Source organism: Panthera tigris, chromosome E3 (assembly GCF_018350195.1).
Source record: "Panthera tigris isolate Pti1 chromosome E3, P.tigris_Pti1_mat1.1, whole genome shotgun sequence".
In the NCBI taxonomy this organism is placed as follows: domain Eukaryota; kingdom Metazoa; phylum Chordata; class Mammalia; order Carnivora; family Felidae; genus Panthera; species Panthera tigris.
The window spans coordinates 16950121-17094299 of record NC_056675.1 but is presented as its reverse complement, the minus strand read 5'-3'; the positions used below and the strand labels follow the sequence as shown (position 1 = coordinate 17094299).

General features: G+C 41.1%; 2 protein-coding genes and 1 non-coding gene across 9 annotated transcripts; 2 read left to right on the top strand and 1 right to left on the bottom strand.

The window, feature by feature from the left end:
• Positions 1 to 31896: 31896 nt before the first annotated feature.
• Positions 31897 to 75043, top strand: LOC102966486 (integrin alpha-M). Of its 5 annotated transcripts, none has more exons than XM_007092188.2 (30): positions 31897 to 31986; positions 33513 to 33621; positions 37251 to 37354; positions 37669 to 37739; positions 37885 to 38002; positions 41528 to 41658; positions 42099 to 42244; positions 42989 to 43142; positions 44356 to 44506; positions 45145 to 45218; positions 46952 to 47081; positions 47369 to 47511; positions 61955 to 62095; positions 62188 to 62397; positions 66485 to 66615; positions 66710 to 66873; positions 69000 to 69154; positions 69252 to 69383; positions 69898 to 69971; positions 70188 to 70329; positions 70421 to 70543; positions 71088 to 71167; positions 71439 to 71522; positions 71869 to 71944; positions 72509 to 72616; positions 72802 to 72885; positions 73019 to 73132; positions 73219 to 73320; positions 73546 to 73656; positions 74081 to 75043. In XM_007092188.2, exons 1-30 carry the CDS (start codon positions 31959 to 31961, stop codon positions 74147 to 74149), a joined length of 3459 nt encoding a protein of 1152 aa, XP_007092250.1. In that variant the 5' UTR covers positions 31897 to 31958; the 3' UTR covers positions 74150 to 75043. The 5 variants fall into 5 exon arrangements, with proteins under 5 accessions (XP_007092250.1, XP_007092249.1, XP_007092248.1 ...); XM_007092187.2 differs by having other exon boundaries at positions 62185 to 62397; XM_007092186.2 differs by having other exon boundaries at positions 33495 to 33621.
• A 2134-nt stretch (positions 75044 to 77177) lies between these two features.
• TRNAR-UCG lies at positions 77178 to 77262 on the bottom strand. The gene has a single exon. It is a non-coding gene; the product is annotated as a tRNA-Arg (tRNA).
• A 10374-nt stretch (positions 77263 to 87636) lies between these two features.
• Positions 87637 to 133489, top strand: LOC102970755 (integrin alpha-X). 3 transcript variants are annotated; one of them, XM_042971233.1, is made up of 30 exons: positions 87637 to 88117; positions 88651 to 88756; positions 92081 to 92184; positions 92477 to 92547; positions 92700 to 92814; positions 94185 to 94315; positions 94448 to 94578; positions 94821 to 94974; positions 95283 to 95433; positions 95641 to 95714; positions 96135 to 96264; positions 96374 to 96516; positions 96702 to 96842; positions 96935 to 97144; positions 106257 to 106387; positions 106519 to 106676; positions 106819 to 106973; positions 107885 to 108016; positions 108105 to 108178; positions 108394 to 108535; positions 126136 to 126252; positions 126341 to 126420; positions 126511 to 126594; positions 128546 to 128624; positions 128735 to 128842; positions 128960 to 129043; positions 129251 to 129364; positions 129527 to 129628; positions 129892 to 130002; positions 131728 to 133489. In XM_042971233.1, the coding sequence occupies exons 1-30, from the start codon at positions 88084 to 88086 to the stop codon at positions 131824 to 131826; spliced, it is 3465 nt and encodes a 1154-aa protein (XP_042827167.1). In that variant the 5' UTR covers positions 87637 to 88083; the 3' UTR covers positions 131827 to 133489. The 3 variants fall into 3 exon arrangements, with proteins under 3 accessions (XP_042827167.1, XP_042827168.1, XP_042827166.1); XM_042971234.1 differs by having other exon boundaries at positions 87954 to 88117; positions 92787 to 92814; positions 94433 to 94578; XM_042971232.1 differs by having other exon boundaries at positions 87955 to 88117; positions 94433 to 94578.
• The last annotated feature ends 10690 nt before the right edge of the window (positions 133490 to 144179 follow it).

Genomic DNA, 144179 nt, shown 5'->3' with positions numbered 1-144179 from the left:
TAGAGAGTCCAGGGTGCCTGTGTGGCTCAGTTGGTTAGGTGTCCACCTCTTGATTTCAGCTCAAGTCATGATCTCATGGTTCAAGCTCCGAGTTGGAGAGCCTGCTTGGGCTTCCCTCTCTCCTTCTCTCTCTATTCCTACCCTGCTTATGCATGCTCTCACTCACTCTCTGTTTCAAAATAAAAAAATAGGGCCACCCGAGTGGCTCAGTTGTTAAGCATCTGATTTCAGCTCAGGTTATGATCTCACAGTTCATGATTCGAATTCCACATCCAGTAAGCTCAAGCCCTGCTTCACGTGAGCTCGAGTCCCACTTCAAGTGAACACAAGCCCTGGATGAGCCCCACTTCTCTCTCTCTCTGCTCCTTGCTCACTTGCACACTCTTTCTCTCTCAGAAAAAAACCTTCAAAATAAATAAACGTTAAAAAAAAATAGAGAGTCCATTTGATCTTACTCTGGTTAAGAGGCTACTCATTTAGTTAAGGGAGGGTGTCACCTTAACATACATGGACTTACTGTATCACCAAGAAATTTATACAATGGTGGAGAGTTAACTGGTCAAAAGGAAACTGGCTATTAGCAAAAGGAGGGAAGAATGGTACTTAGGTACTGAGTGGACTAAAACAACAAATATCCACTATGAGTAAGTAATATGATTTCCAATTATGTGAAAATTAATAAAAGTAAATCTCACTAAAGCAGAGAGAAGAAGGAGCTGTACCATTCAACATCAAGGAAGAATTGTTAATTATAGATCCCAACAGAAGACTCTTCAACAGGAAAGAATGATAAATTATAGGCCCCAACAGAGAAAGATGTGTACTGCATCACCTACAAGAAATTGATCACCCCTGCAATTCAGCCAATGAGAAATGGTCATCATCCTGAACTCTTGCTTCTCTCCAGTGGACTTTCGTTCAAAATAACCCCTCCCAGCTTCTTCTTTCTTTTCTATAAAATAAAATTCCTCTCCTTTGTTTGTTGGACTTGCCTGTGGTTTTGCCATAGCTTCTATATACCAAACTGCAATTCTCTGCTATTGTTGAATAAACCTATTTTTGCTAATAAAATAATTGACTGTTTTATGTTTTATGTTTTAATAATTATTAGGAAAATGAGTAGTTATAGAGGTAAGTTAACTTGCTCAAAGTCACACAGCTAGTAGAAAGCAGAGCTGGTGGCTAAACCCAAGTCAACGGCTGTGCTGGGTTTAGCACCAGCATGATGCTGGGTGGCTTCCAGAGGCTAACCCAGACCAAGTATATTTATGTTTGAATCTCCACAGAGCAGTTCTGTGCTCAGTTGGCTTTCTATTGAATGATGATGCTTCAAATAGGGTATAAAAATGGATCTGATGCTAGCCCTTTTCTCTATTGATCCTTGAATTTATTTAGCCAGAAACTGGGGTCGTACTTTGACAACAGAACAAAAAAATTGAAGTCGTCTCTACAGTCTGTTTTATCCTGCAGTGTTTTGCAGGATACAAGTGGTTCAGACAGCAATCAATGGGCTTCTCATGTATGAACACCTTCCTCTCCTCTTGTGGCACAGGAAGAACAAAACCCTAATTGCCTCAATCCTTTGAGTCCACCAATGTGGAATATAAATTACAAGAACACCTGTAGTATCTGTGGGCTTGACTGTCTATAAGGAATAGACACCTGCCTGAATTTCTACAAGAAAATAAGGGCTTGGTATGAAGATATGTAGGGATCAGGTATGAGGATATGTGGGGGCTGAACTAAAACTGGAAAGCACCCACAGAACCCAGGCTGCTCCAGAACTCACTCTGCATCTGTCTGTCTCAGGGGCTGTATGGCTCCCTCATGGTATCTCCCTCTTCTCTGTGAATAGACTTCATTTCTTTCCTGTCACCTCTCTATTTCCTCACAGCTTAGTTCTCTCAAATCATCACTTCCACATTCTAGGCAGGGGGTTCAGGGAGGGGAAATATCAGCCCCTTTGTCCATCAAGGTTTCCCTTACATCTCATTGGTCGGAATGGGATCGTATGGCCACTCCTGGCTATAAGGCAAGCTGTAGGCAGCTTTTCCAGTCTCTTGGAGGCACAGGAGAGGGAGCTGGAGTTAACCTACTAAAGTATCTGCCCCAGGAGGTGGAATTTAGGTTAGTCTGCCAGGGTGGTTGAAATAAAATTTATCAAATGGCTTGAAACTATAAAGCACTGTAAAATGTTGGCTTCAAAATGGAATGCCCATTTGGAGAGTCATTTGGCAGTGAGTACAAAGGGCCCCAAAATGTGCATCTAATTTGCCCCAGTCATTTCATCTTAAAAATTATATCTGGAAAAAAATTCCAAAGAAGCAAAAAGTTGTGTGTAAAAAATTATTTAATGAGCATTACCTAAAACAAAACCACTAAAATGTCTCAATTGAGTGGAATACTTTATACCCATTAAAATGAGAATTCTGTAAAGCTGCATGAAATATTTGTGCTAAAATGTTATATGACAAAACCATGATACAGAATTAAGCCTACCCTATCATGACAAATTTGTAAATCATATCTGCTGGGAGTGAGTGCAGAAAAGCTGATGTATGAAATACTGTTCGAGTGTTAAAACGATCAGGAGAAAAAAAATACAATCACTGTGGTTTCGTAGGCTTGGCCTAACCTCTCAGTGATTGAATAGAGTCATGTATCTTAGGACATATCTGACCTACTCCCCAGAAATGATCTGTCCTGTGGAGTTGGGGAGAAATTGTTGCCCTTTGACATTTGTTTACCCCTCTCCTCTAGAAGCAAAAATATCAGATAAAAGAGTTTGCAGTTCTTCTCCTTCTGTTCTTTTCATGTGAAGGAAGTGTGGTTCTTTTGTCCTATTCCAGGATTTAGTAATTCTCTCCTCTGTCCTGCTCAGGTCAGGCTCTGAGCCACTTCTTCTTTCAAGGATGGGAAACAGGAAGAAGTATTTTAGGGGTGGTGGCAGTGCATAGTTGACTCTGCCCTGAAAGTGACCCCTGGCCAACCATACCCTTAGGGTGATCTTGGGAGGAATACCCCCAAACTCCCACAAAGCCTATGATATGACTATTTATCTGACCTGCCTGAAGCTTGACTTACTGCTTGGCAACTGAGGGAGGATGTGGAACAGTCTAGGATGCTTCTGAGTAAGTAGCAGGCAACTTTGAGGCCAATACCCACTTTATGTATCATTGGGATTGTGCTAGCCATATCATTGGTTAACTCAATAATATAATTATAATATAATTATAGCTAATGTTGATTGAATATTCACTACATGCACTGTGACATGTATTATCTCATTTAATCATAACAACAACTCCAAGAAGTTAAGTACTATTATTACCATCATTTTCTAGATGAGGACAAGGAGGTCAAGAAATAACTTGCTTAATTAAGGTCAAAAAGTCACTTATTGAGATATGATTTTTAACCCCCTTAGTCTGGCCTCAGACCCCAAAGGCTTAATAAGATTGTTAAGAATGGCATTCAAGTGGATCTTTTGTCAGCAGTAAGTGTAATGGAAACAATATTTTGTTATATGTATTTTTCCAGAACCTTCTCAGAAAGTAGATCCTGTGTGTCTAGTTCCTTTAAATGTGGTGAGTCAAGCAAATTGAAGAGGTTTGGACAGAGGTAACTTGTCTGGGTAGGTGGCAGAAAGAGATTTGGAGAGATGGGTCTGGGAGATTATATTGGAAGAGAGGAGCCATGATCCTAGGTGCCATGTGGGGCATGGGAGATTAAGGAGACCCTGCTACCTTCATTCTCTTGAAAGCAAAGCCAAAATACTAGGGAGAAGAAACATGGTAAAGAGGATTTATGAAGTTGAATATAGAGACTTGAGTATGAGCCTTGAAGATCTCTGGGGGAAGAATAGTCCAGTTAAAGGGAGCAGCCAATGTGATGGCCTTAAGATGGAAGTGTGCCTGGTATGTCTGAGGAACAGCAAGGAGGCCAGCATGGCTAGAGTGGAAGGAATGAGGAGTCAAAGAGGAGGTGAGCTGAGAGAAGTAAAGGTAGGAGAATGGGACAATATGTGCACAGTCACACAGGGCACTGTTGCCATTGAGTGAATGTGGGAGAACATCTCCACAATGGTGCCTTGGCCATCTGGCACAGCCACATAGGCCACACAGGCAAAGGCTTGAACCACAGCTTGTCTGATTTTTGGTAGAATGTCTGTGATCTTCCCAGAAGAGAGAATATGGGAGGGGTTTGAGGAGCTGCTCTGGGGCCATCTCCTGCTTGCCTCTCTCCTTCCCTTAGGAGGCCATGATGAGACAGTTTCTGTGGTCTCCCAGGTTCTGATGAAGTATAAAACTTTCTTGCCTCCCCACCCATAAGAGCTACAGACTAGAACTGCTTTGTCTATAAGTCTAGAATATAGACTTCCATTTTTTGGCTTATCCTTTTTGATCCTCACAAGAACCATGAGAAAATTTAGTTTTGCCATCTGCGTAAGTAATAATCTGTCTAAACTTAAAAGTGGCTCATTGTATCTTTACTAAGCCTATCTGTCCTGCCTTGGTTTGGCCTAGCCTTGTCTGCTTACTTGAGGCTGAGATGCAGCAAGGTGTAGGGAGCAAGATTGGGAACCATCGGGCATTCCATTTTAGACATACTTGATTTGAAGTACTTGTTAGACATTGAACAGGCAGTTGGATATCTGAATCTGGACCTCAAGAGAGGGGTCTGGGATGGAGACATAAACTTTGGCAACATCAGCATATAGACGATATTTATAGCCTTGGGGCCACCTAAGAACAGAGTGTAGATAAAAAAGAGGCTCAGGGGTACTTGGGTGGTAACAGTGGGTTAAGATTCTAACTCTTGATTTTGGTTCAGGTCATGAGATTGAGCCCCGTGTCATGGTTGGGCCCTGCACTGGGCGTACAGCCTGCTTGAGATTCTGTCTAGCCTTCCCCCTGTGCCCTTCTCCTGTGCACACACACACTCTCTCTCTCTCTCAAATAAAAACAAAAAACAGAAAACAAAGAGGCCCAAAGACTGAGCTCTGGGATCCTCCTTAAGAGGGTAGAGAGAAAGGAAAGGATTGACAAAAGAAACCAGAAAGAGGAACTGGAATGAAGGAGAACAAGGGGAGTGGAGAGACCCCAAGGCAAATGTACAAATGAGTTCCAAGAAGGAGTAGTCAAATGTCAAAAGCTGCTGCTGAATCACTTAAAGGTGAAGATAGAGACTATTGGAGTTAACCATGTATCCTTGGTGACCTTGATGAAAACAGTTTTAGTGGAGTGGGAGCTGAGGTGAGGCAAATGCTTTATTGGAATGGGTTTAAACGAGAGTGGGAGGAACAGAACTGAATGCAGTAAATAGACAACTGTTTTAGAAACTGTTTTGCAAAAAGGAAGCAAAAAAATGGAGTAGTGATTGGTGGGCGAAGTGGGATCAAAGAAAGTTTACTTGCTTTTTCATTAAGAGAAACAAACTATTTCTGATAAGAACACTGGACTTGTGTGTATACATTCAATATTCATTCCATTGGCCTTATGCATTTATTCCAGAGCCAATTATTTATTCCAGAACCATACTTTAACTTACTATGGTTTTGGGGTTTTGCTTTCATATGGTACCTCTGGCTGTGGAATGGGATGATGCAATAATGTATGTTTCATGGGTTTTTAAGCTGTTTCTGTGTGTTTTCTCTTCCAGGTGAATTTTAGAATCAGCTTTCAAATTCTATAATAATTCTGTTGGGTGAGACTACACTGAATTACTGAGTAATCTGATGGAGAACTCACATATTTATAATGTTCAGCCTTGTCATCCATGAACATGACATGTCTCTCTATTTTTTTTAATGTTTATTTTTTGAGAAAGAGAGAGAGAGAGAGAGAGAGAGAGAGAGAGAGAGAGAATGAGTGGGGTAGGGGCAGAGAGAGAGGGAGACACAGAATCTGAAGCAGGCTCCAAGGCTCTGAGCTGTCAGTACAGAGCCCGACATGGGACTCGAACTCAGGAATTCTGAGATCATGAGCTAAGCTGAGGTTGGAGGCCCAACTGACTGAGCCACCCAGGTGCCCCATGTCTCTCTATTTTTTTATGTCCTGGATGAAAGCCTAACAGTTAAAAAAATTTACATATTTCATATTAGATTTATGCTTAAGGGTTTTATAGTTTTTGATGTTATAAATGATGTTTTATTTTATTTTCTGATTATAAAATTAGTCGTAGCAGAATAAGAAATAGATTAGATTTTTATATGTTGATCTTGCTGAATAAGATTAGTTCTAGCAAGTTATCAGTTAATGGTCTTGGATTTTCATACTTTCTGCAAATGCTGACTTTTTTTGCCCATTGAACATGCGTTGGGCAGGAAAGAGATTTATGATTGGATGTTACTGCTGCCCATCATTTTTGCTCTTGGGGAGGCAACAGAATGAACAGAATAATTCGTCCTTTTGAAGTGGTTTCCTAGCTGTGCCAGATTTACTCAGACTCAAAGAGAAAATAATTGTACCAATGGTGATAAGTAATACTGGAATATTGCTTTATATTGACTTGGGTAGAGAATGGAAAAGCGATAAAAAAAAAAAAAAAGGAAAGAAAGAAAATAAAAGAAAAAGATAAAGAAAAAAAAAACCCCAGACAAATAAAGAGAAGTAAAATTTCCTTCTAAAAGCTTATATTTTTTTAAAGTTTATTTATTTTGAGAGAGAGAGGGAGAGTGTGTTTGCATGTGCAAGAGCACTAGCAGGGGAAGGGCAGAGAGAGAGGAAGAGAGAGAGAATCCTAAGCAGGCTGTATGGAGCCTGGCAAAGCTTGAACCCACAAACACTGAGATCATGACCTGAGCTGAAACCAAGAGTTGGACACTTAACTGACTGAGTCATCCAGGAGCCCCTGAAAGCTTATTTTATTTTACTAAAAAAAATTTTTTTGCCACTTTTATTTATTTATTTATTTATTTATTTATTTATATGAAATTTATTGTCAAATTGGTTTCCATACACCACCCAGTGCTCATCCCAACAGGTGCCCTCCTCAATGCTCATCACCCACTTTACCCTCCCTCCCACCCCCCATCAACCCTCAGTTTGTTCTCAGTTTTTAAGAGTCTCTTATGGTTTGGCTCCCTCCCTCTCTAACTTTTTTTTCCTTCCCCTCCCTCATGGTCTTCTGTTAAGTTTTTCAGAATCCACATAAAAGTGAAAACATATGGTATCTGTCTTTCTCTGTAGGACTTATTTCACTTAGCATAACACTCTCCAGTTCCATCCACGTTGCTACAAAAGGCCATATTTCATTCTTTCTCATTGCCACGTAGTATTCCATTGTGTATATAAACCACAATTTATTTATCCATTCATTGGTTGATGGACATTTAGGCTCTTTCCATAATTTGGTTATTGTTGAGAGTGCTGCTATAAACATTGGGGTATAAGTGCCCCTATGCATCAGTACTCCTGTATCCCTTGGGTCAATTCCTAGCAGTGCTATTGCTGGGTCATAGGGTAGGTCTATTTTTAATTTTTTGAGGAACCTCCACACTGTTTTCCAGAGTGGCTGCACCAGTTTGCATTCCCACCAACAGTGCAAGAGGGTTCCCATTTCTCCACATCCTCTCCAGCATCTATAGTCTCCTGATTTGTTCATTTTAGCCACTCTGACTGGCGTGAGGTGATATCTCAGTGTTGTTTTGATTTGTATTTCCCTGATGAGGAGTGACGTTGAGCAGCTTTTCATGTGCGTGTTGGCCATCTGGATGTCTTCTTTATTTTATTTTATTTTTTTTAATATACGAAATTTATTGTCAAATTGGTTTCCATTAGCAGCACTCTCAACAATAGCCAAATTATGGAAAGAGCCTAAATGTCCATCAACTGATGAATGGATGCCTTCTTTAAAGAAGTGTCTATTCATGTTTTCTGCCCATTTCTTCACTGGATTATTTGTTTTTCAGGTGTGGAGTTTGGTGAGTTGTTTATAGATTTTGGATACTAGCCCTTTGTCCGATATGTCATTTGCAAATATCTTTTCCCATTCTGTCAGTTGCCTTTTAGTTTTGTTGATTGTTTCCTTTGCAGTGCAGAAGCTTTTTATCTTCATGAGGTCCCAATAGTTCATTTTTGCTTTTAATTCCCTTGCCTTTGGAGATGTGTCAAGTAAGAGATTGCTCCGGCTGAGGTCAGAGAGGTTTTTTTCCTGCTTTCTCCTCTAGGGTTTTGATGGTTTCTTGTCTCACATTCAGGTCCTTTATCCATTTTGAGTTTATTTTTGTGAATGGTGTAAGAAAGTGGTCTAGTTTCATGCTTCTGCATGTTGCTGTCCAGTTCTCCCAGCACCATTTGTTAAAGAGACTTTTTTTCTATTGGATATTCTTTCCTGCTTTGTCAAAGATTAGTTGGCCATACAATTGTGGGTCCAATTCTGGAGTCTCTATTCTATTCCATTGGTCTATGCGTCTGTTTTTGTGCCAATACCATGCTGTCTTGATGATTACAGCTTTGTAGTAGAGGCTAAGTCTGGGATTGTGATGTCTCCCGCTTTGGTCTTCTTCTTCAATATTTGGCGATTTTGATTGGGATTGCATTGAATGTGTAGACAGCTTTGGGTATTATTGATATCTTAACAATATTTATCCTTCCAATCCATGAGCACGGAATGTTTTTCCATTTCTTTGTGTCTTCTTCAATTTCCTTCATAAGCTTTCTATAGTTTTCAGCATACAGATCTTTTACATCTTTGGCTAGGTTTATTCCTTAGGTATTTTATGATTCTTGTGCAATTGTGAATGGGATAAGATTCTTTATTTGTCTTTCTGTTGCTTCATTATTATTGTATAAGAATGCAACTGATTTCTGTACATTGATTTATATCCTGCGACTTTGCTGAATTCATGTATCAGTTCTAGTAGACTTTTGGTGGAGTCTATCAGGTTTTCCATGCATAATATCATGTCATCTGCAAAAAGTGATAGCTTGACTTCATCTTTGCCAATTTTGATGTCTTTGATTTCCTTTTTTGTCTGATTGCTGATGCTAGAACTTCAAACACTATTGTTAAACAACAGCGGTGAGAGTGGATATCCCTGTCATGTTCCTGATCTCAGGGGGAAAGCTCCTTTTTTCCCCATTGAGGATGATATTAGCTGTGGGCTTTTCATAAATGGTTTTATGATGTTTAAGTATATTCCTTGTATCCTGACTTTCTCGAGGGTTTTTATTAAGAAAGAATGCTGAATTTTGTCAAATGCTTTTTCCGCATTGATTGACAGGACTATATGGTTCTTATCTTTTCTTTCATTAATGTGATGTATCACATTGATTGATTTGCGAATGTTGAACCAACCGTGCAGCCCAGGAATGAATCCCACTTGATCATTGTGAATGATCTTTTTATATGCTGTTGAATTCAATTTGCTAGTATCTTCTTGGGGATTTTTGCATCCATATTCATCAGGGATATTGGCCTGTAGTTCTCTCTTTTTGCTGGATCTCTGGATGGCAATCAAAGTAATGCTGGCTTCATAGAATAAACCTGGAAGTTTTCCTTCCCTTTCTATTTTTTGGAACAGCTTGAGAAGGATAGGTATTATCTCTGCTTTAAATGTGCGGTAGAATTCCCCTGGGAAGCCATCTGGTCCTGGACTCTTATTTGTTGGGAGATTTTTGATAACTGGTTCAATTTCTTCACTGGTTATGGGTCTGTTCAAGTTTTCTATTTTTTCCTGTTTGAGTTTTAGAAGTGTGTGGGTGCTTAGGAATTTGTCCATTTTTTCCAGGTCCAGTTTGTTGGCATATAATTTTTCATAGTATTTTCTGATAATTGCTTGTATTTCTGAGGGATTGGTTGTAATAATTCCATTTTCATTTGTGATTTTATATATTTGGGTCATCTCCCTTTTCTTTTTGAGAATCCTGGCTAGAGGTTTATCAATTTTTTCAAAAAACCAACTCTTGGTTTCATGGATCTGCTCTACAGTTTTTTTTTTTTTAGATTCTGTATTGTTTATTTCTGCTCTGATCTTTATTATTTCTCTTCTTCTGCTGAGTTTGGGGTGTCTTTGCTGTTCTGCTTCTTGTTTCTTTAGGTGTGCTGTTAGATTTTGTATTTTGTATTTTTCTTGTTTCTGGAGATAGGCCTGGATTGCAATATATTTTCCTCTCAGGACTGCCTTCACTGCATCCCAAAACGTTTGGATTGTTGTGTTTCCGTTTTCATTTGTTTCCCTATATTTTTAAATTTCTTCTTTAATTGCCTGGTTGACCCATTCATTCTTTAGTAGGGTGTTCTTTAACCTCCATGTTTTTGGAAGTTTTCCAGACTTTTTCCTGTGGTTGATTTCAAGTTTCATAGCCTTGTGGTCTGAAAGTGTGCATGGTATGATCTCAATTCTTTTATACTTATGAAGGGCTGTTTTATGACCCAGTATGTGATCTCTCTTGGAGAATGTTCCATGTGCACTCGAGTAGAAAGTATATTGTGTTGCCTTGGGATGCAGAGTACTAAATATATCTGTCAAGTCCATCTGATCCAATGTATCATTCAGGGCCCTTGTTTCCTTATTGATCCTGTGTCTAGATGATCTATCCATTGTTGTAAGTGGAATATTAAAGTCCTATGCAATTACCACATTCTTTTTTTTATATATATGAAATTTATTGTCAAATTTGTTTCCTACCACATTCTTATCAATAAGGTTGCTCATGTTTGTGATTAATTGTTTTATATAGTGGGGGCTCCCATATTCTGTGCATAGACATTTATAGTTGTTAGGTCTTCCTGCTGGATAGACCCTGTAATTATTATATAATGCCCTTCTTCATCTCTTGTTACAGCCTTTAATTTAAAGTCTAATTTGTCTGATGTAAGTATGGCTACTCCAGCTTTCTTTTGACTTCCAGTAGCATGATAGATAGTTCTCCATCCCTTCACTTTCAATCTGAAGATGTCCCCAGGTCTAAAATGAGTCTCTTGTAGACAGCAAATAGATGGGTCTTGTTTTTTTTTTTTTAAATCCATTATGATATCCTATGTCTTTTGGTTGGAGCATTTAGTCTATTTACATTCAGTGTCATTATTGAAAGATATGGGTTTAGAGTCATTGTGATGTCTGTAAGTTTCATGCTTGTAGTGATGTCTATGGTCCTTTGTGGTCTTTGGAACATTTCACTCACAGAATCCCCATTAGGATCTCCTGTAGGACTGGTTTAGTGGTGATGAATTCCTTCAGTTTTTGTTTGTTTGGGAAGACCTTTATCTCTCCTTCTATTCTGAATGAGAGACTTGCTGGATAAAGGATTCTCGGCTGCATATTTTTTCTGTTCATCACATTGAAGATTTCCTGCATTCCTTTCTGGCCTGCCAAGTTTCAGCAGATAGGTCTGCTACTATTCTTATGTGTCTACCTTTGTAAGTTAGAGACTATTTAGCCCTAGCTGCTTTCAGAATTTTCTCTTTATCCTTGTATTTTGTCAGTTTCACCATGATACGTCATGCAGAAGATCGATTTAAGTTACGTCTGAAGGGAGTTCTCTGTGCCTCTTGGATTTCAATGCCTTTTTCCTACCCCAGATCAGGGAAGTTCTCAGCTATTATTTGTTCAAGTACACCTTCAGCCCTTTTCTCTCTCTCTCTCCTTCTTCTGGAATTCCTTCTGGAATATCCATGGATATTGTTCTGTTTGATTGCATCACGTAGTTCTCTATTTCTTCCCTCATACTCCTGGATTTTTTAATCTCTCTTTTTCTCAGCTTCCTCTTTTTCCATAATTTTATCTTCTAATTCACCTATTCTCTCCTCTGCCTCTTCAATCCAAGCTGTGGTCACCTCCATTTTTTTTTTAATTTTTTTTAACGTTTATTTATTTTTCAGACAGAGAGAGACACAGCATGAACGGGGGAGGGGCAGAGAGAGAGGGAAACACAAAATCGGAAGCAGACTCCAGGCTCTGAGCCATCAGCCCAGAGCCTGATGCGGGGCTCGAACCCGCGGACCACGAGATCGTGACCTGAGCCGAAGTTGGACGCTTAACCGACTGAGCCACCCAGGCGCCCCAGTGGTCACCTCCATTTTATTTTGCACCTGATTTATAGCATTTTTTAGCTCCTCATGACTATTTCTTAGTCCCTTGATCTCTGTAGCAATAGATTCTCTGCTGTCCTCTATGCTTTTTTCAAGCCCAGAGATTAGTTTTATGACTATATTCTAAATTCTTGTTCTGTTATATTGCTTAAATCGTTTTTGATTAATTCATTAGCTGTCACTACTTCCTGGAGTTTCTTTTGAGGAGAGTTCTTCCATTTCATCATTTTGGGTAGTCCCTGTGGTGGCTCCAAACTGCAGGGCACTTCCCCTGTGCTGTCTGGAGTAACTTGTGTTGGTGGGCAGGGATGCAGACCCAATGTCTGTCCCTAGCCCACCACTGGGGCCACAGTCAGACTGGTGTGTACCTTATCTTCCCCTCTCCCAGGGGCAGGACTCACTGTGGAGTGGTGTGGCCCCTGTCTGGGCTACTTGCACACTGCCAGGCTTGTGGCGTTGCTTCGATGGGATCTGGCCAAGGGCATATTAGCCTGGGTGGATCCTCTAGGTGCACAGGGTCAGAGAGGCAGGCTTAGCTCACTTTACTATTGGTGGTCCCCTGAGGGAGGGGCCCTGCAGCACCAGGAGGGAGACAGGCCCGTGGGAGGGATGGATCCACAGAAGCACAGTGTTGCGCATTTGTGTGGTGCAAGCAAGTTCAGTGATGGGAACTGGTTCTCTTTGGAATTTTGGCTGGAGAATGGGAGAGGGAAATGGCGCTGGCTAGTGCCTTTGTTCCCCCACCAAGCTAAGCTCTGTCTTCACGGGCTCAACAATAGCAGAGCTGTTGACTTTTAACATTCCAGATGTTAGGTCCCACTGCCTGTCAGAACTCACGGAGTCCAGTTCCTCCACTTTTGCAAGCCAGACTTCGGGGGCTCTGCCTTGTTGGGCAGGCTGCCCCTCCACCTCCCTGGCTCCATCCTGCCAGTCCATGTAGCACGCACCACCTCTCTGCCCTTCCTACCCTCTTCTGTGGGCCTCTTGTCTACGCTTGGCTCCTGAAAGTACTTTCTGCTAGTCTTCTGGTAGTTTTCTGGGTTATTTAGGCAGATGTGGGTGGAATCCAAGTGATCAGCAGGATGAGGTGAGCCCAGCGTCCTATGCCACCATCTTCTTGTTTCTCCCAGTTAAAAAATTTTTTTAATGTTCATTTATTTTTGAGTGAGAGACAGAGTGTGAGTGGGGGAGGGGCAGAGAGAGAGGGAGACCCAGAATCTGAAGCAGGCTCCAGGCTCTGAGCTGTCAGTACAGAGCCCCACCCAGGGCTTGAACCCACAAACTGAGAGATCATGACCTGAGCCAAAGTCAGACACTTAACCGACTGAGCCACCTAGTCATCCCTTTAGTTCCTTAAAAAAAATTATTTATTTTGAGAGAGAAGGAAAGAGAGAGTGCACGCATGTGTGTGTGACTGTGAGCCAGGGAGGGGCAGAGAGAGATACACTGAATCCCGAGCAGACTCTGTGCTATCAGCACAGAGTCCAATGTAGGGCTAGAACCTATGAACCATGAGATCATGACCTAAGCCAAAATCAGTACTCATACACTTAACTGATTGAACCACCCAGGCGCCCCTGAATTTCTGATTCCTTAAATTGTAAAGTTAGGATATTGATTTGAGGTCTTCCTTTTATTTTAATGTGTTTATAGCTATAAATTTTCCCTTAACACTGCTTTCATGTCGTCCCATTTTAAGTTTTGATATGTCATGTTTTTGCTTCATTCATCTCTAAGTATTTTAAAATTTCCCTTGTAATTTCTTCTTTGACCCATTGGTTGTTTAAGAGTGTATTGCTTAATTTTTACAAATTTGTGAATTTCCCAGTTTTCCTTCTATTGTTGATCCTAATTTGCTCCCATTATGGTTGGAAAAGATACTTTGTGTAATATCTATCTTTTAAAATGTATTGAGAGTGGGGTTCCTGGCTGGCTCAGTCAGTATAGCACACATCTTGGGGTAGTGAGTTCAAGCCCCATGTTAGGTGTAGAGCTTTCTTAAAGAAATCTGTTGGGACTTAAGGGGCACCTGGGTGGCTCAGTCAGTTGAGTGTCCAACTCTGGATTTTGGCTCAGGTCATGATCATGGTTCCTGGATTAAGCCCCGTGTTGGGCTCTGGGTTGGCAGTGCAGAGCCTGCTTGGGATTCTCTCTCTCCCTCTCTCTCTCCCTCTCCCCTGCTCTCTTTCTTTCTCTCAAAAATAAATAAACATTAAAAAAATAAAGTGAGTCTTTTATAGAAAGCACACAGCATATAGTTGGATCCTGTTTTTCAAATCCATTCTATAATCCTTGTCTTTTGTAAAGAGGTTAATCCATTTACATATGAAGTAATTACTGATAAAGAGGGACTTACTTCTGTCATGTTGCTGTTTATTTTCTTTATGTTTATGACTTTTATATCCTTCATTTTATGCATTACATTTTTTGGGTTTAGTTGATTTTTTTTTTTTTTTTTGCAGTGAAACATTTAAATTCCATTCTCATTTCCATTTTTGTATATTGTATACATGGGGTTTGGTTACCATGGGGATTACATTCAACATCATAGTTATAACATTTTAATTTTAATTAAAAATTTTTTAATGTTTATTTATTTTTGAGACAGACAGAGACAGAATGCAAGTGGGTTAGGGGCAGAGAGAGAGGGAGACACAGAATCCGAAGCAGGCTCCAGGCTCTGGACTATCAGCACAGAACCCAATGCGGGACTTGAACTGTGAGATCATGACCTGAGCCGAAGTCGGATGCTCAACTGACTGAGCCACCCAGACACCCCTAATTTGAATTTATACTAGCTTCACTTCAGTAACATACTAAACTCTGCTTTTATATAGCTCCATTCCCATGGAATTTGGCTTACTTGTTTATTTATTTATTTAGAGAAAGAAAGAGTAGGGGAAGGGCAGGGGGGGGGGAGAGAGAGAGAGAGAGAGAGAGAGAGAGAGAGAAAGAAAGAAAGAAAGAAAGAAAGAAAGAAAATGTTAAGCAGGCTCAATGCCGAGTGTGGAGCCTGATGGTAGGGCTCTATCTCATGATCATGAGATTATGACCTGAGCTGAAATCAAGAGTCAGATGTTTAACTGACTAAGCCACCCAGACGCCCTCCACCCTCCATTTTGCTTATTTATGTCACAAAATTGCATCTTTATACACTGCATGACCAAAAAATAGACTAATACGTGTTTTTAACTATGCATTAGTTTCTTAAATTATGTAGAAAATAAAATGTGGCCTACAAACCAAAGGTAGTAATACTAGCCTTTAGATTAGTAGTTTACAAAGTGCATCAATTTCTTAAATTGTGTAGAAAACCAAAAAAGGAGTTACACACCATTGTTACAATAACACTAGTGTTTACTACTGCATGTATTTACCTTTAACTGAGATTTTCATTTCTTCATATGACTTCAAGTTGTTGAGTAGTGTATTTTCACTTCTTTTTTTTTAAGTTTATTTATTCATTTTGAGAGAGAGAGAGAGAGAGAGCAGGGGAGGGGCAGAGAGAGAGAGGGAGAGAGAGAGCAGGGGAGGGGCAGAGAGAGAGGGAGAGAGAACCCCAAGCAGGCCCCTTGCACTTATCATGGAGCCTGATATGGGGTTTGACCCCACAAACCATGAGATCATGACCTGAGCTAAAACCAAGAGTCGGACCAAGAGCCCAGGTGCCCCTAGTGTCCTTTCATTTTAAACTGAAGGACTCCCTTTAGCATTTCTTTCAGGGTAGATCTAGTGGTAATGAGCTCCTTCAGCTTTTGTTTACCTGGGAATGTCTTGATTTCTCCTTCACTTTTTTTTAATGTTTCTTTATTTGTTTTGAGAGAGTGTGTGTGTGAGCAGGGGAGGGACAGAGAAAGAAGGTGAGACAGAATCCCAAGCAGGCTCCATGCTGTCAGAGAAGAGCTTGACACAGGGCTCAATCTCCCGACTGTGAGATCACCACCTGAACCAAAATCAAGAGCCAGATGCTCAACCAACTGAGCCACCCAGGCACCCCTCTCTTTGACTTTTGAAGGACAGTTTTGTGGGATATAAAATTCTTGGCTTACAATTTTTTTCTTCCAGTACTTTGAAAATATCAGCCCAATGCCTTTTGGCCTCCAAATTTTTTGATGAGAAATCTGCTGAAATTTTATTTAATATCCCTTCTTTGTGATGATTCACTTCTCTCTTGCTGCTTTCAGACTCTCTTGTCTTTGGCTTTTGACAGTTTGATTATAATATGCCATGTATGAGTCTCCTTGAGTTCATCCTGCTTGGAATTTATTGAGCTTTTGTAATATATACATTCATGTCCTTCATAAAATTGGGAATTTTAGCCATTATTTCTTCAGAAAATCTCTCTGACCCCCTCTCTCATCTTCTGACACTTCCACAATGTGTATATTGGTCTGCTTAATGATGTTCCACAGGGGGCCATCTGGGTGGCTCAGTTGGTTAAGTGTCCAACTCTTGATTTTGACTCAGGTCATGATCTCATGGTTTGTGAGATTGAGCCCCAAGTTGGGCTTTCCAATGACAGCAGTCTGCTCGGGATTTTCTCTCTCTTCTCTCTGCTCCTCTCCCGCTCTCTCTCTCTCAAAAATAAACATTAAAAAAAATCATGTTTCACAGATCCCGTACACTCTTTTAACTTTTCTTCAATTTTTTGTTGTTTCTCAGACTCAGTAACTACAGGTTATTGTCCTACCTTTAAGTTTGCTAATTCATTTTTCTGTCTGATCAAACCTGCTTTTATAACTTTCTAATGAATTTTACACTTCAATTAATGCACCTTTCAGCTCTAAAATTTCTTTTTGGCTTCCTTTTATTGATATTTCCATTTTGTTTATATATGTATAATATAATATACGTATGTATTATATAATATAATATACATATATATATAACATACATATATATTATGTATGTATATATATGTATATATATATACATACATAATATATATGTAATTTCTTTACTTTCTCTATGTTTTCCTTTAGTTATTTGAGCAATTTTAAGCAGTTGTTTTATTTACTCTTTATTTATTTAAATCTAAGTTAGTTAACGAACACTGCAGTATTGGTTTCAGGAGTAGAATTTAGTGAATTATCATTTATATATAACACCCAGTGCTCATCCCAACAAGTGCCCTCCTTAAGGCCCATCACCCATTTAGCCCTTCCCCCCACCCAACGTCCCTCCAGCAACTCTTGTTTTTTTTTTTTTCTGTATTTTAGAATCTCTTATGGCTTGCCTCCCTCTCTGTTTTTATCTTATTTTTCCTTCCTTTCCCCTATGTTTATCTGTTGTGTTTCTTAAATTCCATATATGAGTGAAATAATATGATATTTGTCTTTCTCTGACTGACTTATTTCACTTAACGTAATACATTCTAGTTCTATCCATGTTGTTCCAAATAGCAAGATTTCATTCTTTTTGATCACTGAGTAATATTCTATTGTATAAATAAATAAATAAATAGTTATATTTATTTATTTTTGAGAGAGAGAGAGAGAGAGAGAATGAGTGTGAGTGAGCAAGGGGTGGAGAGAGAGAGAGGGAAAGAGAGAGAGAGAGAACCCCATGAGGGGCAGAGAGAGAGAGAGGGAAAGAGAGAGAATCCCAAAGTGGGACTCAAGCTCACCTGATAAGGAGCTCAAACTCATGAACTGTGAGACCATGACCTGAGCTGAAGTTGGATGGTTAACTGATTGAGCCACCCAGGCACCCCTATATATCACATCTTCTTTATCCATTCATTTTTCGATGGACATTTGGGCTCTTACCATAATTTGGCCATTGTTGATAGTGCTGCTATAAACACTGGGGTACATGTGCCCCTTTGAATCAGCATTTTTGTATCCTTTGGATAAATACCTAGTAGTGCAATTGCTGGGTTGTAGGGTAGCTCAATTTTTGATTTTTTGAGCAAACTCCATACTGTTTTCCAGAGTGGCTGCACCAGTTTGCATTCCCACCAACAGTGCAAAAGAGTTGCCCTTTTTCCACATCCTTGCCAACATAGGTCATTGTCCTAGTTGTTAATTTTAACCATTCTGACAGGTGTGAGGTGGTATCTTACCGTGGTTTTGATTTGCATTTCCCTGATGATGAGTGATGTTCAGCATCTTTTCATGTGTCTGTTAGCCATCTGGATGTGTTCTTTGGAAAAATGTCTGTTCATATCTTTTGCCCATTTCTTCACTGGATTACTTGTTTTTTGGGTGTTGAGTCTGATAAGTTCTTTATAGATTTTGGATACTAACCCTTTATCTGATATGTCATTTGCAAATATCTTCTTCCATTCTGAAAGTTGCCTTATAGTTTTGTTGATTATTTCCTTCTCTGTGCAGAAACTTTTTTTATTTTAAAGTTTATTTTTGAGGGAGAGAGTGCAAGTGGGGGAGGGCAGAGAGAGAGAGAGAGGGACAGAGGATATGAAGCAGGCTCTGTGCTGAAAATAGAGAGCTCGGTGCAGGATGTGAACCTATGAACCGTGAGATCATGACCTGAGCTCAAGTCAGACACTTAACTGACTGAGCCATCCAGGTGCCCCTAGATGCCTTTTATCTTGATGAGGTCCCAATAGTTTGTTTTTGCTTTTATTTCCCTTGCCACCAGAGACATGTCTAGTAAGAAGTTGCTGCTGCTGAAATCAAAGATGTTGCCTGTTTTCTCCTGTAGGATTTTGATGGCTTCCTGTGTCACATATAGGTCTTTCATCCATTTTGAATTTATTTCTGTAGATGGTGTAAGAAAGTGGCCCAGGTTCATTCTTCTGCATGTCACTGTCCAATTTTCCCAACATCATTTGCTGAAGAGACTATCTTTTTTCCATTGGATAATCTTTCTAGTTGGCCATACATTTGTGGGTCCATTTCTGGGTTCTGTATTCTGTTGCATTGATTTATGTGTCTGTCTTTGTAGCAGTCCCATACTGTCTTAATGATTACAGCTTTGGAATACAGCTTGAAGTCTGGAATTGTGATGTCTCCAGCTTTGGTTTTCTTTTTCAGGATTGCTTTGTCTATTCAGGGTCTTTTCTGGTTCCATACAAATTGTAGGATTGTTTGTTCTAGCTCTGTGAAGAATGCTGGTATTATTTTGATAGGGATTGCATTGAATGTGTAGATTGCTTTGGGCAGTGTTGACATTTTAACAATATTTGTTCTTCTGATCAATGAACGTGGATTTTTTCCCCATTTCTTTGTGTCTTATTCAATTTCTTTTATAAGCTTTCTATAGTTTTCGGCATGCAGATCTTTTACTTCTTTGGTTAGGTTTATCCCTAGGTACTTATGGTTGATTTCTGGTGCAATTGTAAATAGGATTGATTCCTTGATTTCTCTTTTTGCTGCTTCATTATTGGTGTATAGCAATGCAACTGATTTCTGTACATGGATTTTTATATCCTGTGACTTGGCTGAATTCATGTGGCAGTTCTAGAAGTTTTGTGTTGGAGTTTTTTGGGTTTTCCACAGAGTATCATGTCATCTATGAAGAGTGAAAGTTTGACTTCTTACTTGCTGATTTGTATGCCTTTTATTTCTTTTTGTTGTCTGATGGCTGAGGCTAGGACTTCCAACACTATGTTGAACAACAGTGGTGAGAGTGGACATCCCTGCTGTATTTCTGACCTTAGATGGAAAGCTCTCAATTTTTCCCCATTGAGGATGATATTAGCTGTGGGTCTTTCATATATGGCCTTTACAATTTGAGGTATATTCCTTCTATCCCTACCCTCTTGCAAGTTGTTATCAAGAAAGGATGCTGTATTTTGTCAAATGCTTTTTCTACATCTATTGAGAGGATCATGTGGTTCTATCCTTTCTTTTATTAATGTGATACATCATTTATGGATATTGAACCACCCCTACAGTCCAGGAATAAATCCCACTTGATCATGGTGAATAATTCTTTAATGTATTATTGGATTTGGTTTGCTGTTATCTTTTGAGAATTTTTGCATCCACGTTTATCAGGGAGATTGGTCTGTAATTCTTCTTTTTAGTGGGATCTTTGCCTGGTTTTGGAATGAAAGTAATGCTGGCCTCATGAATGAGTTTGGAAATTTTCCTTTCATTTCTACTTGTTTTGGAACATCTTCAAAAGAATAGGTGTTAACTGTTATTCAAATGTTTTTATTAGAATTCCTCTGGGAAGCCATCCAACCCTGGACTCTTGTTTGTTGGGAGATTTTTGATTACTGATTCAATTTACTTACTGGTAATGGGACTGTTCAAATTTTCTACTTCCTCCTGTTTCAGTTTTGGTGGTTTATATTTCTAGGAACTTGTGCATTTCTTCCAGATTGCCCTATTTGTTGGCATATACTTACTCATAATATTCTCTTATCATTGTTTGTATTTCTGTGGTGTTGTGATCTCTCCACTTTCATTTATGGTTTTATTTATTTGGGTCCTTTCCTTTTTCTTTTTGATAAATCTGACTAGGGGTTTACCAATTTTGTTAATTCTTTCAAAGAACCAGCTTCTGGTTTCATTGATTGGTTCTACTGACTTTTTTTTTTCTTCAATATTATTGATTTCTGCTCTAATCTTTATTAGTTTCCTTCTTCAGCTGGTTTTGGGCTTTATTTGATGTTCTTTTCCCAGCTCCTTTAGGTGTAAGGTTAGGTTGTGTATTTGAGACATTTTTTTCCCTTCTTTAAGAAGGTTTGGATTGCTGTATACTTCCCTCTTATGATTGCCTTTGCTGCATCCCACAGATTTTGGACTATCATGTTTTCATTTTCACTGGCTTCCATGTACTTTTTAGTTTCCTCTTGTATTTCTTGGTTAACCCATTAGTTCTTTAGCAAGATTTCTTCAATCTCCAATTATTCATGATCTTTAAAAAATTTTTCTTGTGGTTGATTTCAAGTGTCATAGTGTCATGGTATGAAAATGTGCACGGTATGATCTCAATCTTTTTGCATTTTTTGAGGGCTTATTTGTGACCCATGTCCCATGTGCACTCAAGAAGAATGTGTATTCTGCTGCTTTAGGGTGAAATGTTCTTAATATATCTGTTAGGTCCATCTGGTCCAGTGTATGGTTTAGAGTCATTGTTTCCTTGTTAATTTTTTGCTTAGATGATCTATTCATTTCTGTAAGTGGGGTGTTGAAATCCCCTACTATTGTGGTATTATTATTTTTTTAAATCTTTATTTATCTTTGAGAGAGAGAGAGAGACAGACAGACAGAGCATGAGCAGGGGAGGGGCAGAAAGAGAGGGAGACACAGAATCTGAAGCAGGTTCCAGGCTCTGAGCTGTCAGCACAGAGCCCGACATAGGGCTTGAACTCACAGAGCACAAGACTGTGACCTTAGCTGAAGTCGGACACTTAACCAACTGAGCCACCCGGGCGCCCCTATTATTATGGTATTATTATCAATGAGTTTCTTTATGTTTGTAATTGACTTATATACTTGGGTTCTTGCAAGTTGGGGGTATAAATATTTGCAATTGTTATAAATCTTGGTGGATAGACCTTAATTATGATATAAAGGCAATTGTTTTAAAGTGTCTAGGTCTACCATCTGGTCTTCCTCTGGAATAGTTTCCATTTTTTTCCCCTTTGAATTGGGCCATACTTTCTAACAATATAGTAGCTCTGGAAATCAGATTCTTTCCCTTCCCCAGGGTTTGTGTTCTCTCTGTCTCTCTCATTCTCTCATTGTTGTAGGCTATCTCTGTGTCAGGGATCAGCTTGAGGTATTAATGTCCTCTTTGGGCATTTAAGGTGACTTTCCAGACTCTTCCATGTAGCAGTTTCTCTTTTTTTAAATATGAAATTTATTGTCAAATTGGTTTCTATACAACACCCAGTGCTCATCCCAAAAGGTGCCCTCCTCAATACCCATCACCCACCCTCCCCACCCTCCCACCCCCATCAACCCTTAGTTTGTTCTCAGTTTTTAATAGCAGTTTCTTTTGAATGTCCTAGTTCTTAAATGGCTGGCTCCCCCCAAAAAAAGAAAAGGAGAAAAAATGGAGAAGAAAATGTCAGGAGCCCTTTAAATCCCCTGGATTTTTGCTTCAGTCAGAGATGGAGGGGCTTCCATATCTGGGGAGGATGGAAATCCAACATGGCTGCCTGCCTGTGTCTGAAACTCTGAGATAAGAAGCTGCAATCAATAATCAGAACACTCCTGCAAGCTGCATGCAAGCTGTTCCTGGAACATAAACACAGCTTCCTGCTGCCAGACTGTGGGAGATGGGAGATCCATAGCTGCTGCAATAATAAGAAATGAAATAGACTGAAATTAGCCACAAGTGTATACATAGACTCCAGAGTTCCTATACAGTCCCACCAGACAGATTATGCCATTACAATTGCTGTCTAGGTAGGGAGAAGAATTCCTTGTTCTCCCTACTTTGCTATCTTTTGGAATCATCATTCTGTTTCAATTAATTTTGAGGGGATCTTTATTAGAACCAGCCACTGTTCTGTGCACTGGAAATAGAGTGATGAGCAAGACACACAAGAGTCTCTGCTCTTAGAGAGGTTATATATTATAGTTGGGAGTCAAACAATAGAAAAACTAAATAAATACATAATTTCATGTCATGATAAGTGCTATGAAAAAATACTTGAGTATCTGTAGCAGACATCGTAGTTTCTCCACTCACATCCCAATCAGTGTTTAACATTCTTATGTAATCTAGTCAGATTTCTAGCTATCATTGCCTGCAAGTGCTTGCCTGACAGTTCTTTCTGTTTCTTGGAGTCTCTTCTATGTGGGTGTAGGTCAGGCAGGTTGGGAGTACCAGAGAATTAGGCTACCACAGAGAACACCCCTCAACCAATAGCTGATGTGAATTGTGGATAAGAATTTAGACCCTTTGCCCTTCAGGTGGATAACTTTGAGGCATGTTCATTTATGTATGTATGTATGTATGTATGTATGTATGTGTGTGTGAAAAGAAACTTATTTACATAATATTATTGAATACAAAAGAAAACATACAACTTGGCTGTGAAGACCAAACACACATGACATAACTAACAACAAACAATATGGTGGAAATTTGTAAACAAGAGTTAAATAATTAAGAATAGTAGTCTTGACTATCAGGATGTTTTAGACAATAATCAGCTAGTTGAATTTTCCAGATAACTGAATTGTATTCCTTTCAGAATCCAAAAGAATTTTATTTTACTCATTATCCTTTCCAAATATTTATGCAATCCCTTGACTTTTTAAATAGAGTCAGCTAACATGATGCAATCTAAAATTCACATTATCTACCCTCTCCCATCCAAGTACTAACCAGGCCCGATCCTGCTTAGCTTCCGAGATCAGACGAGATCGGGCGCGTTCAGGGTGGTATGGCCATAGACTACCCTCTCAAAATAATACCAGCATTCTTCACAGAGCTAGAACAAACAATCCTAAAATTTGTATGGAACCAGAGAAGACCCTGAATAGTCAAAGCAATCCTGAAAAAGAAAACCAAAGCTGGAGGTATCACAGTTCCGGACTTCAAGATGTACTACAAAGCTGTAATCATCAAGACAGTATGGTAGTGGCACAAAAACAGACACATAGATCAATGGAGCAGAATAGAGAATCCCCAAATGGACCCACAAATGTATGGCCAACTAATCTTTGACAAAGCCTGAAAGAATATCCAATGGAATAAAGACAGTATCTTCAGCAAATGGTGTAGGGAAAACTAAACAGTGACATGTGGAAGAATGAACCTGGATCACTTTCTTACACCATACACACAAAAAAACTCAAAATGGATAAAAGACATAAATGTAAGACAGCCATCAAAATCCTAGAGGTTCTCCTCTAGGTACCTCCTAGCAGGTAAAAACTTCTCTGACCTCAGCTGCAGCAACTTCTTTCTCAACATGTCTCCAAAGGCAAGGGAAACAAAAGCAAAAATGAACTATTGGGACCTCAAAATAAGAAGCTGCTGCACAGCGAAGGAAATAGCAAAACTAAAAGGCAACCGACAGAATGGGAGAAGATATTTGCAAATGACATATTAGATAAGGGGTTAGTATCCAAAATCTATAAAGAACTTATCAAACGCAACACCCAAAAAAACAAATAGTCCAGTGAAGAAATGGGAATAAGACATGAATAGACACTTTTCCAAAAAAGACATCCAGATGGCTAACAGGCACATGAAAAAATGCTCAACATCACTCATCATCAGGGAAGTACAAATCAAAACCACAATGGGATACCACCTAGCACCTGTCAGAATGGCTACAATTAACAACTCAGGAAATGACAGATGTTGGCTAGGATGCAAAGAAAGAGGAATCCTTTTGCACTGTTGGTGGGAATGTAAACTGGTGCAGCCACTCTGGAAGACAGTATGGAGTTTCCGCAAAAAATAAAAAATTTAGCTACCTTATGACCCAGCAATTGCACTATTAGGTATTTATCCAAAGAATACAAAAATGCTGATTCGAAGGGGCACATGCACCCCAATGTTTACAGCAGCACTATTAACAATAGCCAAAGTATGGAAAGAATCCAAATGTCCCAAATGTCATCTACAGATGAATGGATAAAGAAGAGGTGGTATATTGGAATATTGGTGGTACAATGGAATATTACTTGGCAATCAGAAAGAATGAAATCTTGCCATCTGCAACAACGTGGATGGAACTAGAGTGCACTATGCTAAGCAAAATTAGTCAAAGACAAATATCATATGATTTCATTCATATGTGGAATTTAAGATATAAAACAGATGAACATAGGGAAGGGAAGCAAAAATAATATAAAAACAGGGAGGGGGACAAAACATAATAGACTCTTAAATACAGCAAACAAACTAAGGGTTGCTGGAGGGGTTTTGGGTGAGGGCATGGCCTAAATGGACAAGTGGCATGGAGGAGGGCACTTGTTGGGATGAGCCCTGGGTGTAATATATATAGGTGATGAATCACTAGATTCTACTCCTGAAATCAGTATTACACTATATGCTAACTAACTTGGATGTAAATTAAAAAAAAAAATAAAAAGAGATAATAATAAAATTCACTTTGCCTAGAAAAAACACAAAATCCTTCTTTAATCTCACTAATTATAATATGGGTATTTCTTTTTTAAATTTATCAGTACATGTAGTAATCCTAAGCAGCAGGCACTGTTCTTAGTATTTAACATATCTGCTAAATCAGTTTCTTATTCTTTTTTTAAAATATAATTTATTCTCAAGTTAGCTAACATACAGCGTATACAGTGTGCTCTTAGCTTCAGGAGTAGATTCCCACGGTTCATCACTTTTCTCTTTCTCAATTTTTGAGAGAGAGAGAGAGAAAGAGACAGGATGTGAGCAGGGGAAGGGCAAAGAAAGAGGGAGATATAGAATCTGAAGCAGGCTCCAGGCTTTGAGTTCTGAGCTCTCATCCCAGAGCCTGATGTGGGGCTCAAACAAATGAACTGTGAAATCATGACCTGAGCTGAGGTCAGATGCTTAACCCACTGAACCACCCAGACATCCCTCATCACACAATTTTATGGTATTCTTCCTATTCCCACTTCCCCACCAGTGTTTCTTGCATCACCTCCCAAATAAATTACTTGCACTTGGATCCTTGTCTCAGGGTTCATTTTTAGGGGAACCCAAGCTAAGATTTTATCAAGAGGGGGTCTGGGGATGGATGGGAAGGAATGACAGGGACCCTATAAATAGGTGCCCACCTGTGGTCACTTGGTCAGGTGCACACCCATTGGCGAGTCATTGAGAAAGTCTCCGTGGTTTGGATAGCTATTCTGAAATTTTATCTATGCCTTTATATATAGTGGACCATTGGCCCTGCCCAGGGCAAAAAAGGGCCCTCATGTCTGAGTTATAGCAACTTCCTGTGGTGGTCAGAGTGTGAAAGCTTTTTTTTTTTTTTTAAAGCTTATTTATTTTTGAGAGAGAGAGAGAGAGAGAGCTAGAGCACATATGAGCAGGGGAGGGGCAGAGAGAGAGGAAGAGAGAGATTCCTAAGCAGGCTCCAGCTCAGTGCAGAGACTGATGTGGGGCTCGCATTCATAAACTGTGAGATCGTGACCTGAGCTGGAACAGAGCGTGAAAGCTTTTACCAAAACAAACCAAGCATATTCATGAAACTACTCCTCCACACCCTGATATTCTCTCATCCAGAGCTTATGGTCTTATTCCTCTTTCTTCAGCTCCTTTTCCTGTTAATAGGTATAGGCACTTTGTTGTTTTAAATTATTTACTGGTGTTTTTATTTTCTTTCTGATCATAAAAGTCATTTTTTTGGTATAAAAAATTTAAATACAAAAGAAATACAGAAGAAAATTCATAGACCACAATTCTTTGACACAACTCACATTGAGAAGTGGGATCTATGTCCCCTCTCCTTGAATGTGGATGAGCTCTGTGACTGCTTGACCAATAGAATATGGTGGAAGTGACTCTGTGACAGTTTCCAAGTCAAAACCTTATGAGGCTTGACACTTTCAATTATTGTTTTTTGGAATACTTATTCTTGAATTCTAATCACCGTGCTGTGAAAAGCCCAAGGAATATAGAGAGGCCACATGAAGGTACTTCAGTTTACAGCCCCAACTGAGCTCCCTGCCTGCACCACTGCCAGTTATGTGAGTGACCAATTTTGAAAGTCCAGCCCAACTGAGCCTTGGATGATTCCAGCCTTAGTCATGATCTGACTGAAACCATGTTAGGTTTAATGAGAACAGCTGAAGCTAGACAACCCACAGGACAATGAGACAATGAGTTACTGTTTCAAGTCACAAAGATTTGTAGTGGTTTGCTATGCAGCAATAAATGATTGGAACAAACTCGTAATCCACTGTCTAGAGTTAACCATTATTAACATTTTGCTTTTCTTAACCACACACATTTTTATCTTTTTTAAAAGTTAGTTGTTAGTTAATTTAAAACATTTATTTATCTATTTTGGGAGAGAGAGAAGGAGGGGCAGAGAGAGGGAGAAAGAGAGAATCCCAAGCAGGCTCTGCATTGACAGCACAGGGCCTGATGTGGGGCTCTAACTTATGAATGATGAGATCATGACCTGAGCTGAAACTAAGAGTTGGATGATTAACTGGACAATTAATCAACTGAGCCACCCAGCAGCCTCCATACATATATGTTAAAAGAAGTTAATTAATTAATTAATTAATTAGTTTTGAAAAAGAGAGAGAGAGAGCAGGGGAAAGGCAGAGGGAGATAGAGAATCTTAAGCAGGCTCCATGCTTAGTGGGCCCAATCCCATGACCCTGGGATCATGACCTGAGCCAAAATCAAGAGTTGGATGCTCAACCAAGCCATCCAGGCACCCCTAAATAAATAATTTTAGAAAAAAATGAACAGAGGAGTGGCTGAGTGACTTAGTCAGTTAAATGTCAGACTCTTGATATCTGCTTAGGTAATGATCTCACGGTTTGTGAGATGGAGCCCCGAGTTGGTCTCTGTGCTGACAGCATGGAGCCTGCTTAGGATTCTCCCTCTCCTGTTTCTCTGCCCCTCCCTGACTCATGTACAAGTGCATATTCTCTCTCTGAAAATAAATAAATAAATAAATAAAAATATTTAAAATATTTTAAAAATGTACAGATTTTTAATGGATTTTTTAAATTTATTTTTATTTTATTTTATTTTTTCAATATATGAAATTTATTGTCAAACTGGTTTCCATACAACACCCAGTGCTCATCCCAAAAGATGCCCTCCTCTATACTCATCACCCACCCTCCCCTCCCTCCCTCCTCCATCAACCCTCAGTTGGTTCTCAGTTTTTAAGAGTCTCTTATGCTTTGGCTCTCTCCCACTCTAACCTCTTTTTTTTTCCCTTCCCCTCCCCCATGGGTTTCTGTTAAGTTTCTCAGAATCCACATAAGAGTGAAAACATATGGTATCTGTCTGTCTCTGTATGGCTTATTTCACTTAGCATAACACTCTCCAGTTCCATCCACATTGCTACAAAGGGCCATATTTCATTCTTTCTCATTGCCAAGTAGTATTCCATTGTGTATATAAACCACAATTTCTTTACCCATTCATCAGTTGATGGACATTTAGGCTCTTTCCATAATTTGGCTATTGTTGAGAGTGTTGCTATAAACATTGGGGTACAAGTGCCCCTATGCATCAGTATTCCTGTATTCCTTGGGTAAATTCCTAGCAGTGCTATTGCTAGGTCATAGGGTAGTTCTATTTTTAATTTTTTGAGGAACCTCCACACTGTTTTCCAGAGTGGCTGCACCAGTTTGCATTCCCACCAACAGTGCAAGAGGGTTCCCGTTTCTCCACATCCTCTCCAGCATCTATAGTCTCCTGATTTGTTCATTTTGGCCACTCTGACTGGCATGAAGTGACATCTGAGTGTGGTATTGATTTGTATTTTCCTGATGAGGAGTGATGTTGAGCATCTTTTCATATGCCTGTTGGCCATCCGGATGTCTTCTTTAGAGAAGTGTCTATTCATGTTTTCTGCCCATTTCTTCACTGGGTTATTTGTTTTTCGGGTGTGGAGTTTGGTGAGCTCTTTATAGATTTTGGATACTAGCCCTTTGTCCGATATGTCATTTGCAAATATCTTTTCCCATTCCGTTGGTTGCCTTTTAGTTTTTTTGGTTGTTTCCTTTGCTGTGCAGAAGCTTTTTATCTTCATAAGGTCCCAATAGTTCATTTTTGCTTTTAATTCCCTTGCCTTTGGGGATGTGTCGAGTAAGAGATTGCTACGGCTGAGGTCAGAGAGGTCTTTTCCTGCTTTCTCCTCTAGGGTTTTGATGGTTTCCTGTCTCACATTCAGGTCCTTTATCCATTTTGAGTTTATTTTTGTGAATGGTGTGAGAAAGTGGTCTAGTTTCTATCTTCTGCATTTTGCTGTCCAGTTCTCCCAGCACCATTTGTTAAAGAGACTTTTTTCCATTGGATGTTCTTTCCTGCTTTGCTAAAGATTAGTTGGCCATACGTTTGTGGGTCTAGTTCTGGGGTTTCTATTCTATTCCATTGGTCTATGTGTCTGTTTTTGTGCCAATACCATGCTGTCTTGATGATTACAGCTTTGTAGTAGAGGTTAAAATCTGGGATTATGATGCCTCCTGCTTTGGTCTTCTTCTTCAAAATTACTTTGGCTATTCGGGGCCTTTTGTACATGTGCATATTCTCTCTCTGAAAATAAATAAATAAATAAATAAATAAATAAATAATAAATAAATAAAATATTTAAAATATTTTAAAAATGTACAGATTTTTAATGGAATTTTTTTTAAGAGGACAAATATTTATTTGCTCTGGTTATTAAGCAGGTGGCACTAGGGGCAAGAGAAAATGTGTTAGAGATAGAGTGAAAAAATCATTGGCTTGGGGAATCACATTAGTAGTCATATACAAGGTGCAGTTTGGTGTTCTATATATTTCATGTGTGACTGAATAAAGGAAACCTCATTTATTTATGTATTTATTTTTAATATTTTTATTATTTATCTTGAGAGAGAGAAAGCATGAGTGGGGGAGGGGCATAGAGAGAGAGAGAGGGAGAGAGAGAATCCCAAGCAGGGTCTGCACAATCAGCACAGAGCCTGACACGGGGCTTGAACCCACGAATAATAAGATCATGATCTGAGCCGAAGTTGGATGGTAAGCCGACTGAGCCACCCAGGTGCCCCAATGCTGCATTTAAAATGGAGTCAGGAGGGGGTGCTCAGTTGGTTAATCTTCCAACTCTCAATTTGGGCTCAGGTCATGGTCTCACAATTGGTGGTGAGATAGTGAGATCGAGCCCCTGAAATTGAGCCCTGCATAGGGCCCTGTGCTGGGCATGGAACTTGCGTAAGATTCTCTCTCTCCCTCTGCCTCTCTCGTACTCACTCATTTTCTCTCTCTGTCTCTCTCAAAAAAACAAAATGGAGTCAGGAAAACAGTAAGGGAAGCTCTCATACTCACTGCTCCTGGTCATTTGCAGGCTCCAACAGAAAGGGACTGCATTACACAACAGGAAGACACTTATACTTTATATTTTCTTTCCTTTTTTAAATTTAAATTCAAGTTAGTTAAAATACAGTGTAGTTAGTCTTGGCTTCAGGAGTAGAACCCAGTGATTCATCTCTTATATATGACACCCAGTGCTCATCCTGAAAAGTGCCCTCCTTAATGCCCATGACCCATGTAACCCATCCCCACCCACCCAGCTCCAGCAACGCTCAATTTGTTCTCTGTATTTAAAAGTCTCTTTTGACTTCCTTCCCTCTCTGTTTTTATCTTATTTTTCCTTCCCTTCCCTATGTTCATCTGTTGAGTCTCTCAAATTCCACATAGGAGTCAAATCATATATTTGTCTTTCTCTGAATGACTTATTTCGCTTAGCAAAATACCCTCTAGTTCCATCCATGTTGTTGCAAATGGCAAAATTTCATTCTTTTTGATTATCAAGTAGTATTCCATTGCATATATATACTACATCTTCTTTATTCATCAGTCAGTGGACATTTGGGCTCTTTCCATAATTTGGCTATTGTTGATTGCATTGCTATATACATTGGGATGCATCAGCCCCTTCGAATCAGCCCTTTTGTATCCTTTGGATAAATTACTAGTTATACTTTATATTTTCTTCCTCCTAAAAGATTTTTTCCTTGCTGACCAACAGCCCAGTCAGTGAGAGAAAATGTCCCAACTCAGGAATGAAAAGCCACTATACTTTGAACTCCCAGTTTACTCCAATGGAGTTTTTGTTTATAACTGCCTTTCCCAACTCATTTCTTTCCTCTATAAAAGAGCTTTCCTGTCCTTTGTTTTTGGGACTTGGTTTTGCCATAGCTTGTAAGTTCCAAATCGCAATTTCTATTATTCCTGAATAAACCCAGTTTTGCTGGTAAAGTAACTGACAGTTTTGTTTTGAAGGTTAACACATGAAATTATGCCTTTGAAAACAGATTTGGAAGTGAGTAGTCATGATGGAATGTAAGGATGTATCACAGAGTGAGACACCATTCAACCATCCCTCTGTTGTTGGCTATTGAAGCGATTCTAGTTTTTTGTTATTAAAAACAATGCCACAGTGAACAAGCTTGTAAATACATCTTTGACTGTACTTCTCAACTATTTTTTAGGATAAATTTCTGGAAGTGAAAACTCCTAGACAAAGTGTTTGAGGCTTTTTTTTTAAGCAAAATAATATTCAAAAAGCACTGGGTTTCTCTGTACCTGACTTGTCCTTTCTGATGGCTATAAAAGGAGGACAGCTGTGGCTGAAGGGTACTCCTATTTCCTTGGGCAGGAGGGAAGGACATTTTGCAAAGTGTACTTTCAGAGAGACACAGTGTGACTGTCCACATATGCTTGGTCTGTATTAATATTAGTTTAGACACATGTTCCAGGAGGCAGACCCTAAGTTTCTTCAGCTTGCTTTTCTTTTTTAAATATATATATATATATATATATATATATATATATATATATATTATATTATATTATATTTATTTATTTATTTGAGACAGAGAGAGGATAAGCAAGGGCAGGGGAGAGGGGTAGAGGGAGAGAATCTTAAGCAGGCTCCAAGTAAGCAGGCTCCACACTCAGTGCGAGCCTGTCACAGGACTTGATCCCAGGACCCTGGGATCATGACCTGAGCCAAAATCAAGAGTCAGATGGTCAACCAGCTGAGCCACCCAGGCACCCCTCAGGTTGCTTTTCATAATGCTTGGCCAACCCTAGAAGCGGGTGGGCAAAGAATACCTTTGGGACAGGGATCTTGTTGGTTTGGGCCAGGAATATGGTTAGGCAGGGAGCACAGGCTCTTTGTAGTCTAAGGGAAGAGGTTGAGCAGGACTGTGCTCACTAAGCCCCCGCCCTCTTCCTTTGAATCTCTAATAGACTTCTGCCTCCTACTTCTCCTTTTCTGTCCTTCCTGTCTTTGGTGGCTTTCTTGAAGTGGCTCAGTGGTGCATCCAGCTCCACAGTTTCTGCTCCCTCCAGCTATGACTCACAGAGTTCTTCTGTTAACAGGTACCCTAGGGACTTGGTGGTGGTGGGGTGATCAGAGTGAGGAGACAGGGACATTTTGAGTCTCTGAGTGGAGAGAGAGGGCACAGAATATCTAGGAGTTAGATGGGGGGAGTTTGGGGAAGGACAAGGGATTTAAGAAGCAGAGAGAACTAGACCAAGATGGGATGACCAGAGAAGCTTGGATGAATATTTAAATTTACAGACAATGCAATGGGGTTTGGCTGTCCCCTTCACTTTACAGATGAGGAAACTGAGGTCCCAGACAGGTGGAATGATATGCCCAAAAGTCAACATATATTGGGTTCTCAGAGTGTTTCTTGGATTCCATTTTACCATGTCCACTTTGTCTACAGTTCTATTTTCCAAGGAACCAGGTGTAAATGTTTGTTGAATGACCAAAATGATTCAAATCTGCTTCCTTTCATGCCTGTGCTTTGTGGAGAATGAGGCAAAGAAAGGAAAAAAAAATGCTTGAGAGTTGCATACAAAGGAAATTGCCTAATAGAGAGTCTTTAGGAACTTGTTAGGCAAATCAGCAGAGTAGGAGCATAGGGTGGAGCTCAGAGAGGGACTGATTGTACCCCATATTAGTGGTCTTTGGGCCAAGAGTCAGCAAACTAACTTATGCCTGTGGCCATAAGGCATGGATTCCCCTACCTGTTTTTGTACTGTGGGCCATAGGTCTCAGGTGAACATTTGCAATTGATTCATGATAAGGAAAGCTAACTCTGAATCCCGGTGAAGTGACACGTTATTTTCCCAAAAGAATTCCATTTGTCTCATTAGTAAATTTATATTACAAAAAAGCTGTACTCAATTATTATATTTTGAATTTCCCTAGTGAAAAATTTGTGGAAATACATTTTCTCTCTTGTTGTGTAAGTACTTACCTAATGTACTCTACTTGCTTTTTGGCCCACAAAACCTAAAATATTTACTATCTGGCCCTTTATAGAAAAAGTGTGCCAACCTCTGCTTCAGACAGTTGGACAGTAAGACAGTTGGACCTGGGAGGCAGATATCTCCATGCTGGGTTAGGGTGAATTCCAGCAGGTAGATGCACAGAGCAGGAGGGCAAGTTGCTTTTTTAAAAAATTTATTTATTTTTATTATTATTAGTGTTATTTTTATTTTTATAAAGAAAGGCAGACTGCCACGTGCAGCGCCTCATTTGGATGTGTCTGGAGTCTTGGAAGCTTGACTATCCTACGTTCTCCTACAAATGGACCTTGAGAGCTTGTTTGGAGGTTCTAGCAGGGGAGCGCAGCTACTCATACACTTGTGACCGAAGAACGGTCCTCCTCTGTCAGGGAAGGTCGTCCTCTTCGACCGAGCGCGCAACTTTGGGAGGGAAGCACATGGAGCGGTGAGGGAGGAAGGAGACACCCGCCTAGCCAGTCAAATCAGCCGAATCAACCCTGGCGATCAATGGGGTGACAGATGTCGCAGCCAGATCACCCTCACATCCAAGTTGCTTTCTTATCTCCTTATGTCCTCCTGACCCTCAGGCTTTCTCCTCCTTCCAGCCTTGGCCTTATTATGTCATGGGTTCAACCTGGACACTAAGCATGCAACGCTATTCCAAGAGAATGCAGCGGGCTTCGGGCAAAGTGTGGTCCAGCTTGAGGGATCCCGGTAAGGACCACATGTGGAGGTCTCTGTATTACACTTCTCTTTAACACTTATATACTTGAAAAAAAATCACAATTTTGTGGATTTTTTTCTTGATTTACTTTTTGTATAGGTAATACAGATAGAGAGTTCTAAATTCAAAAGATCCTAAAGAGTGCAATAGTAAAAAGTCTCCTCAGCACATACTCCCTTCCCCCATTCTTTACCCAGGAGGTTCCCTGTCAAATGGTTTCTTGTGGGTCCTTGCAGAGTCTATGTTGTGTGTACCTCCACATTTCCTTAACTCCCATTCCCCACACAATTTGTAGCACACATTGTATTCAAACTACTGCTGCCTATTTTTGTAAATAAATTTTATTGATCCCATCCTCATCCCAACTTGCTATTCGTTGTTTATGGACACTTTGGAGCTACAATGGGAAAATCAAAAGGCTTCAACAGGGAGTATATGGCCTGCAAAGCCTAAAATATTTGCCTATATAAAAAGAATTATGGAAATAGTATTACCTTTCCACAAAAAGTTTGCCAGCCTCTGCTCTATACTGAGCTTCGCATTTTTTTTTCTTAATAGAGCTTGGTAATTTTCCCAGATACATGCATAAAAACTTTACCCATTCTTAAAAAAATTTTCTTAAATGTTTATTTATTTTTGAGAGAGAGAGAGCACAAGAAGGGGAGGGGCAGAGAGAGAGAGAGAGAGAGAGAGAGAGAAGGAGACACAAATCTGAAGCAGGCTTCAGGCTCTGGTGAGCACAGAGCCTGATGTGGGACTAGAACCACAAACCATGAGATCATGACCTGAGCTGAAGTTGGACACTTAACCAACTGAGCCACCCAGGTGGCTCATTCTTTTAAATTCTTGCATCATATTCTATTATTTTGAGGTACTATAGTTTACATTGATATTACATTTAAATCTCTTCTTAATAGACATTAGATTGTTTCCAAATTTTTGTGATGTGAAAAATGCTGTCCTTTTGTACATGTGTGAGTATATTTGGAAGTAAATTCCTAGAACTAGGATTCCTGGATCAAAGGAATGCATATGTGATGTTAATAGATGTTTCCAGATTACCCTTGGTGGAGGTGGAAACAGTTTGCACTTACACCAGAAATTTATGGAAACACTTACTTCCCCACCCACCTGCCAACCCAATGTATAATCAAACTTCTTGATCTTTGCAAATTGAATAGGTTAGATATGGTATCTCAATTTAGTTTTAAATTGCATTTATTTATTTATTTATTTATATTTATTTTTGAGAGAGAGAATGTGCAGGTGCTCATGTGTGTGAGTTGGGAAGGGGCAGAGAGAGAGGGAGACAGAGGATCTGAAATAGGCTTCTCACTGTCAACACAGAGCCCTGTGTGATGCTCTAACTCACAAACTTTGAGATCATGACTGAACAGAAGTCAGACTCTTAGCCACCCAGGTGCCCCTTATTTTTATTTTTTATTTTTATTTTTTAAAGCGTTTATTTATTTTGAGAGACAGAGCGAGAGAGCAGGGGAGGGGCAGGCAGAGAGGGAGACAGAATCCCAAGCAGGGTCTGCTATGTCAGGGGCTCAAACTCATGAACTGTGAGATCATGACCTGAGCTGAAACCAAGAGCTGGATGCTCAACTGACTGAGTTACCCAGGAGTCATGCAGGTGCCCCTTAAATTGCACTTGTTTTTAAATGAGAAATGTATTTCCTTTTCTGTGAACCTTTTTCTTATTTGTTGCCCATTTTTCTATTGTTTTATTTCTTTTTTCTTTATTGATTTGTAGGAGCTCTGACTATATTGAGGAAAGTAGTCTGTGGCATGAGTTGCTAATTTCCCTCTCACCAGTTTATTGTTTGTCCTTTAATTTTGTATATGGTAGTTTTTCACATACGGAAATTTAGAAAAAAGTTTTTGTTCTCTATAGTTAAGAATCTGTTTCTTGGTTTGCCTTTCTCTTTTTTTGTCCCTTCGCTTATTTCTTGGTTTCTTAAATTCCACATACTAGTGAAATCATACAGTATTTGTCTTTCTCTGACTGACTTATTTCACCTAGCATAATAGTCTTTATTTTTTAATTTTTTTAATTTTTAACGTTTATTTATTTTTGAGACAGAGAGAGACAGAGCATGAATGGGGGAGGGGCAGAGAGAGAGAGAGAGAGACAGAATCGGAATCAGGCTCCAGGCTCTGAGCAAGCATAATAGTCTTTAATTCCACCCATGTCGTTGCAAACAGCAAGATTTCATTCTTTTTTATGGCTATTAATATTCCATCGTGTATGTGTGTGTATATACATATATATGTGTATATATATATATATATATTATCATCATCATCTTTTTTTTTAAGATTTTATTTTTAAGTAGTCTCTACACCCAGTGTGGGGTTTGAACTCACAACCCAAGATCAAGAGTCGCACACTCCACTGACTGAGCCAGCCAGGCTCAGAATACACCATATCTTCTTTATCCATTCATCAGTTGATGAACAATTGGATTTCTTCTATAATTTGCCTGTTGTAGATAATGCTGCTGTAAACATTGGGATGCATGTATCCCTTTGAATTATTGGTTTTGCATTCTTTGGGTAAATATCCAGTAGTGCAATTGCTGGATCATAGCATAGTTTTATTTTTAACTTTTTGGGGAAACTCAATACTGTTTTCCAGAGTGGCTGCACTAGTTTGCGTCCTATCAACAGTGCGTGAGGGTTCCCCTTTCTCCATATCCTCACCAATACCTGTTGTTTCTTGTGTTTTTCGATTTTAGCCATTTTGATAGGTATAAGGTGATATCTCATTATTTTTTTAATGTTTATTTATTTTTGAGAGAGAGAGAGAGCATGTGCACAAGCAGGGGAGGGACAGAGAGAGAGGGAGGGAGACAGAGGATTGGAAGCATGCTGACAACAGAGAGAACTCACGAACCACAAGATCATGACCTAAGCCAAAGTCAGATGCTTAACCAACTGAGCCACCCAGGTGCCCCCAAGGTGATATCTCATTGTAGTTTTGATTTGCATTTCCCTGATATCACATACAGAAATTTATTTAAAATGACTGAATTTAAAATGGTTGAATTTATTCATCAAAAATTTTTCTTTAAATTCCAGTATAGTTAACATACAGTGTTATATTAATTTCAGGTGTACAATATAGGATGCAACAACTTTTTTTAAAATTTTTTTTTAATGTTTATTTATTTTTGAGACAGAGAGAGACAGAGCATGAATGGGAGAGGGGCAGAGAGAGAGGGAGACACAGAATCAGAAGCAGGCTCCAGGCTCTGAGCCATCAGCCCAGAGCCTGATGCGGGGCTCGAACTCACAAACCGTGAGATTGTGACCTGAGCTGAAGTCGGATGCTCAACCGACTGAGCCACCCAGGCGCCCCAGGATGCAACAACTTTTTAATGACTTCTTGGTTTTGTGTCATTCTTAAAGAGGCCCTTCCCCTTCCAATATTTAAACTTTTCCCATTTTTTTCTTTGCTGAATCTTCCTCCTATTTCAGGGAATTGGGAAATACTGAGGGTTGTCTCTTCTCACTTTCCTTTGAGTGGCAGAACTTTCATGGTCTCCTTCTTTCCCACATGCCATGGTTTTCTCTTGTCCCTGTAGTGATCTTTTCCTAACTCTCCCCCCAGGTTGGTGGTTGGAGCCCCCCAGGAGATAAAGGCTGCCAACAAAACAGGTGGCCTCTACCAGTGTGACTACAGCACGGGCAAGTGTGAGCCTATCTCCCTGGAGGGTGAGTCACTGCCCCTCCCTGGGATCCAGGGCTAGGCTTCCACCTGTGTGTACACCTGAACTTGCCAGGCATTCCTTTTGTTCTGAGTGTCTGTAGTTGGGGGCTCAGGCATCCAGTTCATCAGTCTCTGTGCTGTATGCAGACTCTACCTCAGATACTTTCAGGCACCCCCTTCATGTTCCTTTCCTGTGACTTAGGTTCACCTTGATCTGTTTAGTCTGCATGTCTCCCAGGTTAAAGTGACCTCTGTTGACCTTCACATAGCCCATTTTATGCCCCTGAAGGTGACCATGTATATATATATGTCTCCTCAGTCCCCCTGGAGGCTGTGAACATGTCTCTGGGCCTGTCTCTGGCATTTGCCACCAACCCTTTTCGACTGCTGGTGAGTTGTCCTGGGTCATGGGATTGTTCTGAAAGAAGGAGTTAGGGGCTTATGGCTGCTGGGGCTGGGGTCGTGGAGGGTGGTGATGCTGAGGTAAAAGGACAGGAAGCAGGAACAGCCCCTCCCACATGCAACCTTCCCCCAGGCCTGTGGTCCCACTGTGCACCAAACTTGTAAGGAGAACACCTATGTGAATGGCTTATGCTTCCTGTTTGGATCCAACCTATGGCAGCAGCCCCAGAGTTTCCCAGAGAGCCTCAGAGGTAGGTGGACTTTGGCAAAGAATACAGATGGGCAGTGTGAGCATAAGGGCAGGACTGGGATGGGGACTATTCACAGCCTGAGGGGTGACTTAGGGATCTAGGTGCAGAAGTGGGAGGCAACTAGGTTCCAACAGAGATGGTAGGAGTTGATGCTAGGATTTTGCACTTTAAGAAAAGTCCTGATATATAAATATAAATATAAATATAAATATAAATATAAATAATATAAATATAAATAATATAAATATAAATATAAATATAAATATAAATAAGGAAAGTCCTGATATGCCCACTCATCTTTGTGAGATGATGTCCCAACCATTGTCCTTAGAATAAGTGCCTAAGTCTCCTAATCATAGCCTTTGAAGCTCCTAATGGTATGGCTTCTTCAACTTTTCTCCCATCCATTCTACCTCAGCCACTGTGCTCCAGCCACTCTGGCTGTCTTTCTTCAAGAACAACACCAAGTTGTTCATGTCTGTACATGCACTCACTATTGCACTCACTATTCCTTCAGCCTGGAATGCTCTTCCCTCAGATCTTACCTGGCAACCCATTATTGTCAACTCAGCTCAAATGTCACTTCTTCAAAGAGGCCTTTTCTGAGTGGATCTTCTAATCTTTTCCATCATCACTCCCTACCACATTTTCCTACTTTACCATTTTCATACTTGTATGTACATATTTTACTTGTTTATTTTATGTCCTTTCTTCTGGAATGCAGGCTTCATGATAGCAAGGATACTACTGTCCAGCTTGTTCATTGTTCTATACTCTCATATCTATTGCTGCTTAACAAATTGCCCCTGAACTTAGTAGCTAAAAACAATAAATGTTAATTATATTACAGTTTCTATGGATCAGGAATCTGGGTATGACTTAGCTGGGTAGCTCTGCCTTAGGGTTTTTTTTTTTTTTTTTTTTTTTGTGAGATTGAAGTTAACTTGTTAAACTGGAGCTGTGGTCTCATCTGAATGCTTGACTGAGAAAAGATCCACTTCCAAGCTCATTTACAAGATTGTTGAACCTAAGGCCTCTGTTTTCACTGGCTGTTGCTGGAGGCTTCTCTCAGTTGTTTGTCACATGGGCTTCCCTATAAATAATCTCATAACTGCTCCCCATAGAGCAGCTGGCTTCCTCCAGAATGAGTAAACAAGGGATTAGGAGAGCAAGAGGGAGAGAAAACACCCAGGGAAGAAAACACAGTAGTTTCATAATCTAATCTCAGAAGTAAAAACACATTACTTCTGTAATTTTATATTTCTTTGAAGTGAGTCAAAAAGTCTAGCTCACACTCAAGAGAAGGGACTATGCAAGGGTGTTATTTCCATGAGGTGAGAATCTTGGGGACCACCTTAGTGGCTACCTACCACATTCTTGTTCCCCAAGCATTTGTTGACTGAAAGAGTGAGTGACTGACTGAATCTTTTTTTTCTAAACTACTTTTTGCCACTTATTTCTTCAGCTGCTTGGCCTTCTTTTTCTTGTCTTCAAGTTGGTTCTGGAAACAAGGGCAGATATGTCTTCCTTTTGTAAGTTTTTTTTTCTCTCAAGCTCTGCTCCTTTGTACTTTACTCTCAAAAGATAACCTTCCTTCTTCACAAAGAAAATCAAAGTTGCCAGGGATGAACTCCCTCCACTTACCCCTTCTCCTTGTTCAAATTTTGCAATGGTATCACCCTTGGTTTTAGAGAAAGACCTGTCTCTCCACCTTTCCATGAATCACTCTTTTCTCTGGGCTTTTGAGGCTCTCTCACCTCACCAACTTGAAATCCACATCCTAAATCTTTCATTCTCTCTAGGAGCTTAAATTTCTACCCCTCTTTTGAATGTAAACATGCTCATGCTTATCCATATCTTAAAATCAATCAACCACCAAAATTAATAGCACTAAAAATACCCTTCCCTCTCCTTGATCTCCTCTATATCTTCTGCCATTTCTCCTTACCTTCACCACCACACTTCTTGAAAGGGCTCTCTCTCCTTGTTTCCATTTCCCCCATATCACCATTCTTCACCCTCTGACATCTGGCTTCTGCTCAACCATCATATAAATCTTCCTCTTGCAAATGGCACTTATGACTCCCTAAATGCCAAATCTCTTTTCTGCCCTCATATTTACTGACTTTTCTGATGTGACTTACAGATCATCTCTTCTTTCCCAAAACAACTTGGCTCTAGATTTCTCCCTTCTCCTCCCTTCCCCTCCTCCTCTCCTCTCCCTTCCCCTCCCTCCACCTCCCCTCCTTCCTCTCCTCTCCCTTCCTCTCCCCTCCCTCCCCTCCCCCTCCCCTTCCCTTCCTTCTCCTCCCCTCTCCTGCCTTCTCCTCCCCTCCCCTTCTCTCTTCTGTCTTTGCTTCTCCCCCTGCCAAGGGCTTCTGTTAAGCTTCAGCTCCAGGCAGTCTTCCTCTGCCTTCTTTGCATGCATAGGGGGTACCAGGTTATAGCTTCTATTCTTGTCCATTTGTTCTTCCTGCCCAATCACATCCAGTTCTGTGGCTTCAGCTCTCACCCTCACATTTCTCTCTTCTGTTTTCACTCTCAGGATTCAATACTTTTCTTTTCTTTTTTATTTTTTTATTTTTTTTTCAATATATGAAATTTATTGTCAAATTGGTTTCCATACAACACCCAGTGCTCATCCCAAAAGGTGCCCTCCTCTATACCCATCACCCACCCTCCCCTCCCTCCCCCATCAACCCTCAGTTGGTTCTCAGTTTTTAAGAGTCTCTTATGCTTTGGCTCTCTCCCACTCTAACCTCTTTTTTTTTTTCCTTCCCCTCCCCCATGGGTTTCTGTTAAGTTTCTCAGAATCCACATAAGAGTGAAAACATATGGTATCTGTCTATCTCTGTATGGCTTATTTCACTTAGCATAACACTCTCCAGTTCCATCCACGTTGCTACAAAGGGCCATATTTCATTCTTTCTCATTGTCACATAGTATTCCATTGTGTATATAAACCACAATTTCTTTATCTATTCATTGGTTGATGGACATTTAGGCTCTTTTCATAATTTAGCTATTGTTGAAAGTGCTGCTATAAACATTGGGGTACATGTGCCCCTATGCATCAGCACTCCTGTATCCCTTGGGTAAATTCCTAGCAGTGCTATTGCTGGGTCATAGGGTAGTTCTATTTTTAATTTTTTGAAGAACCTCCACACTGTTTTCCAGAGTGGCTGCACCAGTTTGCATTCCCACCAACAGTGCAAGCATCTTCTAAATTTTGTTGTTTCTTTTTCACTTGTATTTCTTCCTTCATCTCTGTGATTCTACTTGCATTCCTTGAAAAATTGTTTATTTTTTGTTGTTATTCAAAAGTAACATTGACATATTCTACAGATGCCTTCCTCATGGTGACTGCCATCTTGAGACTGTGTCCATGTTTTTATTAAGCTTGGAGCATGGGTTGCATATTGTTTACTTTTTTTTTTCACTGCTTAGTAGAGGGTTGACATGGAAAAGAATTAATCCCAGTCTCTAATACTTAATCAGTTCATGCTTTTTCTCCTGTTTCCCAAGAGTGCCCTCGGCAAGACAGTGATATTGCCTTCTTGATTGATGGTTCTGGTAGCATCGTTCAGAGTGACTTTCAGAAGATGAAGGATTTTGTCTCAACTGTGATGGGTCAATTCAAGAAATCCAAAACCTTGGTGAGGGCAAATGGGTTGGTTAGGAAATAGTTCATATAAAGCTGGCAAATCCATGGCAACCAGTCTGCCACTTTTCTCTTTTACTTCTATTGCAAAATTGCCAATTGATCATGTTTTCTTTCATGATCCTCTTTCCTGCTCTTTCTGGATGCAGCCTCAGCATTCTTCCAGCCCTCTGTAAAGCAGGCAGCTCTGACTAATTGATAAGGGTTGGCATGGGAGATGAAACCTACCTGTCATCTCTGGCTGAGTTCTAGTATTTAGAGGTGGGAGCTGGTGGCGGATCTCTGTCCTGGTGTGACAGAAGAATTGGGGGCAGTGTAGAATTTGGAGGGATTTGGAGACTTGAGTGTTTCAAGATTTATGTAACATTTCCTAGGAGGTGGGTAAGTGTGAGGAGGGACACTTTCTCCAGGGTAATACCAGATGCCTGTTCCCAGTTTTCTTTAATGCAGTACTCTGAAGAATTCCAGACTCATTTCACCTTTAATCAATTCAAGAAAAACCCTAACCCATCATTGCTGGTGAGGCCAATAAACCAGTTGCGTGGGCGGACACACACTGCCACAGGAATCCGCAAAGTAGTGTAAGTTCTTTGCTTAGGATGGAAGGAGGAAGTGATATTTTTTAGTTGGGATTTGAAGAATGAAGGCAGTTGTTCAGACAGGGATGGGGTAAAGGGTATTTATGGTGGGGGGAACAGCATGAGTAAAGGTGTGGAGGAGGGACTCTGCATTGTATGTTCATGAAATACAAGTTGTGAGTAAAGGTAGGAGTGAAGGGGAGACGTGAGGGTAAAGCTAGAGGGTGGCCACAGAGATTAGTTGAGGTCAGGTCCCTTAAGGCAACTGAAAAGCCAGTGGGGATCCACTGAAGGTTTTAAGCAGTGGGGAGATGTCACCACATCTTGTTTTGGGAAGTTCACTCTGGTGTGTGTGTGTGTGTGTGTGTGTGTGTGTGTACGTGTATAGAGGTGAGGGTGGGGAATGGGACAAAAGTATAGGAAGGTGAGCTAGAGACCCGTTGCATCAAACCAGGAAAAGTTTGTGAGGGCCCAATTAAGCTTAAAAATTTTGTTTTAATTTAAAATAGTTTAAAAAAATCAATATATGCAAAAGTATATAAATGCAGTGAAGATTTCTTTTCCTTCCACTCTTCTACCTTCTCCTGTTGCCTTTCCAGGTCATGGGGCAGCCACATCTCAGTGTTCATTCCAAGGGAGCCCAAACCCCTCCTAGCTACATCGGAAACAGTGACTGCTGATGCTTCCTCCTTAGCATTAAGAGTATCTCTATTCACATTTGACTTTTCTTTCCTCTTCCCTGGACAGAAGAGAATTGTTTCAGAGCAGTAGTGGAGCCCGGGAGAAAGCCTTTAAGATCCTAGTAGTCATCACGGATGGAGAAAAGTTTGGCGATCCCTTGGAGTACAAGGATGTCATTCCTGAAGCAGACAAAGAGGGGATCATTCGCTATGTCATTGGGGTAGGAAATGTGGCTCTCTGGCCTGAGCTTCTGTGGCCTGATGCTTCTACTTGGATACACCCTCCCTTCAATTTGTAAATATCAGTTAAACCAAGGTGGGGCAAGGTCACTGCTAGCCCACATGAGCCTGTATCAGTTAATTATTGTTACAATGATGCAGTACAACAAATTATCTCAGATTTCAGTCCTTTAATTTTTTTAACAATTTATTTTTATTTTTGAGAGGGAGAGAGAAAGAGAGAGAGAGGGAGACATAGAATCTAAAGCAGGCTTTAGGCTCTGAGCTGTCAGCACAGAGCCTGATGCAGGGCTCAAACTCATGGGCTGTGAGATCATGACTTGAGCCAAAGTCGGATGCTCAACTGACTGAGCCACCCATGCGCACCAGAATTCAGTCCTTTATTTAAAAAAAAACTTTTTTTAGGGCGCCTGGGTGGATCAGTCGGTTAAGCGTCCGACTTCGGCTCAGGTCATGATCTCGCGGTCCGTGAGTTCGAGCCCCATGTCAGGCTCTGTGCTGACAGCTCAGAGACTGGAGCCTGCTTCAGATTCTGTGTCTCCCTCTCTCTCTCCACCCCTCCCCTGCTCATGCTCTGTCTCTCTCTGTCTCTCAAAAATAAATAAACATTAAAAAAAATAAAAAAAGAGCAAGTGTAAATGTTTCAAGCACTTTTTTTTAAAGCATCTGTCTGAATCATGTATGATAATATCCATTGGGTGAAGCGAGACACAGAGCCGGACCCAGAAACAACAAGCAGGGCAGATTGCTCTGCTGTAAATAGGAGGATACAGCAAAGTTTTGGGGGAAAGGGCTTGGATATAGGAAGAGGTATAGAGTTGGGGATCATCAGTGTAATCAAACTACCACAGTACCTTGTATGACATAGAAAAAGGTATCATCATGGGTACATGGGTTGGCAAGTAGGAAACTCCTTCATATAGAGAAAAAGACTCCCTTTACTCTGGGGAGAGGTCAGCTCCATACCAGGAGGCATAGCACAACAAAGGGACCAAAAGCTAATTTCTCCCTTGACAGAATGTTCTGTGCAGTGCATAAACTGCCCTACTATACTTGGTAGCCCTGTCCCTATTCTGGTGCATTTCTTCATCTGACAGATATTGTTTCAGATTCTTTTCCCACAGAATTTTCTTTGCTGGATGAGACTGATACCCCCAGATGATGTCTGATTTGGCCTCTATTCCTTGATAACAGGTGGGAGCTGCTTTCAACAGTCCAAAAACTCGTGAAGAGCTTAATACCATTGCATCAAAGCCTCCTCGTGATCATGTGTTCCGGGTGAATAACTTTGAAGCTCTGAAGACCATTCAAAACCAGCTTCAGGAAAAGATCTTTGCAATTGAGGGTAAGCTAAGGTTCTATATTCCTGTAGCAGCTCCAGAGGCAGCTCCTTATCTCCAAACATACATTTCCTCTTTAGTAGCTAGAACCTCTTAACCTTTGATATCCTCTCAGCATTAACTCTTTCTCCATTTCCTCTAGTTCCCAGCAACTCTGGCCTCACTTGGTCATTTCCTTTGAAATCAAAGAATCTAGACTTTATCTTTATTTTGTAAGCCTTGGCTATAGGCTGAAAAATTGGAGGATAGGGGAGCCAAATCTCAGATAGTATTTTTCAAAAAATTTAGATATGCTAGCCAACATTTGTCTGTTTGATTCACCGCTGTATTTCCAGTGTCTAGAATAGTGCCTGGTACATAGAGAGTTCTCAATAAATGTTTATTGAATAAATTAATTCAAAAATTAGGGAAAGGTTCATACACAATCTGGATTTATGGTTTTTCTTGAAAAGTTGGAAGGTTAGACTGCATTCCTACTTGGCAAAAAGAAGGTGGGGCCAAATTGCCACCTTCTCTTTAAAAGGAGTACATGCTTTCTAGTGCAACATAGCTCCCATATGACTCTCTTTTTGTTTGGTCAACATAACATTTGAGTTCTCAGCTCTTCTGCTTTCTTTAATGTAGAAAGTGCTCCTCCTCACAGGTACTCAGACAGGAAGTACCAGCTCCTTTGAACATGAGATGTCTCAGGAAGGCTTCAGTGCTGCCATCACCTCTGTAAGTGGTCCTTTATTAAATTGTGATGGGGCAAGAAGAAGGGGGAGAAGAGGTGCAAGGGTTTGGGTGCTTTTATCTGCAATGGGTACTTGTTGGGAGGCATGTCTTTGATGGGGAGCAGTGGTCCCTTTTCTTTTCCTTATCAGACTTTTTTTTTTTTAAATGAGATATAGTGGACATATTATATTATCTTTAGATATACAACATAACGATTTGATGTATGCATGTATTGTGAAATGATTAACACAATAAGTCTGATTAATATCCATCACACATTTAGGTAAAAAATTTATTTTTCTTGTAATGAAAACTTTAAGATTTATATTCTTAGCAACTTTCAAATATCAATCCAGTGTTATTAACTATACTTACCAGGGTGTACATTATACCCCAGACTTATTTATTTTATAACTGGAAATTTGTATCTTTTGACCACCATCACCCATTTTGCCTACCTTCCCAACAAATTGCCTTTGGCTACCACCAATCTGTTCTCTGCATCTATGAGTTCAGTTTTTGTTTTGTTTTAGATTCCATATATAAGTGAGATCATACCATATTTGTCTTTCTCTGACTTGTTTTGCTTAGCATAATGCCCTCAAGGTCCATACATGTTACAAATGGCAGTATTTCCTTTTTTTTATGGCTGGTTAATATTCCATTGTATTATATATAACATTTTCTTTATCTGTGCTTCAGTGGACACTTAGATTATTTCCATGTCTTGGTTATTGTAAATAATGCTTCAGTGAACATGGGGTGCAGATATCTTTTTGAGTTAGTGTTTTCATTTCCTTCATTTCTTTCTTTTCTTTTTCATGACAGTCATTCTAACAGGTGTGAGGTGACATCTCATTGTGGTTTTGATTTGCATTTCCCTGATGATTAGTGATGTTGAGCACTGTTTCATGTACTTCTTGGCCATCTGTATATCTTCTTTGGAAAAATGTCTATTCAGATCCTCTGCCCATTTTTAATTAGAAATTTTTTGCTATTGAGTTGTAGGAGTTCTTTATATATTTTGTGTATATCAACCCCTTACCAGAGATATGATGCACAAATATTTTCTCCAATTCTGTAGGTTACCTTTTCACTTTGTTGATGGTTTCTTTTGTTGTGCAGAAGCTTTTTAGCTTGATGTAGTCTTATTTGTTTATTTTTGTTTTTGTTTCCTTTGCTTTTGGTGTCAAACCCCAAAAAATCCTTGCCATGATCAATGTAAAGTTGCTTACCACCAGTTTTATTCTTGGAGTGTTATGGTTTACGGTCTTATGGTCCATTTTGAATTGATTTTTGTAAGTGATGTGAGATAGTGGTTCAGTTTCATTCTTTTGCATGAGACTTTTCACTTTTCCCAATCCCATTTATTGAGAGACTGTCTTTTCCCCATTGCATATTCTTGAATCTTTTGTTGTAAATTAATTGACCGTATGTGTATGGGTTTATTTCTGGGCTGTCTATGTATTCTGCTGTATTTATCTATATGTTTGTATTTATGCCAATACGATACTGTTTTGATTACTATAATTTTGCAATATAGTTTGAAATCAGAAAACATGATGCCTCCAGCTTTGTTCTTCTTTCTCAGAATTGCTTTGGCTATTTGGGGTCTTTTGTGGTTCCATACAAATTTAGGATTTTTGTTCTATTTCCATGAAAAATGCCATTGAAATTTTGATAGAGATTGCACTGAAGCTGTATGTTGCTCAATCTTGTTCTACCTTCTTTCCCAGAATGATCTCTTGCTAGGTGCTGTGGGAAGCTTTGACTGGGCTGGTGGAGCTTTTCTGTATGGGTCAAAGGACAAATTCACCTTCATCAACACAACCAGGGTAGATTCAGACATGAATGATGCTTACTTGGGTAAGTGGAGATGGCAGGGTAACTCTAAGAAGGGGTCTTGATAGGGCATACCTCAACTAGCATAGACATCACTGGATCTTTCAAAGGCCCTTGGAATAAATTTAAAGACAGAAATTTCAAAATTTCATTTTAGTTATGTTAAAAAAGGGGGATATAGTGCAGGGTCCAGTTATCCCAACCTACTAAGCATGGGGCTACTGCAGTGCCCCTACTCTAAGGATAGGTCTCCTAGAGGGGGGCTGAGTCTGTGAAGGAAAGCACTTATCCTCTCAGATCACCATCTTCAGGTTATGCTGCCGAAGTCATATGGAGGAGCAGGGTGCAAAATCTGGTTCTTGGGGCACCTCGATATCAGCACACTGGCCTGGTGGTGATGTTTAGAGAGAATGCTGGTACCTGGGAGGCCAACACTGTTATCAAGGGTAGCCAGGTAAGTGCAGAGTATGTGGAGCATAAATGTGCAAACAGAGGCATCCTGGGGGCTTGACATTCCAGTATGGGCATCACCAGGTGCCATGTGTATCAGAGTTTTGTAAAGGAGCTTTCAGAGGGCTTTGAGCTGGACAGTCACAAGAATAAGCTTTGTATTTGAGAATGTTGTGTTTTCACTTTTCTAACTACAATAAATAATGACACTTGACTTGTGCAAAGCTTTCTGTGAGTCTCCCTGTGCAAAGAGCTGGTATTTAACCAGTACACAACCAGTATAGCCATATTAGTTATTAGTACATGGAAATAATTCCATATCTGTCAATCAATAGATGCTTTCCTTAGATTAATGCTTTCTTCCCCCTCCCTTGCACTCTGGTCTCTTCCTCATTATTCTTTGAACTTCCCCATGATTCAACAACTATGAGGTGAGACAGGGCATCTCAGGGGAGCTTTTGGACCTACTTCATCTAAGCCCATAGTCAGAGCCTGAGCAATCCTAGCAGTTCAATATTTTGATTTTTTAAAATGTTTATTTATTTTTGAAAAGGAGAGAGAGACAGAGTGTGAGCAGGGGAGGGGCAGAGAGAGAGAGGGAGACATAGAATCTGAAGCAGGCTCCAGGATCTGCACTGTCAGCACAGAGCCTGATGTGGGGCTTAAACTCATGAACCATGAGATCGTGACCTGAGCCGAAGTAGGACCCTTAACCCACTGAGTCACTCTGGTGCCCCTAGCAGTTCAATATTTTGAATATCACCCTGAAAAAGCAGTGTGATTGCGTCTTATGTGTGGCATCATATGTGGTGTGAGACACAAAAGTTTCTAGTTCAAATTATCCTTGAAAATTCCTGAAATAGGGTTGCACTCGTGTGTCTGTAGTTCTGTGTGTATTCCTTTCATTTTTATCACTGGCTTACTTTGGTCTGCAATTAATGCATCATATGTGGATACCTGATTGCTCTGATACCTGAACAGCTTGTCATAATTCTTTGCCATAGTCAAATTCTTCATATGGTCTTTTCATAGTTTTTATTAACACATAAAACATAGGTATCAGTGCCTGACACATATAAGGGGTAGGGTGGGGGAGAATACATAGGGGAATTCTAGGAAGTCAAGTGTGAATGTGATGCTACTTCTCTGTTTTAAGTGTGTGTGGTCCAGAATTACATGGAGAAGGCTGGATGGTCAACTCTTTTATCATACACAGGTATTACACATGCAAATTAGAATCAAGGATGATGAATACTAAACTGGGACAGTCTGAGTGTTATGAGAGTAAATGGGAGGGATATCCACACAAGGATGTTAAGGAAAGTTTCCTAGAGAAAGTGACAATTGATGTGGAAGAACTAGAGAAATGAAGAATGTGGAAAGAAGAGGGCCAAAGGAAGGAGAGAGCACGAGACACAGTTCAGAGTGTGTGTATTGGGGTTTGGGGAGTGTGGGTGAAAACACTGGGAAGAACTAGATTAATGTCAAATCTATCACTCCCTCCATTTCTAATGAAATCAGCCTGGTCCATGCCATCATTTCCGTGGACCTAGCTTTAGGTTCCTGTGGGTCTCCCAAAGTCTTATGTTTCCTCTCTTTAATCCATAGAGGGAGGGTGAACTTTCTAAATGAGAAACTGTTGATATCAATCTTCAGTTTAAAACACTTTGTTGACTGCAGACCAATATTTAATAAAAATTTAAATCTATAAAAATGATAATGCATCACAATCAAGTGTAGTTAATCCCATGAATGCAGGGCTTGTTCAATAATGTTCCAGAAATGGACAAGCTGATTATAAAGTTCACATGGAAATGCTAGGGACCCAGAATAGTCAAAATATTTGAAAAAGAAGAATTTCCAATGTCAAAACCTACTACCAATCTACAATAATCAAGACAGTGTGGTACCAGTGTAAAGATAGACCTACAGGTCAATGGAATAGGACGAGGGGCCCAGAAATAAACCTATACATCTATAATCAATTGATTTTTGACAAAGGTACCAAGTTCATTCAATAGGGAACAATAATCTTTTCAACAAATGGTGTTGGGATAACTGGATATCACCTACCTCAAAATATACAAAAATTAATTCAAAATAGATCAAAGAGCTAAATGTGAGAACTAAAGCTATAAACTTCTTAGAAGGACTCATAGGTAAATTTTTGTAATTTTAGATTTGGCAGTGGTTTCTTAGATATAACACCACAAGAACAATAAACCAAAGAAAAAATAGATAAATTTGGCTTCATCAGATTGAAAACTTTTGAGCATCAAAGGACACTATCAAGAAAATGAAAAGGATGGAAGAAACTATTTATAAACCATATATCTGATAAAGATCTGGTATTTAGAATATATAAAGAACTCTTACAGCTCAACAATAAAGAGACAAAACATGTAATTTAAAAATGGGTATAAGATTTGAACAAACATTTCTCTAAAGAGGATATATACAAATGGCCAATAGGCACATGAAAAGATGTTCAACATTATTAGTTTTTAGTGAAAGACAAATCAAAACCACAATAGAGATATCACTAGAATGACTATTTAAAAAAATAAAAAATAACAAATATTGGTGAGGATGTGGGGAAATGGGAGCCCTCATGTACTGCTGGTGGGAATGTAAAATAATAGAATCTTTTTGGAATACAGTTTGGCAGTTCCCCAAAAAGTTAAATATAGGTTTACTACGTGACCCAGAAATTCCCCTCCTAGATTAGATATATACCTTCCCCCCAAACAAAAATAAATGTTCAAATAAAAACACGAGTGTTCATAGCAACATTATTCATAATAGTCAAAAGGTGAAAAAAATCTAAATGTTCATCAACTTTTGAAGAGGTAAACAAAACGTGGTACATCTATACAATGAAATACTATTTAGTTATAACAAGAATGAAGTGTTGACACATGCTACATGGGTAAACCTTGAAAATTTTATGGTAAGTGAAAATAACCTGTCACAAAAGGCTACATATTGTATGATTTCATCCATCTGAAGTGTCTGACTTAGACAAATTCATAGAGCTAGAAAGTAGATTAATCGTTGCCAGGGAAAAGAGGAAAGAGGGAATTGGAGTTGATGCTAACAGAAAGGGTTTCTTTCTGGAGTGATGGAAATGTTCTGGAATTAGTGCTGATGGTTACACAACATAGTTTATGAACTAAAAACAACTAAATTTTAAATGGTGAATTTTATGTTATGTAAATTTTATCTCAATTAAAAAAAGCTATTCTGAGAAAAAGAGCAATCAATGAAATTTACCATAACAGCAGACTAAAGAAGAAAAAAAAATCTTAATAGATACAGAAAAAGAATTTGACAAAATACAACATTCACTCATGATGTTTAGTTCTCAGCAAACTAAGAACTAACATTTTTTGAGTTTTGTAAAAAAAAGTACAGCGAGCATCACACTAAAAAATAAAAGAGAACTTTTCCCCCCTAAAATTGGAAATAAGAATATTCACCTTCATAAGTAAGTAAATGAATAAAGAAAGAAAAGAAAAGAAAAGAAAAGAAAATTCACTTTTACCACTCCTATTCAGCCTTGTACTGACAGATGTAACCAGTGCAACAAGACAAGAAAAAGGGGGAAAAAAAGCATACAGAGTGGAAAGGAAAAAAATAAAACTGTCTTATTTGCGGATTACATGTTGCATGGAAAATCCTAAAGAATCTACAAAAAAAGCTCCTATAATTAATAAGATATTTCATTAAGTCATACAGAGAAAGACAAATACCATATGTTTTCATTCTTACGTGGATCCTGAGAATCTTACCAGAAGTCCATGGGGGAGGGGAAGAAAAAAAAAAAAGAGGTTAGGGAGAGAGCCAAAACATAAGAGACTCTTAAAAACTGAGAACTGAGGGTTGATGGAGGGTGGGAGAGAGGGGAGGGTGGGTGATGGGTAGTGAGGAGGGCACTTTTTGGGATGAGCACTGGGTGTTGTATGGAAACCAATTTGACAATAAATTTCATATTAAAAAATAAGCTATTTCAGTAAGTTCTTAGGTTACAAGATGAATATATAAAAATCACTTGCATTTCTATACTACCAATGAACATTTGGAAATTTATTTTTTATTTTTATTAACTTGTTATATTTTTTATTTTTTAAAATTTACATCCAAATTAGTTTGCATATAGTGCAACAATGATTTCAGGAGTAGATTCATTAGTGCCCCTTACCCATTTAGCCCATTCCCCCTCCCACAACCCCTCCAGCAACCCTCAGTTTGTTCTCCATATTTATGAGTCTCTTCTGTTTTGTCTCCCTCCCTGTTTTTATATTATTTTTGTTTCCCTTCTCTTATGTTCATCTGTTTTGTCTCTTAAAGTCCTCATATGAATGAAGTCATATGATTTTTGTCTTTCTCTGACTAATTTCACTTAGCGTAATACCCTCCAGTTCCATCCACGTAGTTGCAAATGGCAAGATTTCATTCTTTTTGATTGCTCCATTGTACATATATACTCCATTGTACATATATACCACATCTTCTTTATCCATTTATCCATCGATGGACATTGGGCTCTTTCCATACTTTGGCTATTGTTGATAGTACTGCTATAAACATGGGGATTCATGTGTCCCTTCGAAACAGCACACCTGTATCCCTTGGATAAATGCCTAGTAGTGAAATTGCTGGGTCATAGGGTAGTTCTATTTTTAGCTTTTTGAGGAACTTCCATACTGATTTTTAGAGTGGCTGCACCAGCTTGCATTCCCACCAACAATGCAAAAGAGATCCTTTTTCTCCGCATCCTCGCCAACATCTGTTGTTGCCTGAGTTGTTAATGTTAGCCATTCTGACAGGTGTAAGGTGGTATCTCATTGTGGTTTTGATTTCTATTTCCCTGATGATGAGTGATGTTGAGCATTTTTTCATGTGTCGGTTGGCCATCTGGATGTCTTCTTTGGAGAAGTGTCTATTCATGTCTTTTGCCCATTTCTTCACTGGATATTTGTTTTTTGGGTGTTGAGTTTGATAAGTTCTTTGTAGATTTTGGATACTAACCCTTTATCTGACATGTCGTTTGCAAATATCTTCTCCCATTCTGTCAGTTGCCTTTTAGTTTTTCTGATTGTTTCCTTCGCTGTGCAGAAGATTTTGATTTTGATAAGGTCCCAGTAGTTCATTTTTGCTTTTGTTTCCCTTGCCTCCAGAGACGTGTTGAGTAAGAAGTTGCTGCAGCCAAGATCAAAGAGGTTTTTGCCTGATTTATCCTCGAGGATTTTGATGGCTTCCTATCTTACATTGAGGGCTTTCATCCATTTTGAGTTTATTTTTGTGTATGGTGTAAGAAAGTGGTCCAGGTTTATTTTTCTGCGTGTCACTGTCCAGTTTTCCCAGCCCCACTTGTTGAAGAGACTGTCTTTATTCCCTTGGATATTCTTTCCCGCTTTGTCAGAGATTAGTTTGCCATACGTTTGTGGGTCAATTTGTGGGTTCTCTATTCTGTTCCATTGATCTGAGTGTCCGTTCTTGTGCCAGTACCATACTGTCTTGATGATTACAGCTTTGTAGTATAGCTTGAAGTCTGGGATTGTGATGCCTCCTGCTTTGTATGTCTTTTTCAAGATTGCTTTGACTATTTGGGGTCTTTTCTGGTTCCATACAAATTTTAGGATTATTTGTTCTAGCTCTGTGAAGAATGCTGGTATTATTTTGATAGGGATTGCCTTGAATATGTAGATTGCTTTGGGTAGTATCGACATTTTAACAATATTTGTTCTTCGTATGCAGGAGCATGGAATCCTTTTCCATTTCTTTGTGTCTTCTTCAATTTCTTTCATAAGCTTTCTTTCAGTGTATAGATTTTTCACCTCTTTGGTTAGATTTATTCCTAGGTATTTTATGGTTTTTTGTGCAACTGTAAATGGGATCGATTCCTTGATTTCTCTTTCTGTTGCTTCATTGTTGGTGTATAGGAATGCAACCGATTTCTGTGCATTGATTTTATATCCTGCAACTTTGATGAATTCATGAATCAGTTCTAGCAGTTTTTTGGTGGAATCTTTTGGGTTTTCCATATAGAGTATCATGTCATCTGCAAAGAGTGGATGTTTGACCTCCTCCTGGCTGATTTGCATGACTTTTATTTCTTTGTGTTTTCTGATTGCAGAGGCTGAGACTTCCAATACTATGTTGAATAACAGTGGTGAGAGTGGACATCCCTGTCTTGTTCCTGACCTTAAGGGGAAAGTTCTCAGTTTTTCCCCATTGAGGATGATATTAGCGTTGGGTTGTTCATATATGGCTTTTATGATCTTGAGGTATGCTCCTTCTATCCCTGCTTTCTTGAGGGGTTTTATCAAGAAAGGATGCTGTATTTTGTTAAAAGCTTTCTCTTCATCTATTCAGAGTATCATATGGTTTTTGTCCTTTCTTTTATTGATGTGATGAATCACATTAATTGTTTTGTGGATATCGAACCAGCCCTGCATCCCAGGTATAAATCCCACTTGGTCGTGGTGAACATATTTTTTAAATGTATTGTTGTATCTGGGTGGTGAATACCTTGTTGAGGATTTTTGCATCCATGTTCATCAGGGAAATTGGTCTATAGTTCTTTGTAGTGGGGTGTCTGTCTGGTTTTGGAATCAAAGTAATTCTGACTTCATAGAAAGAGTTTGGAAGTTTTCCTTCTGTTTCTATTTTTTGGAAGAGCTTCAAGAGAATAGGTGTTAATTCTTTCTTAAATGTTTGGTAGAATTCCCCTGGAAAGCCATCTGGCCCTGGACTCTTGTTTTTTGGCAAATTTTTGATTACTAATTCGATTTCCTTACTGGTTATGGGTCTGTTCAAATTTTCTATTTCTTACTGTTTCAGTTTCGGTAGTGTATATGTTTCTAGGAATTTGTCCATTTCTTCCAGATTGCCCATTTTATTGGCATATAATTGCTCATAATATTCTCTTATTATTGTTTTTATTTCTGCTGTGTTGGTTGTGATCTCTCCTCTTTCATTCTTGACTTTATTTATTTGGGTCCTTTCCTTTTTCTTTTTGATCAAACTGGTTAGTGGCTTATCAATTTTGTTAATTCTTTCAAAGAACCAGCTTCTGGTTTCACTGATCTGTTCTATTGTTTTTTTGGTTTTGATAGCATTAATTTCTGCTCTAATCTTTATTATTGCCTGTCTTCTGCTGTTTTGGGGTTTTATTTGCTGTTCATTTTCCAGCTCCTTAAGGCGTAAGGTTAGGTTGTGTATCTGAGATCTTTCTTCCTTCTTTAGGAAGGCCTGGATTGCTATATACTTTCCTCATATGACCACCTTGCTGCGTCCCAGATATTTTGGGTGGTGGTGTCATCATTTTCATTGACTTCCATATACTGTTTAATTTCCTCTTTAACTTCTTGGTTAGCCCATTCATTCTTTAGTAGGATGTTCTTCAGTCTCCAAGTATTTGTTACCTTTCCAAATTTTTTCTTGTGGTTGATTTCAAGTTTCATAGCATTGTGGTCTGAAAATATGCACGGTATGATCTCAATCTTTTTGTAGTTACTTAGGGCTGATTTGTGTCCCAGTATATGGTCTATTCTGGAGAAAGTTCCAAGTGCACTGGAGCAGAATGTATATTCTACTGCTTTGGGAAGAAATGTTCTGAATATATCTGTTAAGTCCGTCTGGTCCAGTGTGTCATTCAAAGCCATTGTTTCCTTGTTGATTTTTTGATTACATGATCTGTCCATTGCTATGAGTGGGGTGTTGAAGTCTCCTACTATTATGGTATTACTATTGATGAGTTTCTTTATGTTTGTGATTCATTGATTTATATATTTGGGTGCCTCCACATTTGGCACATAAATGTTTACAATTGTTAGGTGTTCTTGGTGGATAGACCCCTTGATTATGATATAATATCCTTCTGCATCTCTAGATGCAGATTCTAGATTGTCTGATATAAGTATGGCTACTCTGGCTTTTTTTGTTGACCATTAGCATGATAGCTGGTTCTCCATCCCCTTATTTTCAATCTGAAGGTGTCTTTAGGTCTAAAGTGGGTCTCTTGGAAACAGCATATAGATGGATCTTGTTTTATTATCCATTCTGTTACCCTATGTTGTTTGATTGGAGCATTGAGTCCATTGACGTTTAGAATGAGTACTGAAATATATGAATTTATTGCCATTATGATGCTTGTAGAGTTGGAGTTTCTGGTGGTGTTTTCTGGTCCTTTCTAAACTTTGTTGCTTTTGGTATTTATTTATTTATTTCTCTATCTATCTATCTATCATCATCATCTATCTATGTTTTTTTTTTTTCCAGCTTTTCTCCCCTCAGAGAGTCCCCCTTAAAATTTCTTGCAGGGCTGGTTTAGTGGTTACAATCTCCTTTAATTTTTGTTTGTCTGGGGAACTTTTTATCTCTCCTTCTATTTTGAATGACAGCCTTGCTGGATAAAGAATTCTTGGCTGCATGTTTTTCTGATTCAACACATTGAATATATCCTGCCACTCCTTTCTGGCCTGCCAAGTTTCTGTGGATAGGTCTGCTGCAAACCTGATCTGTTTCCCTTGTAGGTTAGGGACTTTTTTTTTCCCTTGATGCTTTCATGATTCTCTCCTTGCCTGAGTATTTTGTGAATTTGACTAAGATATGCTTTTTGATGGTTGGTTTTTGTTGAATCTAATGAGGGTCCTCTGTGCTTCCTGGATTTTGATGTCTGTGTCTTTCCCCAGGTTAGGAAAGTTTTCTGCTATTATTTGCTCACATAACCCTTCTACCGCTTTTCTTTCTCTTCCTCTTCTAGGACCCCTATGATTCTGATGTTGTTACTTTTTAATGAGTCACTGATTTCTCTAATTCTTAAATCATACTCTTCTGCCTTAATCTCCTTCTTTTTTTCTACTTCATTATTCTCTGTAAGTTTGTCTTCTGTATCGCTTGTTCTCTGTTCTGCCTCATCCATCCTTGGCGTCACTGCATCCATCCATGATTGCAGCTCAGTTATAGCATTTTTAATTTCATTCTATTTTTTTTTTTACTCATTTTATCTCCACAGAAAGGGATTCTAATCTATTTTTGACTCCATCTAGTATTCTTATTATCGTGATTGTAAATTCTAGTTCAGACATTTTGCTTGTATCTGTGTTGGTTAAATCCCTGGCTGTTGTTTCTTCATGCTCTTTCTTTTGGGGTGAAATCCTTCATTTTGTCATTTTGAACGGAGAAAATGAATTAATGAGGTAGAAAAATTAAAATAAAAAAAATTAAAGTTAAAAATATTAAAATTAAAAAATTAAAACACACACACACACACAAATCTAATAAATGATGCTAGATCCTAGGTGTGTTTTGGTCTGGGTGTTGACAGTGGTTTGACAGATTAGAGAAAAAAAGCGAGGGGGAAGGAAATCGTTTGAGAATTTGAAAAAATGAATACAGTGAAGTATGCTAAAATGAGATGATGGGAGTAAAATGGAATTTGAAAAAATTTACACAAAAGTAAAGAATATAGTAGGAAAAAATTAAACAAAAACATTTTTAATAAGAAGTAAAAATGAAAATGAAATTTTCTCTTTATGTATTCAAGAAAAAGAAAAGAAACAAAAAAGAAAAAAGAGAAAAAAAATCATTTGAAAATTTGAAAAAGTGAGTACACTGTAGTAGACTAAAATAAAATGATGGAAGTAAAATAGAATTTGAGAAAACTTACATAAAAACAAAAATATAGTAAAAAATTAAAGAAAAATATTTTTAATAGAAATTGAAAATAAAAATGAATTTTTTTCTCTTTATTCAAGAAAAAGAATAGTGTAAAAGAGAAAAAACAAAGAAAAAGAAAGAAAATTGAACAGATGGACCTACTAACAGATTGAAATAGGACTGATATTACTTTGTTTTCCCCTATAAATTAGACCATGTAGCGCTTTATAGTCCATAAACTAAGCAGGCGGTGAGACTTGTGTTCTTGAAGAGTGAGGTTGGCCCAGTTGGGCGGGACTCAGTGTAACATCTCCATTCTCCATTAGATGGCGCTGCTAGCCTACTGGGGTGGATTGTTGCAGCATTGGTAGGTGCGTATGCTCATGCGTGGGAGCAGTGAAAATGGCATAACCCAGCTACCCAGTCTCTAGTATGGGAACTCTGTTCTCTCTGATCAGCAATCGCACACCATCCTCTGTCTTCAGCTTTCATCCACTCCCCGCTTCTTCACTGCCTGTGACCAAGCCCCAGGCAGTACCTCTTTCCCGAGTTTTGTCTCAGATGCAGCTGTTTTCCCCGGCCCCTTACTTCTGAAGGGCTGAGGCTTTGACCTGCTCTGCCCCTCTGTGGGAGGGTCTCACTGAGCAATGGTCAAATGCTGGCTGCACCTAGGAACGCCTAGCACCTAGGACCTGCTACTGATGGTGTCCCAAGACTGCAGCCAGGTACCAGCCTGCCCAAGAAAAAGTTCACGAGATAGTGTAGCAGAAACTTTTCAGGGATTATGGAAAATTACAACACACATCTGGCAGCAGGCTTCACTCTTAATGACCTTGTTCCAGCACCAGCAAATGTAGCCATTTTCTGGGGTCTGCTGGGACCAGGTGGTTTCAACACTCTCCACCAAATGTCCTTCCAGCAGTGGAACCGCTTTTCCTATATGGCCCAAGAGCCTCCTGGATCCCACTCTGTTTCTGGTGATTCGCCCTTCCCACCAGAGCACCACCAGGTATTGAGCTGCAGAGTTTCAGAGTTTGTGCTCCTCTTGTTTACAGTCTTAATGGAATTTAAACCCTTTCCTTTCTCCTTTCTCCTTTCTCCCTTTTTAGTTTAGTCCCTGTGGCTGTTTCCAATTTTCCACTTTCTCTCCAGCTGCTTTTGGGGAGGGGTGCTTTTCCCATATTCTCCTCTGCCCCAGTCTCCATCCTCTCTCCACCCACAAAGGTGGCTCCCTGCCTGCTGCCGGCTTCTCTCTCCCTAAGTTCACCTCTCCACACGACATACCTGATGAATTCTGTGGTTCAGGTTGTGCAGATTATTGTGTTAATCCTCCAATCAGTTTTCTAGGCATGTAGGATGGTTTAGTGTTGGTCTGGCTGTACTTCACAGATGGGAGACACACAAAAAACTTCCATGCTCTTCCGCCATCTTGGCTGTAACCCAACATTTGGAAATTTAAATTAAAAAGTACCATTTACAATAGCACCAAAAGACCATGAAAGACTTAGATATAAATTTAACAAAATGTGTATGATTTCTGTATGCTAAAAGCTATGAAACACCAATGAGAGAAATCGAAGACCTAAATAAATTGAGAGATATGCTGTGCTCATGGACTGGAAGACTCAGTATTGTTAAGATGTCAGTTCTCCCCAAGCTGATCTATACATTCAACACAATGCCAATCAAAATTCTAGCCACTTATTTTGTAAAATTGACAAGCTGATTCTAAGATTTATATGGAAAATAAAAGAAAGTAAAATATCCATAACAGTTTTTTTTCCAGAACTGTTTTAAAAAGAAGTTAAATAAATAGCACTAGGTATTTAGTGGAGAATTCATACACTACCTGATTTTAAGACTTACTATAAAGTTACAGTAATCAGGATAGTGTGGCATTGGCAAAAGGATAGATATAAAGGTCAGTGGGAAGAATAGGTCTGGAAGAGACTGATGCATATATAGTCAATGATTTTAAATAAAGGCACAAAGACATTTCAATGGAGACTTCAGTGGAACAGTCACACATCCACATCAAAAAACAAACCAAAATAAAATCTCACCCATATGTGATATCGTATTAAGCTTAATTCAAGGGGCACCTGGGTGGCTCAGTCACTTAAGTGTCTGACTTCGTCTCAGGTCATGACCTTGTGGTTTGTGGGTTCAAGCCCTGCATCAGGGTCTGTGATGACAGCTTAGAGCCTGGAGTTTGCTTTGGATTCTGTGTTTCCCTCTTTCTGCCCCTCCCCCACTCACACTCTGTCTCTCTCTCTCTATCAAAAATAAATAAACATTAAAAAATTTAAAATTAATTAAAAATAGACCATGGAGCAAAATATAAAGTCTAAAATACAATAGTTGTGGAAGAAAACATAAGAGAAAATCTTTGTGACCTGTGTTAGGTAAAGAGTTCTTAGCTATAACACTAAAAGCATGATCCATAAAGGAAAAACTGATAAATAAGACTTCATAAAAATGAAAAGTTTTGCTCTGTGGACACTATTAAGAGAATGGACAGGTAAGCTATAGACTGGAAGAAAATATTTGCAAATTTTCCTTCTTTTTTATTTTTTAATACATATTTTTAAAGTTTATTTATTTTGAGAGAGAGAGAGAGAGAGTGAGGGAGAGGCAGAGAGAGAGAGACAGAGAGGGAATTACAAGCAGGCTCCACATTGTCAGTGTAGAGCCCAATATGGGGCTTGATCTCATGAACATGAGATCATGACCTGAGCCCAAATCAAGAGTCAGATGCTTAACCAACCGAGCCATCCAGGCGCCCCTCCTTCTTTTTTAAATTATGTAGCTGACAAAGGACTTCTATTCAGAATATACAAAGGATTCTCAAAAACGAAACAATAAGAAGCCAAACAATCCAATTAAAAAGTAAGCTAAATATTTTAACAGACACTTCACCAAAGAAGGTACATGGATGGCAAATAAGCACATGAAAACATCCTTCATGTCATTAATCATTATAGAAATGCAAATTAAAACCACAATGAGATACTACTGCATACCTATTAGAATGATTAACATAAGGAAATAAATTGGTAATATCAAGTACTGGCAAGGGTATGCAATAACTAAAACATTGCCATCTGAATGAAAAATGGCATGCCTACTTTGGAAACAGTTTGTCAATATCTTATAAAGTTCAATATGCAGTTACCATACTAGTAATCCCACTTTTAGGTATTTATGTAGGAGAAATAAAAAGAGATGTATACATGAAAAACTGTATGTGAATGTTTCTACTGGTGGTATTCATAATTGCCAAAAACTAGAAACAATCCAAGTGTCCCTCAACTGGAAAATGAATCAACAAACTGTGGTACATCCATACAATGGAATATCAGAAATACTGGAAATTTAAAGGAATGGACTACTGATAGACAGAACAACATGACTGCATCTTAAATGCTTTATTATACGTGAAAGGAGCCAGACGTGAAAGGTTACATACTATATAATGGCATGTATATAACATTCTGGAAAAGCCAAAACTATAGGGATAGAAAATCGAGCAATGGTTGCCAGGAGTTGGTGTTTGAAGGAAGAGGTTGATTACAGCAGGGTATGAGGGAATATTTTGGGAGTGGTGAAACTTTTATATTTTGATCATTGGTAGTGGTTACATGACTTTATGTGTTTTCAAAACTTATAAAACTATACTAAAAAGGCTGAAATAGGGGTGTCTGGGTAGCTCAGTTGGTTAAGTGTCAGAGTCTTGATTTCAGCTCAGGTCATGATCCCAGGGTTGTGGGGTCGAGCTTCATGTTGGGCTCCTCGCTGAGTGTGGAGGCTGGTTAAGATTCTCTCTGTCTCTCTTCCTCTGCCCTTCTCCCCTGCTTGTGTTCTCTCTCTCTTAAAAAAAAAAAAAAAGCTTGAACTTTATTGTATGCCAGTTATACCCTAATCAACTTAACCTAAAGACAAAAAAATCCTATTGACTTTAGGTTAAAGCTTAAATGCCTTTATTGGGACATTAGTGAGGTCTCCTTCAATTGTGTGTGGGACAGAAATTAGATTGCAGTGAGTCATGTGTGACATCCTCTGCACTTTTCCTTCCTAGAACTTGCCCCCGTTTGAAATTGCTAAATACTCCTCCCTGTTTATCTGTTACTATTTCCCTCTGCTCCACTCTGCTGTACTGAGAGCTCTGGAGGACACTGTTTTTCCACCACACAGACTTATGCTTAGCAAATAGCAAATACTTGCTGTTGAATGAATGAATGAATGAATGAATAAAAGGATGAACCTTGTTGATGAATTCTACATATTGACATTAAACATTTTTTTAGAACATACTTTAAAAATTATTTTAAAAGATAGACAGTACTTCTCAATATCATGCAAAAAAATCCTGTAGCAATAGTTATTTTTAATCTAAGCCAGTTGATTCCTTACTAGCAGGACAATCAACTTTGAATTTTTTATCCCCGTCCCCACCCACAGAGATTTATAATATATTGTAAAGATATCCTGTGTGCTCTTCCAGGCTTTTCTGTGTAGTTTCCAATCCAGCTTCTTCTTTGCTATATTAATCATCTCCTTGGAACACCATTTGGGGTAAATCCTCAGCCAATGCCCATCAACTCTATATTTTTCTCTAGCTAGCAGTACACTCAAATGAGAATTTGAATCATATGGAAGATCACATCTGCTCCAAAGGGCTTTCCCTGGTTGAAATGATTTTTCTTCACAGGAAGAAAACACTCACACTTTGATTTTGGTGGCAAGAGATATATGTGTGATCCTGGACTCGTCTCTTACAGATTGGCTCCTACTTTGGGGCCTCCCTCTGCTCTGTGGACATGGACAGAGATGGCAGCTCTGACCTGATCCTTATTGGGGCCCCCCATTACTACGAGCCGACAAGGGGGGGCCAGGTGTCTGTGTGCCCCTTGCCTCGGGGAGTGAGTAGCTGATGGGGCCTGGGCTTGGGTGGGGCCTGGGCATGAGCTGGGAGTTGCCCAGGTTGGGACCTGACACTGTTTTTGTTCAGCAGAGGGCTAGATGGCAGTGTGAGACTGTTCTCCATGGGGTGCAGGGCCACCCCTGGGGCCGCTTTGGGGCAGCCCTGACAGCGCTGGGAGATGTGAATGGAGACAAGCTGACAGATGTGGCCATTGGGGCCCCAGGAGAGCAGGAGAACCGGGGTGCTGTTTACCTATTTCATGGAACCTCAAGACCGGGCATTAGCCCTTCCCACAGCCAGGTGAGGCCAGGTCACTGTCCCTGTCATGACAGTAGCCTCTTTGCTGATATGTACTTTTCTTTCTTCTTTCTTTCTTTCTTTCTCTCTCTCTTCCTTGGTGTCCTTCCTTTCTTTTTTAACGTTTATTTATTTTTGAGAGAGAGAGAGACAGTGAAAGTGGGGGGAGAGGCAGAAAGAGAGGGGGACAGAAAATCCCAAGCAGGCTCTGCACTGTCAGCATAGAGCCCCATGCTGGGCTTGAACTCATGAACCATGAGATCATGACCTGAGACGAAGTCTGGCGCTCAACCGACTGAGTCACCCAGGTGTCCCTCTGTCTCTTTCTTAAAAAAATTTTTAAATGTTTTATTTATTCTTGCGAGGGGGGAGGGGCATAGAGAGGGAGACACAGAATCCAAAGCAGGCTCTAGACTCTGAGCCGTCAGCACAGAGCCCAACACAGGGCTCAAACCCACAAACCGTGAGATAATGACCGAAGTCGGGCACTTAACTGGCTGAGTTACACAGGTGCCCCTTTCCCTTTCTAATTCAGCATCCTCAGAGCTGCCAGATCAATTCTCCCAGTACTGGATTTTTAGAATCTTCAAAAATAATAACACACTTCATAGAAATTCTTACCACAACTATAGGAGGTGCATGGGGGCACAATCACCTCCTCTTCACAGATGAGGAGATTAAGGCTTAGAGGTGGTAAGTGGTTGGCTGGGAGTGTTGGGATGCAGGCTTTCCTTTCTTCTGAATCTCAATCTTGGTAGAGTGACCAGTATTCCTGGTTTGTTCAGATCTGTCCCAGTTTTAGTGCTCAAAGTCTTGAATCTCAGGAAACCCCTACAGCTGGTCACCCTACAGGACTACATCTTCATGGGTTTGTGACCTATACAGCCACACAGAAGGGCCCTGCACTTGGTTAATGCTCTGCATTTTGTTTGTTTTTTGTTTTTTGTTTTTTTTTTTGGTACTGGGTCCTGCAAATTATGTAGTCCATCTTGATGGTTGGTCACCTGAAATCTTGGTCACCACAACTGGTTTCCTCTCTAAAATGGATCCTTGCTTCTTGCTAGATGGAACCCACTGTTTGGAGGGATCCCAGAGTCTGGTTCTCTCCCACCACTGCCAGCTGAGGCCATCTGGTCTTCTACCCTTGGATCTCTGACTTTTTTCCAGCCTTACCTTTTTCTTATGTTCTTTTTCTCTCTGTCCCCCATCGGTTCTACCAAATCCCTCACACCAGAGTTTCAATCTTATGAACGCATTAAAATTACTTGAAGGCCTTGGGACACCTAGATGGCTCAGTTGGCTAAGTGTCCGACTTCAGTTCAGATCATGATCTCACGGTTTGTGGGTTCAAGCCCTGCATTGGGCTGTGTGTTGACAGCTCAGAGCCTGGAGACTGCTTTGGATTATGTGTCTCCCTCTCTCTCTCTGCCCCTCCCTCATTCATACTCTGTCTCTGTCTCTCAAAAAAAAAAAATAAACAGTAAAAAAATAAAATTACTTTAAGGTCTTAAAAGGCACAGATGCCTGGGCTCTGCTAATAAGAGCTCCAGTTTAATTGGTCTGGGGCAATGTGCCAGCTATCAGTAGAGTTTTCCAGCACTATTTAGAAAAATTTCAAATTCACAACAAAGTGAAGGAATTGTACAATGAACACCCATATATTTACAACCTAGAATCTACAATGAACATTTGACTAAATTTATGTTATCACAGATCAAACCTTTTATTCATCCTACTTCTATCCATCCATCAGTCCATCTTGTTGTTTTAAACTACTTTTTAAAAAAAGTTTATTTGTTTAGAGAGTGTGTTTGCATGAGCAGGAGAAGGGCAGAGAGAAAGAGAGAGAGAGAATCCCAAGCAGGTTCTGTGCTGTCAGCGTGGAGCCTGACATGGGGTTTGAACTCACAAATTATGAGATCATGACCTGAGCCAAAACCAAGAGTCATATGCTTAACTGACTAAGCCACCCAGTGCCATTGTCCATCTTATTTTTAATGAATTTTAAAATTCTAATTCAAAATAAGTTGCAATGCCCCTAAATAGTTCAGTATGTTTATCATTAACTAGAATTCAATATTTGCTTACTGTTGTTTTTAGGATAAAGTTTACAGACAGGAAATATGCAAATCCTTTGCCACTCAGTGATTTTGATAAATGCATACACATGTGTAACCCACACCCCTATCAAGATATAGAATATAATCACCACTCCAGAAAGTTCCCTCATGCCCCTTTCCAGTTAATTTCTGACCCCACTCCATTCCAGAGGAAAGCACTGTCCTGATTATTTTCCACCATAAATGAGTTTTGCCCATTCTAGAATTTCATATAAATGGAATAGAATGAGATGCAGGCCCCAGTATTTTTAAGACACTTGTTAGTTGATGCCAGGGATAAGAAGCACTGCCTTACCCACTTCTCTCTGCACCAGGGAGCCTTTTTCTACACACAATTGTATGAATATTGTAATTAGGCCTCTTTTCACTGACACCTGTTGCTTCCCTGTGTCAATGCAGTGTGAAGGCTCTGATTTTACTTTATTTTATTATAAAACCTTGACATGCTTGTATAAATTTATTAATCTAAAGTAAACGGTGAAAACCCTAGTTCCCTCTCCTTATCTGCATCATAACTCACTTTGCAAAGGAAAACAAAGGTAAGGGGAGGGTGCTTTATATGTACACACACACACACACACACACACACACACCCCACAGACCCAGGAATTAAAAACAAATGCCAAAAGGATTATCTTATCCTTTTCTACTGTTTACGATCTTATCCTTTTCTACTGTATGTATTTTTTTACTTGCTTTTTTCCTTATGATTGAGGATAAGGTTGGTCAGTGTTTGGATAAGTAAATATGCTGTGGATCTCCCAACTGTGTAATTTTACTTTATAGCTAATCACAAAACAAAACTTCCTCCAAACAGAATACAATAAATTTTTCTCAAAAAACGTTGAGGTATAATATACATACACTAAACACATAAATCTTAAGTGATGAATTTTCACATATCTGTGAACCCAAGTCAGCACCATTTAGATTTAGATATAGCATATACCCAGCATCCCATGCTTCCTCATCCTTCCTTTCAGTTAACAAAATTTGTAAAAAATATGGTAAAATATATATTACATAAAAGTTTTCATTTTAACCATTTTAAGTGTACAATTCAGTGGCATTAAGTACATGACAAGATCACTTTTAAATTTTCTTTTTATTTGGTTGTTCTTTCAGTGTTATTCTTGCACATAGATTAAAGAGTAAAAATTGTTCTTATATTTCATTATGAAAAATAACAATCACCACACTCACACTGCAACTTCCTCTTCATTTTCCCTTCTCTTGAGGAAACTTTATTTCAGATTTTTCAATTATTATCTATACTCCCCAATAAGATGATTATTTTGCTGCTTCTTGACTTTTATTTTAGCATTGACTTCCCTCTATGAGAGGTGAGCTCTCTTTCAGAGGGCTTGCCCCCTCGGCCCTTTCACCTCTTTGCCCCACTCCTTACATTTATATGAGAATTTTGGTAGATCGATATTCAGTGTTTGCATTATTTTGACATGTCAATGATATTAGGTGAGTCAAATAGCATGCTATGTCACTTCTTTCCTTTTTTTAAAAGTTTTTTAAATATGTTTCATCATTTTGAGAGAGAGAGAGAGAGAGAGAGAGAGAGAACATGAGCAGGGGAGGGGCAGAGGGAGAGGGAGAGAGAATGTCAAACAGGCTCCACATGGTCACCACAGAGCCTGGCGTGGGGTTCAGTCCCACGAACTGTGAGATCTTGACCTGAGCCAAAATCAAGTGTTGGACATTAAACCACCCAGGTGCCCCTGTCATTTCTTTCCTGTAAAACTTTGTCCTGGAAAACCTAGGTGATTGATGGAAACTTTGGGTATCATCTCAAGGCTGTGGTCTAAAGCTGAATGGTTGCTCTAATTCCCTGAGAAGTTATAAGAGATGAGACTTGAGTGGAACCCAGACAATCTGTCCTCTTGGGTCACTCTGGGTAACCGAGTTACACACTTCCCTATTCTTTCCCACTCCCTTTCTCTCCTCTTTTCTACCTTCAGCGGATTGAAGGCTCCCAGCTCTCCCCCACACTCCAATATTTTGGTCAGTCACTGAGTGGGGGCCAGGACCTCACAATGGATGGACTGGTGGACCTGGCTATAGGAGCCCAAGGCCATGTACTGCTGCTTAGGTAAGAAATTCTTTTATAGCACACCAAATATCTTCCCTTTCAGGAGTGGCTTTGCTGTCTGAAGGCCCCTGATGGTCCTCTGGTGTCCCTACAGATCCCAGCCTGTGCTGAGACTTGAGGTTACCATGGAGTTCACACCCAAAGAAGTGGCAAGGAATGTGTTTGAGTGCCGTGCAAAGGTGGTGAAAGGTCAGACTGCTGGGGAGGTTAGAGTTTGCCTTCATGTCCGCAAGAATACACGGGACAGGCTAAGAGAAGGTGAGGCTGGGTAGGTAAGTCTGAAAGAGTTAAATAACTGGAGATATTGATGGGTGGCCCAGTGCAGTCTTCCCAGCCTTCTGGCAGTCCAGAGCAAACTTCCACAGGCTTCTACAGCCTTTTCGAAGCTTGGCTGGAGTGAGAAGACAGTTCCCTGACTGGGTACAGAGGCCCAGAAAACCTCACCAGAAGTGAGCATGTGGCACTCCTTTATTCTCTCAGTTCTCCAGAGAAACAATGGCCCCACATCTGTGAACTAACCAGGATTTTTTTTTAAGTCAAGAGATAACTCATTTAAAGGGCAGGTTGGGTTGATGAAGCTAAACACAAATTCAGAAAACATTTAGGCATGGCATTTTATCACAACTAACTTGACTTCTCCTTGTCTCTAATCTGAAAGAGTGGCATTGTGCTGGGTGTGGGGGAATTGTAATGATGGTACTAGAGAGAAATGAGGGAATAAAATTAGGTTTCTAACAGTAATCTTACTAGGCTGAGGAGACAGTAGTCAGTTTGGGGCAGCTTGCATGGCTAGACATTAATATAAAAGTGTTGGAGAGTAGAGAATCATGTAGAAGGTGCCCCGAAACCTACATATAAATTCCTCTCAAGTCATAGGCGGACTTCCTCAGCAATGTATGTCTAGATCAATACTCTAAGAAACTCAGTAGAAGACAGCAGCCAAAGAGTTGTATAGAAGTTCAGCTCCCTAGTGCTGGAGAAACAGAAATTTGAGAGGGGTATTGGTAAGCAACTTGGTCTTTCTATTGGAACAATGTCTATTCAGACCAGCAACTAAGAGAAACAATAGACAATAGAAATAGACCCACAGGTGATTCAGAAATTGGAGTTATTAGGAATCTAAAAAACAACTACAGTTAATATCTTCAAGAAAAAAAGAGAAAATGATGGAGAACTTCAGAAAAGACCTGGAATTCATAAAATAGAGTAAAATGGAAACTATAGAACTGAAAAATACCCTGACTTAAATTAAGAATTCAATAAATAGATTTGATAGTAGGTTCAAAGTGGAACAAAGAATTAGTGAACTGGAAGGTAAATCAATTGAGAGTATTTAGATTAACACACAGTGAAAAGAGGATGAAAAATACAGAAAAAAATGGTAAGACATATGGAGCATGGTGAAAAATTTAATAAACATGTAATTTGAAATTGAAAGAAGAGAGAATAAGAAAGAAGCAACAAAATAGAGGGAAAATCTTTTCTTTTTTTATTTAAAATTATTTACTTATTTTGAGAGAGAGAGAGAGAGAGAGAGAGAGAGAGAGAGAGAGAACAAGCAGGGGGAGAGGCAGAGAGGAGAGAGAGAATCCCAAGCAGACTCCAAGCTGTCAGTATAAGCCTGAAGTGGGGCTCATGTGAAATCATGACCTGAGTCAAAATCAAGAGTTATACTCTTAACTGACTGAGCCACCCAGGTTTCCCAGTAACAATTTTTTTTAAACTAATGAAAGACATCAAGATTCTCTGCCAAAACAAAGCAAGATAAATATAAAGGAAACCATACCATAGTACATTATACCAATGTGTATGACATACATTGTACCATTCCAAGGCACAAGTTACTGAATGCCAATGACGAAGAGAAAGAAGTTAAAAGCGACCAGAAAAATATACTTAGTTTTCTAGTATGTAACAGAACAGCTACTATTTTTTGAGTACTTTCTGTGTGGCAGGACTGTGATAAATGCTTTATAGACACTATTTCATTTCATTTCATTTTCACCACTGAGAAGGTACAATTATCTTCCTCAACTTGAAAATAAAGAATGGACAGGGTGCCTGGGTGGCTTAGTCGGTTAAGCATCCAACTCTTGACTTTGGCTCAGGTCATGATATCAAGGTTTGTGAGTTCGAACCAGCTGGCTCTGTGCTGACAGCATGGAACCTGCTTCGTATTCTCTCTCTCCCTCTCTCCGCCCCTCCCTTGTGTTCTCTCTCTCTCTTTCAAAATAAATATACAAATTTAAAAAAATTAAAAAAAAATAAGGAATGGAGACTCAAAGAGGTCAGGTAGCATGCCCAAAGTAGAGCTGGGCCTCAAACTCATGCTTGTCTGACTCCAAAGCTGGGATCCTCACTACCATGCTGCCCTGCCCCTTCAGGAGAGATTCAGAGCAACATCACATATGACTTGGCTCTGGACCCAACTCTCCCACATCCCCGAGTTGTCTTTGATGAGACAAAGAACAGCACACGCAGACAGACAAGAATCTTGAGGCTGAATCAAGAATGTGAGACCCTAAAGCTACTGTTACCGGTGAGCAAGGGTTGGCCACACTCCTGGGTCCTCCATGCATGGGGTGGGTTTGGGAATCTAAGGAGGGCAAACCCTCAAACCCCCTACTATCTCTCAGTATTGTGTAGAGGATTCAGTGAACCCCATCATCCTGCACTTCAACTTCTCTCTGGTGGGGAAACCCTTGTCCTTATTCGGGAACCTCCAGCCAGTGCTGGCTGTGGATGCTCAGAGACTCTTCACAGCTTTGGTGAGTTCTGGAGTTGGGGTCCTTCAGGGTCATGGAAGACACCAGAGGCCAAGATTGTTGAAGAACATTTTATTTCATTTCACATAATTTTATTTCAATATTTTATTTTATTTTGAATTAAATTTTAGTTAACATACAGTGCAATATTGGTTTCAGGAGTAGAATTGAGTGATTCATCACTTACATACAACATCCAGTGCTCATCACAACAAGTTCCCTCCTTAATACCCATGACCCTTCTAGTCCATCTCCCACTCACTTCCCTCCATCAACCCTCAGTTTATTCTCTGTCATTAAGATTCTCTTGTGATTTGTTTCTCTCTCTTCTCTCCCCATCCCCTTCCCATATGCTCATCTGTTTTTTTTAAGTTCCACATATAAGTGAAATCATATGGTATTTGTCTTTCTCTGATTGACCTATTTTACTTAGCATAATACACTCTAGCTCAATATTTTATTGTTTCATTTTATTCTTTCCTTTTCTTTCATCATACTTTATTTTTTTTTTTTGTAGTTTCCTTTTGAGCAGAATTGTGGCAGTGACAACATTTGCCATGATGACCTCAGCATCACCTTCACTTTTATGGGGTGAGTTTCTTTTCCTCACTGCTACCTGAAAATCTGCACCACAACCTGGTGCTCTGTTTTGGCCTCTGAGGGAGCCTGGAACAGAGCAGCTGCTTTGGAGGTGTTTGTGTGGTTGCCCCATCCACTGTCTTCTCTCTCCAAGAGTCTGTGCCACCAGAGTAGACTTGCCACATGGAGGGCCTCAGCGTCTCACGGCCTGGCTTGTTCTTTCCACAGTCTGGATACCCTGGTGGTGGGTGGTCCCCGAGACCTGAATGTGACAGTGACTGTGAGAAACCAGGGCGAGGACTCCTACAGGACTCAAGTTACCTTCTTCTACCCACCTGGCCTGTCCTATAGGAGGAAGTCAGTGACCCAGGTAGTCAAATCCTTCTCAGGCTCTGACTTTGCTTTCCTTGTCCCCACAGGTTCTGGTTCACATCACCATCTTTGTCTCCCTTGCCTTCCAGAAGCAGCGCTCACAGCGACCATGGCGCCTGACTTGTGAGTCTGAAGACTCCACCAATGGGCCAGAGGCTTTGAAGAATAGCAGCTGCAACATAAGCCACCCCATCTTCCCAAACTACTCAGAGGTCGGGCTGCTGTCCCCCTCTCCCTTTCTCTTTTGCCTTTTTCTGAATGCTTTTCTTATTTTTTAAAAGTAGAGGCTCCTTTTTTGTTTTGAAAAATAGCTTTACTGAGATACAATTCATATACCATACAATTTACCTATTTCAAGCAGACAATTGGGTGGCTTTTTAGTATGTTCACAGAGTTACATATTCATCACCATGATCAATTTTAGAATATTTTATTACCTCGAGAAAAGACGCTGCTCTCCTCAGCCATCAACTCTAGTCCTCTCATTTCTCCAAGCTCTAGGCAACCACTAATGTATTTTCTGTCTCTAGGTTCACCTATTCTGGACACTTCATATAAATGGGATTATATTGTATGTAGTCATGTTTTCAAGGATCATGTATATTTGCAGCATCTATCAATATTTTATTTCTTTTTACTGTTGCATAGTATCCTGTTGTATGGAAGCACCACATTTTATTTATCCATTCTTTAGTTGATAGACATTTAAGTTGTTTCTTCTATTCTTTTCACTATCTCTCCTCTCTCTAACTCCAGATCACCTTTAATATCACATTTGGTGTGGAATCTGATGCTTTCTTTGGAAACAGACTACTACTCAAGGCCAATGTGACCAGGTGTGCTGTGCCTATCTTACCCCTTTGAGCCCCCAACCCCCTGCCCAGGATGGACCACTGCCCTCTCCCCACTGGTTCTCTCCTCAGCTTAGTCAGTTATTTATTCATTCATTCATTCATTCAATAAATACCAACTGAGCACTCACCATGTGCCAGGCATTGTGCCCAGTGCTGGTGAGACAGTGATGGACAAGACAGCTGTGGTTCCTGCCGTTACAGAGATTATAATTTAGTGGAAATATACACAGGAAAGCTCTCTGTTTCCCTTTAGTGAGAACAACACAACTAAGACCAACAAAACCGAATTCCAGCTGGAGTTGCCTGTGAAATACACTGTCTTCGTGGTGGTCACCAGGTGCTGGCTTCTAGGGCTTTAGCTCTGCCTTTACCATTATGCTGGACATGACCCATTGTGTATTTGTGTGTGTGAGTCTATGCACATGAGTGCCTGTGTATATGTGTCTAGTTTATATGTGCCTGGGGGTGTATTTGTGCCTGTGTGCATATGTGTGTGTGTAACCCAAGCTAGCACATCCTGTGTGTCTGACACACATCCCCCCTGCTTACCGCCCCACTGGCACCTTCTCAGGGCAGCATTACCCATGTACTTGTTCACTCCCTTACATACTTAGTCCAAGACTCCTTCTCAGGACACCTCTGATGTCCTGACACCTCCTGTACTTTCTTCTTTCTCCCATCAGCCATGAAGTCTCCACCAAATATCTCAACTTCATAGCCTCAGAGAAGACCAGCCACATTATAAAGCACCAGTATGAGGTGGGGAGCTGAGAAGGATGACAGGGAGGGAAATCAATGTGCTGGGAATGCAATAATGGGAAATAATGATGGGATACATGCCTCAGGTGCCTACTATGTTCTGGGCTCTGTTCCAAGTTTACTTTCACCCTATACACACAGAACCACACACACACACACACACACGCACACACATACGCGCGCGCGCGCACACACACACACACACACACACACACACACACCTCATTTTATCCTTACAATGAGTCTTTGAAGGAGGCACTATCATTATCTCCAGTTCACAGATGGAGAAACTGAGGCTCAGAGAAGTTAACAGAACATGGCCAAAGTGTCCCCACTAGTAAGTGGAAGAGACACCACTTATTACCAACCTATCTGGGTCTTGAATGTGTGTTTAAGTGCTACAATTTACTGCATCCCAGAAAGCATCAAGAGGCAGGCTGCTTGGGTCTGTGAGGCCTTATTTAAGTGTACTGGGGTGTCAGGAGTGGGAAGGCTGATTCTAGTTGCTGGTGTAAGTGGAAAGGCCAGAGCTCTGAAGTCCACTGCCTTCTTCCCACTGTGCAGGTCAACAACTTGGGACAGAGGAGCCTCCCCATCAGTGTGGTCTTCTGGGTGCCTATCAAGCTGAACCAGGTGGCTGTGTGGGACAACCTCCAGGTCACCCTTTCCCAGGTAAGCCTAGCTGGGCTTGAGAAGTGTCCTAACTCCTCCCTCCATAGCCCTGGTCTTTCCTAAAATCTCTGTTTTATTTTGGAGGCACTTTGACCTTTTCCTGGACTTAGGCCATTTCAGCCTCCTTAAGTCTGGATTCACAAGCCCTCATTTCTCTCTATTCTCATGGTGTCTCTTTTCCTCAGAACCTCTCCAGAACATGCAACACCACGGAGAAGTCTCCCCCTCTCTCTGACTTCATGGCAGAGCTTAAGAGGGCCCCAGTGGTGGTAAGAATAAGCCAGAACCAGCACTGTCCCCTTGTTGATGCTCAATATCATCTGTCAACTGAGTGGGCTGGGTGCATGAGCATTTTCGCATCCAGTTTCTTTAGTCACTTCTCCCCTTTCTTCCCTTCCCCAGAACTGCTCCATTGCTGTCTGCCAGAGAATCCAGTGTGACATCTCATCCTTCAGCATCCAGGAAAAAGTCAACATTACCCTCCAAGGCAAACTCTCATTTGACTGGTATATCAAGGTATGTGAGGGACAGGACTCAGCTGGGCATGGACACGATATTTCAGAGGGCCCATGGGTCCAGATTCAATCTACTCTCTCCTGTAGACTTCAGCAAACTACCTTCAGGTTGTGACCACGGCAGAGGTCTTGTATGATGATTCGAAGTTTGCCCTGCTTCCAGGACAAGAGACATTTCTGAGGGCCCAGGTATCTATCTTTGGCACAGAGGGACTATTGGAGGTAGGAATTGAGGCTGGGCTTGTGGAGATCTCTGGGTAAAGAGCTAGAAAGAGACAGAGGAGGAGGAGTGGGAGGAGGAGTGAGGGCAGAGGGAGGGGCCAGTCATTGGGTTAAGTGGGGGCAGAAGGTCTGACTGGGGAACCCCTAGAAATTTGGGGTTCCCCTGATGTACCCTCCCTCCCCCTGCTACAGATAGAAACCAAAGTGGAGCCAAATGAAGTGCACAACCCTGTACCACTTATAGTGGGCAGCTCAGTGGGGGGGCTGGTGCTTCTGGCCCTCATCACCGCTGGACTGTACAAGGTATCCCCTCTTCCTGTTTGCTCTCCTCTATCCTCACTGCTTCTTACTCAGCAGCTCATTATTGGGTTCAACTCACACCAAGTCACAGAGTCTCAGTTTCTTCAGCTATGAAATGAGAATATAAATACTACTTTGTGAAGGTAATTGGGTTAATATATATGTAGTGTACTTAGAATGGTCCCGGGTACAGAATGACCACTATGTAAGGATTAATCCTTCTCCTTGTATGTTTTATTTATTTTCACTTTCCTGACTCTAACATCAAAGCCATCTCTTTCTCTGCCCCACTTTCCCCAGGTCTCTTTATACTCTGTCACATTATTCTTTGTGCCTCCTGGCCCCTAGGTCTCCCCTCCTGTTCTGCATGGCCTTCACCACTTCCCTGACTTTGGTGGCCCTTACTCCTCTGTCTTTGCCTCCACAGCTTGGCTTCTTCAAACGGCAGTACAAGGACATGATGAGTGAAGCTGGTCCCAATGCCCAGCCCCAGTAACAGCTCCTTCCCCATTGAGTGGCCTCTCCTGCAGCAAGTAGGATTCTGGTTAGACCAGCATGCAGGTCCCCAGGCTGTTGGGCAGACTCCGCTATTAGGAGAGTGGGGTGGTAACATCTCAGTCGAAAAAGAACTGCTTGGGTTTCCATTCATGTGTGTGTGTGTTTGTGCAAGTGTGTGTGCAAGCATGTGCATGAGTTTTGTGTGTGACTCAGATGTCTTTTGCATGGGGATGAGTGCCGTCAGTACAACCTCTCAGGCAGAAGAGAATTGCTTAGGCTTCTTTGTGTATGGGTGAAGGTGCCATTGGGCCTTCCTCTGGACAGAAGTGATGGCAGATTTTGTGGGTGAAGATAAAGGGAAATGTAACAGATCCTGTTCCTGCTGAAGGAAGCAAGACCTTCTTTCATGGGTGAGGACACATATCTGCAGGATGCTTTGCAGCTGGATCAAGACCACATGGAGGAGCTGTGATGGAGCCAGGATCTGATTAGCCACCAGGAGCCTGTCCACTCATTCCATTCCATACTAGAGCTACATAAGGTCCAATGAGCAATGGTGCACCTCCTTTTATGTATGCATTTACTTATTATTTTAATATTACTTTTATTTTTTGGAAGGGTAAACCCATCGACAGAACAAAAATCAAAAGTTGTCCAAGCATGAATGATGAAAATTTTCCCTTCCATCCTGGTCCCCCTAGCCATTCAAGTCCTTCCTAAGGGGTTATAAGGTTATGTGTTTTGGGGTCTTCTTCACAAAGATTTTAAGCATATGCAGACACACACACACAAGCTTTTTTACACAAATGGTAATAGGTGTTATTTATACTGTTTTGCATCTTGCTTTATTCATCAATATGGCTTAGATGTTTTATATCAAGACATAAAGTATTTTTTTTCATTCTTTTATACAGCTGTGTAGTATCCCATTGTATGGAAAGATCATGATGTATTTAACCAGTTTCTTTTCGGTATATTATTTCCAACCTCTCGCAACTACAAACAATGATGAATTAATAAATTGAATATATGTAATTTTTGCATATGTGTAAAGATAATTTATAGGGTATATTCTCAGAAGTTTGGGTTCTCCCAGAAACAAACTCAAGATAAGAATTTGAGTGAAAGAAGTTTATTTAACAGTGGCCCCAAGAAATAGGGGAGGGATGTGAGCTGGGAAGGAAAGTCATTCAGGAAAGTCATCCATTTTCAAGAGGGACCACTCTGAACCCTTGGAGCATAACCCTACTGGGATTTCTGGGAGACAGTGTAGAATGCACACCTCAACATTGTCCCACTTGAAGACAGAAAGAGATGAAATATGTATAGTTGACCTTTGAACAACGCGGAGGTTAGGGGCACTGACCCCTCACACAGTTGAAAATCCATGTATGACTTTTGACTCCCCAAAAACTTAATTACTAAGTCTTACTGACATAACATAAATAGCCAACACATAATTTACATATTGTATGTATTATATTGTATTATTTTATGTATTCTTATAATAAAATAAGCTAGAGAAAAGAAAATGTTATTAAGAAAATCACAAGGAAGGGGTGCCTGGCTGGCTCAATCAGTAGAGCATGATACTCCTGACCTTAGGGTCATGAGTCCAAGTTCCATGTTGGGCATGGAGCCTATTTAAAATAAAGATTAAAAAAAATTTAAGAAAAAGAAAATCATAATGAAGAGAAAATACATTTACAGTACTATATGTATCTTCATTGGAAAAAATCCACATAAAAGTGGACCTGTGCAATTCAAACCTGTGTTGTTCAAGAGAACTGTCCACCAATTCTGCAGTTATTGGCTGAGGTCTGCTCTTGGTGGGGAAGGGAGTCATTAATTCTCTGGCACTTCTGGCCTGTCCTGAATGAGGACAGAGTGGGCTCTGGTGGTCAGAGAAAGAGATAACAGGTGCTGCTAGTTGGAAGTCTGACTGATGAGGCTATGCTCCCCTGGCAAGGTCCACAGGGATCTGGGCAGGGCACCAACAGCACTTGCTACCAAGGGTGTGTGCAGGTAAAGTTTTGATAGCTGTTTCTAGGTAGCCTTCCCTCCTCCCAGTGCCCATCTCCCATACCTTTGTCAGTGCAGTAGCCACAACTCTGGCTTCAGCATGTATCCTAATTCTCACACTAGTCCTGCTAAGTAGCCACCACTTGCTAGTTAATAACATTGCTATTTAATATACCTGAATTTCACTTATGAGAAAACTGAGGCTTGGAGAGATCACACTAATGGCCTGAGGTCATTACAGATAAGACTAGAATGGATCTGGGATTCAAATCTGGTCTGTCTGGTTCCAAAGCTTTCCTCCTTTACTGTCCTGATGATTTTTGAGGAATGGGTGTGCAGCAGGGGCAGTCAGGAATGGGTATGCAGCAGGTACAAGTTAAGTGTCAGGAGAGTGACTTTTATTTAGCTGTTATAATAATATTAGGTGAGCCATATGAAAGTGCCAACATGTTGAGAAAAATGACAATTTCATGGGGCTCATCAAAATACAAGAAAATCATGGTTTAGATTAACAGAAATGCAAGAAAATCATTGCTCAGATGGAGGTCTGTTCCAGATGTGATAGGAAGAGGGAAGGGATCTTCCTGTTTGGGAAGGTTTGGGAAGAGACCCCAGAGTAGGCAACATCTGAATCAAGTAGGGGCAGAAGTGTTCCAGTCAGGGGACAGCATAGATGGGGCTGGAGAGTGGGCAAGAGCTTGGGCAGATGCACTTTGTAAGCCAGAGTGGAGGAGTTCTAATTTTATTCAAAGTGCAATATGATGTCATCAAAGAGTGACTAATGAGACAATGGCCCTTTGTATCCTGGGGGTGCCAGGATACATGTGTAAACATGTCAGATGATTCCACATACACATTTAGATGATTTATTTATTTTTTTTAATTTTTTTTAACGTTTATTTATTTTTCAGACAGAGAGAGACACAGCATGAACGGGGGAGGGGCAGAGAGAGAGGGAAACACAGAATCTGAAGCAGGCTCCAGTCTCTGAGCCATCAGCCCAGAGCCCGAAGCGGGGCTCGAACCCGCGGACCGCGAGATCGTGACCTGAGCCGAAGTCGGACGCTCAACCGACTGAGCCACCCAGGCGCCCCGATTTAGATGATTTAGATACACATTTAGATGATTCCACACAATTTTCTCTCTGACTTTAAAATCCATTAAAAATGTTTTTTTCCTAAGTTTAAAGATAAATGACCTTAATATCTGCAGAAGTCCTTAACTGCCCCAGGAAAGAGGGCCTCTGTATCTGCAGGGACCTGCTCTTGGATGAGCAGCTAAGGTCTTGTGGGCTCAGAGTCCACATTGGCATCATTGAATCGGAAGCTTGTGTCGAATTCAGCCAGATAGGAGTTTTATGATGGGTTGGAAAAGAAATAATTTCCAGTGAAAAATTCTCTTAACATGACCATAATGTTATTAATAAACAGGGCCATAACTCTCAACAATAGCCAAATTATGGAAAGAGCCTAAATGTCCATCAACTGATGAATGGATAAAGAAATTGTGGTTTATATACACAATGGAATACTACGTGGCAATGAGAAAAAATGAAATATGGCCTTTTGTAGCAACATGGATGGAACTGGAGAGTGTGATGCTAAGTGAAATAAGCCATACAGAGAAAGACAGATACCATATGGTTTCACTCTTATGTGGATCCTGAGAAACATAACAGAAACCCATGGGGGAGGGGAAGGAAAAAAAAAAAAAAGAGGTTAGAGTGGGAGAGAGCCAAAGCATTAGAGACTGTTAAAAACTGAGAACAAACTGAGGGTTGATGGGGGGTGGGAGGGAGGGCAGGGTGGGAGGGAGGGCAGGGTGGGTGATGGGTATTGAGGAGGGCACCTTTTGGGATGAGCACTGGGTGTTGTATGGAAACCAATTTGACAGTAAATTTCATATATTAAAAAAATAAATAAATAAATAAACAGGGCCATAAATCTCTCATGATAAGCAGCCAAACCAGGAAAGTCTGCCTTTGATTTTACTTTTTGGGGTCCCTTGATTCAGAATAAATAAATCCCTTCAGTCTCTGCCCTCTTTTTCTTACTTAGTAATAGGGTTCTTATCTGGGCCACCATGGAATATTGTTAGAATTATAATCTCCAGTGAATTGTGCCTCTTTGTATCCCACTCCTTTGCACTGGGACATTGTGCTCTTCCCATCAAGTGGAGGGACAAATTCCCTGGAATTTGGGCTGGTCTTGTGGCTTACTTTGACCAATAGAATGTGGTGGCTTAAGGGATGTGTTGGAGTTCCAGAGCCTAGGCCATGAGAAGCACTACAGCTTCTGCTCCCACCCTCACACCACCATGCTGATACCCATCTAGCTCATTGGAGAATGAGCAGCCATATGGAAGAGATGACTAAGGCTCCCAGCTGATAGCTAGCACAACTGCATGCCCGAGGCCATTGTGACTCTTCCAGCCCAGTCCTGGAATCTGATGACTGCAGCCACTGGCAAGTCCAACAAAAGAACTGCCCAGAACTGAGGGAAATAATCCACTCTGCTTTGGAATGGTTTATTATGCCACAATGGATAACTAATATGGCCACCCAGTTAAAGAGCACGTTTCCCAGTTTCCTATACAGCTATCATGGCCATGTGGCTATTTTCTGGCTAATGGGACATGAGTAGGGTGAGTGAACAACTTTGGAGTCTGGTCTTCTGAGAGAGGAAGTGTACCTCTTTTCTCCTTACCATCTTTTTACCAACTGAAGTGTGAGTGTCATTCACCATTTTAGACTTTGCTGACAAGGGCAACGCTTAAGAATGCCAAAGTGAGACAGAGTTTGGGTTCTAACTCTGTAGAACCACTATGTTATCCATGGACTCCATAATCTCATATTGTTATAAGAAAGAGAAATCTTCTTTAAGGCACTGGTATTTTGAGTCTTCGACACAGCAGTTGTCCCTGTATTGTAACTAATAACATTACCTTCTCAAGAGTTTTTACCTACTTGGTCAAAGAAACTAAACTTGTGGTAAATTCTGATAGAAACCCCAGTTTCTAGCATTTCAGTCCCCTCCTTCTTGTCAGGACTTATGATATGACTGGCACCTAAAATGGGGGGGAGGGCTGGAGAATGTTCCACTCTATCCATTCTCAGGCTGGTCACAGGCATCAGTAATACTTTCTTCATCTGTGGGACCTTCCTGATGAGCCCACTTGGGTTGGTCTCCAGGATTTATCCCCAACCTCTGAGATCACAAAGGTGGGGTCCTTCCTGCTGGCTAAATGACCTCATAGAGAAATTAATTATCCTGTTTCACCTGTAAATGCATGAGAAAGGTACTTGGAAGGTATTTCTCCCTTCTCTGTCTTGAGAGATTACCAGAGATGTGTGTCCTGATGGTGTGAATTTCCCCTCCCCAGGGAAAGTTCAGAGCCTTTAAAAAAATCTATTGCTTTTACTCACTTACAGCTTATTTATTCTTGTTTGTTTCAAATTTTTATTTAAATTCTAGTTATTTAACATATAGTAATATTGATTTCAGGAGTAGAATCTAGTGATTCATCACTTATATATAACACCTAGTGCTCATGCCAACAAGTGCCCTCCTTAATACCCATGACCCATCTAGCCCATTCCCTGCCCACCTTCCCTCCAGCAGCCCTCAGTTTGTTTTCTATAGTTAATAGTCTGGAATGGTTTCCATCTTTCTTTCTTTCTTTCTTTCTTTCTTTCTTTCTTTCTTTCTTTCTTTCATTTCCTTCCCCTATGTTTATCTGTTTTGTTGTTCAAATTCTACACATGGGTGTAATCATAAGGTATTTGTCTTTCTCTGACTGACTTATTTTGCTTAGCAAAATACACTCTAGCTCCATTCATGTTATTGTAAATGGCAAGATTTCATTCTTTTTGGTGGCTGAGTAATAGTCCTCAGGTTTTAGTTAGCCTACATAGTTTTGTTTGTTTATTTGTTTTTGATTAGTTACTGACATTTTATTATTAAAATTTTTTAATGTTTATTATTTTTGAGAGAGAGACAGAGAGCAAGCTGGGGAGGGGCAGAGAGAGAGAGAGAGAGAGATACACAGAATTGGAAGCAGACTCCAGGCTCTGAGCTGTCAGCACAGAGCCCAACGCGGGGCTGGAACCCACAGACTGCAAGATCATGACCTGAACTGAAGTCAGCCGCTTAACCAACTGAGCCACTGAGTTGCCTTGAGTTGATGACATTTTAAAATTGGCAGATTTCTTAGAGAAACCCAAATTTATGGCTTTTATTGAAAAATGGGAGTGAGACAACATGAGGCTGCAGCTAGGTAGAGCCACCATAAACAGGCAGGACATGGCTTTCCAGTTCACTCCATATAGCGCTCCTGCTCTGAGGTTAGGGTCCATTGGATTAAAGGTGATCTTGAAGCCCTATGTGATCTGGTCACTGCCTACCTCTGTAGCTCACCTTCTGCTCCCTTCCCTCTCAACCTCATATTTCTCAAATGCACCATATCTAGCGTGACCAGTCAGGACCCTTTTGAAAGTGAAAGGAAGTGTGAATAATAATTGCATTGGGATGTCAAGCCTAAACATGACCTGTTGAGGACAGGTCAGGATGTATCTGTTCCCCCTTCGTTCTTTCTCACTTCCCAGTCTTTGTCCATGCTTTATTCTTTGCCCAGAACTCACTTCCTTTCCTCCTTCACTTGACTCTTGTCTCAGCTTGAATGTCACTTCCTCCAGATCCTCCTGAATGCCTAGCCAAGAGAAGCTTCACCTCTCATATGCTGTCAGTAACCTGTTTTTTTATTCCTGGACACTGTACATTCCTGGAGTGCAGGAACCCCTATGACAATATCTGGAACACAGAGCAAACAATTGCTGAATATATGTGTTTGGTGAATAAATGAATGAATGAATGAATGATCTTGGTTTTCCTGGCTTCCTGTTCTTGTTCCCTCCACCAGAAGACAGAGCTCTCAAAAGTCTGTTTCCCTACAGCACAATGCATTTCTTCAGGACCATATAGTATCTGGCTATATGTAACTACTTCACATTTTCTAAATCTTGAGAGAATGAATGGATAATGGATAGACTATACATAGAAACAGAGCTCTGACCCATAATCTGTAGCAATCAGCCCAAGAAACCCATCCAGTAACTATAATAAACAGCCCAAGAAGCTGGTTTGCCACCTGTAAGTCAGACTTGTAGGAAGTCAGACCTTTAGCAACTGGTCCAGGAAGCCAAACAATAACCCCTGTAATAATTGGCTCAAAATGACCAGGGCTTGATTAATAACTGACAGCTTCCCTAATTTTTGTTGCTGTATCCAACTTAGGCCCAACCAGGAAAAGCCAAATATGCTCCCCTAACCAATCAAAAGATGTTCTACTTCCAGTTAATCCACCTCCAGCTTCCCTGGGCCAACAGCCTCCAGTCAGGGCACACCTGAAAACTTCCTTTTTTATACCATAAAGCCTAGCCTCTCTTCCTCCCTTGCCTTTGGGTATTTGTCAAAATGCAAGTGATGGTGGCTGAATTTCTTGCTAGAGCAAGCTCTGAATAAATAGCCTTTGCCTATCAACAGACATTTTGTTGGTCTTCATTTATTTTCTCAATCCTCTGGTCCAGCTACTACAATTAAAAAACAAACAAACAAACAAACAAACAAACAAATAAACCACAATGATCTCCTTTCCAGTTTCTCTGTGGGCATTACCATTTTGGCACAGACTTTGAACAACTGCTGAAATGGGTCTCCTTATCTGCCCCCATCTCTTGTTGCCCATTGAAGTTCCAAGGCCCCTCTGAGTAAACATGAATTGAATGCATTGATTGCCATGTTCTTCCATATATATATTTGCCTGTTGAGAATGATCTTGTTATTGGGTGTTGTATGGAAACCAATTTGACAATAAATTGTATTTAATATAAAAAAAAGAGAATAATCTTGCTACCAAACCAAGAGTAAGATACAGAAGCTAAGCCTGATGACCCAGCCTTACCTCTGTTCTCTGGAATTCTCCCTCCCCTAATTCCCACAAGCATCTCCAGCCCAGCCCCTCCCATGTGCAGCACAGCTGCTGTGCTTGAGCCTCTATTAAATTCAAGGCACCAAAAAAATGATGGAAAAAAATTTTTTGAAAAGGATATAATATTTGTAATTGACAAATACAAAGAAACATCAAAATATTGGAAGGAAAACCAGAACTTTGAATACCTTTCTTGCACTTACTTTTTCATTTAGAATTTTTTTTGAGTCACAGAGTGGAGTAGGCAGAAAGCCACTGTGTTTTCTGATTTAAGAGCATCTTGATTTATGTGTTACAGTTCAGGTGTAATCAGCCCATTGTTCACGCTATTTTCCATCGTATTTTGAGGGGTGTGCTGACCAGACTCTAGCTCAGACAGGGCTGGAGAAGTCCTGCCCTGAAAGTCAATTCAGTTCTCATTAAATTCTTCACACCTGCCCATTGAGGTGGATATTATTGTTCCTATTTTGCAGAAGAGGATACTGATGATTAGTGAGGTTATGTTAACTTGCCCAAGGTCAGTCAAGGCTTCCTATAGCTTGGACTCCAGCCCAGCTTTTCCTGCTCATCTTTGTGAGTTGAATCTAAGGCTGGGAATTGAGGCAGCATTATGGAGCCTTCAGATGGAAAGTATGAATGTTCCCTCCAAGGGAAACCCAGAAGAAGGTAGGTCAGTCATCAATATTCAGCCCCTATCCACCTTACTCTGACCACCTCATTTCTGCTCTCTTTCCTCTTCTCTGTCTTTCCTTTTCTCAATGAATTATCTTTGCTTCTCATTTTCTCTTCTATTTCACAGAACTTAAGTGCAAATTAAGTACTATGTTCCTCTAATTCCAGCTAAATCATTTGCCAGCAGTGGGAGTTAAAGGACAACCATTTGATTCTCCAAGGGGTTTTTGCCAATGTATGTACAGAAGCCAAGCCAGTGTTCCTTCCTTTTCCCTTCACTGTTGCCCCAGGCTTTTCCTCATCCACCAGACACACGTTTGCTGTGTTCCCTAACATTCTTCTACTTATTTCCTACAGCATTTACTCAACCTAAACAAATACCTGTTGTATCCAAAATTTGCCCCAATTCATTAGTTTGCCTCCTAGAAAGGCTGCTTTTGCCTTGTTCTGAGGCAGCCTTCGATTTATACAACAATTGGGGGGATCCCAGGTTATCTGGGCTGAACGCTTGGTCTATCACCTTCAAATATGTGCAGATTTCCTTTCCACATACCCATCCACCCCACTTATCCATTCATCCACTCATCCTCCCATCTACCCAGCCACCTGCTCATCTGTCCACACACAAACTCACCTACCCTCTTATCACCCAACTATCCACATACCCAACAGACATGTTTGACCCCTGGTTGTATCTACTCTAGGTCTAATGGCCATCCTTGGAGAAAGAAAGAGAAATGAGTGTCTGATCTCAATGAGCTGTCATTGAGAGGGTGTCACTTTTTATTCTTCACTAAGGAAAACTGTGAATTCTCACCCTTATCCTCAACTTATAACAGCTATAGCAACAAACAGAAGCAAGTGCTATTTCCCAGGCACATAATTGAGGTGCAACAGTGACTGAGACCAGAACTGTTGGATGTTCTGTACAAAAAGGCTTGTTCCCTTGACTGGGATTAGCTCTGCCCTTCTTTAACTTCATGCAGGCACCAAGTATTGATTGGGTGCTTCCTATGTGTCAGGTGTTGTGCTGAATGCAGGGGATAGAGGACCAGAAGGATACAGTCCTTATATTGAAGAAGTCTATAGTCTCTATACCAATCTCTGGTGTATAAAAGCACCACCCCCCAAGAATCTCCTTCTGAGATTCACCAAAGCAGAGCTAATCACTTCCTCCCTGAGCCACTCAAATTATTCTGCTATCTAGTAAAACTTGTGATTTGAATGTATCAGAATATTGTTTCCCTTGTAGGGTATGATCTCTTAGAAGGCCAGCACCCTTTCTTGCTTGTTTTGCTTCCCTAGCAGCCAACCCACAGCCTGGATCACACGAGAAGCTCCTGTGTGTGGGATGAATGGTTGAGTGAACAAATACTGCCCCGGCAGCAGGTGGGGTAGAAAGGAGGAAGTAAGATCATTAACAGTGTGGTCAAGACTCCAGTGCCTTGATATCTGTCTTTACCTTGTACTAGCTGGCAACTTGAGGCAAATAACTCAACTTCTCTGTGCCTTAATTCGGCATCCATAAAATGAGGATAATAGCAGCTCCCCACCCCCATAGGGCTGTTGAGAAGATTCAGTGAGCTAACAGACATAAAGGGCACGTTACGTTAGTATTACTCAGTTCTTTTTTTCTGCCATAAAGATGTTATTACCCTATGCCTGCTTCTCACTTCCATGTCCCAAACTTCCCAACCACTGGCTAAAATCCTCTAGCATTCTCAAATAATCGATCACAACAGAATTCCATGCCCACGGCTCCTGGAGTGTAGGGAGAACCAGTTGCTTTTGGAAAGCAGCCTCTTCCTGAGAACCTGAGTATACATGTGTGTATTTCTACACTATAGAGTTAAATAAATTGTTTTGGGGTGCCTGGGTGACTCAGTTGGTTAAGCGTCTGACTCTTGGTTTCAGCTCAGGTCATTATCTCACAGTTCTTGGGTTTGAGCCTTGGGTCAGGCTCCATGCTGACAGTGCAGAGCCTGATTGGGATTCTCTTTCTCCTTCCCCCTCCCCTTCTCTCTAAAAAAATTCTGTTTTGAGAAAATTTGGTGGTGAGGTGGCCAATTGTTCATCAAAGAAAGAGAAGTGAGACAGAGTGCATATGGTAAGAAGAAGGGCAGAAACTCTAGGGAAAATCCATTCAGGCCTCATGGGTAAGTGTGGGGGTGGAAACAGACTGAAAAATACCAAAGTTTCCACCCACCAGATTTCTGTTCCCTTTCCATGGAAAAGAAACAACCCAGGAAACAGACCCAAAATTATTCAGTTCCACTTAGTTCAGGTAAATCAGACCTGAATTAAATCAACATCTGTCCTGGTTTCTCCATTTCCCATCCTTGCTCCAGTATGTGACAGATCAGAAGCAGCACCTCCTGCCCCACCATCCTACCAGAATCTTTTTCAGTCAGTACATCTAGTCTCAGGGACAGAGCAGAAACTTATTGAGTGAGGAATTCCAGCAGTGAGAAAGGCTGGCTGCCTCCAAATTTCCCCAAACCCTCCCATTCTGCTCTTGACTTCTTCCACCGGCTCAGCCTTGGCTCTGAACAACCTACAGGTGTCAGATGGACAGAGTTGGATGTGACTGACTCATGGTCCTACTGGGCTGAGGAGATTAGGGAACTTGGGTATCCACCCTTTCCTTGCTTATATTATGCTCCTCAGCTGCCATCCTTTTTCTGGAAGTGTCACAACATGATTCACTGGAATGAAAAGGGGCTGTGAGTTTTAGAAACCCTAAGTTCCTATCTGGAGACTCACTGCCTTCATGGATGGCTTGAATTAAGGACACATCCTGTTCTACACTTTTATGATACAAGTTATCTTTGTTAAAGGTGAGATGTCTTACCTTGCTTGGCTTTTCCTGAAGTATCATAGAAGTATGTTGGTCGGCTTGAAAGAAGAATTTAAGTCTTAGTTGTCCAATATTCTTGTTTTGTGTACCTCATCCAGCAAGAGTAGAACCCAAGCCCTGGATCACTGGGTCACTTCTTTCTTTTTATTGGGTTTCTGTGTCTCCATTTCCTTCTCTTTCAATTTTTTTTTCATCTCCAAGAATTCCAGGGATTTTCTCCAGTCATATTGTATCTGAGGTCCCTACAAGGCTGCTTATCTTCAGGTGGCATTAATGCCCACATTACTCACTCCCAGCTCCCCCCTCCCCCCCCACTAACCTGGCACTGCCACCTCTAGGGTCCTTGATAGCCTCTGTTGCCATATCTGGGGACTTCTTCATTTCTCACCTCGCTTGACATCTGGCAGCTTGTGAAATTATTTACATTCCTCTCCAGGTAGCCCTTTCATGATACCCTTTTTTTCTCCTGGGCTCCTTTCTCCCTCTTTGAGAACTCCTTCCTTCTCAATATTTCTGGGCTTCTGCTCTGCTGCTAACACTGGTTTCCTTCCCCTCTTCCACCCATCTTTCTCTTCCCTCTTCACACTCCCACCAGGATCTCATTCAGCACTTCTGATGGATCCGAAACCCAGAATTGTCTCCTGAGCTCTAGCCCCATTCACTCAACTGCCTCTAGGACATCTTCTCTTGGAAGGCCTTCAGGCCCCTCTTACCTAACACAATAATCACCAGAGCATAGTACTCATAATAGCCAATGACAGAAGCTCATATACATTTTTATCAGCATTTCATACTAATTCAACCTTCCCAGAAACAAACATAGGAAATGTGTACTTTTAAAGTTTTAAAAAATGTTTATTTATTTTTACAGAGAGAGAAAGAGAGAGAGAGAGAGAGAGAGAGAGAGAGAGAGAGAGAGATTGAGAACACGAGTGGGGAGGGTCAGAAAGGGAGAGAATCCCAAGCAGGCTCCATGCTGTCAGTGCAGAGCTTGATGCGGGGCTCAAACTCACAAACCATAAAATCATCTCCTGAACTGAAATTGAGAGTTGGATGCTTAACTGACTGAACCATCCAGGCACCCTAGGAGATATGTAGTTTTATTATCACCCTCATTTTGTGGAAGAGGAAACTGGAGCCTAGAGAGATTGAGAGCCCAAGCTCTTAAAGACTAAATTTTGGCTTTCTAAAAACCGTAACTATCCTAGTCCATTGTCCCTCCCTTCCTCCAAGTATGCTCAGGGACCATCACCACTGTCTTCCCCTTAGAGACCAGTCAGCCTCCAGCCCATCCCCATAGCCACTAGCTCACCCCACAGGGCCCCATTACCTCTCTCTTAGCTGGTCTGTCTTCAGCTAGTTCTCAATGAAACCATGCCCCATACTGCTCCTCTTTCTAGCTTTCTAAAATGTAAATTTGAAGATTTCAGTCTTCCCAATTTGATTCAATGCTTCCCTCTGCCCTCAGGATAAAATCAACATACCTTAAGGGGGCTTTCCAGACTTGGGGCCTGCTTCCCCTTCTCCCCTTCCTCCATGGCACTGACCTCATCTCTTGTCACTTCCCACCTCCCACTCTCTGGTTTACCATCACTGGTTTCCCAAGAGGCCCTCCAGTCTCATGCCTTGGTCACATTTGGCTACCCCTTCTGAAATATGCTCCCCTATAGTCAGTTGCCTTCAAAACTCAGCTCAAGTGCCAGGAAGCCTTTTCAGAAATAGACACCCTTCTAAGTGGGTAAGGTACTCTGTGGTCAATGGGCTTCTCATCTCATAGCAATACCTTGCTCTTTGCACATTTTCCTTCTCTACTGACCCCAGGGCTGGGCCTTCTGGTTTGTGTTTTATCTCTTTGCTAATAGAGAGTTGCGTAATTAGCCTCAAATGAGGCTTGTTGAGTAAATGACTAAATGCCCACTCCATTTTCCTCCTAAGGTCCAGATGCTTGCTTCTTAGCCCAGAGGTTTCCAGGCCTGAGAGTACCCACCAGAGTCTCCATTAGGGCCCTAAATTGACCCTGGCATCTGCCTGTTTTCCCTCCCCAGGCTAAATGAAGTTTCAAGGTCAAGAGGAAACTTCTGCCTGTACAACTAGAGAAGCTAAAGAGGTGAGGCAGGGAGGGGATTTGCATTCACTTAAGTCTAGTTTGGTAAAGCAAAAGAAGCAAGCCATCTCTGGTTAGAAAGACTCTTGGACCCAGGATGTGTGGGCTACCTCAGCCCCTTTCTCTGTTTATTTTAGTCCTATTCTCCGCCCTCCACTTCTGAGTCATGCTGACAACTTCCCTCTCTGCTTCTATTCTCCTGACTACCTCTCTGCTCACTGGCCCCTCTGTACCTTTGTCCAGTTCCCTCAGTGGCTGAGGAACTCAGAAGCCCATATCTTACCTTCCAGTCATGACCATGATCAGGACCTTCCTCCTGTTGATGGGTAAGTGGCGGGCTCCAATGAAGAGACATGAGAGCATTGGGGTCCAGATAGGGAAAGAGCTGAGAATGTACATGTTTTGGACGCAGACATTAGGGGAGGGATCTGGAGTTACACAGGGCTTGGTATCTGGAGTTTTTGGAGGGAGAGGGAGGGGACAGTTGCCTGAACAATCTAGAGATTTCCCAAGTAGGTAGAACAAGTCAACCTTGTGCTCTGTTCACAATGTCACCTTGGCCCAAGTTTTCCTGGACTCTTTCTCCTAGAAGCCCCAGGGTGGCAAAGGAGTTAGAGTCTGGGTGTTTCTCTGTGAAAATGGAGAATTGAAACATTCCAGCAGGCCAATGAGTGAAGAGCTGTCTCTGGACTTCCTGCAGGAGAGAAGCAGGACTGGGGGAAGCCTGAGCCTAAGAGTTCAGAAGTCCAGGAGACATTAGGGCATTGGACCTGGAGAGGAGAGCAGGTCTGGGGTCTGGGGAGATGGAATAGGAGGAAGACCCTTCTTCAGAGCTTCTCTTCTCACCTCCCTTTCCCAGGCTTGGCTTCTTCTCTCTGTTTCAACTTGGACACAGATCAGCCAACAACCTTCCTTATGGAGAGTGCTGGGTTTGGATACAGTGTGGTCCAGTATGCCAACTCCTGGTGAGGACTGGGTGGTGACTGGCTTTTGGTTCTCATCAACTCCTTTCCATGCACAAAGTCCTGTCCTTCCCCATGATTCTCTTCTCCAGTGCCCGGTGTAGAAATTCTCTTAGGGATATGAAGAGTTGGACTGAAAGCAGGTACTGTCTTGCCATCTTGATGATTACAACTAACATTTATTGAGCACTTTCTAAGTGCCCAGCACTGTGCCAAGCATGCTTTATGTGGTCACTGATTTATTTTATTTAAAAATTTTGAATTTAAATTCCAGTGTAGTTAACTTATAGTGCTATATTAGTTTCAGGTGTAAAATAGAGTGATTCAAAATTCCATACATCATCTGGTGCTCATCACAAAAAATGCATTCCTTTTAATTTATTTGTTGTTTAATTTATATCCAAGTTAGCATATGGTGCAATAATGATTTCAGGAGTAGATTCCTTAATGCCCCTTACCCATTTAGACCATCCGCCCCTCCCACAATGCCTCCAGTAACCCGCTGTTTGTTTTCTATATTTAAGAGTCTTTTATGTTTTGTCCCCCTCCCTGTTTTTATATTATTTTTGCTTCCTTTCACTTACGTTCATCTGTTTTGTATCTTAAATTCCTCATATGAGTGAAGTCATATGATATTAGTCTTTCTCTGACTAATTTCTCTTAGCATAATACCCTTCAGTTCCATCCACATAGTTGCAAATGGCAAGGTTTCATTCTTTTTGATTGCCCAGTAATACTCCATTGTATTTATATACTACATCTTCCTTTTTCTTTCAATGTATGAAGTTTATTGTCAAATTGGTTTCCATACAACACCCAAGGCTCATCCCAAAATGTGCCCTCCTCAATACTCACCACCCACCCTCCCCTCCCTCCCACCTCCCGTCAGCCCTCAGTTTGTTCTCAGTTTTTAAGAGTCTCTTATGCTTTGGCTATACCACATCTTCTTTATTCATTCATCTGTCAATGGACATTTGGGCTCTTTCCATACTTTGGCTATTGTTGATAGCGCTGCTATAAACAATGGGGTGTATGTGCCCCTAGAAATAGCACACCTGTATCCCTTGGATAAATACTTTGGATAAATAAGGTACTTAAATTTTTAATTTTTTGAGGAACCTCCATACTGTTTTCCAGAGTGACTGCACCAGTCTGCATTCCCACCAGCAGTGCAAAAGAGATCCTCTTCCTCTGCATCCTCGTCAACATCTGTTGTTGCCTGAGTTATTAATGTTAGCCATTCTCACAGGTGTGAGGTGGTATCTCATTGTGGTTTTGATTTGTATTTCCCTGATGATGAGTCATGTGGAGCATTTTTTCATGTGTAGGTTGGCCATCTGGATGTCTTCTTTGGAGAAGTGTCTATTCATGTCTTTTGCCCATTTCTTCCCAGATTATTTGTTTTTTGGGTGTTGAGTTTGATAAGTTCTTTGTAGATTTTGGATACTAAGCCTTTATTTGATATGTCATTTGCAAATATCTTCTCCCATTCCATTGTTTCCTTTTTAGTTTTGCTGATTGTTTCCCTCGCTGTGTGGAAGTTTTTTATTTTGATCAGGTCCCAATAGTTCATTTTTGCTTTTGTTTCCCTTGCTTCTGGAGACGTGTTGAGTGAGAAGTTGCTGCAGCCAAAGTCAAAGAGGCTATTGCCTGCTTTCTTTTTGAGAATTTTGATGGCTTCCTGTCTTACATTTATGTCTTTCATCCAGTTTGAATTTATTTTTTTGTATGGTGTAAGAAAGTGACCCAGGTTCATTTTTCTGCATGTCACTGTCCAGTTTTCCCAGCACCATTTGCTGAAGAGACTGTTTTTATTCCATCGGATATTCTTTCCTGCTTTGTCAAAAATTAGTTGGCCATACATTTCTGGGTCCATTTCTGGGTTCTCTATTCTGTTCCATTGATCTAAGTGTCTGTTTTTGTGCCAGTACCATACATAACAAATGCACTCCTTAATCGCTATCACCTATTTAACCCATAACCCTACCCTCCTTCTCTCTGGTAACCATCAGTTTATTCTCTGTAATTAAGAATCTGTTGCTTGGTTTCTCTCTCTCTCTTTTCTCCTTTGTTCATTTATTTTGTTTCTTAGATTCCACATGAATGAAATCATATTTCTGACTTATTTCACTGACTTATTTCACTTACCATTACACTCTCTAGCTCCATCTATTTCACTGCAAATGGCAAAATGTCATTTTTTTTTATGGCTGAATACATAAGATTCCTGTGACGACTAAATTAGTACTCACCTAGAAATGCAAATCAAAGCTACACTGAGATATCATCTCACACCTGTCAGAATGGCTAAAATGAACACAAGAAACAACAGGTGTTGGCAAGGATATGGAAAAAAGGATCCCTCATGTACAGTTGGTGAGAATGCAAACTGGTGCAGATATATATATATATATATATATGTGTGTGTGTGTGTGTGTGTGTGTGTGTGTGTATCCCACATCTTCTTTATCCATTCACCAATTGACATTTGGGCTGCTTCCATATCTTGGCTATTGTAAATAATCCTGCTATAGACACAGGGGTGCATGTATCCTTTTGAGTTAGTATTTTTGTATTCTTTGGGTAAATACCCAAGAGTGTGATTGCTGGATCATACAGTAGTTCTATTTGTAGCCCTTTGAGGAAACCATACTGTTTTCCACAGTGACTGCACCAGTTTGCATTCTCACCAACTGTACATGAGGGATCCTTTTTCCATATCCTTGCCAACACCTTTTGTTTCTTGTGTTGATTTTAGCCATTCTGACAGGTGTGAGGTGATATCTCCATGTAGTTTTGATTTGCATTTCTAGGTGAGTACTAATTTCGTCATCATAATAATCTTATAAGATAGGTAAGAATCAACTTTTCAGGAAATATTTATTGAGCACTTACTACTAAAGAAGCCAGACATATACAGGAGAACAAAACAGACAAAAATCCCTCCCATGTGTAACTTAAATTGTTATTAATCTCCACTTTGCAGATAAGGACTCTGAGGCTTAGAGATGAAGCAAACTTGCCGAGTGGCAGTCTGGCTCCACTGTCCATATTCTTTAAAAAAATTTTTTTTAACGTTTATTTATTTTTGAGACAGAGAGAGACAGAGCATGAACAGGGGAGGGGCAGAGAGAGAGGGAGACACAGAATCTGAAACAGGCTCCAGGCTCTGAGCTGTCAGCACAGAGCCCGACGCGGGGCTCGAACTCACGGACCGCGAGATCGTGACCTGAGCCGAAGTCGGCCGCTTAACCGACTGAGCCACCCAGGCGCCCCATCCACTGTCCATATTCTTAACTTCAGTGTTCTTTGTCTTCCTCCCCCCAGGGTGGTGGTTGGAGCCCCCCAGGAGATAAAGGCTGCCAACCAAACAGGTAGCCTCTACCAGTGTGACTATAGAACGGGCAAGTGTGAGCCTATCCGCCTGAAGAGTGAGTCACTGCCTCTCCCTGGGACCCAGGTCCAAACTCCTATGCTCTGGGGACCTGGGGGGAGCACAGAAGATGCACTTCCCAGTTCCAGCTCTGTCTGCAGACCCTCACCCTCAGACAAGCTTCCTGATCCCTTCATAGCCTCTTTGTCCATCACACCCCTTACCCTCATGGCTTAAGACCTGAAAGCCTCCTTCACTTTCCAGACCTCCTTGTCTTGCAGGGTTGAGGTGACCCCTGCCCAGATCTTACACAGATCTGAGGGTGACCATGCACATATCTGTCCCCCCAGTCCCCCCAGAAGCAGTGAACATGTCCTTGGGCCTGTCCCTGGCAGCCTCAACCAACCCCTCTCAACTGCTGGTGAGTTACCTGGGTTGCAGAGCTGTCCTGAAGGGAAGAATGGGGACCTGGGGTTAGTGGGGCTGGGGACCTTGGGGAGTGTGAAAATACTGGGTTGGAAGGATGGAATGGAAGCAGGGACAGCCCCTCCCATCAGACACCTCTGTCCTTAGGCCTGTGGCCCCACAGTGCACCATACATGCAAGGAAAACATGTACTTGACTGGGTTCTGTTTCCTGCTGGTTTCCCCTTCCTGGCAGGCCCAGAGGCTCCCGGCTGCCCTGCAGGGTGAGTGTTGGGGACTACTGGTTTCTTTGAGGAGCCCACACACTTGTGATTGGGAGTGTAGTGGGCCAGAGACACTTTTGCCAGAGTGGATAAAAAAGACATCTGGAAAAAATATGTACTGGATAGTATAGCAGTTCCAGACATGAGTTGGGTAGTCACTGTATGCTTTCACATCTTGCCACATTACTGTTCCACTTTTCTATGACCTAACCCTTTTGGAGCTCCAGTTTCTTCATTTGTGAGATGGGGGTAATGACACCCAACCCTGAGAGTGACATAAGATGATCCATGGCCAGGGTTTAGCACATGGTGAGGGCTCAATTAATGTTAGCTGCTATTATTTTTAGGGAGAAGGGAATTTATTTTCAGTCAATACACCCTGGGGTATAACCAATTTGTGTAACAGAATGGGAAAGAATGATGAAGGCGCAGACAATCTGAGCAGTGTGTGTATGTGTGTGTGTGTCTATGTACATGGATATATATATGTGTGCATATATATGCACATGCATATGTGCCTGTATGTATATTTACATGAGTGTATATATATGAGTATGTGTGTATATGTGTGCATATGAGTATGCATGGGTTTATTTGTGTATGTATGTGTATGTGAATAGGTATGCATGAATGTATGTGTGCACACTAGGCCCCTCCCTGGTTTCACATTTCCACTCAAGCCCTTGGGGAAACTGACGTCTGGCCACTGAATGGAGTTCTCTTCTAGCACCTCCTAGACTTTGCCCATAGGAATCTGGGCTCCCATAAGAACACCCAGGACACCACTGTCTGGTGGGAACCTCTGGAATGAAAGAGGGAGGCTGGGAGGTCTCTTCTTGGAGAACTGGGAGAGCTTCCTCTTTTTGACCAATTTTGAATACACTCAGGAGGGGAATAGGGGCCCATATTTAAGCTGAGAACAGAACAGAGCCAGTGTGTGGTTATTTCCAGGGATGACATTAAAAATATTTAACAAAAGCACTGTTTGGCATTGACTAATGAGGACAGATTCTGGCCAGGGGCTGAAGCAGGCTCCTTTCATTGCTGGATCATGGGGATATGGGAGAGGGAGTGGGATAGGGTTTGGGAGAGGGGCACAGACAGCCAAGGTAGAAGGAGGGGCTCCCCGTTTCTTACCATCTGGATTGGAGGAACTTCACTTTTTTATCACCTAGGCTGACTACACAGGTGTGAGAAGCTGAATCACAGATATAGCCTCTTTAGGGACTTAAGGAGGCCAAAGGACCCTATTCTAGGCAGGGCTTAAGGAGGTCCCTGGGTTGGGGGGCAGTGGGTTCTTGTGGCCAGGATGCTGAGGTCCTGGGCTCTGGGAGTGTTCCTTGGAGAACTGGTGCCACTTCCTTTCTCAGAGTGTCCGAGGCAGGAGCAGGATATTGTGTTCCTGATCGATGGCTCAGGGAGCATCTCCTTCAGAGATTTTACCAAGATGTTGAATTTTGTGAAGGCTGTTATGAGCCAGTTCCAGAGACCTAGCACCCAGGTGTGTCCTTGGGGGAGGGAAGGCAAGTGTGCAGGGGCCCCGTGGGAGGTTTGTGGGTGGGGTGCCTGGGGTTTTGGTCAAGTGGCCTTGGCTCCCAGCCCCCTTCAATTCTCCCAGTTCTCTCTGATGCAGTTCTCCGACCATTCCCGGGTGCACTTCACTTTCAAAGACTTCATATACAGCTCAAACCCACTAGGCCTGTTGGATTCTGTATACCAGCTGCAAGGGTTCACTTACACAGCTACAGCCATCCAAATGGTTACGTGAGTCCTCCCTTCTCCCGGGTCCTTCCCCAAAACATCTGTGTCTTCCTTTAGGCCTCACCTATCTCCATGAGAGAGGGACAGGCTGGGACAGAAATTCAGCCTGTGGTCTCCTCACCAAGCTGGGGGCCTACAGGTGGGACTGGGACCTCCAAGAGAAAGGGTCAACAACTTGTTCTCAAAAGGCATAAGGGACCAGTAGCAGTTCTGTTCACAGGTCTCTGGATCTTCTTCTCTGACAGAAATCAACTGTTCAGTGCCTCAAGTGGGGCCCGAAAAGATGCCTCCAAGATCCTTATTGTCATCACTGATGGTCAGAAAAAAGGAGACCCCCTGGGTTATGAGGATGTTATCCCTAGGGCTGAAGCTGCGGGTATCATTCGCTATGCAGTTGGGGTAGGATGTGGAAATACCCTCCCACCGCTTCCTCCCTTCACTTCCTCTTAAAGCAACTTCCCTTTCTAGGACAAAAACCTCAGCTCTCTCAGCTTCTACTACCTTCAATATGAAAGCTGTGTTCCAGCCTGGGGACCCTGATCCTTTTCTTTAAATTCCCTGATGTTGTCTGAGCCTCATTTTTCTCATCTGTACACTGAGTGTAATAATATTGACCTTGTGGCGTTATTGGGGGATATGCACCCAGCATGTGGCAGGCATATTAAATTTATTATTATTTTCACTGAGTTGGTCTTTGTTGGGGACAGGTGGGATTGGCTTTTCAAAATCCACATTCCCGGAAAGAATTAAATGACATTGCATCAAAGCCCTCCCATGAGTACATTTTTCAAGTGGAGAATTTTGATGCTTTGAGAGACATTCAAAACCAACTGAAAGAGAAGATCTTTGCCATTGAGGGTAAGTCAGAGATGAAAGTACTCACTTTAGAAGCCATAACCCATAAATGCTTTCCCTTCTTGGACCTGGACCCACTTGTCATAGCCACCAATTCCTCCCTTTGGGTATTAATGTCCAACATTAGATCGTCTAAAGCTGAGATGTCCTTTTCAGACTTGGTAAAGCCTGTATTTCCCCCTGGAACCCAGGTGTCATGTCTTCTTCCAGGTACGCAGACCATAAGCAGTAGTTCCTTTGAATTGGAGATGTCCCAGGAGGGTTTCAGCGCTGTGTTCTCACCTGTGAGTGGGGCCATTTTCAGGCCATTGATGTAAGAGGTAGGGAGTGGTGGGAGGAGGGAAGGTAAGGATAGGTGTTAGATGAATGAGTGGAGAAAGAGAATTCCAAATAATAAGTGGAGTCAGGGGGCACCTGGGTGGCTCAGTCTGTTGTGTGTCCAGCTCTTGATTTTGGCTCAGGTCATAATTTAGCTGTTTGTGGGATTGAGCCCTGTATTGGGCTCTGTGCTATTGGCATGGAGCCTGCGTGGGATTCTCTTCCTCCCTCTCTTTCTGCCCACCTGCTTCTCGTTCTCTCTCTCTCTCTGTCTCAAAATCAGTAAACATGAAAAAAGAAAAGTGGAATCAGTGGTAGGCATTGCTTTAAATAGGCTGTCTGTTTTTGACTCAAACCTGCTTAGCCCTGGAATCCTTTCCTCCCAGGATGGGCCAGTTCTGGGGGCTGTGGGGAGCTTCAGCTGGTCTGGAGGAGCCTTCCTATACCCCAAAAATATGAACCCCACTTTCATCAACATGTCTCAAGAGAATGTGGACATGAGGGACTCTTATCTAGGTGAGAAAAGGCTGTGATTGGGGGCACAGGAGGGAGATGAACTGCCTGGGAAGGGCAGGAGCTCGGGGAGTAGGGAGGAAGCTTTTATGCTGAGGCCTGCCCCCCTCAGGTTACTCCACTGAGCTGGCATTTTGGAAGGGGGTGAAGATCCTGATCCTGGGGGCCCCCCGCCATCAGCATACTGGGAAGGTTGTTATCTTCACTCAGGCATCCGGGCAATGGAGGCCGAAGGCTGAAGTTGCAGGGACCCAGGTTGGATGTAGAGGAAGCCAGAGTGAAACACGAGGGTGGCAGGGTCTCCAGGGGCAGAGAGGGAGGAGAAGGGGTTTTGGGATCCATGGGGGAAGTCCCTGGTGACTGGGGAGAGGAGGGACCTATCCCAGAAGGGGATGCCTCTGACAGAGGCAGGCAGGATGACTTCACACTCTATCCTCCAGATTGGTTCCTACTTTGGGGCCTCCCTCTGCTCTGTCGATGTGAACAGAGATGGCAACTCTGACCTCGTCCTCATTGGGGCTCCACATTACTACAAGCCAACTCGGGGGGGGCAGGTGTCCATGTGCCACTTGCCCCTGGGGGTAAGTGTCTGATGAGACCTGGGCTGGGTGGGACCTGGGTGTGGGGTGGAGGGGTTGCCTGGTTGGGTCCTGACACTTGTTTTGTTCTGCAGAGGGCTAGATGGCAGTGTGAGGTCATTCTCTGTGGGGAGCAGGGCCACCCCTGGGGCCGCTTTGGGGCAGCCTTGACAGTGCTGGGGGATGTGAATGGGGACAAGCTGACAGATGTGGCCATTGGGGCCCCAGGAGAGCAGGAGAACCGGGGTGCTGTCTACCTATTTCATGGAACCTCAGAACTGGGCATCAGCCCCTCCTACAGCCAGGTAAGGACTGGTCGCAAATTCTGTTGTTACAACCACCTCCTCCTTGCTTCTCCCTGTCTTCTGCACTGCCACCAAGAAAATTCTCCTTTCCCTTAACTTGCTTCCTTTGCCTAGCCCTGGGCACCTTGTAGGCAGCAAGGAAAATCTGGAACTTTAGATAAGGACACATTGGTATGTTCCCTGTTTCTATGAGGACTTGATTCTTTTTTTTTTAATATGAAATTTATTGTCAAATTGGTTTCCATACAACACCCAGTGCTCAACCCAACAGGTGCCCTCCTCAGTACCCGTCACCCACCCTCCCCTCCCTCCCACCCCCCATCAACCCTCAGTCTGTTCTTAGTTTTTAAGAGTCTCTTATGTTTTGGCTCCCTCCCTCTCTAACTTCTTTTTTTTTCTTCCCCTCCACCATGGTCTTCTGTTAAGTTTCTCAGGATCCACATAAGAGTGAGAACATATGGTATCTGTCTTTCTCTGTATGGCTTATTTCACTTAGCATAACACTCTCCGGTTCCATCCACATTGCTACAAAAGGCCATATTTCATTCTTTCTCATTGCCACGTAGTATTCCATTGTGTATATAAAATTTCTTTGATCCATTCTTTATCCATTTTCTTTATCCATTCATCAGTTGATGGACATTTATGTTCTTTCCATAATTTAGCTATTGTTGAGAGTGCTGCTATAAACATTGGCGTACAAGTGCCCCTATGCATCAGTACTCCTGTATCCCTTGGGTAAATTCCTAGCAGTGCTATTGCTGGGTCATAGGGTAGATCTATGTTTAATTTTTTGAGGAACCTCCACACTGTTTTCCAGAGCGGCTGCACCAGTTTGCATTCCCACCAACAGTGCAAGAGGGTTCCCGTTTCTCCACATCCTCTCCAGCATCTATAGTCTCCTGATTTGTTCATTTTGGCCACTCTGACTGGCGTGAGGTGATATCTGAGTGTGGTTTTGATTTGTATTTCCCTGATGAGGAGCGACGTTGAGCATCTTTTCATGTGCCTGTTGGCCATCTGGATGTCTTCTTAGAGAAGTGTCTTCTGCCCATTTCTTCACTGGGTTATTTGTTTTTCGGGTGTGGAGTTTGGTGAGCTCTTTACAGATTTCGATACTAACCCTTTGTCCGATATGTCATTTGCAAATATCTTTTCCCATTCCGTTGGTTGCCTTTTAGATTTGTTGATTGTTTCCATTGCAGTGCAGAAGCTTTTTATCTTCATGAAGTCCCAATAGTTCATTTTTGCTTTTAATTCCCTTGACTTTGGAGATGTTTCAAGTAAGAAATTGCTGCTGCTGAGGCCAGAGAGGTTTTTTTCCTGCTTTCTCCTCTAGGGTTTTGATGGTTTCCTGTCTCACATTCAGGTCCTTTGTCCATTTTGAGTTTATTTTTGTGAATGGTGTAAGAAAGTGGTCTAGTTTCATCCTTCTGTATGTTGCTGTCCAGTTCTCCCAGTACCATTTGTTAAAGACTGTCTTTTTTCCATTGGATATTCTTTCCTGCTTTGTCAAAGATTAGTTGGCCATACGTTTGTGGGTCTAATTCTGGGGTTTCTATTGGATTCCATTGGTCTATGTGTCTGTTTTTGAGCCAATACCATGCTGTCTTGATGATTACAGATTTGTAGTAGAGGCTGAATTCTGGGATTGTGATGCCTGCCGCTTTGGTCTTCTTCAAAATTACTTTGGCTACTCGGGGCCTTTTGTAGTTCCATACAAATTTTAGGATTGCTTGTTCTAGCTTCGAGAAGAACGCTGGTGCAATTTTGATTGGGATTGCATTGAATGTGTAGATAGCTTTGGGTAGTATTGACATTTTAACAATATTTATTCTTGCAATCCATGAGCACGGAATCTTTTTCCAATCCTTTATATCTTCTTCAATTTCCTTCATAAGCTTTCTAAAGTTTTCAGCATACAGATCTTTTACATCTTTGGTTAAGTTTATTCCTAGGTATTTTATGGTTCTTGGTGCAATTGTGAATGGGATCAGTTTCTTTATTTGTCTTTCTGTTGCTTCATTATTAGTGTATAAGAATACAACTGATTTCTGTACATTGATTTTGTATCCTGCGACTTTGCTGAATTCATGTATCAGTTGTAGCAGACTTTTGGTTGCATCTATCAGGTTTTCCATGCATACTATCATGTCATCTGCAAAAAGTGAAAGCTTGACTTCATCATTGCCAATTTTGATGCCTTTGATTTCCTTTTGTTGTCTGATTGCTGATGCTAGCACTCCCAACACTATATTAAACAACAGCGGTGAGAGTGGACATCCCTGTCATGTTCCTGATCTCAGGGGGAAAGCTCTCAGTTTTTCCCCATTGAGGATGATATTAGCTGTGGGCTTTTCATAAATGGTTTTATGATGTTTAAGTATATTCCTTGTATCCTGACTTTCTAGAGGGTTTTTATTAAGAAAGGATGCAGAATTTTGTCAAATGCTTTGTCTGCATTGATTGACAGGATAATATGGTTCTTATCTTTTCTTTCATTAATGTGATGTATCACATTGATTGATTCGGGAATGTTGAACCAGCTCTGCAGCCCAGGAATGAATCCCACTTGATCATGGTGAATAATTCTTTTTATATGCTGTTGAATTCGATTTGCTAGTATCTTGATGAGAATTTTTGCATCCATATTCATCAGGGATATTGGCCTGTAGTTCTCTTTTTTTGCTGAGTCTCTGTCTGGTTTGGGAATCAAAGTAATGCTGGCTTCATAGAATGAGTCTGGAAGTTTTTCTTCTGTTTCTATTTTGGAAAAGCTTGAGAAGGATAGGTATTATCTCTGCTTTAAATGTGTGGTAGAACTCCCCAGGGAAGCCATCTGGTCCTGGACTCTTATTTGTTGGGAGATTTTTGATAACCGATTCAATGTCTTCGCTGGTTATGGGTCTGTTCAAGTTTTCTATTTCTTCCTGTTTGAGTTTTGGAAGTGTGTGGGTGCTTAGGAATTTGTCCATTTCTTCCAGGTTGTCCAGTTTGTTGGCATATAATTTTTCATAATATTCCCTGATAATTGCTTGTATTTCTGAGGGATTGGTTGTAATAATTCCATTTTCATTCGTGATTTTATCTATTTGGGTCATCTCCCTTTTCTTTTTGAGAAGCCTGGCTAGAGGTTTGTCAATTTTGTTTATTTTTTCAAAAAACCAACTCTTGGTTTCATTGATCTGCTCTACAGTTTTTTTTAGATTCTATATTGTTTATTTCTGCTCTGATCTTTATTATTTCTCTTCTTCTGCTGGGTTTGGGGTGTCTTTGCTGTTCTGCTTCTATTTCTTTTAGGTGTGCTGTTAGATTTTGTATTTGGGATTTTTCTTGTTTCTTGAGATAGGCCTGGATTGCAATGCATTTTCCTCTCAGGACTGCCTTCGCTGCATCCCAAAGCATTAGTATCGTTGTATTTTCATTTTCATTTGTTTCCATATATTTTTTAATTTCTTCTCTAATTGCCTGGTTGACCCATTCCTTCTTTAGTAGGGTGTTCTTTAACCTCCATGCTTTTGGAGGTTTTCCAGACTTTTTCCTGTGGTTGATTTCAAGCTTCATAGCATTGTGGTCTGAAAGTATGCATGGTATGCTTTCAATTCTTGTATACTTATGAAGGGCTGTTTTGTGACCCAGTATGTGATCTCTCTTGGAGAATGTTCCATGTGCACTTGAAAAGAAAGTATATTGTGTTGCTTTGGGATGCAGAGTTCTAAATATATCTGTCAAGTCCATCTGATCCAATGTATCACTCAGGGCCCTTGTTTCTTTATTGACCGTGTGTCTAGATGATCTATCCTTTTCTGTAAGTGGGGTGTTAAAGTCCCCTGCAATGACCACATTCTTATCAATAAGGTTGCTTATGTTTATGAGTAATTGTTTTATATATTTGGGGGTTCCCGTATTTGGTGCATAGACATTTATAATTGTTAGCTCTTCCTGATGGATAGACCCTGTAGTTATTATATAATGCCCTTCTTCATCTCTTGTTATAGCCTTTAATTTAATTCTAGTTTGTCTGATATAAGTATGGCTACTCCAGCTTTCTTTTGACTTCCAGTAGCATGAATGGACCTGACCTCCTCAGGTCTAAAATGAGTCTCTTGTAGACAGCAAATAGATGGGTCTTGTTTTTTTATCCATTCTGATACCCTATGTCTTTTGGTTGGAGCATTTAGTCCATTTACATTCAGTGTTATTATTGAAACATATAGGTTCAGAGTCATTGTGATGTTTGTAGGTTTTATGCTTGTAGTGATTTTTCTGGTCTTTTGTGGTTCTTGCATCATTTCACTCACAGAATCCCCCTTAGGATCTCTTGTAAGGATGGTTTAGTGGTGATGAATTCCTTCAGTTTTTGTTTGTTTGGGAAAACCTTTACCTCTCCTTTTGTTCTGAATGACAGACTTGCTGGATAAAGGATTCTCAGCTGCATATTTTTTTCCTGTTCATCACATTGAAGATTTCCTGCCATTCTTTTCTGGCCTGCCAAATTTCAGTAGATAGGTCTGCTACTATTCTCTGCTACTGTCTACCTTTGTAAGTTAGAGCCTATTTAGCATTAGCTGCGTTCAGAATTTTCTCTTTATCCTTGTATTTTGCCAGTTTCACCATGATATGTCATGCAGAAGATCGATTTAAGTTATGTCTGAAGGGAGTTCTCTGTGCCTCTTAGATTTCAATGCCTTTTTCCTTCCCCAGATCAGGGAAGTTCCCAGCTATGATTTGTTCAAGTACACCTTCAGCCCCTTTCTCTCTCTCTTCTGGAATTCCTATTATAAGGGTATTGTTCCGTTTCATTGCATTTTCACCTCATAGTCGTGGATTTTTTAATTTCCCTTTTTCTCAGCTTCTTCTTTTCCCATAATTTTATCTTCTAATTCACCTATTCTCTCCTCTGCCTCTTCAATCCGAGCTGTGGTCGCCTCCATTTTATTTTGCACCTCATTTATAGCATTTTTTTTTTTTTTTAGCTCTCATGACTGTTTCTTAGTCCCTTGATCTCTGTAGCAATAGATTCTCTGTTGTCCTTTATACTTTTTTTCCAACCCAGCGATTAATTTTATGATGATTATTCTAAATTCTTGTTCTGTTATATTGCTTAAATCATTTTTGGTCAATTCATTAGATGTTGCTATTTCCTGGAGTTTCTTTTGAGGAGAATTCTTCCATTTTGTCATTTTGGATAGTCCCTGGAGTGGCGCAGAACTGCAGGGCACTTCCCCTGTGCTGTCTGGAGTAACTTGAGTTGGTGGGTGGGGCACAGCCAGACCTCATGTCTGTCCCCAGCCCACCGCTGGGGCCACAGTCAGACTGGTGTGTACTTTATGTCCTGCTCTCCCAGGGGCAGGACTCACTGTGGAGTGGTGTGGCCCCTGTCTGGGCTACTTGCACACTGCCAGGCTTGTGGTGCTGCTTTGATGGGATCTGGCATATTAGCTGGGGTGGATCCCCTAGGTGTACAGGGGTGGGAGGGGCAGGCTTAGCTCACTTTGCTATCAGTGTTCCCCTGCACAAGGGGCCCTGCAGCACTGGGAGGGAGGCAGGCAGACCCGTCGAAGGGATGGATCCACAGAGGCACAGCATTGGGTGTTTGCGTGGTGCAAGCAATTTCAGTGACAGGAAATGGTTCCCTTTGGAATTTCGGCTGGGGGATGGGAGGGAGAGATGGCGCTGGCCAGTGCCTTTGTTCCCTGCTGAGCTGAGCTCTGTCTTCCAGGGCTCAACACCTCTCCCTCCTGGTGTCCTCTCGCCCTCCTGCTCTCTGAGCCGAGCTGGTGACTTATAACATTCCAGATGTTAAGTCCCACTGGCTGTCAGAACTCACGCAGTCTGGCCCCTCCACTTTTTCAAGCCAGACTAGGGGATTCCACCTTGCCAGGCAGGCTGCCCCTCCACCGCCCTGGCTTCCTCCCACCAGTCCGTGTAGCACACACCGCCTCTCTACCCTTCCTACCCTCTTCCGTGGACCTCTTGTCTATGCTTGGCTCTGGGGAGTCCGTTCTGTTAGTCTTCTGGCGGTTTTCTGGGTTATTTAGGCAGATGTGGGTGGAATTTAAGTGACCAGCAGGTGCAGTGAGCCCAGCGTCCTCCTATGCCACCATCTTCTCCTCTGTAAACCTAGGACTTGATTCTTGAGTGAGCTCTCTATCCAGACCTGTTAATCCCCCAGCAGCTTTACAAGGTACATAAGCCAGGCATTAGCAAACCTATGTTAGAGATGAAATCTGGGGCATGGAGAAAATCAGTGATTTGTCCAAGGTTTATTGTGGATTAGGAATGGTGATGAGGGAGGCTTCAATTTCCTGACTTCTAACCCAGTGCTGGCTCTCTTGGTGGCTCCCTGTTGCCAGTTTAGGTTGGGCTGCCTCTGTGTGCCTGTCTATTCACCCCTTCTCCTTTGATGCTTTATGACTATTTCCTCATGTCATTAGTAATCCTGCCAAATATCTGTCTAGGCAGGAGTACTTCATCCATGGGGCAGGTTCTCCTGAAAAGGGAGGGTTTCTTCTCATGGCAAAAGTTAAAGAAAGCCTCAATTAAAAAATAGGCAAAGGATTTGAATAGACATGTCTCCAAAGATGATATACAAAGGACCAATATGCACATGAAAAGATGTCAAACATCATTAGTCATCAGTCATCAGCAAATCAAAACCACTGTGAGATACCATTTCACAGCCACTGGCATGGCTAGAATAAAAAGATAGATCATAAGTAGTGTTGGTGAGAATGTTGAATGTTTGGTATCCGTAAACACTGCTGGTGTGAATGTAAAATGCTGCAGCTACTTTGGAACACATCTGGCAGTTCCTCAAAAGGTTGTACGTAGAGTTACTGTATGACTCAGCAATTCCACCCAAGAGAATTGAAACCTTATGTCCACACAAAAAGTTATACATCAATGTTCATAGGGGCATTATTCATAATATCCAAAATATGGAAATAATCCAAATATCCATTAACTGATGAGCAGATAAATTCTGTTGTAAATAAATACCTATATGATGGAACATTACTTGGCCATGAAAGGAATGAAATACTAGTATTTGCTACAACATGGATGAAGCTTGAAAACATAATGCTAAGTAAAAAGAAGCCAGAAACAAAAGGGCACATATTGTATGATTCCATTTATATGAAATGTCCAGAATAGGTAAATCCACAGAGATAGAAAGTAGATTGGGGGTTGTCAGGGACTGGCAATGGAGGAAAATGAGGAACATGGGTGTGGGTGATAAGGGGTATGGGTTTTCTTGGGGGGTGATCAAAATGTTCTAACATTGATTTGGTGATGGTAGCATAACTCTGAGAACATCCTAAAACCACTGACTTGTATGCTTTAAAAGAGTAAATTGTATGGTGTGTGAACTATATCTCAAAAAGTTGTTACAACAAAAATGTCAAAGAAGGTCTCTACAGTTCTGTTACTTCCCAGCTACATGGTCTTAGTCATTACAATCTCTCTGTGTTCAGTTTCCTCATCTGTAAAATGGTGATAATAAGAGAACCAACCTCACTTGGCTGCTTCTGTGAGGATAAATGAGTTAGTACATATAGAGTACATACATAGTATAAATATACACATGTGCCTGGCATATAATTGGTGTTACAGTATTATAATCAGCTATTGTTAATACAGTTTAACAATGGGAGGGGTTCTAAATAACTTGGAATTTTTTTTAAGTTTACTTATTCATTTTGAGAGAGAGCAAGAGTGAGGGTGTGCTAGTAGTAGAGGGGCAGACAGAGAGAGGTAGAGAGATAATCCCAAGCAGGTTCTGCACTGCTACAAGCTAGCAGATCATGACCTGAGCTGAAATCAGAAGTCAGACGCTTAATCTACTGACCCACCCAGGCGCCACTAAAGAACTTGGAAGTTTAAGAAGAGGGTGAAAGGCTTTGTTGACAATAACACCAGATGTCAAGAAACTGCATTGATTCCACACCACCTGTTTAACTTCACGTTGCTACAGCTGCTTAGAAGCATATCTATGAAAAATCTCAATTGCAAATATCACTTGAGTTATACCCAAGAGGGTATAAGGACTCTAAGAGGAGACCTTTCCAGATTTGCTGGCCCACCATGATTTTCCTCCTTCCCACCATGATGTATCCCACAACATACTTGACTGGGAAGGACTTACCCTGTTCCCACTGGGCCCCACACAAACCTGAGGATATGGTGGTAAGATCAGTTTTCTTGAGCATGAAGCCATTTGACTGGGTTTGTATATCACTTCCTGCCTCTTCCTTTCTAGACACCCTTAGTAATTGGTAAATTACTCTTTATTTAATATGACTATGCTTAATGTCTTCCAGTCCCAGCAGTGTCCAGAGATTTTAAAGGACACATTCTTCAAGGGATTTGTCATTACAGGGGCAATGGAAATAAAAGAGAAGGAATGCACAGGGGAGGCAAGTTTCCAGAGCATTTTATTATGGGTACAGCCACTTCCCATCCCTTGTCCTCTGAAGAGATATGGTCGCCCTTGGGAGCAAAAAGGGGCCTTGGGCATGGTGTCAGAGGATCTGATTTCAGATATGGAGCTGATCTCTTAAAGGTCATGTGGCCTTGGCACTGTCTGAAAAGTAGGAGGTGGGGTCAGATGAGCTCTGAGGTCCCATTTAGCCCTAATACTCATCATAATCAGTAACTGACTAGTGACTTTTCCAGGTGCTGTTCAAAGAACTATATGCATTAATTCATTTACTACTCACAGCTAAACTCTGAGGTATTATTATCCCCATATGAAGCATGAGGAAACTGAGGCACAGTAAGATCAGATCCTGGCCCAAGGCCTCATGCTCATGAGTGGAGGCTCCATAATTGAACCTGAGACTAAGTAAATTAATGAATGAATGAGACCCAGGTCGCCAGGCCAGCCTTTCAATCACCATGTCTTCACTTATGTCTTAGGAATCTTTCCTTTCCTTTAGTCATCATTGCCCCACCCCACCTCCTCTTTTTAAGCACTTCTGGTGACATCTTTTCACTACTCACCTCTTCTTTCTGTCTCCCACATTCATACCTTCCTGTTCCTCTTGTTGCTAATTTCCAACTCGTTTCCCTCACCCTCAACTTGACTTGCCGTTCCCTTTCTCGCCAGCGGATCTCAGGCTCCCAGCTCTCCCCCAGCCTCCAGTATTTTGGGCAGTCACTGAGTGGGGGTCAGGACCTTACCCTGGATGGACTGGTGGACCTGGCTGTGGGGGCCCAGGGGCAGGTGGTGTTGCTAAGGTGAGAAAGCCTTTCCCAGACACTTCCAGATGGTATCCTAAGTCCACGTAGGACTCCAGCCTCCCAATCCCCATCCCACGTTGTCTTCCTGGGATCAAGGGCCTGCCATCAGCTCAGTTTTCCACTCATAGGACCAGACCTGTGCTCAGGGTGTGGATGAATATCCAATTCACATCTGCAGAGATTGCCAGGTCTGTGTTTGAATGTCGGGAAGAGACGGCCTCTGTCAAGGCACTGGGTGATGCCAACGTCTGCCTTCGTATTTATGAAAGTCCCAAGAATCGGCTGGGTGAGTCCTCTCCTCTTTGACCCAAGATACCCTGACACTTGGAATCCCTCAGCTCAGGACTCCTGTCTCCTACCTTGAACCTTGTCCACCTGAGGCATTTCTGGCTCTCTCATCTCTCCTTATCCCCTCCTTTCCCCTGCAGGTGACCTCCAAAGCTCTGTGACCTTTGACCTGACCCTCGACCCTGGCCGCCAGAATTCCCGTGCCATCTTTGAGGAGACAAAAGCCCGGAATCTGACTCATATCCGAGTCCTTGGGCTGAGACAGTACTGTGAGACCGTGAGGTTGCTCCTCCTAGTAAGGGGACTTTGAAGTCCTGGGGATGGCAGAGATTCTGAGGCTGGCAGTGGGCTGGGCAGGGAAAGAACAGAGTGTGTTCTGATTCTCACTGTGGTTCAGCCCCAGCACAGCACCTGGCATACAGGAGGTGCATAACATTGTTAGCTGAATGAGTGAGCAAACGAATAAATGGATGGGTCACCTGTAATTGCTGAGGCTACATAGCTGGATTTTAGGATAGAACCACTGGTTTAGAGAGCTATGGGTTGATGTACTGGGATTCTTTTAGGAACTGCTTCTCTGAGACAGGCCTTGTCTGAGGCACTGGGGACACAGCATGATCATGGGAAACTCTAGGGGAAGGCCAAAAGCAATCAAGTTCCTAGATAATAGATGTCAGATAGTGATGAATGCTATGAAGAAAGATAAAGTCGGGGCACCTGGGTGGCTCAGTCGGTTGAGCATCTGACTTCAGCTCAGGTCATGATCTTGTGGTTCATAAGTTCGAGCCCTGTGTCAGGCTCTGTGCTGACAGCTCAGAGCCTAGAGCCTGCTTTGGATGATGTGTCTCCCTCTCTCTGCCCCTCTCCCACTTGCTCTCTCTCTCTCTCTCTTTCAAAAAAAAAAAAGAGAATAAACATTTAAAAATTAAAAAAAAGGATAAAGTCAGGGAGGAGAGCAGAGAAGGTATTGGGGAGACCTCTTGAGCAGGTAGAGTTTGGGAAGATCCTGAATAGAATGAATGAGCTGTGTAGGAGGCTGGGGGTAAGGAATTCAAGGCAGAAAATAGGCAAAGCAGAGGTTCTGCATGGTGGAATTATAGTCATTGCACACAAATTTTACATTTTACAGATGAGGGAACAGGACACAGCTAGTGACTGTGAGGATGCATTCTTTAGCCACTGCTGTTTTCAATGTCCATTCTCTAGGCCTGTGTGGAGGACTCAGTGACCCCCATCACCTTGCGTCTCAACTTCTCTCTGGTGGGCAAACCTATCCCTTCCTTTGGAAACCTCCAGCCTGTCTTGGCTGTGGATGCTCAGCGATACTTCGTGGCCTCTGTGAGTCCTGGTACTGGAATCTTCCAGAAAGGAGTGGAGGGTGTGGACTCCAGAACTTGGGGAAAACCTCATTTGCCTTCCCTTTCAGCTTCCCTTTGAGAAGAATTGTGGAACTGACCATGTCTGTCAGGATGACCTTGGCATCTCCTTTGACTTCTCAGGGTGAGCTACCACTCCTTAGACCTGCCCTGGTTCCCCAACCCCTCTTCTTGAACCTGGAGCTCCTGCTCTGGCTCTCCCTAACATTTCTACCCTGTGCTCAGAAACAGACAACCTGTACCCCATTTCTTCCCTACTTCCTCACTCTGTGTTTTATCCCCAGACCATTTCTAGCCCCAGTCCCAGAATTATCTCCTGCCCTCTACCCCAACAACTAGCTTGAAGACTCTGGTGGTGGGGAGTACCCTGGAGCTGAATATGAAAGTGACAGTGTGGAATGATGGTGAAGACTCCTATGGAACCACAATCACCTTCTTCTACCCTCCAGGGCTGTCTTATCGTCGTGTGGCAGGGAGCCAGGTATCTGGGGAAGAAAGCAGCTGATGGCTGGGGGTCAGCAGAGACTCCTGTGCTTGGTTTAGAGCTCAGGCAGGTGCCACCATTGCTTAGCAGCCTCTTGTAAGCCAAGAGGACTGGGGTGATCATAGTTGGATGAATATGGTTATATTGCTGGAGCTTGCCTTGGCTCATGCTGTGTTCAACTCTGGGTATTGTATTTTAGAGATACTATCAGAAATTAATTCCCACAAGGCTGCAAATGTGGAGAGAAAGGGGACCCTGCCTTAAATTTCTTTGTTTTCCACACCATATAAGTATTCCTCTTTAAATAAAACATCTTGGCCCTCAAATAGTTTAAAACACTGTTCTGTAGAAGAAAGAGTTGAATTTATTGGTTTCTATAGATCAGGGCTTTGGATACTTTGGTAATCAAACCTCAGTCTGTATGCCTAGTGCACAGCAAAGCCAGTCACTGAGACATTGAATACGCAGCATGGGAAGGGTTTATTCGAGAGGCAGCCCAACCAGGAGATGGGAAATCCAGCCTCAAATCCACCTTCTCCAAGGGGGAGAGTCAGAGATTTTTAAGGCAACAAACAAAAAAAGAGTCTGGCTATAGGGGAGAGGAGCTACATGACTTCAAAATCAGATAAAGGAAATTAATAAGTAGGGGAAGGTTGAAGTCATTTTGTCATCTGTGCCTGCGAGAAGCTTCTACATATGTTTTCATGCAATCCACAACCAGAGATTGGTGTCCATAATATGATCTGAGAGTAGGGTTTTAGGCCCTTCTATGTCAAAAGTTCATACATTGGACATATGTGCATTCTCAGAGACAGTCAGTGGTCATGACTGGTTCTGGTCAGTTTCTTTTTCTTTTTAAACCTTTTATTTATTAATTAAAAAAATTTAAATGTTTATTTATTTATTTTTATTATTTATTTTTTATTAAATATAATTTATTGTCAAATTGGTTTCCATACAACACCCAGTGCTCATCCCAACAGGTGCCCTCCTTAATGCCCATCACCCACTTTCCCCTCTCCCCCAACCCCCATCAACCCTCAGTTTGTTCTCAGTATTTAAGAGGCTCTTATGGTTTGCCTCCCTCCCTCTCTGTAACTTTCTTTCCCCTTCCCCTCCCCCATGGCCTTCTGTTAAGTTTCTCAGGATCCACATATGAGTGAAAACATATGGTATCTGTCTTTCTCTGACTGACTTATTTCACTTAGCATAATACCCTTCAGTTCCATCCACGTTGCTGCAAATGGCCAGATTTCATTCTTTCTCAATGCCAAGCAGCATTCCATTGTACATATAAACCACATCTTCTTTATCCATCCGTCACTTGATGGGCATTTAGGATCTTTCCATAATTTGGCTATTGTTTCCATAATTTGGCTATATAGCACCCATAAGAGCTGCTATACGGGTACATGTGCCCCTATGCATCAGCGCTCCTGTTTCCTTTGGATAAATTCCTAGTAGTTCTGTTCCTGGGTTGTAGGGCAGTTCTATTTTTAATTTTTTGAGGAACCTCCACACTGTTTTCCAGAGTGGCTGCACCAGTTTGCATTCCCACCAACAGTACAAGAGGGTTCCCGTTTCTCCACATCCTCGCCAGCATCTGTTGTTTCCTGAGTTGTTAATTTTAGCCACTCTGACCAGTGTGAGGTGGTATCTCAGTGTGGTTTTGATTTGTATTTCCCTGATGATGAGTGTGTTGAGCATCTTTTCATGTGTCTTTTTGCCATCTGGATGTCTTCTATGGAAAAGTCTCTATTCATGTCTTCTGCCCATTTCTTGATTGGATTATTTATTTTTTGGGTGTTGAATTTGGTAAGTTCTTTACAGATTTTGGATGCTAAGTCCTTATCTGGTATGTCATTTGCAAATATCTTTTCCCATTCTGTCAGTTGCCTTTTAGTTTGGTTGATTGTTTCCTTTGCAGTGCAGAGCTATTTATCTTGATGAGGTCCCAATACTTCACTTTTGCTTTTAATTCTCTTGCCTTTGGAGATGTGTCAAGCAAGAAATTACTGCGGCTGAGGTCAAAGAGGTTGTTGCCTGTTTTCTCCTCTAGAGTTTTGATAGTTTCCTGTCTCACATTTAGGTCTTTCATTCATTTTGAGTTTATTTTTGTGTATGGTGTAAGAAAGTGGTCCAGTTTCATTCTTCTGCATGTTGCTTGCTGTCCAGTTCTTCCAGCACCATTTGTTAAAGATACTATCTTTTTTCCATTGGATACTCTTTCCCGCTTTGTCAAAAATTAGTTGGCCATACATTTATGGGTCCAATTCTGGGGTCTCTATTTATTCCATTGGTCTATGTGTCTGTTTTTTGTGCCAGTACCATACTGTCTTGATGATTACAGCTTTGTAGTAGAGCCTAAGTCTGGGATTGTGATGCCCCCCGCTTTGGTTTTCTTTTTCAACATTACTTTGGCTATTTAGGGTCTTTTCTGATTCCATACAAATTTTGGGATTGTTTGTTCTAGCTTTGAGAAGAATGCTGGTGCAATTTTGATTGGGACTGCAGTGAATGTGTAGATAGCTTTGGTTGTATTGACAGTTTAACAATATTTATTCTTCCAATCCATGAGCACGGAATGTTTTTCCATTTCTTTGTGTCTTCTTCAACTTCCTTCATAAGTTTTCTATAGTTTTCAGCATACAGATCTTTTACATCTTTGGTTACGTTTATTCCTAGGTATTTTATGGTTCTTGGTGCAATTGTAAGTGGGATCGAAGTCTTGATTTCTCTTTCTGTTGCTTCATTATTGGTGTATAGAAATGCAACAGACTTCTGTACATTGATTTTGTACCCTGTGACTTTGCTGAATTAATGTATCAGTTCTAGCAGCTTTTTGGTGGAGTCTTTCCGGTTTTCCATGTGGAATATCAAGTCATCTGCGAAAAGTGAAAGCTCAACTTCTTTGCCAATTTTGATGCTTTCTATTTCATTTTGTCATCTGATAGGTGATGCTAGGACTTCCAACACTATGTTAAACAACAGTGGTGAGAGTAGACATCCTTGTCCTGTTCCTGATCTCAGGGGGAAAGGTCTCAGTTTTTCCCCATTGAGGATGATATTAGCTGTGGGCTTTTCATATATGGCTTTTATGATGTTCCGGTATGTTCTTTCTATCCCGACTTTCTTGAGAGTTTTTTTTATTAAGAAAGGATGCTGTAATTTGTCAAATGCTTTTTCTGCATCTGTTGACAGGATCATATGGTTCTTAGCCTTTCTTTAATTAATGTGATGTATCACATTGATTGCTTTGCAAATATTGAACCAGCCCTGCATCCCAGGAATGAATCCCACTTGATCATGGTGAATAATTGTTTTTATATGCTGTTGAATTCGATTTGCTAGTATCTTGTTGAGAATTTTTGCATCCATATTCATCAGGGATATTGGCCTGTAGTTCTCCTTTTTTGTGGGGTCTCTGGTTTGGGAATCAGTGTAATGCTGGCTTCATGGAATGAGTCCAGAACTTTTCCTTCCATTTCTATTTTTGGAACAGCTTGAGAAGGATAGGTATTAAGTCTGATTTAAATGTCTGGTAGAATTCCACTGGGAAGCCATCTGGCCCAGGACTCTTGTTTGTTGGGGCATTTTTGATGACTGATTCAATTTCTTCGCTGGTTATGGGTCTGTTCAAGCTTTCTATTTCCTCCTATTGAGTTTTGGAAGCGTGTGGTTGTTTAGGAATTTGTCCATTTCTTCCAGGTTGTCCAGTTTATTGGCATATAATTTTTCATAGTATTCTCTGATAACTGCTTGTATTTCTGAGGGATTGGTTGTGATAAATCCATTTTCATTCGTGATTTTATCTATTTGGGTCCTCTCTCTTTTCTTTTTAAGAAGTCTGGCTAGGGGTTTATCAATTTTACTTATTTTTTCAAAAAATCAGCTCTTAGTTTCATTGATCTGTTCTACTGGTTTTTTGTTTTTTTTTTAATTCTATATTGTTTATTTCTGCTCTGATCTTTATTATTTCTCTTTTTCTCCTGGCCTTGGGGTTTCTTTGTTGTTCTGCTTCTAGTTCCTTTAAGTTTGCTGTTAGATTTTGTATTTGGGATTTTTCTTGTTTTTTGAGATAGGCCTGGACTGCAATGTGTTTTCCCCTTAAGACAACCTTTACTGCATCCCAAATGGTTTTGACTGTCGTGTTTTCATTTTCATTTGTTTCCATAAATTTTTAAATTTCTTCTTTAATTGCCTGGTTGACCCATTCATTCTTTAGTAGGATGTTCTTTAACCTCCACGCATTTGGAGGTTTTCCAAACTTTTTCCTGTGGTTGATTTCAAGTTTCATGGCATTGTGATCTGAAAATGTTCATGGTATGATCTAAATTCTTTTATATTTATTGATGGATGTTTTGTGACCCAGTATATGATCTATCTTGGAGAACATTCCATGTGCACTCGAGAAGAATGTGTATTCTGCTGCTTTTGGATGAAAAGTTCTGAAAATATCTGTCAAGTCCATCTGGTCCAGTATATCATTCAGGGCCATTGTTTCTTTATTGATCTTCTGCCTATATGATCTGTCCATTGTTGTAAGTGGAATATTAAAGTCACCTGCAATTACCATATTCTTATAACAAGATTGCTTATGTTTGTGATTGTTTTATATATTTGGGAGCTCTCAAATTGGGCGCATAAACATTTATAATTGTTAGCTCTTCTTGATGGATAGACCCTGTAATTATGACATAATGCCCTTCTTCATTTCTTGTTACAGCCTTTAGTTTAAAATCTAGTTTGTCTGATACAAGTATGGCTACTCCAGTTTTCTTTTGACTTACAGTAGCATGATAGATGGTTCTCCATCCCCTCACTTTCAATCTGAAGGTGTCCTCAGGTCTAAAGGTAGACAGAAAATTGATGGGTCTTTTTTTTTTTTAATCCATTCTGATACCCTATGTCTTTTGATTGGAGCATTTAGTCCATTTACATTCAGTGTTATTATTGAAAGATGTGGATTTAATGTTAATTTGTTATCTGTAGGTTTCATCTTTTTGGTGATGTCTCTGGTCCTTTGTAGTCTTTGCAACATTCCTCACAGAGTCCCCTTTAAGATCTCTTGCTTTTAGAATTCTCTCTTTATCTTTTCATTTTGACAGTTTCACTATGATATGTTATGCAGAAGATCGATTCCTGTTGCATCTGAAGGGAGCTTTCTGTGCCTCCTGGATTTCAATGTTTGTTTCTTTCCCCAGATTGGGGAAGTTCTCAGCTATGATTTGTTCAAATTGCTCCTATCTCTCTCCCTTCTTATCCTGAAACTCCTATGATATGGATATTATTCCATTTCATTGAATCACTTAGTTCTCTAATTCTCCCCTTATGGTCGAGAATTTTTTTTTATCTCTCTTTTTCTCAGCTTCATCTTTTTCCATAATTGTATCCTCTATTTCACCTAATCTCCCCTCTGCCTCTTCAGTGTTCAGTGTCAGCACCTTTAGTTTATTTTGCACCTCATTTACAGCATTTTTAAATTCATCATGACTATTTTTTAGTTCCTTGATCTCTGCAGCAATAGATTCTCTGCTGTCTTCTATGTTTTTTTTTCAAGCCCAGTGATTAATCTTATGACTATTATTCTAAATTCTTGTTCAGTTATATTGTTTATATCTGTTGTGATCAATTCTTTAGCTGTCATTTCTTCCTGGAATTTATTTTGAGGAGAATCCTTCTGTTTCATCATTTTGGCTAATTTTCTGTCCCTTCTGTGTTTTAGAAACTTTTGTGTCCTGCACCTGCGAGCACTACTATACACTGTCCAGGACCTGGACCTTCAGGAGGTGTTTTTTGGAGTGTGTTATGTACTCTCTGTTGTTGTGACTCTAGCTTCTTTATTTCCCTCCTCATAGTGATGTTTTGGACTCTGTACCAGGTGTGCTTTGATTTGTTCATTAAAGTAACCCTGGAAAAAAAATTTTTAAAAAAGGGGGTGGTGGGAGTGGTGGAACAGGCCTTATCCCATACAAAGAGAAAAATGACCGTGGAAGGGAAAAAGAAAAGAAAAGAAAATTGACCAGGCAGAGAACTATGTGGCTTAATTCAGAGAGAGAGTGAGAGAGAGAGAGAGAAAGAGAGAGGGGAAAATAAAGAGGGAGATATAGAACAGGTATAAAGAAAATAGATTAAATATGTCTGCTTAAACAAACCAACAACCTGAATACCCAGACTAGGGAAGGGAAGAAATAAGGAGAAAAGGAAGAAAAAATATATAAACTAAGAATTGTCCAAGAATTAAATTTGGAAAGGCAAAACCTCTGGGTGCCTTGGAACCGGTGGCAGCGCTCATCTGGAAGAGGGGGTGCCTGGTTGGTCAATGTCAATCTCTGGTAGATATGTAGTTATCTGGTGTTGAAGGGTATGGTTTGGTGTAGGTGAGTCCCGCCTCCACTGTGGGCCTGCTGTCCCTTCTCTGAAGCCCCACCTTGTTGGTGATGGGGAGAAAAATGGTGACACCCCAGTCTCTCCTCCCCAGACCAGGTGTTCCAAACCACTCTGCTCAGGTAGTCCTCGCAGCACTGTGTGGGCACAAGCAGGCCTATTTTTTTTCTTTGCTCCACTGACTCGACTCCTATGCCTCCCTAGTGCTCAGCTGGGATTCAAACCCTGATGTCTTAAAGGGTCCCACTCTGTGCACCTCAGTTCCGGGAGAAGTGCCGCTCCACCCCACCGATAAATGGTTTCTGGCTGGTGGGCACAGGCAGGGTGCTTTTTCCTTTGAATGGCTGTATACATTCTTCCCACAGCACATGAGGGAGGGGATTGCTTTCTCCCACTGTGGACTGTGTCGCTGAACTAGTTACTGAGCCCTGGGTGGGCTCCCCTCCTTTCCAGGTGTGAGAACAGGGCAGCTGACTCCAGTCCAGAGAAAGCCTCGAAGTTAGAAATTGGATATTTCCTTTTTTTTTTTTTTGATCTCAGGTCTGTGGTTTCTCTCTTGTCCAAATATAGTCTTACACTTCCACAGCCTCTCTTTCTCTCCCCTTTGTCTCTCCACAGAAGGGGATCCCTCCCCTTCATGCCTATGCCACCCATTTTATCTCTCCCAGTTCACAATCATACACCTATGGCCCACCAGTTTGTCCTTGTGGGCCCCTGGAGATGTCTCTGTCACTCTGTGGCCCGGACTCTTGGAATTCAAAGTCCTTTGGCCTCAGCACTGCTGTGTTTGAGGGACTAGGAAGCTTTGGGTCCCCCTACCTCTCTGCCATGTGTATTCCCTGGTTCTGGTCAGTTTCTTAGTGAAGGCTTGAGTCTCTGCAGGACAACTAAATCAACCTTCTGTTATCATGGCATCAGGCAAGACTGTTATCTACAGAGACATGGTGGCAGGCTGCATTCTGAGAACAAGCAGATTTGGGTAAAAACTTGCAGTTGCACTTATTAGTCCTGTTAACTCTTTGGTTACTGGTTTCCATGCCCACTGTCTTTTGATTATTCCTCATTCTTGAGGGAACTGGGATGATGACTACTCTAGCTACTTCCTGCTGAAATAGTGTGTAGATCAGGGTTAGAGGAATGGAAACTTTTCGCACTTATTTGGAAATATCCTTTGTTCCATGTTGTAAGCTAACATTTTGCATTACCAAAATTTTTGTACTTTGGTTAATAATTTTTGTACATTTTATACCACATTTTATGATTAAGTAGCAAAGGAGAAGTAGGAATATGAATAATCCTAGGGAAATTGATCTAATTTCTTGGAGGATCCAAGAAAATAACCTGGAAAACGAGTCCAAATCTGAGTCTGGGACATTAGGGGAGACTTGTTGTAACCAAGTAGCTTGTTGTCTTATTTTGTAAATACAAGCTTCAATTTCTGAGGAAGTGCTAATATATATGCTGCATGATGAATTAGCTTTTACACAAACACCTCCTTGCTCTGCTAAAATATAATCTAAATTATGTTATATAAAACTATTATATATTATATTATATAAAATTATATATTTTACAAATTATATTAATATTAAATTATATTATATAAAACTATTCCTGCCCAAGGCCTTTTGTTGGGCCGCTATGGCTTGGGAAGTTTTATTTTATTTAATAATTCCTAAAGTTACGGAAGAATTTCTTATCATATGTTCATGTGATGTCATTTCAACACCTTGGCAATAATGGTCTCCCAAACATGTACCAAATTCCATCTTCCTGACTTCTGGGAAAATAATCAGAATATTTTGTGATTTCTCTCTTTAACCTGTAGAACAGTTGAGAGGACTTGTCAAATGTCTGCTTTTATTAGAATTATATATGAAAAAAGGGGTGACCAAATGTCCTAGGAGACAAGTACCTCCCATGTGCTAGCCACATAAACATTCATATTGCCAAGGGAAGTGTTGATATCCACAAACAAAAATGTAACCTGGGGTTCACATAGCACTTCTCTTAGTTTATTGGGGTCAATACTTTCATTTTGCAGAATCGTTGTATTATTTGAAACCAAGAACAAGTATAGTTAAGTTTGGTGTAATTGGTAAGAGAGTAACACAGAAGGGTGTGGGGGTCCTATGTTGTCAAGTTCTTTTAGTTTTCAGTATTGTACAGAGAGGAGCAGGACAAGATGAGTAACTTTTTTTTTTTCAATTTTTAAAAGTTTATTTGTTTTTGTTTTAAGTACACATTTTATTTTATTATTGTTTTTTTAAATATAATTTATCATCAAATTGGCTAACATACAGTGTGTACAGTGTGCTCTTGGTTTTGGGGGTAAATTCCAGTGGTTCATCATTTACACACAACACTCAGTGCTCAAGATGAGTAACTTTTAAAACAGCATGTTTCTCAAAAATCTCTAAAAGGTGATGAAAGGAAAAAGGGTCAATTAATTTAACAAGAGGTGAAATTATTAACTGTTATGATTATATTGTAAACAAAAGGAGAAATACAAGCTTCTGGGGTGTATTCCAACCATTGAATGTGAGAGGCCCATATTTTGGGATAGTTGGGAGAAAATTAAAGGATAAGGAAAATGAGGGAGGCCAAGTTGATTAACCTGACTCTAAGCTAATGGAGTGCATTGATTTAGATGTATTGAAAAATTAGGGATCAGAGAAAAGTTGGTTACAGGCATTACTATTGGGTCATTGTGGTTGTACACTGAGTGTGGTTTAGGGTGACATATCCAATAGGTATATGACATTTGAGAAATCCTAATCATGGAGTTATCTTTCCAAACTCGAGAGATTGTAATAGGAAATTACTTAGGAAATGTAACAGGAAAATGCAAATAGAAAATGGAATAACATTCATAGTGTATAAACTATTAATAGGTCATTTGTTACTTATCTATTGGTTTCTTTAGACCAGTTCTCCCAAGTAGCAGTTTCAGGTCCATCTCAGGCTTTCTGGTCCAAGCAGAGTTTTTCCCTATGTTCTTGTTGACAGGACATAGGGAACCAATGGATTCTTGTGGAACCAGCTTGAGTGTGGTAAATCTATGGCTTAATTCCCTTCAGTTTCACTGAAGAATGGTGGTCAACAGCACCTCATAAGGTCCTGTCAACTGAGGTTGGAGTTGATCCTCCAGGTGCTTCTTATTCAAGGTGTTTAATAACACCAAGTCTCCAAGATTCAAGCGGTGTAAGAATACATCTGTGAAATGCATCAACCTGATAGAAGCAAATGTATGTATAGCACTTAGAATATTTCCCAAAGAATCAATGTACCCGATAGTATCCAAATCCCGAACACGAGCCCCACCTGGAACTCCTAAGTCATGAAAAGAATACAGAAAGTGTCTTTCATAAAACATTTCATAGGGGATTAAACCAAGCCTACTTCTAGAAGCCACTCTTACTGAAGCAGGGCAACTGACAAGACCTTTTTTCCCAGTTAAGTTGGTTTCTTGGCAGATTTTTACCAAAGTTTTTTAAGCATATGGTTCATTTTTTTTCCTGTTTTCCCAGAATATTGGTGTCTCTAGGAAGTATGTAGTCTCCATCAAGTGCCCAAGGCATTAGATACTGCTTGTGTGACCTTAGCCACAAATGCTGCTTCATTGTCTCTCTGAATTGTTAGTGGCAATCCAAACCTAGGATTGGTTTTAAAGTGTTTTGAAAACTTCTGAAAACTTCTCTGAATGGCATGAAAAAACCTCAACCCAACTTGTAGAGGTGTCTGTAAATTCTAGCAAATATTGAAAGTTACCTGTTGTTTTCGGCATCATGGTAAAATCTTCCTACCAATTTTCTCCAGGTTTGGTGTCTCTAAGTTCTATATCTTTTAGGACTGGTGGGGGTTCGGTCCTAGGATTTTTTTTTTAGCACAAATGTCACATTTTTCAACTATTTTTGAACAGTTTTCTAAATATTGGGATCCATAATATATGATTGGATCCATTAAAGAGCAGCATTATGTCCATAACAGGTGCTTTGTGAATATCACTAATTATCTCTTCCATAAGATGTTCTAGGTTAAGGTTTATTCCTTATTTATTATATTTCCAGCCAGTTTCAATGCCAGAAATATGTCCAAATATCCATTTCTTAGCTCTTCTTAGGTCTTCAGAGGAAGGTTAGAGTTGGTATTTAGTTAAGTCTATGTCTGGTACTAAAGCTGTTATAGAGGGTTTTTGAAGTCTTTGTATGATCATGCCTGATTGTTACCTTTGGCAAGAAAACAGTCCAATTTCTGGTGTCCTCAGCAGGGGACAATAGCTACCTCCTTGAGTTCCAAAACAGCTTCTAGTACTTGTAAAGTCTCTTTGTCATGTTCAATTTCCCTATTTCCTGAATTTAACAAACCTCTTTCCTTCAAAATGGCTCTGCATGTGCATGGACTGGTAAAAAGGTGTATTTAGAATAAGTAAAAATAGTCACTGTCTTGTCATACCTAAATGGAGGGCTCTTATGAGAGCTATGGCTTCAGCTTTCTGAGTGGAGGTACCTGGTGAGAGAGCTTCTACTGATGGGTCATCACTGCATATCCAGCTCTTTATTGTCCGTGATCCATGATATACTGCTCCAGTCCACAAACATCTCAAAGTCTGGATTTTCCAGTGTCAGATCCATAAAATCAGGATGGCTGGAATAAACTTGTTAATTATCTGTATACAGTCATGTATGTGTCCCTCAGTGTTGTTGGAGAGCAATGTGGCTGGGTTCAAGGTGGAGACCGCTTTCTAAGTAACATTGGGGTTGTACAATAGGACAACCTGATATTTGCCTAATCTTCTAGAGGTGAGCCAGTAGCCACCCTTTTGTTCCAGTAGGAAGAGTACGTAAATGTGGAGTATGCAGTGTGGTAGGATACCCCAAAGCAAATTTTTCTACTTGTAATAGATTACAAGTGGCTGTTATTGCTCTCACACACATTGGCCATCCCTTGGTTGTTAGATCTAATTATTTAGAAAAAATAGCAACAGATCTTTTTATGTTGCCCAAATTCTGAGTTAGCACTCCCAAGACTGATCCCCTGACTCTCATGGACAGACAAATCAAAAGGCTTCCTGATATATGGAAGGCTCAAAGCAGGAGCTGTGAGTAGCTTTTCTTTAACAACTTGGAATGCCTAATGACATTCTCCAGTCCAATCAAGAAGTTCATTATTTCTTCCTTTAAGAATTTCATAGAGAGGTTTAGTGATGAATCTTAAGGACGGAGAAAAAACTAAGGGTAGATGGCGGTGGGAGAAAGGGGAAAGTGGGTGATGGGCATGGAGGGGAGCACTTGTTGGGATGAGCACTGGGTGTTGTATGGAAACCAATTTGACAATAAATTATATTTTAAAAAATCAGGAATCCAAATGTGGAAAAATCCAGTGATGCCTAGGAATCCATGCAACTGTCTTTTGGTAGTGAGCACTGTGACCCTTTGCTAATGCTTCCCTTCGGTCTGGAGCAGATTCCTTTGTCCCTTTGACAGTTTGATATTTAACACATGTTTGAGAGATTTGGGACTTTTTCTTTGAGGCTTTATAGACTTGCTAATTCAGGAAGTTTAGGGTCAAAATCATATTTTGGTCTGAGGTTTCTCTAGTCTTGCTTGCAACCAAAATATCAACTACATATTGAAGGAAGGTTCCCCCTTATAATTGGAGGTCCCTTAAGTCTGTGGCTAAGACTTTCCTCAAAATGCAGAGAGAGTTCTTAAAACCTTAGGGAAGGACCATCCAGCAATATTGCTGCTTATTCTTAGTCTCAGGTTCTTTCCAAATGCCAACAGCTTTTGGGAGTCTGAACTGAGAGGGATGTAAGAGAATGCATCTTTTAAATCTAGAAAAGTAAACCATTGAAAGTCTCCGGCAAGGTTGTTAAGAGAGTATATGAATTAGTTACCACCAGGTGGATATCTTCTACAGTTTGGTTAATGGCTCTTAAATTTGTACAGGCAAAATAGGTGTATTGTAGGGGTGCCTGGGTGGCTCAGTTGGTTGAGCATCCAACTCTTGATTTCATCTAAGGTCATGATCTTATGATCGTGGGATAGAGCCCTGTGTTGAGCTCTGCACTGAGTGTGGAGCCTGCTTGGGATTTTCTCTCTTCCTCTCTCTATGCCACTCCTCCACACTCACATGTGCTTGCATGCTCTCTCTCTCTCTCAAAATGAATAAATAAACAGAAAAAAATAGGTGCATTGTATGTGGACTGGCAACAGTGGAGAAGGCCAAATTCTAAGAAGGCAGAGAGGACAGGCTGAATTCCCCCTTTTAGTTTGTTTCTTTAATGGGTACTATCTGAAGTTTGGAATTCCCATCACAAAACTTAATATGTACAAGTGTCCCTGCTTTTGCTTGTCCTGGCTTCCTATCCATCCAAACATCTGATCTTACTTTTCAGATGACTTCTTCAGGCAGCTCTAATAGAACTTCTCTACCTTGATGAAGCTTGTTCTGGTGGTACCTTTATATCTATGGATCCAATAGCAAAATTAACTTTAGCATTCAGTTTAGTTAATAGATCAAAGCCCAGCAAAGGGATGGGACATTCGGGCATATTCAGAAATCTGCGTTTAAGGTGAATTTGTCCCATTTGGCAGTTTAGTGGTTGTGGGAAGGTTTTAGTCAATACTTCTCCCAAAACTCTTGGTACAGCTATAGCAGAGAGAACCCAGAGTACTGAATATGTGGCCCTCACATCAGTAAAAAGTCCATGAGTCTATTTCCCATTGCCATTGTTATTTGGGGTTCCTTGTGGTATATGATGATAGGCTTTACAAGATTTAAAGGAACCCCTGATCCCCTTCATTCTTAGTCACTATCAGCCAGTTAAGGTATCTGGTGGGCATTTTGGGACTCTGTCCCCTTAAGAGAACTCATGAGCCTAAGGCATTCTCTTTTCCAATGGCCCTCTTCTTTACAATAGGCATATTGACAAGACCCAAATTGGGGCACCTGAATTTCTTATCTGTTGTCGATCTCACCCTCTAGGGGTCCCTGGCCTGGTCTTGGATTTCCTTGAGTTAAGGCCGCAGTTAACAAGGCAACATGCTGTTTCATTTTCTGGTGCTCTTTTATTTCTTGTGCTTGGTCTCTGTTGATACTGTTAAAAACTTCAAAGACAGTTTCAAACAATTGTGAAGGGCATTACCAATGCAGCTTTTGGAGTTTTTTTTTTTTTTTTTTTTGAATTTCCAGATACGTTTTGTTTGATAAACATCATATTGATCATCTTAAAAATTTCTGGTGCCTCAGGATCAATATCAGTTTATTTCTGATGTGTCTCAAAAATTCTTTCAGGAAATTCTGAAGGGTTCTCATTCAGTTTTAACTTCTTGACTCTTATTTACACTCCTTTGCTTAGGGACTCCTTTTCTTAATCCAGCTAAAATGCAATCCTGATAGTGTTCAAGCTAACTGCAGTCTCCAACGTTGACACTCCAGTTGGGATCCACAGCAGCAATGGCCATCATGGAATCAGCTCTTAAGGGGTTACTGGGGTTTCAGCATGTAGCTGATTAGCTTCTTCTCTAGCCTTTTCCTGGCCACATGCAGCATTCCTTAGAAGTGAGGAAAGTATTTAACAGATTTTGTACCTCTACCTAAGTGGGTTGTGAGTGGCAAAAATAGATGAAAACAAATTTTCCATCCTCTTGGGGTCATCTCTATAAGTAAGCATATTGTTTTTTCAATTAAACAAATCTGAGGTAGAGAATGGAGAGTGGACCCAAATCATTCTTCCAGCGTCTGAACATCCAATTGGGACCTGTGTTAGCAGATATTGCCATCCTCAGGAATCAGTGATTCCCTGGATGAATTAAACACCCTGCTGCATATGAGAAGGGGAAATCTTTCCAAACTCTGCCCCCCACCCCCGAAGGTAAGGGGACCTGGTTCAGGGTCCCTTTGGTGCTCAAGTTGTTGGAATGGAGCTGCTGTGGAGGGGCAGCTGCTCTGGCACCCCCTTTGGGGGTTTAATTCAATAATCAGTAAATTATCTTCTTTTCTCCAGTTGGATTCAGGCAACACAGATTTTTTAGTGTCACTATGCTGTTGAAGTAAAATTTTACATCTTTTCTGAGCCAGCTTATTCTGATACAAAATCATAAAAGACTGAACAGAAGGTATTTCATCCCATTTACCTTCCCTTTTACAAATATCTAACTGTAAAATGGTATTATAATTTATGAATCCATTAATTAATGGCCATTTTTCTCCAGAATGTAACATATCTTGGCCAAGCAGTGTTGCAAAAAAAGATAATTTTTTCATAGTTTCATAACTAAACACTGCCCAATTTTGGAGAGTATAGCCCAAAGGGCTACATGCAGAAATCAAATAGTCATTTCTCATTTTCTAATTAGAACATGGCTGGTATTATGCAAAGATGCCAAAAGCTGCAGCAACAAACATACCAGATGAAGCTCAGAGAGTACTACTGTGAGCATTTAGTTCCTCACTAAAAGTTGGGGCTTCACCTACTGAACCAAATGGCTTCCTAGTCTCTAGTTTCTCTCTGAAAGTTGGGTCTTCACTGACTGAACCAAAAAGTTTTCTAGTCAACCTTTTCTTTTTATGTTTATTTTATTTTTTTCTTCCAAGATTTCATTTAAATTCAAGTTACTTAATATAGAGCATATAGCGTAATATTGGTTTCAAGAGTAGAATTTAGTGATTCATCACTTACATATAGCACCCTGTGCTCATTCCAACAAGTGTCCTCCTTAATGCCCATTACCCATTTATCCCATCCCCCCCCATCTACTTCCCCTCCAGCAACCCTCAGTTTGTTCTCTATTACTTAAGAGTCTCTTATGGTTTGCCTCCCCCTCTGTCTTTATCTTATTTTATTTTTCCTTCCCTTCCCCTGTGTTCATCTGTTTTGTTCCTTAAGTACCACATATGAGTTAAATCATATGGTATTGTCTTTCTCTGACTGACTTATTTCACTTAGCACCCTAGGAAACTTTTCTTAGTTAAGCAAGAAAAGGAGGCTAAGAGAACCAAACCAAATGCCCCTACCTATTTTGAGGCAACTGAATGAGAATAAGAAATAAGCTCACATGCTATCATACCAAAATACTCTTGAAAAGATGTCTGTCCAAACCAAAAGATGTTTCCTTGCCACAGAGTTAAATTAAACATAGAAAGTCAGTGGTGCCAAGTTGGGGTGGTGCCCCTGGGATGGTCTCGAGAACAAAAGAGCCTAGGACACTTCTTGGACTTATCACCAACCTCCTGTTACTTTTACTGGCTGGAGAGTAGACAAATCATAGGCAGAGTTCTTGGCTGGTTTGCCAAATTTGTAACCAAATCCAAGTCCATACCCTCAATGTGCAGTAAAGCCAATCATTGAGACATTGCATAAGGAAAGGGAGAGTCAGGGATATTTAAAGGCAAATAAAACAAGGTCTGGTTATAGGGGAGAAGAGTGATATGACTTTAGAATCAGATAAAGGAAGTTAATAAGTAGGGGAGGATTGCGGTCATTTTGTTATCTGCACCGTGAGAAGCTTTTGCATAAGCTGTCATGCATGTTACGTATTACCAGAAGATGGTTTTCTTAGCATGATTCAAGAGTGGAGTTTTAGGCCCTTCTATGCCAAAAGTTCACCCCTTGTGCATTTGTGCATGGTCAGAGAGGCAGTCAGTGGTCCTGATCAGTTCTGGCCAGTTTCTTGATGAGGCCTGAGTCTCTGCAAAACACCTAAATCAAGTGTTTTGTTATCATGGTTTTAGGCAAGACTGTTTCTACAGAAACGTGGTGGTAGGCCACATTCTGAGAACAAGCAAATTTGGGTAAAAAGTTGTAGTTGCACATATTAGTCTTGTTAACCATTTGGTTACTGATTTCACTTTTTCTATGAAGGACTAGATGATAAATATTTCAGCTTTGTGGGTCACACAGTGTCTGTCACATCTATTCACCTCTGCTGTTGTAGAATGAAAGTAGCCATTGACAATGAAAGTATGTATATGAATGAGCATAGCTGTTTTCCAATAAAAAATTATTTATAAAAATTGATGGTGAGCTGTCATTTGGCAATCTCTATTCTAGAAGATAGAACTAGGACAACAGGGAGTCAAAGAGAAACAGGTTGTTTAATGAAAATTTTATTATGAAATGTTAAACATTTACAAAAATAGGAGGTAGTTCAACAAACCTCCCCACAATTTATCATCCAAATTCAACAATTATTAACATTTGACCACATTTATTTCATCTGGGTTTTTTCCCTTTGCTGATGTATTTTAAAACAAGTCCCAGACAACATGTCATTGCATTCCTCCCACACATCTTACATGACCCCGATCTCATGATCACATCCAACAAAATGAATGATTCCTTTGTATTTAGACCATAGTCTAATTTCCTTAATTGTCTCAAAAATATCTTTTTTACAGCTGGTTTATTTGAACAAACATCTAAACTAGGTCTATACTTTCCATTTGGTTGGTTGGTCTCCGATGTCTCTCTTAGGCTAGTGATATTCCCAATGGGAGCATATTTTGATTTATGTATGAAGGAATGCACTAGGAATGGCAAATTCTGGCTGTGTGAGGGTTGAGCACCCTATCATTGAATGTACTACTAGATGTGTCAACCAAATGCAATATGTGAACCTTCGTTGGATATTGATTTTAAAAATAGCTGTAAAAAATAAATAAAAATGAGCTGCAAAATAACATTATTGGAGAAAATGTGAAGACTGAACATGACCTGGATATTAGCTAGTATTAAGGAGTTATTTTATTGAGTGTGATTTCTTAAGTCTTGTGGTTATGTTAAAAAATACCCTTATCTGTTAGTGGCATACACTGAAGTGTTTCTGGATACAGTGATGTGATATCCAGAATGTGCTTTAAATTATTCAGAAAAAATTGTCAAGCAGCTGAATAAAACAAGAGTAGAAATTTAAATTGAGTGATGGAAACAAAGAGGGTTGACTTATCTAGTCTGTCTTTCTACTTTTGAGTATGTTTGAAAATTTCCATAATAAAAAGCTCTTTTAAAAGAACAAAAAATAAAGAGGGTAAACTCTAATAAATCTGGCATTTCTACATTAGGAAGAAATTTGACCAGACAGTGTCTGAAGATATTTTAAAAAACATAACCTTAAGATACATACCAGGAAACTCACTACTTCATGGAGTCTCTTTAGAATATTAAACAATGCTCACCTGCCTTTTCTTTACTTGCCCTTGCCTAGAACCAGCTGCAGGCACACTCCCCAAGCCTGACCTGTGATGGCACCCCAGCCCAGGGCCAGAGTACTCAGAGCACCCGTTGCAGCATCAACCACCTCATCTTCCGTGAGGGTGCTAAGGTCAGCCTTGCTTCTGCCCACCCACTGCTTACCTGCCCCTACCCTGTCTCATTTCTTGGTGACTCCCTCATTCTTGCCTCTTCCTCAGATGACCTTCATGGTCACCTTTGACGTCTCCCCCAAGGCCATACTGGGTGATAGGTTGCTTCTGACAGCTAATGTGAGCAGGTGAGCTGGGCCAGGCCGGGGGCAGTGCCTCCTTGCCCCTAGCCTCCTCCTCTGGGGTCCTTGCCAATTAGGCTCCTCCTCTTTCTCCAGTGAAAATACTACTCCCAGGACCAGCAAGACCACCTTTCAGATGGAGCTCATGGTGAAGTATGCCATCTACACTGTGATCAGCAGGTACCATACCACCAGCTCAAAAGCGTTCTTCTCTATCACTCTGATGGGGCTAGGAAAGGATTTTATCCCCTGCAGCATTTCAACATCTGGAACATTCAGGTTTTATCACCACCTTTTCAATTGGTAGATGATACTGCTAGCACTTACTAATTAAATATCGAGTGTTTATTGCGGGATAGCTATGATAATAATAATTGTAATATTATTATTGTTATACATTTAATAGAGGTTACAGTTCTCAGAAGGCTTTTTTAGAAACACCAAGATTTTCCTGGGTTTCCTGAGAAATATGAGACATTTCCATGTCTCAAGATTCCTACAGCTTTATTTGGAAGTGAGGTTACTCTGATCCAAGACAGAATCTCATCAAGGACCTCTCCATGGTTCTGTACTCTGAGGCTGAGTTTCCAAGAGCAGCTAGAGCCTTGTGTCAGGGGAGGCCTCTGCTAAATGTGAGAGTCCATGGCATTGGGATTAGCCAGCAGTGGTTCTCAAAGGAGTCATTGACATTTGGGTGAGACAATTCTTCATTGAAAGGAACAGATTTACACCTGCAGGGCGTTAGACCTGCTACTCCTCCTCTTCCCAGTCCCTTTTGGGAGGTATAGAGACAAATGACCTGCTTGCTGTAGAGGTCAAATTTCAGGGAGAAGTTAGATAAAAGAAAAAGAGCTTAAAATGCTGCTCCAGGAAGGGTAATAGATGAGGTGTTTAAAACTCAGGAGTCAAGTCATGTGTTGGAGCAGACACCTTCTTTCAGTAAATAGCTTCCTAGCATTTCCTGTGTTCTAAGCACAGTGCTCTGGCTGCTTTCCATAAATTCATTTGAAATTCAACAAAAATTTATTGAGTCTGTATTGTATAATCAAAACTAGACACAATCTCCTGCCCTTGTGGGATGTATACATCCATGATATGCAACAAGTCTGTGTGGCTTAGCCTGGGTACCTTTCCCTGTGCTAGTTCTGCCCTTGTGCCTCATTGGACACCCTCCTCCTGCCCAGTGTCACATTCTAATTCACATCTCCACATTGGGAGGTCTCAGCAGCCCAGCCAGGTGCATGCTCTGAGCTTGTTTGCTGGAGTGTGTACTGGAAACCCATGGGCAGGGCATATCTAGGCATATTTGGCCCTACAGTTCAGCTGTACTCAGCTGATTTGACTCTGTGGGTGGGAGCATTCAGAGAGGCCCACAGGATGAGGCTGGGGCATTTTGGGGAAGCTCCTCACAGAGGAGGGATGAGAGTTTAGAGTGGAAGTGGTCTAGAATTAGGACTGTGTGGGCAAAGGACAGGTACCCAAGAAGTGGAGCAAGAAGGGCCAGAGGTGAGCCCACCCACCTGTGTGAGGAGCCAGGCTGGCCACTGGGTCTCCACACATGGGCTTGGGTAGGGCTCAGGAGGAATTGTTACGCTGAGATCCAGTAAAGAGTACTGTTAGGCCTTCCCTCACCTCTAAGTCCCAGGACCAAGAAAAGCCAAGGAAACAGGAGAGGAAGGAAGGTCTGTGGGAGGCCAGACAGTGGTAGTGTCCAGTAAACATTTACCAATAGTATAAGTCCAAGTCTCCCCAAAACTTTGCTGGGTCTCACATGCATATCCTGTATCCTCTGTGCCCATGAAGGCCTGAAAGGAAAACAGAGACACAAAGAGGGATGGTTTGGCCCCTGTTCTCTAGTGAGTCAATGGCATAGCTCTGGGTCCCTTTCACGGTGCTCTCTGCCAGCCTCCTTGGCAGTTTACTCCATTGACAGCTTCTGCAAGAAGCTTGCACCCAGCTTGAAGCCCAGCCCTGCTCCCTAAATCCTCCCATTACCTCAGATCAGTCACAGAATTCATTGAAGGCCACCCCAAGGCCCCACTGGCTACCTATCCTGTCATGATGCTAACTGGAGCCTCTTTAGGAGTCCCTCAAGGAACTTCAAATCCATCTGTGCCTCTTTTCTCCCCAGCCATGAACAGTCCACCAAGTACCTCAACTTCTCAGCCTTGGACTGGGAGGAAAGCAGCCAGGCTCAGCATAGATACCAGGCAAGTGATACTGACTCAAGAGCATGGGCTGTGGCAGGGGGCTAGCAGCCAGCAATTAGGGAGGGATATGGCATTTGGCATGGTCTTTGCTCTCACTGCCCTCTGTGCAGGTGAACAATCTGGGACAGAGGGACCTGCCTGTCAGCATCAACTTCTCTGTGCCTGTGGAGCTGAATGGGGTGCCTGTGTGGACAGAGTTAGAGGTTTTCCACCCCCAGGTACTCAAGGACTGTGTACAGCTCCCCAGCTAATGCCCTTTACTTGGATCTCTCTGTCCCTCATGAATTCCTGATGCCCAACCCCCTTAGATGCTTGTTCTCTGTGTTTTTTCCTAGAACCCCTCCATTCAGTGTTCTTCAGAGAGAATGGTGCCCATAGAGTCTGACTTCCTGACCCACATTCAGAAGAATCCCGTGCTGGTAAAAGGAGGGCTCTGGGCCATTTCCACTTCAAACCACACACCAGAAGAGTTTAATTCAAGAACCTGTATTACATTCAGATGGCTGTCTGCTGAACAGCCCTCTTGAATTCAATTGTGACTGCTCCTCTCACATCAATCAGTTTTATGCTGTCATCTGCCTTCAAAACCACCTTTCTCTGGCCTAATGCTACTTCTCTGTCCCTAGAACTGCTCAATTGCTGACTGCCTGAGGTTCCACTGTGACCTGCCTTCCTTTGGCGTCCAGGAGGAACTTGACTTCATCCTAAAGGGCAACCTCAGCTTTGGCTGGGTCAGCCAGGTGTGTAGGCCCAACAGCAGAGTCCACCCACCCCCCACCGCCCCACCACAGGATTCAGGTGCCACCAGATGATGTCTGTGTCCATCCTCCAGCCAGGACATTTCTTGAGCTCTGTGCCTTTCCCAGTGCTAGTTCCTCATCTGTGCCCCCTCTGTTTTGTAGACATTGCAGAAGAAGGTATTGATTGTGAGTGTGGCTGAAATCATGTTCAACACATCTGTGTATGCCCAGCTTCCAGGACAGGAGGCATTCTTGAGAGCTCAGGTAGTGACTGTGTGGTAGGCAGTGGCCAGGCTGGTAAGAGGGCTCCTACTGCAAAATATGTGGTGCTGTGAGGCTCACAAGCCTGGAGGGAGGAAGGATGAAGGTCCCTCAGCAGGAGAGGTGTCCCCAAGCCTATGAATTTTTCTCTTTGTCACCCCTTGGAGTAAAGGAAGGAGGGGAGAGAGTTAAAGGTTGGGGAACCTGGGAAGAGTCTGGGACAGCAAGAGTTCTGATACTTTCTGATGAGGTCACCTCCACTCCAGATGGAGATGGTACTGGAGAAGTATGAGGTCTACAACCCTGTCCCCATTATTGTGGGCAGCTCTTTGGGAGGACTGCTGCTGCTGGCTCTCATCACAGTCATTCTGTATAAGGTGAGTATTTTCATCCTGCTCTTGACACTACCAGGTTTTTTTTTAATTTTAACATTTTTATTTATTTTTGAGAGACAGAGACAGGGGAGGGGCAGAGAGAGAGGGAGACACAGAATCCGAAGTAGGCTCCAGGCTCTGAGCTGTTAGTACAGAGCCCTGCGCGGGCTATAACCCATGAACTGTGGGATCATGACTTAAGCCGAAGTCAGACGCTTAACTGACTGAGCCATCAGTTTTTGATCCCATTCTTTCTGCAGTGTAGGGAAGAACTCACCTTGGATATAGATACACATTCTTGCTAACGCACTGCATATGAGAGATCCCCTCCCACATATGACATCACCAGTCCCCAACACTCCCTCATGCCTTCCTGTCTGATTCTCAGGCCTCCTTATGTGTTTTTCTTCCAAATTTTTATTTAAATTCAGGTTAGTTGATGTATGGTGTAGTATTGGTTTCAGGAGTAGAATTTAGTAATTCACCACTTTCATGTAATACCCAGCGCTCATCATAATTCCTCCCCTTAATGCCCATCACCATTTATCCCACCTCCCACTCACCTACCCTTCAACAACCCTCAGTTTGTTCTCTATTGTTGAGTCTCTTATAGTTTTCTTCCCTCTCCTTTTTTTCCTTTCTCGTATGTTTATCTGTTTTGTTTCCTAAATCCACATATGAGTGAAATCATATGATATTTGTCTTTCTCTGGCTGACTTATTTCTCTTAGATTAATATACTCTAGCTCCATCTTGTCATTGCAAATGGCAAGATTTCATTTCTTTTGATATCTACAATCTTCTTTATCCATTCATCAGCCTATGGACAGTTGGGCTCTTTCCATAGTTGACTATTAGTGATAATGCTGCTGTAAACATTGGGGTGCATGTATCCCTTTGTTTTTTGTCTTTTTGTTTTTTCTTTCAATTTTAATTTTTTAAAGTTTTTTATTTATTTTGAGAGAGAGAGAGAGAGAGAGAGAGAGAGCAGAAAGAGGCAGAGAGAGAGAGAGAGAGAAGGAAAGACAGACTCCCAAGCAGGCTCCACGCTGTCATCATGGAGCCCGATGTGGGGCTCAAATTCATGAACCGTGAGATCATGACCTGAGCCGAAGTCAAGAGTCAGATGCTTCACTGACTGAGCCACCCAGGCGCCCCTTGAATCTGTATTTTGTATCCTTGAGTACCTAGTAGCACAATTGCTGGATTAGAGGGTAGTTGTGTGGTTTTTTTTTAAATTTTGGGTAACCTCCATACTGTTTTCCAGAGTGGCTGAACCAGTTTGCACTCCCACCAACAGTTTAGGATGGCTTCCCTTTCTCTGCATTGTTGCTAACATCTGTTGTTTCTTGTGTTGTTAATTCTAGTCAGACTGCCTTTAATTGCTCTCCTTGTCTTTTCCACTCTCCTCTTTATCACTACATGTTTCTCTTCACAGCAAATTATAAAATAAAGCACAGCACTGGATTGGGTGCTGACACTACCACTGATTCTTTCTGTGACTGTAGGCAGTGACTGGTCCATGCTGGGTCTTGACTTCTCATTCTGAAGGTGATTTCATCCAACTCACAGAATTTTGGTAAAGGCTAAATGACACAGTGTGTCTGTTTCTAGTGTAGTGCTGGAACATAGTAGGGGCTCCAGCAATGGTGATCCCTCTCCCTCCTCAATCATCTCTTTTCCTCTCTTCCACTGGATTTCCTAATTCTCTTTTCCTTCCTCTCCACAGGTTGGCTTCTTCAAACGTCAGTATAAGGAAATGATGGAGGAAGCAAATGGACAGACTATCCCAGAAAATGGGACACCAGACCCTCAAGCTTCCCAATAAGAAATTACCTCCTATTCTCCCTTGAACCTGTTCTCTTCTGAGAGGTTTCCTGGCCCTCTTACTCTCAGCTAAGTTAGGCCAGCAGGGAGAGAAATGCTCCATGTGAGGGAGGCCAGCTTTCTCCCTTTGGGAGGATGCATTGTGTTCACTGAAAGTTCTTGCCAGGGAAGGGCTATTTGTTTTGTCAAGTCTGCAACTGGAAACCCCAGAACAGGCTTTTCACCATGCCCTTGATTTTTACCTAGAAGTACATGAACAATAGCCTCAGGCTCCAGTCTCTCTTCACTAGCTACCAATGATCTTTCTAAAATACAATACTAAACAAGCCACAATCCTCATCTATCTTTGGTGGCTCCCTATTAACATAGGATAACTCCTGAACTCTCCAACTTGAAGTTAGGAATCCAGTTGAATTTCCAGAAGGTGGGCTTTGATGTACGCACCATGAGTTGCTTTGTGCCTTCCTATCATCCTCATTCCTAGTAAATACTGTCAAAGCAGCTTTTTGTCTCAGAAATTTCAGCCCGCATTTTGAAACTGAATTGGGAATAAAATGTCTACACATTGAAATTTGTAAACATGGCTTCCAGCCTTTGTCAGCATTGCTGGCTTGGAGGGAGAAGTAGAACCCCAGCAGGGGTATTGCCCCAATGTCACTCTGGCTCAACTAGCTCCAGCATCTCTCAAGAGATCAAGATGCCCAGGATACTTCCATTTTTTTGAGGTTCCAAATATAGCGAATGAAGAAACGCTAAAGCATTATTCTAAAAATTGTGTATTTTAAAGTTTGCATTAACAATTTAACACATTGCACAAAAACAATGCATGCACCTTCATTGGAAAATATGTCAAAGGTATAAAATTAAGGCCTTTTAGGGATGTGAGTCATGTATAGTGGTCAGTCCATGGTGTCCCCTAACCATGGTGGACACCTGCCAGCCCTGAAGCCTGAGGCCAGGACAAGTAAGTTAAATAGAGTGAGGATTATTAATGTTCTTACGTTGGATAACCTGACTTCTTCATCTACTCACTCGATTCTCAAAGCTGTCACTGATGGGAGGCTGATGGGGCTGTGACAGGGGCATGAAGAAGGGGCTTACCTGGAAAGGTCATTAGAGTGGATCAACACACAGGTGTTTCTTACAAATCCTAGGATGTAGTGAAGGGGACATTGTTTGCATATGGTAAGTGATTGGAGAGCACTTTGAAGTCTTATATCAGAGACCTGCTGCCCCAAATAAGGCCATTCTTACTATTATGCCACCAATCTTAGCATAAAGCACAAAGTGGTGCATGGCACTGAGCTGGGGGTCAACACATAGCAGGCCATTCCTTGCCTGGAGAGATCCCACTGCTGCTGCCACCCCTTAGGTGTTTGGGCCATGTGTATGGTTGCATTAGAAACACAGAAGGGTGAAGCAGTTGATGAGTGATTTAGGGGAAGCTGGAAAATAACCCTTCATAGAAATCCTTTCCATGAATAGACTTTCATGGAAATCCTGCCATATACTTAAGTAATTATGTTCCTAAAGGTGTTCCTAGACTCTAAGGACTGCAGCAATCTCTTGTCTAAAATGAAGGCAACAGGGGCGCCGGGGTCGCTCAGTCAGTTGAGCTTCCGACTTCAGCTCAGGTCACGGTCTCACAGTTGGTGAGTTCGAGCCCTGTGTCGGGCTCTGTGCTAACAAACAGCTCAGAGCCTGGAGGCTGCTTAGGATTCTGTGTGTGTGTGTGTGTGTCTCTCTCTCCCCCTCCCCTGCTCATGCTCTGCCTCTCTCTGTCTCTCAAAAATAAATAAATGTTTAAAAAATTTAAAAAAATAAAATGAAGGCAACAGGTGTTATTTTCACATATTTTCTGTGCATATTATTGCTTACATTAATTTTATTAACATTTTTCAGGGTTGCCATTGTGTTGTGTTATATCCCCAAATCATAAAAATGGATCAACGGCTTAAAAATTTTTCTTTGAAGCATAAAAGTTGAGGTTCCAAAAAAAAAAGTAAATTGCTTCAACTTAGAATAATATCATCAAAATCAATGAGGTTCCAGTGCACATTTAGTATCGGGATGTGTAAATGGTGGGATGAGTGGTTCTGAGCAAAATTTAAATATATCTAGATAGGTTCCGGAAGATGGCGGCGTAGGAGGACGCGGGGCTCACAGCGCGTCCTGCCGATCACTTAGATTCCACCTACACCTGCCTAAAGAACCCAGAAAACCGCCAGAGGATTAGCAGAAGGGAGTCTCCGGAGTCAAGCGCAGACTAGAGGCCCACGGAAGAGGGTAGGAAGGGCGGCGAGGCGGTGCGCGCTCCACGGACTGGCGGGAGGGAGCCGGGGCGGAGGGGCGGCTCGCCGGCCAAGCAGAGCCCCCGAGTCTGGCTGGCAAAAGCGGAGGGGCCGGACAGACTGTGTTCCGACAGCAAGCGCGACTTAGCGTCTGGGAGGTCATAAGTTAACAGCTCTGCGCGGAAAGCGGGAAGGCTGGAGGACAAAGGGAGGGAGAGCTGCTGAGCCCCCGGATGGCAGAGCTCAGCATGGCGGGGAACAAAGGCGCCAGCGCCATCTCCCCCGCCCATCCCCCAGCCAAAATCCCAAAGGGAACCAGTTCCTGCCAGGGAACTTGCTCGCTCCGCGCAAGCACCCAACTCTGTGCTTCTGCGGAGCCAAACCTCCGGCAGCGGATCTGACTCCCTCCCGCTGCCACAGGGCCCCTCCTGAAGTGGATCACCTAAGGAGAAGCAAGCTAAGCCTGCCCCTCCTGCCCCCGTGCACCTTGCCTACCCACCCCAGCTAATACGCCAGATCCCCAGCAACACAAGCCTGGCAGTGTGCAAGTAGCCCAGACGGGACACGCCACCCCACAGTGAATCCCGCCCCTAGGAGAGGGGAAGAGAAGGCACACACCAGTCTGACTGTGGCCCCAGCAGTGGTCTGGGGGCAGACATCGGGTCGGACTGCGGCCCCGCCCACTAACTCCAGTTATACACCACAGCACAGGGGAAGTGCACTGCAGGTCCTCACCACGCCAGGGACTCTCCAAAATGACCAAACGGAAGAATTCCCCTCAGAAGAATCTCCAGGAAATAACAACAGCTAATGAACTGATCAAAAAGGATTTAAATAATATAACAGAAAGTGAATTTAGAATGATAGTCATAAAATTAATCGCTGGGCTTGAAAACAGTATACAGGACAGCAGAGAATCTCTTGCCACAAAGATCGAGGGACTAAGGAACAGTCACGAGGAGTTGAAAAACGTTTTAAACGAATTGCAAAACAAAATGGAATCCACGATGGCTCGGCTTGAAGAGGCAGAGGAGAGAATAGGTGAACTAGAAGATAAAGTTATGGAGAAAGAGGAAGCTGAAAGAAAGAGAGATAAAAAAATCCAGGAGTATGAGGGGAAAATTAGAGAACTAAGTGATACACTAAAAAAAAATAATATACGCATAATTGGTATCCCAGAGGAGGAAGAGAGAGGGAAGGGTGCTGAAGGGGTACTTGAACAAATTATAGCTGAGAACTTCCCTGAACTGGGGAAGGAAAAAGGCATTGAAATCCAAGAGGCACAGAGAACTCCCTTCAGACGTAACTTGAATCGATCTTCTGCACGACATATCATAGTGAAACTGGCAAAATACAAGGATAAAGAGAAAATTCTGAAAGCAGCAAGGGATAAACGTGCCCTCACATATAAAGGGAGACCTATAAGACTCGTGACTGATCTCTCCTTTGAAACTTGGCAGGCCAGAAAGGCTTGGCACGATATCTACAGTGTGCTAAACAGAAAAAATATGCAGCCGAGAATCCTTTATCCAGCAAGTCTGTCATTTAGAATAGAAGGAGAGATAAAGGTCTTCCCAAACAAACAAAAACTGAAGGAATTTGTCACCACGAAACCAGCCCTACAAGAGATCCTAAGGGGGATCCTGTGAGACAAAGTACCAGAGACATCACTACAAACATAAAACATACAGACATCACAATGACTCTAAACCCATATCTTTCTATAATAACACTGAATGTAAATGGATTAAATGCGCCAACTAAAAGACATAGGGTATCAGAATGGATAAAAAAACAAGACCCATCTATTTGCTGTCTACAAGAGACTCATTTTAGATCTGAGGACACCTTTAGATTGAGAGTGAGGGGATGGAGAACTATTTATCATGCTCCTGGAAGCCAAAAGAAAGCTGGAGTAGCCATACTTATATCAGACAAACTAGACTTTAAATGAAAGGCTGTAACAAGAGATGAAGAAGGGCATTATATAATAATCACAGGGTCTATCCACCAGGAAGAGCTAACTATTATAAATGTCTATGCGCCAAATACCCGAGCCCCCAGATATATAAAACAATTACTCATAAACATAAGCAACTTTATTGATAAGAATGTGGTCATTGCAGGGGACTTTAACACCCCACTTACAGAAATGGATAGATCATCTAGACACACAGTCAATAAAGAAACAAGGGCCCTGAATGATACATTGGATCAGATGGACTTGACAGATATATTTAGAACTCTGCATCCCAAAGCAACAGAATATACTTTCTTCTCGAGTGCACATGGAACATTCTCCAAGATAGATCATATACTGGGTCACAAAACAGCCCTTCATAAGTTTACAAGAATAGAAAGCATACCATGCATACTTTCAGACCACAATGCTATGAAGCTTGGAATCAACCACAGGAAAAAGTCTGGAAAACCTCCAAAAGCATGGAGGTTAAAGAACACCCTACTAAAGAAGAAATGGGTCAACCAGGCAATTAGAGAAGAAATTAAAAAATATATGGAAACAAACGAAAATGAAAATACAACAATCCAGACGCTTTGGGATGCAGCGAAGGCAGTCCTGAGAGGAAAACACATCGCAATCCAGGCCTATCTCAAGAAACAAGAAAAATCCCAAATACAAAATCTAACAGCACACCTAAAGGAAATAGAAGCAGAACAGCAAAGGCAGCCTAAACCCAGCAGAAGAAGAGAAATCATAAAGATCAGAGCAGAAATAAACAATATAGAATCTAAAAAAAACGGTAGAGCAGATCAATGAAACCAAGAGTTGGTTTTTTGAAAAAATAAACAAAATTGACAAACCTCTAGCCAGGCTTCTCAAAAAGAAAATGGAGATGACCCAAATCGATAAAATCATGAATGAAAATGGAATTATTACAACCAATCCCTCAGAGATAAAAACAATTATCAGGGAATACTATGAAAAATTATATGCCAATAAATTGGACAACCTGGAAGAAATGGACAAATTCCTAAACACCCACACTCTTCCAAAACTCAATCAGGAGGAAATAGAAAGCTTGAACAGACCCATAACCAGCAAAGAAATTGAATCGGTTATCAAAAATCTCCCAACAAATAAGAGTCCAGGACCCGATGGTTTCCCAGGGGAGTTCTACCAGACGTTTAAAGCAGAGATAATACCTATCCTTCTCAAGCTATTCCAAGAAATAGAAAGGGAAGGAAAACTTCCAGACTCATTCTATGAAGCCAGTATTACTTTGATTCCTAAACCAGACAGAGACCCAGCAAAAAAAGAGAACTACAGGCCAATATCCCTGATGAATATGGATGCAAAAATTCTCAATAAGATACTAGCAAATCGAATTCAACAGCATATAAAAAGAATTATTCACCATGATCAAGTGGGATTCATTCCTGGGATGCAGGGCTGGTTCAACATTTGCAAATCGATCAACGTGATACATCACATTAACAAAAAAAAAAGAGAAGAACCATATGATCCTGTCAATCGATGCAGAAATGGCCTTTGACAAAATCCAGCACGCTTTCTTAATAAAAACCCTTGAGAAAGTCGGGATAGAAGGAACATACTTAAAGATCATAAAAGCCATTTATGAAAAGCCCACAGCTAACATCATCCTCAACGGGGAAAAGCTGAGAGCCTTTTCCCTGAGATCAGGAACACGACAGGGATGCCCACTCTCACTGCTGTTGTTTAACATAGTGCTGGAAGTTCTAGCATCAGCAATCAGACAACAAAAGGAAATCAAAGGCATCAAAATTGGCAAAGATGAAGTCAAGCTTTCGCTTTTTGCAGATGACATGATATTATACATGGAAAATCTGATAGACTCCACCAAAAGTCTGCTAGCACTGATACATGAATTCAGCAAAGTTGCAGGATACAAAATCAATGTACAGAAATCAGTTGCATTCTTATACACTAACAATGAAGCAACAGAAAGACAAATGAAGAAACTGATCCCATTCACAATTGCACCAAGAAGCATAAAATACCTAGGAATAAATCTAACCAAAGATGTAAAAGATCTGTATGCTGAAAACTATAGAAAGCTTATGAAGGAAATTGAAGAAGATATAAAGAAATGGAAAGACATTCCCTGCTCATGGATTGGAAGAATAAATATTGTCAAAATGTCAATACTACCCAAAGCTATCTACACATTCAATGCAATCCCAATCAAAATTGCACCAGCATTCTTCTCGAAACTAGAACATGCAATCCTAAAATTCATATGGAACCACAAAAGGCCCCAAATAGACAAAGTAATTTTGAAGAAGACCAAAGCAGGAGGCATCACAATCCCAGACTTTAGCCTCTACTACAAAGCTGTAATCATCAAGACAGCATGGTATTGGCATAAAAACAGACACATAGACCAATGGAATAGAATAGAAACCCCAGAACTAGACCCACAAACGTATGGCCAACTCATCTTTGACAAGACAGGAAAGAACATCCAATGGAAAAAAGACAGTCTCTTTAACAAATGGTGCTGGGAGAACTGGACAGCAACATGCAGAAGGTTGAAACTAGACCACTTTCTCACGCCATTCACAAAAATAAATTCAAAATGGATAAAGGACCTGAATGTGAGACAGGAAACCATCAAAACCCTAGAGGAGAAAGCAGGAAAAGACCTCTCTGACCTCAGCCGTAGCAATCTCTTACTCTCACATCCCCAAAGGCAAGGGAATTAAAAGCAAAAATGAATTACTGGGACCTTATGAAGATAAAAAGCTCTGCACAGCAAAAGAAACAACCAACAAAACTAAAAGACAACCAACGGAATGGGAAAAGATATTTGCAAATGACATATCGGACAAAGGGCTAGTATCCAAAATCTATAAAGAGCTCACCAAACTCTACACCCGGAGAACAAATAACCCAGTGAAGAAATGGGCAGAAAACATGAATAGACACTTCTCTAAAGAAGACATCCGGATGGCCAACAGGCACATGAAAAGATGCTCAACGTCGCTCCTCATCAGGGAAATACAAATCAAAACCACACTCAGATATCACCTCACGCCAGTCAGAGTGGCCAAAATGAACAAATCAGGAGACTATAGATGCTGGAGAGGATGTGGAGAAATGGGAACCCTCTTGCACTGTTGGTGGGAATGCAAATTGGTGCAGCCGCTCTGGAAAGCAGTGTGGAGGTTCCTCAGAAAATTAAAAATAGACCTACCCTATGACCCAGCAATAGCATTGCTAGGAATTTACCCAAGGGATACAGGAGTACTGATGCATAGGGGCACTTGTACCCCAATGTTTATAGCAGCACTCTCAACAATAGCCAAATTATGGAAAGAGCTTAAATGTCCATCAACTGATGAATGGATAAAGAAATTGTGGTTTATATACACAATGGAGTACTACGTGGCAATGAGAAAGAATGAAATATGGCCTTTTGTAGCAACGTGGATGGAACTGGAAAGTGTGATGCTAAGTGAAATAAGCCATACAGAGAAAGACAGATACCATATGGTTTCACTCTTATGTGGATCCTGAGAAACTTAACAGAAACCCATGGGGGAGCGGAAGGAAAAAAAAAAAAAAAAGAGGTTAGAGTGGGAGAGAGCCAAAGCATAAGAGACTGTTAAAAACTGAGAACAAACTGAGGGTTGATGGGGGGTGGGAGGGAGGGTAGGGTGGGTGATGGGTATTGAGGTGGGCACCTGTTGGGTTGAGCACTGGGTGTTGTATGGAAACCAATTTGACAATAAACTTCATATATTGAAAAAAAAATAAATAAAAAAATAAAAAACTCTTTGTTAAAGGTCTCACTGATGTCCTCCACTCTTTTCTCAAGGCCAGTGAGTACCTTTATAATCATTACTTTAAATTCTCTATCTGGAATATTACTTATATCTGTATTACCTAGGTCTCTTGCTGTTGTTTTGTCCTGTTCTTTCATTTGTGATATATTCTTTTGTCTCCTCATTTTACCTAACTCTTTGTGTCTGTTTCTCTGTGTTAGGAAAGTCAGCTATGTCTTCTGCTTTTGAAGGTAATGGCTTTATGAAGAATAAATCCTGTAGTGCCCTTTAGTGCAGTGCCCCCTGTTCCCCAGGGCTTTGTGCTTCAGTGAGTGTCTCCTATGTGTTGTGTGTGCTCTCCTATTGAGTCCTAGCCTTCTTTTTCCTTTAGTCCAATTGTCTGCAGAAGCTCCCTTTGCCTGTTGTGGGCAGTGTTTGGCCCTGGGCCTAATAGGGTACATTTTAACAAGGTGTGCAATGGCCTGCTTGTAAATTGAGAACTGCCGCCACTGCCACTGCTGGAACCAAGGTCCCACAAAATGTTCAAATTGGTTAATGAGGTGTTGGCAGGTTTTGTGCTGGTCTTCTGGGGGAGGGGTCCTGCATTGCCAGGACTAAGGCAAGCATGACTGGAAAGGGTGGATCTGTTGAAGCATGGGAGGTGGTGGGCTTGGAGCAAGTAAGCTAGGAAGTGATTGTCAGCACTAAGCTGGTTTCTGAAGGTGGCTGTGTGTTTATGCTGGGATGTGGAGAGGGAAATGGCACCTACCAGCTCCTTTGATCCTGGTAGGGTCTCTCCACAATCCCTGCCTCTCTGGGCCATGCTCTGAGATGAGTAAATAAGTCTCAAGTAAGTCCCAGGCAGCTTTCAAACTGCTGGTTCTATGCTGTATCTGCAGGAGCTGTCTGTCATACTGTCTCTTTAAGGGCAGGGACTCACTCAGCTTCCTAATTCACTCAGGGCTCTCTCAGAGCCAAGCTCATGGATTTTTAAAATCCCATGCTTTAAGTTCTGCTGGTTGTAAGAACTTACAACAGCCCCTCTCACTTTTAAAGCCAAATGTTAAGGGGATTCATCTTCTCCATATGGACTCTCCAATTTGATAGCCTATTTCTCACCCTTCTCTGTGACCTCATCTCCCTCTAACTGTGGGTGGCCAGGGTCCATTTTGCTCCCAAACTGTGTCTCCATTCTTCCTAACTTCTTCTATGTGGCCTCTTATCCACCTTTAGTTGTGGAGTTTGTCCTGTCAATTTTTAGGTCATTTTTCTGGGTTATTTATATTGATTTAAGTGTTATCTAATTGTATTCAGGAGAGGAGGAAAGCTTAGGGTCCTCCTACTCCACCATCTTCCCAGCCTCTCTCCTCTTCCCTTGTGACTTGATGACTTTTTTAAGTGTAACACTTGGATCCTTTCTCTTTATTTATGGTTTTGTATCAATTATAGGTTTTTGGTTAGTGGTTACCATGAGGTTCATATATAACATCTTATGGATATGGCAGCTTAGTTTTAGTTTATGATGGCTTAAGTCATACACATTCTAAAATCACTACAATTTATTACTGCCTCCACATTTTATGTATATAATTTCATATTTTATTTCTTTTCATTTCACAGCCTTTAGAAATAATTTTATAGAGATAGTTGATTTTACTACTTTTGTCTTTTCACCTTCATATTAGCTTTATAAGTGATTGAACAACTACCTTTACTTTGTTGGCCTTTACCAGTGAAATTTTTTCTTGTAATTATTTTTTTTCTTCTAGTTATGGCCTTTCCCTTTCACTTTAAAGAAGATGGATAAAGAAGATTTTATATATATATTACATATATGTATATATAATATATATAAAGGAATATTACTCAGCCATACAAAAGAATGAAATCTTGCCATTTGCAATAACATGGACAGTGCTAGAATGTTATATGCTAAGCAAAATTAGTAAATCAGAGAAAGACAAATGCCATATGATTTTACTCATATGTGGAATTTAAGAAACAAACATATGAACATATGGGAAGGGGGAAAAGGGAAGAGAGGGAAACAAGTTACAAGAGAATCTTAAGGATAGAGAACAAAGTGAAGGTTGATGGAGGGTTGTGGGTGGGAGTTGGGCTAGATGGGTGATGGGTATTAAGGAGGGCACTTGTGATGCACACTGGATGTTGTAGGTAAGTAATAAATCATTGAATTCTACCCCTGAAACCAATACTGCACTGTATGTTAACTAACTAAAATTTAAATTAAAAAGAACTTGTTTTAATAAATACCTTACAATTGCTCTCATATGTGGAACTAAAGAAATGAAAATAAGGTAAAAAAAAGAGAAGCAAACCAAGAAACAGACTTTTAGCTATACAGAACAAACTGATGGTTACCGGAGGGGAGGTGGGTGAGGGGATGGGTTAAATAGGTGATGGACATTAAGGAGGGCACTTGTTGTGATGAGTACTGGGTATGTTATGTAAGTAATGAATCACTAAATTCTACACCAGAAACCAATATTACACTGTTTGTTAACCATCTGGAATTTAAATAAAAAATTTGGAGAAAAATAGAAGTCCCTGTAAGATTTCTTGTAAGGTTAGTTTAGTGATGATGCACTCCCTTAACTTTTGTCTGGGAAACTCTTTATTTCTTCTTTAATTCTAGATGTTAACCTTGCTGAATAGAATATTCTTTTTTTTTTTAAGAGAGAGAGAGAGAGAGAGAGAGAGAGAGAGAGAGAGAGAGATAGCAAGCAGGGAAGGGGCAGAGAAAGAGGGCGACAGAATCCCAAGCAGGTTCCATGCTGTCAGCCCTGCTGACATGGGGGGCTCTAACTCATGAAACTGCAAGATCATGACCTGAGCTGAAGCCACGAGTCAGATGCTTAACTGACTGAGCCACCCAGGCAGCCCTGGATAGAATATTCTTGACTGTAGGTTTTTTCCTTCTAGCACTTTGAGTATATTATGCAACTCCATTTTGGCCTGCACACTTTCTGCTGAAAAATCAACTTATAGACTTACAGAATTTCCCTTGCATGTAATTGTGTGGTTTTCTCTTGATGTTTTCAAGGTTATCTCTTCCAATTTTGCTATTCTAATTATGTGCCTTACAATTTTTTTATTTAAAATTTTTATTTTAATTCCAGTATAGTTAGCACACAGTGCTGTGTTAGTTTCATATGTACAACATAGTGTTTCAACACTTGCATACATCATCCTGTGCTCATCATAAGAAGTGGACTCCTTAATCTGCATCATCTATTTCATCCACTCCCTACCATCTCTCCTCCAGTAACCATAAGTTTGTTCTCTATAATTAAGAGTATGTTTCTTGATTTCTCTCTTTCTCTCTCTCTCTTTTATTTTTTTCTCTTTTCTTGTTTGTGTTGCTTTTTAAATTCCATATATGAGTGAAATCATATGATATTTGTCTTTCTCTGGCTATTTCACTTAGCGTTATACTCTCTAGCCCCATCCATATCATTTGCGTGTTAGCACACAAATGGCTGAATAATATTCCATTGTGTGTGTGCATGTGTGTATGCATCCATCAATGGACACTTGGGCTCTGTCTTGAGGTGGCCCTCCTGGTATTCATTTTGTTTGGAGCTGTCTGTGTTTCCTGGACCTGGATGTCTGTTTCCTACCCCATGTTAGAGAAGTTTTTAGCTATTAGGTTTTTTAGGTATTTAGCTATTTAGGTATTTAGCTATTTTAGTTTTTAGGATGACCTTTTAAATTTCTTCTGTTACTTCCACATGTAGCAGTAAGAGTTTCTGTCCCTTCTCAAATCATAGCCAATACCTTAATTTCATTATTTTATGAGTAGCTTCGCATGCTACTTTCCATTGAGATGTTTTGAGGGATGACATCAGATAGACGGTATCTTACTGTCTCAGTTGTTGCTACCCAGTCAAACGAAGGTCATTGTAAGTTAGTATTATTTTCTCAAAAGGCCCTAGATGTTGATTAAATTTAGCATCAGTGGTAATCGGTCTGGGTTGCACACCCTCTGTTCCTGTGAGAGTCAGAATATGCTCTCATTTGCCCCATAAATCTAATAGGTTCTGGGTCTCTGTGTCTAAATCAGTTTATTGGAATTCCTATTTTTTTGTCATTTCTTATCTAGTATAAGATTTCTCCTCCGTGACTCTGACTGGTTCCATATTATCATTCGTTGTGGTTTTGTCTATTTTCATGGGTTTAACTTTTAGTAAGTTAAAGTTACCAGGGCTGAAAAGGTTAAAATAATTATTGTCCTCAGGCTGTGGATTGGTACTTTTAGGAACAAAAGGATCTG

Coding starts and splice junctions, on each gene's coding strand:
- LOC102966486 (XM_042971172.1), top strand. CDS start 31,959: ATGACTCACAGAGTTCTTCTGTTAACAG. Junction 43,143..44,355: donor TCATTCGCTATGTCATTGGG/GTAGGAAATGTG, acceptor CCTTGATAACAG/GTGGGAGCTGCTTTCAACAG. Junction 72,886..73,018: donor TTAAGAGGGCCCCAGTGGTG/GTAAGAATAAGC, acceptor TCCCTTCCCCAG/AACTGCTCCATTGCTGTCTG.
- LOC102970755 (XM_042971232.1), top strand. CDS start 88,084: ATGACCATGATCAGGACCTTCCTCCTGTTGATGG. Junction 94,579..94,820: donor ACAGCCATCCAAATGGTTAC/GTGAGTCCTCCC, acceptor CTTCTCTGACAG/AAATCAACTGTTCAGTGCCT. Junction 106,974..107,884: donor CCGTGAGGTTGCTCCTCCTA/GTAAGGGGACTT, acceptor TCCATTCTCTAG/GCCTGTGTGGAGGACTCAGT.